The 134,730-nt window shown below is 52.2% G+C and overlaps 36 protein-coding genes across 36 annotated transcripts in view; 16 read left to right on the top strand and 20 right to left on the bottom strand.

Moving 5' to 3' along the window:
- The window catches only part of UCRPA7_8386 (putative inner membrane protein yieg protein), a gene marked incomplete at both ends in the record, with an annotated part of 2,284 nt that extends 1,814 nt beyond the window's left edge, over window positions 1-470 (bottom strand). The window contains 3 exons of the mRNA XM_007920900.1: window positions 1-102; window positions 158-247; window positions 357-470. The exon at window positions 1-102 is cut by the window's left edge and continues 4 nt beyond it. Coding sequence (XP_007919091.1) covers window positions 1-102; window positions 158-247; window positions 357-470 — 306 coding nt within the window. The remainder of the gene's footprint in view (window positions 103-157; window positions 248-356) is intronic.
- Window positions 471-7,178: 6,708 nt separating this feature from the next.
- UCRPA7_8385 (hypothetical protein) lies at window positions 7,179-7,646 on the top strand (the record flags this gene model as incomplete). Its single annotated transcript, XM_007920899.1, has 1 exon — window positions 7,179-7,646. The coding sequence occupies one exon, from the start codon at window positions 7,179-7,181 to the stop codon at window positions 7,644-7,646; it is 468 nt and encodes a 155-aa protein (XP_007919090.1).
- Window positions 7,647-15,823: 8,177 nt separating this feature from the next.
- UCRPA7_8384 (putative g-protein coupled receptor protein) lies at window positions 15,824-17,308 on the top strand (the record flags this gene model as incomplete). The annotated part of the gene is made up of 3 exons (XM_007920898.1): window positions 15,824-16,086; window positions 16,138-16,323; window positions 16,459-17,308. 3 exons carry the CDS (start codon window positions 15,824-15,826, stop codon window positions 17,306-17,308), a joined length of 1,299 nt encoding a protein of 432 aa, XP_007919089.1.
- An 11,686-nt stretch (window positions 17,309-28,994) lies between these two features.
- On the bottom strand, window positions 28,995-31,436 carry UCRPA7_8383 (putative tgf beta receptor associated protein; the record flags this gene model as incomplete). Its single annotated transcript, XM_007920897.1, has 1 exon — window positions 28,995-31,436. The coding sequence occupies one exon, from the start codon at window positions 31,434-31,436 to the stop codon at window positions 28,995-28,997; it is 2,442 nt and encodes an 813-aa protein (XP_007919088.1).
- A 1,774-nt stretch (window positions 31,437-33,210) lies between these two features.
- On the top strand, window positions 33,211-35,570 carry UCRPA7_8382 (putative golgi membrane protein; the record flags this gene model as incomplete). The annotated part of the gene is made up of 4 exons (XM_007920896.1): window positions 33,211-33,331; window positions 33,396-33,544; window positions 33,630-34,804; window positions 34,871-35,570. 4 exons carry the CDS (start codon window positions 33,211-33,213, stop codon window positions 35,568-35,570), a joined length of 2,145 nt encoding a protein of 714 aa, XP_007919087.1.
- Window positions 35,571-38,777: 3,207 nt separating this feature from the next.
- On the top strand, window positions 38,778-39,708 carry UCRPA7_8381 (putative malate dehydrogenase protein; the record flags this gene model as incomplete). Its single annotated transcript, XM_007920895.1, has 3 exons — window positions 38,778-38,991; window positions 39,053-39,614; window positions 39,678-39,708. 3 exons carry the CDS (start codon window positions 38,778-38,780, stop codon window positions 39,706-39,708), a joined length of 807 nt encoding a protein of 268 aa, XP_007919086.1.
- A 7,130-nt stretch (window positions 39,709-46,838) lies between these two features.
- On the bottom strand, window positions 46,839-50,001 carry UCRPA7_8380 (putative ap-1 complex subunit gamma-1 protein; the record flags this gene model as incomplete). Its single annotated transcript, XM_007920894.1, has 7 exons — window positions 46,839-46,924; window positions 46,985-46,994; window positions 47,284-47,304; window positions 47,366-49,472; window positions 49,531-49,719; window positions 49,784-49,907; window positions 49,992-50,001. 7 exons carry the CDS (start codon window positions 49,999-50,001, stop codon window positions 46,839-46,841), a joined length of 2,547 nt encoding a protein of 848 aa, XP_007919085.1.
- Window positions 50,002-50,572: 571 nt separating this feature from the next.
- Window positions 50,573-52,516, bottom strand: UCRPA7_8379 (putative class i alpha-mannosidase protein; the record flags this gene model as incomplete). The annotated part of the gene is made up of 3 exons (XM_007920893.1): window positions 50,573-51,425; window positions 51,483-51,749; window positions 51,810-52,516. The coding sequence occupies 3 exons, from the start codon at window positions 52,514-52,516 to the stop codon at window positions 50,573-50,575; spliced, it is 1,827 nt and encodes a 608-aa protein (XP_007919084.1).
- Window positions 52,517-54,374: 1,858 nt separating this feature from the next.
- On the bottom strand, window positions 54,375-55,344 carry UCRPA7_8378 (putative calmodulin protein; the record flags this gene model as incomplete). The annotated part of the gene is made up of 7 exons (XM_007920892.1): window positions 54,375-54,409; window positions 54,462-54,603; window positions 54,668-54,738; window positions 54,799-54,924; window positions 55,056-55,119; window positions 55,169-55,225; window positions 55,342-55,344. The coding sequence occupies 7 exons, from the start codon at window positions 55,342-55,344 to the stop codon at window positions 54,375-54,377; spliced, it is 498 nt and encodes a 165-aa protein (XP_007919083.1).
- A 1,419-nt stretch (window positions 55,345-56,763) lies between these two features.
- Window positions 56,764-57,966, top strand: UCRPA7_8377 (putative snare domain-containing protein; the record flags this gene model as incomplete). Its single annotated transcript, XM_007920891.1, has 1 exon — window positions 56,764-57,966. The coding sequence occupies one exon, from the start codon at window positions 56,764-56,766 to the stop codon at window positions 57,964-57,966; it is 1,203 nt and encodes a 400-aa protein (XP_007919082.1).
- Window positions 57,967-58,181: 215 nt separating this feature from the next.
- UCRPA7_8376 (putative pentatricopeptide repeat domain-containing protein) lies at window positions 58,182-59,675 on the bottom strand (the record flags this gene model as incomplete). Its single annotated transcript, XM_007920890.1, has 1 exon — window positions 58,182-59,675. The coding sequence occupies one exon, from the start codon at window positions 59,673-59,675 to the stop codon at window positions 58,182-58,184; it is 1,494 nt and encodes a 497-aa protein (XP_007919081.1).
- Window positions 59,676-61,889: 2,214 nt separating this feature from the next.
- UCRPA7_8375 (putative clathrin light chain protein) lies at window positions 61,890-62,728 on the bottom strand (the record flags this gene model as incomplete). The annotated part of the gene is made up of 3 exons (XM_007920889.1): window positions 61,890-62,342; window positions 62,420-62,622; window positions 62,686-62,728. The coding sequence occupies 3 exons, from the start codon at window positions 62,726-62,728 to the stop codon at window positions 61,890-61,892; spliced, it is 699 nt and encodes a 232-aa protein (XP_007919080.1).
- A 1,071-nt stretch (window positions 62,729-63,799) lies between these two features.
- UCRPA7_8374 (putative duf618 domain-containing protein) lies at window positions 63,800-64,906 on the top strand (the record flags this gene model as incomplete). The annotated part of the gene is made up of 1 exon (XM_007920888.1): window positions 63,800-64,906. One exon carries the CDS (start codon window positions 63,800-63,802, stop codon window positions 64,904-64,906), a length of 1,107 nt encoding a protein of 368 aa, XP_007919079.1.
- Window positions 64,907-65,780: 874 nt separating this feature from the next.
- On the bottom strand, window positions 65,781-66,358 carry UCRPA7_8373 (putative microsomal glutathione s-transferase protein; the record flags this gene model as incomplete). Its single annotated transcript, XM_007920887.1, has 2 exons — window positions 65,781-65,865; window positions 65,940-66,358. 2 exons carry the CDS (start codon window positions 66,356-66,358, stop codon window positions 65,781-65,783), a joined length of 504 nt encoding a protein of 167 aa, XP_007919078.1.
- Window positions 66,359-67,161: 803 nt separating this feature from the next.
- UCRPA7_8372 (putative dna polymerase beta protein) lies at window positions 67,162-69,025 on the bottom strand (the record flags this gene model as incomplete). The annotated part of the gene is made up of 2 exons (XM_007920886.1): window positions 67,162-68,111; window positions 68,167-69,025. 2 exons carry the CDS (start codon window positions 69,023-69,025, stop codon window positions 67,162-67,164), a joined length of 1,809 nt encoding a protein of 602 aa, XP_007919077.1.
- Window positions 69,026-70,043: 1,018 nt separating this feature from the next.
- Window positions 70,044-71,462, top strand: UCRPA7_8371 (putative transcription initiation factor iie subunit alpha protein; the record flags this gene model as incomplete). Its single annotated transcript, XM_007920885.1, has 3 exons — window positions 70,044-70,138; window positions 70,194-70,289; window positions 70,358-71,462. The coding sequence occupies 3 exons, from the start codon at window positions 70,044-70,046 to the stop codon at window positions 71,460-71,462; spliced, it is 1,296 nt and encodes a 431-aa protein (XP_007919076.1).
- A 669-nt stretch (window positions 71,463-72,131) lies between these two features.
- Window positions 72,132-73,211, top strand: UCRPA7_8370 (putative abhydrolase domain-containing protein; the record flags this gene model as incomplete). The annotated part of the gene is made up of 7 exons (XM_007920884.1): window positions 72,132-72,148; window positions 72,217-72,228; window positions 72,286-72,313; window positions 72,387-72,511; window positions 72,568-72,763; window positions 72,818-73,121; window positions 73,180-73,211. The coding sequence occupies 7 exons, from the start codon at window positions 72,132-72,134 to the stop codon at window positions 73,209-73,211; spliced, it is 714 nt and encodes a 237-aa protein (XP_007919075.1).
- A 1,817-nt stretch (window positions 73,212-75,028) lies between these two features.
- On the bottom strand, window positions 75,029-76,094 carry UCRPA7_8369 (putative 40s ribosomal protein s3ae protein; the record flags this gene model as incomplete). Its single annotated transcript, XM_007920883.1, has 5 exons — window positions 75,029-75,172; window positions 75,236-75,737; window positions 75,805-75,830; window positions 75,892-75,976; window positions 76,081-76,094. 5 exons carry the CDS (start codon window positions 76,092-76,094, stop codon window positions 75,029-75,031), a joined length of 771 nt encoding a protein of 256 aa, XP_007919074.1.
- A 3,592-nt stretch (window positions 76,095-79,686) lies between these two features.
- On the bottom strand, window positions 79,687-81,820 carry UCRPA7_8368 (putative gtp cyclohydrolase ii protein; the record flags this gene model as incomplete). The annotated part of the gene is made up of 10 exons (XM_007920882.1): window positions 79,687-79,760; window positions 79,825-79,910; window positions 79,974-80,003; window positions 80,064-80,206; window positions 80,360-80,515; window positions 80,573-80,655; window positions 80,706-80,748; window positions 80,804-80,859; window positions 80,912-80,951; window positions 80,999-81,820. The coding sequence occupies 10 exons, from the start codon at window positions 81,818-81,820 to the stop codon at window positions 79,687-79,689; spliced, it is 1,533 nt and encodes a 510-aa protein (XP_007919073.1).
- A 1,191-nt stretch (window positions 81,821-83,011) lies between these two features.
- On the top strand, window positions 83,012-83,573 carry UCRPA7_8367 (hypothetical protein; the record flags this gene model as incomplete). The annotated part of the gene is made up of 2 exons (XM_007920881.1): window positions 83,012-83,081; window positions 83,314-83,573. 2 exons carry the CDS (start codon window positions 83,012-83,014, stop codon window positions 83,571-83,573), a joined length of 330 nt encoding a protein of 109 aa, XP_007919072.1.
- Window positions 83,574-83,739: 166 nt separating this feature from the next.
- On the bottom strand, window positions 83,740-84,704 carry UCRPA7_8366 (putative uracil phosphoribosyltransferase protein; the record flags this gene model as incomplete). Its single annotated transcript, XM_007920880.1, has 4 exons — window positions 83,740-83,791; window positions 83,850-84,021; window positions 84,086-84,480; window positions 84,532-84,704. The coding sequence occupies 4 exons, from the start codon at window positions 84,702-84,704 to the stop codon at window positions 83,740-83,742; spliced, it is 792 nt and encodes a 263-aa protein (XP_007919071.1).
- A 3,303-nt stretch (window positions 84,705-88,007) lies between these two features.
- Window positions 88,008-88,488, top strand: UCRPA7_8365 (putative rheb small monomeric gtpase protein; the record flags this gene model as incomplete). Its single annotated transcript, XM_007920879.1, has 2 exons — window positions 88,008-88,169; window positions 88,222-88,488. 2 exons carry the CDS (start codon window positions 88,008-88,010, stop codon window positions 88,486-88,488), a joined length of 429 nt encoding a protein of 142 aa, XP_007919070.1.
- Window positions 88,489-90,231: 1,743 nt separating this feature from the next.
- UCRPA7_8364 (putative rheb small monomeric gtpase protein) lies at window positions 90,232-91,462 on the top strand (the record flags this gene model as incomplete). Its single annotated transcript, XM_007920878.1, has 4 exons — window positions 90,232-90,266; window positions 90,794-90,884; window positions 90,946-91,158; window positions 91,223-91,462. The coding sequence occupies 4 exons, from the start codon at window positions 90,232-90,234 to the stop codon at window positions 91,460-91,462; spliced, it is 579 nt and encodes a 192-aa protein (XP_007919069.1).
- Window positions 91,463-92,728: 1,266 nt separating this feature from the next.
- On the top strand, window positions 92,729-94,442 carry UCRPA7_8363 (putative peptidase family c78 protein; the record flags this gene model as incomplete). Its single annotated transcript, XM_007920877.1, has 7 exons — window positions 92,729-92,806; window positions 92,915-93,358; window positions 93,415-93,465; window positions 93,639-93,663; window positions 93,717-93,928; window positions 93,996-94,027; window positions 94,082-94,442. The coding sequence occupies 7 exons, from the start codon at window positions 92,729-92,731 to the stop codon at window positions 94,440-94,442; spliced, it is 1,203 nt and encodes a 400-aa protein (XP_007919068.1).
- A 217-nt stretch (window positions 94,443-94,659) lies between these two features.
- UCRPA7_8362 (putative inosine triphosphate pyrophosphatase protein) lies at window positions 94,660-95,573 on the bottom strand (the record flags this gene model as incomplete). Its single annotated transcript, XM_007920876.1, has 6 exons — window positions 94,660-94,759; window positions 94,818-94,851; window positions 94,910-94,946; window positions 95,014-95,158; window positions 95,248-95,321; window positions 95,382-95,573. 6 exons carry the CDS (start codon window positions 95,571-95,573, stop codon window positions 94,660-94,662), a joined length of 582 nt encoding a protein of 193 aa, XP_007919067.1.
- Window positions 95,574-95,936: 363 nt separating this feature from the next.
- On the bottom strand, window positions 95,937-96,734 carry UCRPA7_8361 (putative pos9-activating factor fap7 protein; the record flags this gene model as incomplete). The annotated part of the gene is made up of 3 exons (XM_007920875.1): window positions 95,937-96,135; window positions 96,314-96,459; window positions 96,549-96,734. 3 exons carry the CDS (start codon window positions 96,732-96,734, stop codon window positions 95,937-95,939), a joined length of 531 nt encoding a protein of 176 aa, XP_007919066.1.
- A 1,052-nt stretch (window positions 96,735-97,786) lies between these two features.
- UCRPA7_8360 (putative myosin myo2 protein) lies at window positions 97,787-102,879 on the bottom strand (the record flags this gene model as incomplete). The annotated part of the gene is made up of 7 exons (XM_007920874.1): window positions 97,787-97,944; window positions 97,997-98,211; window positions 98,269-98,342; window positions 98,400-102,243; window positions 102,297-102,486; window positions 102,547-102,679; window positions 102,745-102,879. 7 exons carry the CDS (start codon window positions 102,877-102,879, stop codon window positions 97,787-97,789), a joined length of 4,749 nt encoding a protein of 1,582 aa, XP_007919065.1.
- Window positions 102,880-105,249: 2,370 nt separating this feature from the next.
- UCRPA7_8359 (putative d-3-phosphoglycerate dehydrogenase protein) lies at window positions 105,250-106,846 on the bottom strand (the record flags this gene model as incomplete). The annotated part of the gene is made up of 3 exons (XM_007920873.1): window positions 105,250-105,572; window positions 105,627-106,414; window positions 106,539-106,846. 3 exons carry the CDS (start codon window positions 106,844-106,846, stop codon window positions 105,250-105,252), a joined length of 1,419 nt encoding a protein of 472 aa, XP_007919064.1.
- Window positions 106,847-107,972: 1,126 nt separating this feature from the next.
- On the bottom strand, window positions 107,973-109,463 carry UCRPA7_8358 (putative nucleosome assembly protein; the record flags this gene model as incomplete). The annotated part of the gene is made up of 5 exons (XM_007920872.1): window positions 107,973-108,023; window positions 108,076-108,398; window positions 108,447-109,169; window positions 109,252-109,331; window positions 109,417-109,463. 5 exons carry the CDS (start codon window positions 109,461-109,463, stop codon window positions 107,973-107,975), a joined length of 1,224 nt encoding a protein of 407 aa, XP_007919063.1.
- Window positions 109,464-111,938: 2,475 nt separating this feature from the next.
- Window positions 111,939-117,693, top strand: UCRPA7_8357 (putative p-type atpase protein; the record flags this gene model as incomplete). Its single annotated transcript, XM_007920871.1, has 9 exons — window positions 111,939-115,040; window positions 115,091-115,136; window positions 115,187-115,337; window positions 115,389-115,537; window positions 115,589-115,792; window positions 116,465-116,837; window positions 116,889-117,093; window positions 117,148-117,402; window positions 117,499-117,693. The coding sequence occupies 9 exons, from the start codon at window positions 111,939-111,941 to the stop codon at window positions 117,691-117,693; spliced, it is 4,680 nt and encodes a 1,559-aa protein (XP_007919062.1).
- A 1,010-nt stretch (window positions 117,694-118,703) lies between these two features.
- UCRPA7_8356 (putative cmgc cdk protein kinase protein) lies at window positions 118,704-119,565 on the top strand (the record flags this gene model as incomplete). Its single annotated transcript, XM_007920870.1, has 3 exons — window positions 118,704-118,934; window positions 119,005-119,107; window positions 119,165-119,565. The coding sequence occupies 3 exons, from the start codon at window positions 118,704-118,706 to the stop codon at window positions 119,563-119,565; spliced, it is 735 nt and encodes a 244-aa protein (XP_007919061.1).
- A 1,354-nt stretch (window positions 119,566-120,919) lies between these two features.
- UCRPA7_8355 (hypothetical protein) lies at window positions 120,920-121,556 on the bottom strand (the record flags this gene model as incomplete). The annotated part of the gene is made up of 3 exons (XM_007920869.1): window positions 120,920-121,204; window positions 121,256-121,270; window positions 121,326-121,556. The coding sequence occupies 3 exons, from the start codon at window positions 121,554-121,556 to the stop codon at window positions 120,920-120,922; spliced, it is 531 nt and encodes a 176-aa protein (XP_007919060.1).
- Window positions 121,557-122,513: 957 nt separating this feature from the next.
- Window positions 122,514-123,880, top strand: UCRPA7_8354 (putative carbohydrate-binding module family 48 protein; the record flags this gene model as incomplete). The annotated part of the gene is made up of 3 exons (XM_007920868.1): window positions 122,514-123,154; window positions 123,216-123,786; window positions 123,842-123,880. 3 exons carry the CDS (start codon window positions 122,514-122,516, stop codon window positions 123,878-123,880), a joined length of 1,251 nt encoding a protein of 416 aa, XP_007919059.1.
- A 244-nt stretch (window positions 123,881-124,124) lies between these two features.
- UCRPA7_8353 (putative glycoprotein endopeptidase kae-1 protein) lies at window positions 124,125-125,198 on the bottom strand (the record flags this gene model as incomplete). Its single annotated transcript, XM_007920867.1, has 1 exon — window positions 124,125-125,198. The coding sequence occupies one exon, from the start codon at window positions 125,196-125,198 to the stop codon at window positions 124,125-124,127; it is 1,074 nt and encodes a 357-aa protein (XP_007919058.1).
- Window positions 125,199-127,051: 1,853 nt separating this feature from the next.
- Window positions 127,052-128,315, bottom strand: UCRPA7_8352 (hypothetical protein; the record flags this gene model as incomplete). The annotated part of the gene is made up of 3 exons (XM_007920866.1): window positions 127,052-127,059; window positions 127,107-128,058; window positions 128,169-128,315. 3 exons carry the CDS (start codon window positions 128,313-128,315, stop codon window positions 127,052-127,054), a joined length of 1,107 nt encoding a protein of 368 aa, XP_007919057.1.
- Window positions 128,316-129,346: 1,031 nt separating this feature from the next.
- On the top strand, window positions 129,347-130,178 carry UCRPA7_8351 (putative calcineurin subunit b protein; the record flags this gene model as incomplete). The annotated part of the gene is made up of 4 exons (XM_007920865.1): window positions 129,347-129,427; window positions 129,505-129,578; window positions 129,664-129,976; window positions 130,152-130,178. 4 exons carry the CDS (start codon window positions 129,347-129,349, stop codon window positions 130,176-130,178), a joined length of 495 nt encoding a protein of 164 aa, XP_007919056.1.
- Window positions 130,179-134,730: the final 4,552 nt, after the last annotated feature.

The raw sequence follows: 134,730 nt of genomic DNA, 5'->3' as shown, positions 1-134,730 counted from the left end.
TTGGCACTTCAAGAACTCGGCTTCGTTGGAGCACTGAGGTTCCGCGCTCAGATTAAGGTCCTTGCATTCGCAAGTGCCACCACTATCAGCCAGGATGGTAGCCTGTGACATTTTAGCAAAGATATCTGGATATCTAGTACACATGCGGCTGACTTACATTGACTGCGACGATATATGCCATCGTAGCAAAAGTCGTCAAACCTGCGCGGATCTCAGTGGAGAAGTTGGCATCCTCGATCTGCTTCGGCTATACGTCGCATGTGATGTTAGCGATCAACGTCGTGAGCTAGACCGATGACCCTTTTGAGGGGAGGGGGAGCTGTCATCTAAGAGGGGGGAGTAAATGGACAACATACGTGACCAGATCCGTTCAGCCGGAAAACTCGACCAAAGGTAGAGCTGTTGATTCTGTCGTCGATGGATCTGATGCCATCCATGAGACGATCCATTGGCTTGTTGAGGAAGCCCATCTTGCTTTGACGATATTGTTAGTTGCTGGGCTGGGCAAGATTGTGGGATTGGAAAGGTCGTGGAGGTGAAGGTGAATCAGGGAATGACGACAGAAAAAAAGGTAGGGTGGGAAGGTGAGCAAGAGAAGAAAGGCGTGATAGATAAGTTAGAGAGTCCACAACAGCAAGCGATGGCTTCAGACTGTTGTTATCTAGGAGAAAGTGACGCAGAGGTGCGTGTGTTGCTAGGGGAAGGTGGGAGAAGAAGAAAGGAAGAAATGGTATGGGGAAAGAACGAAAGTGTGGATGTGTAGCGTAGCCGTTGGATCAGTAAGAACGGCAGGAGGTGGGTAGTACCTTGCTCATGTGGCCAGCTGCTTGATGCAAGCTGCAATGTCAGGTACCAGGTGTGCTGCTGTGAGCCAAGCTGTGAGAGTAAAGAGCAGCAGGTGACAGAAGATCTCCAGATCAGCCAAGCAGGATGATATGTCGAAAGTGATTATTGGACGTAAGAAGCCTGATGTTGGCCCGGGTCCTTTGCAAGTTGCTTGCTTGCCTAATTGGATCTACTTTGTGTTGACAAAGAACCCTTGGGTCAACAAGAGGAAAATGCTAAGTGAACCAAATGTGAGATAAGAAAGAACGAATGGTCCTCCCCAATCTGCTTGGTTCAAAGTGTGTTGATTGTCAGTTGGGGTCCGGAAACAAATCTCTGATTCCTGACTTTGTGGCAAGTTGATTCTCCTCTCTATTTGAGATGACTGGGGAAAGGACCAAGGCACGGAACCTTGTGAGAGATGACGGGAGCTTAGACACCTTTAGGTTTATATGACATGGGTGAAGCTGGTTAGTTGAATGAATCAGACACAATTCCATATGCAGGGGAACAAGGTGGTTGAAGCACAGATGGAAGCTGGAGATGGGGCAAATTGCCTTGCATAATGTGAAGGCAGTCTTCGGTGTTGGCGGGTTGGGCCACACGCTGCAACTCCGACACAAAATCACATATACACAGATATCCTGTATGATGCACAGCAACTGCCAGGTACGTTTGATGAAATTTTCTCTCTGCATTAGCATGGTCCTCGATCCGAAGGTTTGGATCAACCCGTGTCGAGACCAGCCCCTCTCAATCTAGATGTGGGTGGAAAACGCCCTCGGTCCAAGCCGAGAATTGCTTCTTCCTACACACCGACCTCTGTGTGGTTCGAACTAGCTTCCGCTCTCCTGCCTATGTGCAGTAATGATACGCATAAAAAAGCAATAGGCCTTGTGTGCCAATCATCATAACGTTGTCGAGTAATGAACTTGAGAACGGTGACCCTGCTCTGGGTTAAACAAATCAGTCAATCTGGCAGTAATCTTTGGATGGCGATACCACCAGCAGGACTTTAGATTGGGTCAGCGGCACCGTCAGCCTCTACCAACCGCAACCTTCATTCGGCATTGTCATCGTGACACACCCAATCGATATGTTCACAGGGTAGTGACACCACCTATGCTCAATAGGCATTCTGTGACATTATTCTATTTATGTACCTAATATCACTGGTCAGGTAATAAGAAGTCGCCGGCTGCACTACGTTGAATCTCTACACGCCCTCTCACGACGTCCGAGTTCGCGTTGCGCGGAGCGACGATCCTGCCCCTTTCGCTCCCCTTTATTCTGTCGCGATACCAAACTTCGACTGTTCAACGGTGTGCATTACTTTATTATGCGATTGCCCTTCTATGTTTACGAACCCCCTAACAGCATTCATAAGCGAGACAGATGTCACTAATTAGGAGTTGGACCTATAAGGCCGCCGGCTGGATGCAGGACGCGCATCACTTTTCTCACAAAAATCATAATCGGGAGGAAATAGTTGCCGGTGTGTCCTGGGTCTCTCAACATCGCTTTTTGCATTTCACGTATCGAAATTGTCCATGCATCAATTCCTAGACTAAGTCTGTGAGATCTATGACAGAGGACCTGCGGAGAGTATATTCGGCGGAGGTATGAGACAATTGGTGACAGGTCGTACTGTCTGATTCGGTCGTTTTTGAGACATTCAAGGTTTGCACCAGACTAACAACACTGCACGCGTTTCGTAGAGACAACCAACTCTTCAGATACCCGAAATTAGACCTTCAAGGGGCTCAATCCACGAGATAGCATACCGTTCGGTCTCATGGTATCTCGTGTGATAATTCAAAAGAGCTATTTCCCGCAGTGGAGGGTGCTATGTGATGTGAGTTAGGCTCGTCGCGGGGGTGCTAATGTTTCATGCGCCATCCACGCAGAGGAGGTTTCTCCGCGCAGGGCAGATCATTGCCGCGTGGAAGGAAAGCAATGTTTCAAAGCACTGGAACATTCAAACGCTTCCATGTACTTTTCACAGTAACAGCGAAGACGACAGAGAACTTCCCTGGGCTGCCTTATTTTGATGATTCGATTCGAGACGCCGTCCTTATCATAGTGGGAACTCATCACGTTCGTACGCCCGTAAAATGAGGTCTTCTCGGGCTTGCTTGGGTAGCAGGTGTCAATCCAACCCCCGCTCGATGACCTGAATTGGTGGAAGATCGGAACCAGGATACCTCGCCCTCCTGTCCAATAGCATCGAGGCGGCTGTCCTATTCCAGCCGCTCGAGACACTAAAAGGCGTAAAGCTAGACCGCGTATGGGCTAGATTGGACCTTAGTATGAACGCCCCGGATCCGCACCTGTAGCGGCGACCCTCAAACTAACATTAGCTGAGCTTTGCTTTTCAGGTCGGAGCTGCAGGGAAATGTGAATTCTGACCTCATGTCTTGCTGTGTTCTGAGAAGTTCTGGCCGCCAGCCTCTTGCGCCTCTTTCCCACGGTCGCGCACTCCCCCGAGCGTTGAATTGGGATTCGATATCTAGGCAGGGAATTCTGAAGTTGGCCGACTTCCGTGACGCACTAGCCTTACTCCTTGCTCATGGTCCGGTCCAATAAACACTCCGTCGGATGTATGATGTTGCTGGTAAAGTAATGTATTCGAGGCTTATAGTACCATTTCCCATGAGCAAAGACAACAGATTTCGCCAATGGATTTACCTATCCCTTGGTAGTAAGACTTGCGCTCCTCGTGTCCTTTGCTGGAGTGTTATCCGGTCCCCTGGTAGGAGCCACGGTTAGGAGGCGGGCTGCAGCTGAGGTTGGTCCAATGCGTGAAGCAAACAATTGCATTTGCCAAGGCTGGTCCCTGACTCGAGGACCCTTTTGTTCATTTCAGCCACTCTCCCACGAGCTGCATCGGGACGAGCTGTTCTGTGTTTGTTTTGCAAGACCGCTTGGATAGGATCAAGGCCCAAGGCCCCAGACGGGACGACCAGACACCACATGGCACCTCGATAGCGGCATGCAATCGTTCGATGTCTGGCAGGAAAAGACTAATTGCCATGTGCTGCTAGTCAGAGCACGGCACGAGCACCTTGTTGAGGCTGGGTTAGCAGCGTGCTAGCATCAATCTCCGACGCCCAATTGCCGGGTTTGGGATGGAATGGCTGGCTCTCCTGCTGCATATGCAAGGCGAAACAACACGGGGCTTCCGGCGTATCTAGAGAAAAGCAAAGACCGTGCATGGCTTATCACCGCCAGACACGGGGATTATCATTGCGTAGTCCAGATCTCACGGCACTGCATCTGACAGATTCTCCGTGCCCGCCAGGGGAGAGAGCCAGACAGATCCTGCGTAGTTCTTCTGTTGTGACACTGAAAAGACTGACCCTGCCCATCAGGTCGTTCCCGTACAACCTGACCCAGAAAGATGAGCCTTCGGCCGTGATGGCACGGACCCAATGTCTATAGCAGTCGTACCTTCCCTCCCAGGCTGCCGATACATCCACATATCGTTTCTCGTCAACCTCCAGCTTTTCTGATAGCTCTACCTAGGTAACCCGCCTACATGGAGGCCTAGCAACATAACGGTAAGTGGAGGGCATAACATGTCTGACTTCATTCATCTATCACAAATCAGAATTGCTGAAAAAGTTGCCTTACACATAGAATGGATGACAGCCAACGGTGACTTGAGGAATTCCGATGCTTGGACGTTGCAGCTGGATCAGATGAATGACGACAGCTAGCGTCCACCAGTGTTGTTCTGTTTGAGGGATCAGTCAACACTCGCCCCAGTTCCCTGGAAGCGAAGATCCGAGTACATACCTACATACCCACCTACCTCCTTCCATCCTATCGACCTCCCTACAAGATCTCGACCTCCACAGTGGCGTGTAATGCTTTACTTTGCATCGCGTCCCATCTTCCCATCTACTTACCTCCCATACATGCCCTCGCTACCTTTGAGGAGCGCACCTTCACGACTTACTTGGAAGTGACGTCGTTTCCCAAACCCAGAAGGAACCCGCGCGCGCACACTCTCACCCAATTTATTTCTTTTCAGCTACCGGATTTGCCAAACCACACCAAACCTGTCCGGCTTCATCTTTCTCAGCTAGCCCTCATTCTTCTTGGACGTCCTCACCCTGATTGAACATCGCAGCCAGGCAAACCTCACTGCAGATGTGCTTTATTCTAAGACAAGAGGCGCAGCTCTGAATTGATTTCACCTACATTGTCAAAGCTCACATTGCGTATCTATCGACGAAAACATCTTCCTCGCCCCCATCTTTCTACCCTCACGCACACACCTCCAACCACCCCACTGATCTCATCTTCTAAGCACTCTTCGAATATTTGCACGTCATTTTTGGAGAAAGCCAATTTGTGATCTCCTCTGGCAGGAGCGACCACAGCAAAGGTCTCGGCCCAGATCACATTGTCTCGTGTTTTCAATACCGCCTCATATCCTTCCTGTCGCGGTGGCGTGCAGTGGCGTGCAGTGTTCCTGATCACTTCCCCACTGCAATCACTATTGGCAACTTGAAGCTTGGACTACCATTGAGGTCACACAAGTCAACTTGATCCTCTTTATGCCTCTAAGCAAGGTCTCAAGGATTATTGTCTAATTCCTTTTATCTTGCTCAACATACCTTGAAAGGCATCCTCTGGATGTATACATCATCAACATTGCACTGTCATCAAGGTCATTCCTCAAGACGAATTGCAAATAAATCTAGAGGACTAAGTCACGATGTTTGATGTCATCTGGACGGACCACAATCGCGAGAATGTCGGCCAGCGAAGAGCTCGCAAGGGTATTGAGAAGGAGAAAGCTGAGAAGAAGAAGCGGGATGATGAACGCTCTCAGAGCGGGCGGACATCTGTCTCGACACGTAGTTCAGCATCTTCAGCAGACAAAGCATTTGGCATCTTTGGCGGCAAAGGCTCTAAGAAGAGCTTAACACCATCTACTGCTACAAAGCTGAGCCAGCTTCGCACTCCGAGTGTAGAGACACAGACGAGGAAGAACTCCCTCCGGACAACCCAGCCATCATCCACCACCCACAGCAGCAGACTTGCTCCAGTACAACCCACAGAAGGAAATTACGCTCCAGAACGTGTTGTTGAGTCGGGTGGCACCTCTCCAGCTGACCGGTCTTCGAGAGGTGCGTATTCTCACATGCCCATGCCTTCTTTTCTGTACATCTCACTCATCTCTAGGCTTCATAGATTCTATCTTCTCCAAATGGACTGACCGTTCCGGCGGCACAATCGGCTCTCCCTCCGTTTCCGGCGCCTCCTTTGCAGACTCAGGTTACGGTAAATCTTACCTCCAGGATCTAGGAGGAGGCTCCTACGTCACGAAAATTACCGAGTACACGTACGAAAAGCAAACATCCAAGACTAATGCGAATCACTTTTTGTCGGGCATCACGATAACCGCGGACCCTAACCACGAACTGCCTGTGACACCGATCCTCCAAAGATCTCAGTCAGTATCACTGCCATTTCATTTTGCCCATATGCCCTACTAACTACGGTCCTTAGATCACCACCTCTCACACCTCAGCTCGACAGGTCTGCTCCCCCAGTATCTCCCGGAGGCAAAGTTGACCCTTCCACACTTCCATCTCCAAAAGGTCGCGCTGAGAGAGCCGTCATGCCTCTGCCGCCTCTACCGCCGTGGGTGTCGAAGTTCGCTCGGACGCAAAGAAGGCCAGACCAATGGAAGGCACCGGAAGCCTGGGAAACCTACACTGCAGGTGCTTCGGACTCATCGACTTCGACCATCGGGGAGGAAAATGTGATGATGATACCAAATGAGAATGATGAGGAAAACGCCATGGCGCTAGACCTGACAACGATGCAGCGCGAGATTAAGAAAATGGCCACTGCATCTCCCGCCATCATTTACCTCCGTCTCACGGAGACCGGTAGCAACATTCACGATCCGGAAATGCTCGAGGAAATGGCGAGGGAGAAGCAGCGATGGATGCTTGCAGCTATTCACCAATTGGATGTGATTACCCCTGACGACGAAGCGAAGGCCATCTTAGCAAGGAGGATTCAGCCCACGGTGACCAAAGTATTGGCCCTCTTCGAGACTCAAGGTCAGCGGCTGCCCCTTGTTCTATCTACATACTTTCATACTGACCGTGTGTGATTCAGCAACTGCCTCGTATCTAGCGTCACTCCGGAACTATGCGCCAGTATATCATCTCTCGCCTGAGCCTCTGTCGCATACGATCTATCCTAACGTACATCCAATGCTCTTTCCCACCGTGTCTCCATCCGCCCTGTCAGTCGCGCCTCAAAGCTTTGCGGAAGTTTACAGTCTGTCACTACCTTCTCTGGTTGCGTCGTCCGATATCCCACATATGCTCCGAGCCATTCATCGCTGCCTGGCTCCAGGAGGATCATTGCGTCTCATACTCATCAACCCAGCCCCTGAGGTCAACACGCTTGGTCCCAGGCTGCGCACGTGGCTCGAGAAGCATCTGCTTCTGAACCTGGAGCTAAAATTCCGCTGCATGAATCCAACCAAACTCTTTCCCAACTGGTTGGAGGAAACTCATCTTCGTGCCGAGGGTAGCACCATTGTCAGGCCCAAGTTCCATGCGATCGCTGGTGACCTTCCGAAGGTGGAGGATCTAGAGACACATTTCGACATTACACCTAGACTCTATAGCCAAGTCGGCAGAATGCTGTGGAAGGAGGTCTGGGGTCGTCATGTCGCTACCGACAACTGGTGGTGGGAAGACAAATCCATTGTGCAGGAGTGCAAGGAGCTCGGCACATTCTGGCAGTACCATCTAATTACTGCTGTGCGACAGGAATCTGAGTGATTAACCAGTTGATCACCAGTTCACCGAACATACAAGCACACGTTCTACATCACGACAAGTACTCTGCCAGGATCGGTTTTCTCGTCGACACTATCAGAATCGATTTTCTAAGACTCACAGCAGACTACAGCCTTCTATCTCCGCGATTTGTCACGAACTGCGGAATCTTTCCATTCAACAACCCTGCGTACATTGAATAATAGGGGCTTTAAAAAGCCTCTTTCCACCAATCTGGGGCGTTAAGGTCTTTCATGTTATAATACCCTCCATCGCAGCTGATATCTCTTTCCCTGACCTTGGCTGGGATTCTTGCTACCAGATTGCTGCTTGTTTCGAAGTTTGTACAGATATTCAGGGCTTTGCTGAAGGATTGGGAATTGCGTTAGCTTCTCCGGATTGTCACAATAGAGGAGCAAGGAGACGACGGCGATCGCGAAAGTTCGCAGACAACGATGACAGGCGTGATGCAAACTCGACTTGCTCGATCTTTTGAGGGAGTTGGATCAGGGGCGCAGGTTATGAAGTGACGTGATGAGATGGCCACCGGATCTTCTATGAAGTTCATAGCCTTTTCCGTCCTTCTCTTTCTGTGATAGTACTTTGTAGATAAAGGTCGATATCCGCAATTCAAAAGCAGATAGCTTAACTTCCTTGGCGCAACTTATGACAGTGACAGTTTGTGATTGAACAGCATTGGACCTTTAGCAACAGCAAGCCTGGGTCTGCATCCTTACTGTAAGCACCTTGCACGTTGCCTCAGACGACAACGTCAGGAGCATAATTCTCGACGTGAAAGGGCGAGCATTTCAAGCCTATGTACAGTGTGATCCGTCGTCTTACGAGCAAACTCGCTATAACTGCGTTATCTATTTTCAGAATGCAAAGTTTCCCTGTTTCCCTTTGATTGATCGTTCACGCTAGAGAGCATTGTTGTTTCCCGTTTTCTAGGAATCTCTTCCCCCAAACCAGGAATATGAAGTCGACTCCCATGGGGCGAAACAATGCTACGCGTACGGCGAGACCACCTGCCTACCTAGTCAGCACGTGAGTGAGCCCATGGGTCACCGAATGCTTTATGCAAGGAGATTTCCTCGGCGAGATAGGCGGGAGGCAGGGAAGGTTGAACCGTCAGCCCAGTCCAGCGAGCAGTTTCTGGCGGGCGTTCCTGTCGTGTCTGGCGCTCTCTGGCCGATCTACCCACCCCTGCGAGCGCTGACGCGCTGGTGGCGTTCTTGTTCACTCAATCATATCTGACACATGGGACGGTCAACGATGCTCATCCTTCGAGCAGGCACAGCGAACGAAGCGCGCTGATCTCCAAGAGGCCCGTGAGTCTTATGGCCATGGTGGTGGCGTCTAGAGGAAAGTTGATGGCGTCGCGATTTGCCTTATCGTCGACTTCTCTGTGTAGTCAGGGCACGAGGCTGACAGGGACCGTAAGAGGCAGCTCGAGAGACGTCAGGAGGAGGCGTTCACGATCAGACACCACAGAGGCGATACGCTGTCTTGTCTCATGCAGATTGGAGCTTGGTCTCGGCGCAGACAGACCAGCCGTCGTCTCAGCAGTGTCTTCTCATTCATCGCCGGCTCTGGTACCTGCTTCCTTGACAGGACGGCAGCTCGCCCGCTACGGTAGGTAGGTGCATCTACACCTCGTGATAGCAGCGGTGAGGGGAACGGGGTCTGGGCTCATGCGCCACTGAGGTGAGGCATGTAGAAGCAAGCTCCGGGCTGCACTTTCATGCGCTTTGACGTTTGATGCTAGCGAGACGACAAGCCCGATAGTTGCCTCTCGACGACAATCGCCGCGCCTCTTGGCCTAGTCTCTTCGACAATGCCCTCTCTTGTTGGCCTCCTGACTTAGGTCAAGCTGTCAAGCGAAGCGAGGGGTCGCCAAAGCCTCTTGGCCCTGGACGGCGCAAGCTGTGCCCCAACTTGGCAGCCACCAGCAGCTGGCTGACCGGGCTCGTGAAGCCAGGTCCAGACGGCACGTAGCGAGGTTTCTCTTCAGCCTCCCAGATATTGTAGGGTTGCAGAGACGAAAGTACACCAAGCGAACCCTGGGCGGGGAAAAGTTCGTGTCGTCCCTCTCCAGGTTCGTCCCTCCCAAAAACCCAGCGGTCTGTGCGCCCATATCGTTCGCCCAGAACTCTCGCGATCGTCAAGGAGAGACAGCCTCGGGGAAGCTTGATGGTGTGACTGGGGACTCTTGGTATGCAGGCCAAGTTGGCCGCCCATTCGATAGCTGGGTATAAGTGAATTCGAGTCAATGCTCAAACCAGCCTTGAGCAACGGAATGTGGGTTTTCCAATCCCAGTTGCTGACCTCCCTCCATTTCACAAGTGAGATGATCCTGACCAGATTTCAGTCACGATGACATTGCACAGTGTTCAAGTTGATATCGACATCACCGGTAGGAACTATAACGTTATCTGCTATCAACGGCTGGCTTTGGCAACAATTCAATATTTGACAGCCCGGGCCAGCCCGCGAACCGCCTCCACAGATGAATCAAACACTAAACTGACTATTGACTTTCGGCCTTTCTCCAGCGCGTCACCGCGAATGAACGGCCATCTCCAAGCCAAGCAGGCAGTAATTACGCCGGACGATCTTGTCCAAGTCGATGGGACCGTCAACGATTGAGCATCTACTATGCACTACAGTGCACTATTAGGTAAATCGGGGCATTCCCACACACACAATCTTGGTGATCCAGGAACAGGGTCGCACAGTTCTGCAACAGCAAAGCTCGGTACCATCGACGGTCGAGCCCCTACTCGAGTCCTCTGTAGCCACTTACTCCAAGCCGTCCAATACCGACGACGCGCCGCCCTCGAGAATCCCGGGGTTGGGCCTGTTGGTGGTGCCCGACCACGGCCGCGGATGCAGCGGAAATGCAGCGACACCACACCTCTCTGCACAAAGAGCCTCAGCGGTCACACCTGCCGGCGGCGTTCCTGGTGGTCTTCTCCTCCGGGCCGCTCAGGGGTTCGCAGCACGGAAGCGGAAGTTGATCTTCATGGCGGTGGGGTTTGCTCTCATATCTTTCACGGTCATCATCGACAGTTACCCCTGGCCTGGCCTGGCCTGGCCTGGCAGCCTGGCTGTCTCCATCTTGGAGTCGGGCCCCCCTCGAGTCCTGCAGCGGTAGTTCGCGATGCTTGCCTTGCCGAGCATGCTTATTTCACCAAAGAAGCTTTTTGATGATTGTCAATTTCAGTTGGCGATCCCCGGGGCCAGGTGCCGTATTTTGACGAGATCGCGCCGATTTGCAAGACGCGGTCGGCGATCCAAGCCAAATTGTATACGGTACTGTACACTCTTTGATATTTGGTGAGATCCATAAGAGGACTGTTATCGACAAGTGAGCATCAGGGGTAAAGCCACTCCCTCACGAACCCAAACTAACAGAATTAGCGTACCAAAGAAAGGTGCCATGGGATTTTCATAAAATCTTTGTTATGATAAGAGCTAAGACAGGTCAAAGTCGCATGGTCAACTCTCATCAGCGAAGACCACCTTTCAACTGCGTCACTGAGGGGCAATCGCCAAACATAGGATGCGCTCCTTCAGAGGCTTGCCTGTTTCAGCAACCACAATAGCCGCAACAGTCCAGCCACTCTAGCCAACGTCGAGGTCGAGACTGGGTAGCAGAAGGTGTGGCATATTAAAAAACTGTATCTGCACTGTCTGGATTCTTGTGTCCAGGCGGCACGGCGAGGTGCGTCTCCTGTGATGGGAAGCCGCATCCGCTGCAGATGCCGACCCCGTCACGGCTCGTTTGTCCTGCGGGCGCATGACCGATAGATACATTGTGCAGATGCCCTGTGCGAGTGCGTGCGCGCTCAGCCTGGCCGGTACCGTTTGCGGTAGGTCACTCCAAGTGAGCTCCCGTCTTGGATATACTCGCTGCCGTGTCTGTCCCAATCCGTTTGTACAGTATGAGGAGTGTCACTTTATTTCCATCCCGGTCTCCTTCAGACTGCCATTGACATACGGGCTCTTGGCATTTAGGGTAGGAAATTTGGCACGGAGACTTCCTCGATGGCATCTGACTCTCCGGTGCTTGGCGATGATGATATCTTACCAGGGCCATGTGAGCTCGTTGAGCTTTGATACTCCAAATCGACGGGGCATCAGGAAGATCCAGTCATCCTGTACGTACTCAAGCACGTACGTAGTAGAGCTTTGCCGCAAGAAGATGGAGGTCGACCCTAAAGCCTTGAAACATGATCTCGACCTGCACCCCTGCGTCTTGTGAAGAACGGGCGAGTTCAATGAAAATTGGCGGCCCGCACAGACACGCACCAGACACTTCAGATACTCTTTTCCCTAAAAGAGGTTGTGAGATGACGACCAATGAGAAAAAAAATGCTCGCAGCTCTTTCTCCAACAATGGAGGTAACTTTGCAGTGGTCAGGGCAGCAGGACCGGGGCCCTTGAAACCTGGGAAACTCGGTGTCAGGGTTACTTCGGGTACGGCTCCAAGCTGGACGTGGCAGACTGGAAACCGGGGATGGAAAGGGGGACCCTTGAGTAGCCAGTTTCTCTGCAGACCGCCGCTCTGCGCAATTGGCATGAGCATTTTTGGCTCGGAATTTACTATCGTATTGCGCCTTTAAATTGCTTCTAATGGTGGCGTCTGGGGAACGACTGGGGGCATGGGAGTTCAAGCTCCTCGCTTCAGCATTCAGATGGGGAACACAGGGCCTGAAACGAGTTGCCAAGAAACACTCTAGCAGATGCGAACTAAAAAATCAAGTTGCAGAGGACTGACTGGGCTGGGCTGGCTGGCTGGCTAGTAAGGATATCCTTTCAACTCATGACCATGCGCACGGTTAGCAGACGACGGTTCCTGCCTGCCTTCTCATGATGCTAAATCTACACTACAGCACGAGATCTTGGAGGCGTCGGATGTGTTCAGGGTTGCTCTAGTGCTCGAGAGGCACAGCATTGGAGTTGCGCCCTGCACGCCCGTCCCCCATGCCCGTCCCCAAACATGGCGCTCCCCCTCCTTATCAGTGACTTGCAGCGTATCAACAGCCCATGCTGTACTGTATGAACAGATGGTCGATTCCCTCAGCCTGATCGCCGCTCGCTAACCAGGACTCTGCGGAAGAGGATCAAGCAGTTGAAACAAGCTTGGCAAACATGACCACCAAAGATAGAACCGGATATCAAGAAGACTGTTCAGTACCGTATTACAGACGTTCCACTTGGCGGCACAGGCATAGGGCTTCCAAGGAGGATTATGCCACGCATCGTGCGATTCGGGAATGTGGGAGGAAAGCAGAAGAGATCCCCAGATATGCGTCATGGCCCATGGTTCACCGTGAGAATCGCCGCGGTTCATCCGTCCATCCATCCAGGCAATGGAGGGGAGAGAGTAAGCGGCTGGTTTCGCGGTGGCGTAACAAATGGCACTGTTCAACCCTGCTCGTGCTGTCTTGTCGTGCAGGATCGCATCTGGGCAATTGACCGCAGGGCGAATGACGATGCCTTCGACAAGCCACCATTCTGCGAAACGACCGGAGGAGACTTCCTCACCGGATATCCAATTCCCTCTGCTTGCTTCCTCGCCCGGCCGTCCGTGTCTTGTCTGCAATGTGTGTCACGCGTAAGAAGCCAAGATGGTCCAAGACTTTTGGCACGTCGCATTGTTCGTCAATAGTCGATTTTCCTGATCAAAGAGGGGCCATCTGGACGGCCAGCCGTCCCGACAACGAGCGGCGCCGCTTGTTCTTGTTGGTAGTCCCAACCCTTGGCGCGGGGAATCCTAGGCTAGAGGCTAGATTGAAGGTCTTGGAGGCCGTTCCGGGATGATAGGCGTTGGTGATGGAGACCGGGTGCTCCTGCGCTGCTGCACTTGGTGTCCCGCATTGCCTGAGCGCAAAGAGGGCCAAGAGCGCATCTCGTCTTTGACAATGCGCACCCGAGTGCAGCATCTCGAGCAAGACAATGCACGGCAAGCACCGTACCAAATACTCCCGCATTGTTCACGTATTGTAGATGCAGGGAAAGTGAAAGGGCTCATCAAGATCCGTTTGGAGAATAGATGGTGTAAGACTGTTACGGGGCAGTCGTGTCCACATCCCAGCGCTGTCAGCAACTGGAAATGAGAAAATGCCCATTCTATACGTGCTTATTGGCCGGATCCCAGCGCATTAAGACCCCAATTTCTTCAAACGGTTCAGTGATGTCAACAGCTTCCGTTTGCAGAGACGACCTTCTCTAAGAGTGCCAATTCCTCGTGTTTTGGGTAGGCAACGGCGCAGGAAAACGCTCAAATACAATTTCGCAGCTGCGGCTACCCTGCGCTGACTGAAATGGGCATATCTCGGCATCGACTTCACCTGCTACAGAGAGGGCAATGACAGTGCGATCACCAAAGAATCCCCGGCGGCGTGCAGGCTAAGGTATTATCCTATCATCCCTGGAGATGGGCAGAATCCCCCGTCTCAAAGAGAGAGGCGTCCAAGGGGTCATGGCGATATGTCGCCACCTTTCACATCTTCCATGCCGGCGACATCAAGCATCAAGGGTCTTGTCAGCGTCTGATGGTGTTGCGCTCTCTCTCCGAGTCTGAGCAGCAGGCAGTCTATTCCCGCCTATCTAAAGCGCCGCTGGAGGTCGGGAAAGTGTCTCAGTGTCTCAACGTCAGCGGGCCTACTGCAGGATTTCCGTTTCTCTGCCTCACATGGCAGGACAAGGGTTTCATGTCTCTCCTTACTCAGGCCTGTCCGGCTAGCCAAGGGTGCGCACATGAGGATGCATGGGCAGTGCAGGGGAGGGGGACAGCGGCCCAATGGTCCCCCTTGCTCAACCCAAGCCGCCAAGTAGCGATACATCAGCCACCGCATCTCGAGGGCTCCCCAGGTTCAACCATCCCCGCGCCAAGCTGGCTTGCTCGGACATGTACTCCACGACCCCGGCTCTTGTGCCAGAGACAAGCCGTCATCATCATCTTCAACGGACTGGGGCCCCCTTGCCCGCCCACACGCTGTCCCATGTGTCTCCCTCGAGGATACTGGCGCTGATGTTGTGTGCTCTTTTCTGGGGGCAGCAGACACAGAGAGCAGGCAGTACCGCGGTACTCAGTACTCCAGTACAATACACTACACCATCGTCTTGATTTGCCTGTTGTCATGGAATCTGTGGATGGACCACCAGCACAGCCAATCCGGGCCCAAAGGCCCCAAGACCCCAAGACCCTAAGGGCCTTCTCCCACAGCGAGAAATGGCCCTCCTCGTCCTCCTTCTATAGCCAGGCCACGGCCGTCGAGTCTCTCACTCAGACCCTGCTTTGCATTTTGCCGTCTGATGGCATTTTGCGCTTCAACTCTTCTCTTGCGCACAGCTCCCGTCTGCCTCTCTCCTTGCTCTTATCCAAAACCCCTAGCTCATACCCGGCCGCCCACCATGGTCGACATGCCTCTGGGCTAGGAAACAAGTGTACCTGAAGCATCCAACCGTGGGGTCGTGTCGCTGCAGCGCATCCCGGTCTGGGAGCTGCATGGTTGTTGCTCGTCTTTCGCCATTCATCTGTCCGCTGCTCGGCGTGGACTGAACCCTTCAACGAACAGACGCCTTCCTCGACAAGGTGAATGCTGAACACTGTGGGTGCTGCTTCTGGCCTTGCATGCTCGAGCGTTTCTGCACACACCCACTTGTGATGTGATGCCAGCCGAGTAAGTACTTGAGGGATCCTTGTCCTCCACCCTGACCATTGACCTTCCTGCGGTGCCTGGTCCACAACGTGGATTTTGTTGCGATCAGCACAGCTAAAGTCTGACAGCTCAGACTCCTCGGCCCTACCCACACTGTGCTCGGCAGTCGTCCTCTGGCCCTCTGAATTGCGCTGATCTTCGCTACCAAACCTCCTTGATACCTTTCTGCTCTACAACCCTTTTCTACAAATACACCTCGAGTTCCCACATCCCCACCGTGATACCGGCTCCACGCTGCTCTTCGATGAGACGCATAGAGCACGAGAACTGCCGGTCCTAGCCAGTTCGCTCTCGACGGTTCACCTGTTGAGGACATGACCGACTTGTCTTCCTGATTTCTCAGTCTCTCAAAGACCTTTGCAGCACTTTGCTTCGTTAGGAGTCTCAATATATTGAATACTCTCGCCGTCTTACCGTATTATATCCCACCAGAGATTCATATACAAGATGCACGCCTCAGATATCACCCCGAACCAGCTCGATGGCTTCAGCATCATCGAGCGGGTCTGCTCCGTATTCTCGCTACTCGGCTGCATCTTCATCATTGCGACCTTCTGTCTCTCCAAGTCGTTCCACAAGCCCATCAACCGACTGGTGTTCTATGCGTCGTTCGGTAACATGATGACCAATGTGGCAACCCTTATGGCCAGGACATATATCGGTGACACCAATTCTGCAGGTTGTCAATTCCAAGCTTTTCTCATCCAGATGTAAGTCTGCTCACCGAGGAGCCTAGTATAGTGATCTAACACCAACCCTAGGTTCATGCCTGCTGATGCGTTCTGGACGCTGGCAATGGCTATCAATGTCTACCTAACCTTCTATTACAAGTTTGACGGCGAGAAGCTCCGAAAGATGGAGATTCCGTACCTTCTTGGTTGCTACGGTGTTCCATTCATCGTTGCTCTAGTGTACATTTTTGTGAAGTCTCCCGAAAGGGGACGTATGTACGGTAACGCAACTTTGTGGTGTTGGGTTAGCAGTGGTTGGGATATCTGGCGAATTGCTACCTTCTATGGCCCCGTCTGGTAGGCAGACATACCCTTTCCACCATCCGCGGAGCTCTTAGCTAACTTGCACAGGGTGGTTATTCTCGTCACGTTCTTTATCTACATCCGCGCAGGACGTGAAATCTACTTGAAGCACAAGCAATTGCGAAAGTTCGGTGCCAGCAGCAGCTTCCACGATCCAGAGCCATTGCCTCCCATGGACGATCCCTTCAACGCCAGCAAGACGACAGAAGTCTCCGTTACGTCAGAAGTTGTCACCTCGCAAGGCATTGATCTGGCTCCTCTCGGTCGACGAGGTTCAGATGCTGCGCCGAGAGCCCCTAATCCAGCATACTCGGTAACCATCTCATCAGACCGACGGCCAACCAATAACCGAGAGTCATATGGAGATGTCGTCCTCCCTATCCAAAGCAATGTGACCATTGCGCAATCAGCATCCGCTCCTCGTACCCAGACCTCAAATCCAATCCGCAAGAGAGCAGCTTACGAAGCGAACAATGCCGCATGGTCCTATACCAAGTGCGCCATCTTGTTCTTCACTGCCCTACTAGTCACTTGGATTCCATCCAGTGCTAACCGTGTCTACTCCGTGGTCCACGTCAACCAAGTCAGCGTCCCGCTGGAATACATGAGCGCCTTCGTCTTGCCCCTACAGGGATTCTGGAACGCAATTATCTACATCATGACATCTTGGAAGGCATGCAAGATGCTTGTTGACGACATCAAGCACGCACGTCGACCGAACGTCCAGGAGATTGTCGGATACCGCCCCAACGACGGATTCAATGTGATGAACTCGCCTCGCAACAACAGGAGCGACAAGACCTACGAGAGCGAGAGCATGACGGAACTCGCCATCGAGGAGAGCAGCAGGCCCGCGTCTCACGAACAAAACGGCGCCAGCAACAAGGCCCGCCAGTGAGCTGTGCAATATCCCTTTACTGCACCTGGACAAAAATGTTACGATATATTTAATTGGTTCTTCTATTGCTGCGACGACTACGCGGACTCTATCGACTTGCTAGCTGGCGTGAGGTGGCCACTCGGAAATGGGTGGGTGGGATAACCGGCGTTGTACACTTGAAGAAGACAGACGTGGGCGACCGTCTTCTCGAACCTCAGTTGTATATACCCCTTTCGTTTGTTTTCTTGGTTCCTTGGCAAAACTGGCCAGCGGATGATATTTTTAAGGGGGACTGCCAAAAAGGGGGCTCCGCGAACACAATTGAACTTCAGCGACACTTGGAATATGTACAATACACCAGGTCTGTTATTTACCTTGGATGGAGGGTCAATCGACGACAATGTCGAGAACGGGGGGCGACCTGCCCACAGTCAGGCTATGTACAAGAGTTACTCTATAGCGTGCAGCGTATTACAACGTTTGCCAACTCTCAACCAAGAAGAAGATGACTTTATTTGCCAGTCGCCAGAGTGTGTGTTTACAAACAATACTTGAGGCATGCCATTCGCCTTCTTGCCTGGGAATCATACAGTGTGTGCCACATAGTCGGTGTCACGGTGTTGGCATCTGGCAGAAAAGTTGACAACACCCAAGATTGCATTACTATCTATCGTTCGGGTGCGCGCGGCATATTGTTCGTCCCATGTTACTACTAACAACTTTGCCAACACGAGATCTCCAGATCCGACGCAATCCTCCAGCCGTCGCGCGCGTTTGAGACAGCCGCGGCGTTTTTTGTTGCTTTCTTTTTATCTCTTGACACCGGCAGCGCGACGATCTTTTTTTGGCCCGCAGGATCTGGCATTTTTCCTTCTACCGTCATCACAGGCAAGATGGGAAGGAGAATTATGGGGGAGACGGACGCGCTGCGACGCAAGGCATCAACACAGACGCTGCATTCTGTAAGGTACCGCGCTGCTCTTCCTCTGCGCTGGAATCGTGTTTACCCGGGTGAGGGGGCCAGCGAGCGAGCATTCGTCGCCCCCTTTCTGCCGTCCGCTCTGCCGTTGGCTCTCGTACGTGGTGACCAAGTGGCCCCTCTGACATACATGCATACATACATACATGCGCTCTGCCGTCTCTCGTCTATGTAGGTACGTGACGGTCGGATATTACGTGCCCACCCTCCCGCTGTCGTCTTCCCGCCCGCCCCAAGGTGGAGGGAAAGACAAGGAAGGCCCTCGCTCGGTGCTGTTGGCGGGCCGGACGGGAGTGTGGGCAGCTGGAGACGGCTCGACTTCGGCACACCGGCTGTTTGGCGGATCTTGTCTTGTCTCGTCTCGTCTTGACTTGCCTTGACCTGCCTTGACCTGGCACGCATCACGAGGCAGCGGACTTACCGCGGCGGATAGCATCTTCTGATGCGAGCCGAACGAAGAATCGAAGCACCACCGAAACATCTACACAAGGTTCGGCGTCCTCAGAGGGTGTTTCAACTTAGACTGTCGGCCTATTTATTAAACAATTCTACGAGCCGGCTCGATCGTAGCATGACCAGCGAATCAGCGCCATTGCCTGCAGGAGGCTCAATGAGAAGGTCTGGCCACTGTTCAAATCTCTTATCTGTGGACGTTATTACAGAAGCTGCACTGAAACGCTGAAAAGCAACTCTAGAAGGGCGCAAGTAAGTAGGGAAGCGCGAGATAGCGCCCAATAAATGCAGCCCCTATTACATGGCATTTACCAAAAGTCTGGTAAATGAAACGATATTGCGGGGGTACTATTCTCAGGGCCTAGAAGGTAGCACTCTTGGCAGGCTGTGTCAAAAGCAATATGAGCAGGCTGACCAGATTGACGAGGCATTTGCTTGGTATCCAATATGTCGGACATTACGTACTGCAAAGCATAGCCTTTTCTTCTCGATCTGTCGGTCAGAGCTACTCAACTGAACGAGGGCTTTGTTAATGATCAGTCATTGCAGTGTGCCTCTTAATCACGGTCCTGCGCCGCCGGCAGGTCACCAAAACCGGCCATGAGCCCGATTGACTTCGCAAGCAACATGATGACGCAACTGGGATGCGGTAGGCTTCAAAGTCCAAGGTCACTGGTCTCTCCTTGACTCATCTAGAACACTGTATATACCCGAGTCTCTCCTTGTCCTGGCCCGTCGCGGAACTGCCAGGTTCATCGATATGCCAGAATCATAGACCGACCTTGACCGTCTCGGCGTAGCTGCCTATTTCATCTTCTTGCTCCTTTGCCCCTGCATCCAAGAGGCCTCAAGTGAAGTTCTGCTGTTAGCAATTGAACGACTCCATTGGTGTTTTGAGGGGTGACATCGTTTCGTCCTCCCCCAGCTAGTCTCTCTCCACTTACTCCACCACAAATCCCCCTCTCCACACGAAACACAAGAAGACCAAGAGATCTGGACGTCGAAAGGGGAAAGGCCTCACGGCATAGCAAACCGACAATCCAGCGGCCATTCCTGAAGAGGCGTGTGCACTCAGGTCTCGGTGTACCACTAGACATTGTGCTGGCATCGAGGAATTGGGAAAGGCAAAAAGGCTACAGAGAGAGGCTGGACCGACACAACAGCAACTGACTTAGAGTCGGACGAATGTCCAATTCTCCAATTGATGAAGGTGGTACCCCTATTCCGTCAACTTGTGCAGGTCTTCCCATTGGTGCACGCAACAACTCAACACGGCAGAGCGGTCGTCCAGATAGGCAACTTTTCATTTACCGTTAATATATCCATCGCCCATCTTACCGCCTTAGCGGTTCAGATAATCTGCTACGGTTCCCGGGTTGCAACACTGCTATTATGAGCGCGGTTCTCTCCCGATTGACAGCAGCCTGGAAAGTCGCATTGTCCTTGATGCACTGGCCGAACCACCCAGGGCTATTCTCTGGTTTGCATCCCAGGAATCGCCAAGGTCACGAGGCCCAGCAGAATAAGATATGCGTGAGCGCGACACTGCGGTTACATCGCTGCGTACTTCTGGCTGTCAATCTGCTTGGCTCGATGCGCTCTGGGCGTTTCAGGGCTTGATCGTGATAGAGGAGAACTCCATGCTCATAGCACCCGCAAGCCAGGACGACAGAACCTGCACGATGTGCGCACACCGAGCTCAATGTTCTGGCTTTGTGGTGTGGTAGACAAGTCTGTTACCGGGGCCAAGGGCATGCCGCTTCGTCGCCTCTACTCTCCCGTGCCGTTTTCGCATTTACAAAGTCCGGTACGGTAGCATTGTGCCTGCCTGTCTGTGCTGCCCGGGTCTACTGTGATGCTGACCGCAGAAGGCAGCCCGAACAGGGCTGTGATGGACGCGCGCGCAGACTTCAATTGCGTAACGTTCCAAGCTTTGCCACCTTCTCCCTTTGCGAAATGTGACAAGTGATCGTCTGCATGACGAAAAGGATGCTCGAGCTGGCTATCGATAAGCACCAACGACCCTCAGCGGTATCGTTAGGGGGCTAAAGTCTCTTCTGGACCAGGTGGGTTGTGATGTCAGAAAGCAAATTGGTCAATTTGGACCCTCGCACACAGGGCTGCCAATTCGTATTTGCATGAGGGTTTCCAAAACGAGTTGTATCTTTCGAAAGACTCGTTAGGCTACTCACTTTGCCTCTTCTGACTTTTCCGTTTAAACGTTGGGAAAGTTTAGTCAGGGTTGTAGCGCAATCTTCCAACCTGGACGCCGATTGCTATGCGCTTACAATTGCACAGGTAGATCTCGCTGCTGTTTGTCCCGATCCAATGCTGATCGCCTAGGAGTTGGCGCAGGGTTTGAAAGACTATCTGTGCCTTATATCCGTCCGATTACCGACACGACACATGCTGGGCTACAGTGCAACGGGAAACCACTGTGGTATACGGGTGTATGTCTTTGAATGATGATGCTCAGGGGAACATGTCCAGCTTACCGACGCAAAGACTCTTGAGCACAAATTTAGGTATTGCCAAGCCCGTTGAAGGTAAGACACATCGGCAGCGGGCCGTACCACACTCTTCTCTACGTCCGCCGGCGTCCGGCTTTGGTGCGGCGGTTGGGCTGGATAGAAGCGGGCCTGGGCCCTCCCTGTTCCTGGAACTGTGGGTCCCCGAATGCGATACGTAAGATCGGGCATGTCTTGTTCTGCAGGTACTGGTGACTTCCAGAGCTCAGGCGTCCTTGAAAGGGGCAGGTCTTGTTGAAGATCATCGACATACAACACCTGCGACCCGATAACGCATGCCGCTCTGTGAAGAAAGTTTCTTCATGCGATATGCAGCGGGGCGGAGCGGGCCCCCGTCCCACCACCATGCTACTTACACGATTCCTTCTATAATGACGGCGTATTCGCTGAAAAGGGGTGCGGAAGCAGGCAGGCGTCGACTGTCGCCACCGCTCCGAAGAAACGCATTATTCGTTAGGCGTGAGGTGCAGGATGTTTCACGCCCAGATCGACAAACGTCTTTGATAGGGAGGATGGAGAAGGCTTTCTCCTATTCCAGTCGGTTCTCCAACCCGGCATCGGCATCGTGCTTACGGGGCACCTGTACGCAGTAGGCTTGATCTGTTTGCTTGCGCAGGCTCTCTGTCAAGTACTTTCTTTTACATTTACTCGATTTATTATAGTATTGACCACCGAAGATACCTGACTTGCCAAAGCACAGGGAGTTGATCGCCATCTCTTAGTAAAGCAATGTTGACCCTGCCTATCCCCATAAAGTCACTACCCAGCTCGGCGGAATCAATATGTGATCGGCATCATTTCACGAGAGCCGCACCACGATTGAATTTCCAATTTTCAATAGTCCAAGGCGAACTATGGATCATAACGTTTGAAATAAGCTCGCTCACCTACCACGAAAAAGAGGGTGTCCAGCCCCCTGGTACTGTACCTGAACGGGGATCATTGATGGGAACTCTTTGAGGTAATATTGCGACCGCCCTGTCTATATGTAAATCTTCACTAAATGGCCTGTAGAGTGATACAGTGTACGACCACTGTGCTAACATGCAACCCTGAAGACAGCTAGTCAGGGGGAACAACTGGGAGGCTCCGAGAATGCAGAAAACACTCGAGAGGTGTTAATCAAGTCAAGCTAGCCTTTGGCTCGATGACGATAAACATATGTTGAGTCGTGACCTGAATATACCTACGCGTATATGACGCAGTAGTCGAGTGCTGAACTTATTTGCTAATGAATGTCAACAAGAATTCACCGAGGAGCCGCCAGTACAGAGCATACGTGCCATTTTCTTTTTCTCTACTTTTTCATTGCAAACGTACGGCGTATGATAATGCTCGACCATGCCTCCTGCCAAAACATGAACGGCACTTCAGAGATCAGATCAAGGACGAATTCCGAGAACACAACTGCCTGAGACTGCCCATTGAGTATTAAGTTTTACTATGCATGCTACTATTGCTGTCTGGAGATCTATGGCTTTGAAAACATCAAATTAGATTAATGGCTCATAGATTACACCGCTTAGGCTGTAAGCAATTCATTGATAACTACTCTAAATCTCTAGAAGAGAAAGAGGATCGCCCCCGGAGGTTGTCAAATTGAGTTAAATATTGCAATCCCTCACTCTACAGGACTTGAAAATATCGACAAGTGCACAAACCAGGTCTTTGGTCCTCTCCTTGTTGTAAGTAGAATGTCCACTTCGCCTTTACCACACTTCTGCCGCGCTCTTATCTTATCTCCGCGATGACACGGTGAATCCGATAAACGTGGCATTGCAGGCTGTTGACTCTTGTCCCGACTTGAAAATTTCAGATCAGTGTAGAGAGTTGTGTTGATAGTGGTTGGCATTGGTTGCATGGTGATCCCAAATCCCTGGAGGTTCCTATCTGCAAACAAGAAATGGCTGGTGGCGGACGACCCTCGCCAACTCTGACTGAACAAAAGTCTGTTAGAGGAACGATCACAAATGCTGAGGTCGCCTCTATCAGAATGAAATAGTTCGAAAATTGAAGATTCCTGGGATGGGAATGTGAATATGACACGCTCCGCTCCTGCATCATACTTTTCGGGTACCCAGGAAGACTGAAGTCTGATTTGCCGATGCTTGAGAGTGATTGTCTTAACTTTCGTCTTGCGTATGAAGTCCCGATTGACCAATGTATAAGGTCCATCATATCTGCGGCCATCCTCGAGATGAATGGCAACGGCCTTACCATCGGCTCTAGTTCCACATTGCAACACGCCTAGTTGACCGCTGAGATCAACCCACTTGCTACCAACCCAATTTGCAAGTCTTGGTACATCTAAAATCCTCAAGGTGATCTGAATGCCTGAACTAGTGATGGACATGCCACGATCGTCCAAGTCTAGTAACACGTCAAAGTCATCCTCGCGATGTTCAATATTTCCAGACGCCTTGAATGCTTCAGGGCTAGCTGCTAAGCACTGGCCGGCATCAAGTGAGGCAGTTGACAATTCACATGCGAAAATCGAATCATCGCCTGATCGCGTTATGATTTCGTCCTGCAATCGTCTGAAAGCCGCCTCGCCTTCGCCGTATAGAAGTGGCATGTTGATGCCAAATATCCCCAGTAAGCAATACGCTGTGTCTTCTATGCGGGTGGTCTGCCGTCGAGACGCCCACGACATCTTCTGTGCCACATTGTATTTTGAAAGATTACATAATGTAAAATATAGCTCATCAATGTTGGTAATTTGAGAGATAGTGTGGCTTAAGAAGTTTCGCGCACCAATCTCCTGCCAGTCAAAGCCATAGAAATAAAGGACTCTTGAGGCTAGAAGCTCTTGCAATGTCCAGCCCCGTGTAAACCAGACTGATCCTCTAAAGGTGCTGTTCGGCCCGTTGGGGTCTTCTTGGGCATTGACATCTGAAAGGTAGGCATAGCAGACCTCTGCTTTTTGATACCAACGGAACATCGAGTTTATAGCCTCCGAAAGCTCTGCCGTACTCGATTTGTCAATGCAGCATGTGTCAATCCACTAAACAGAGAGTCAGTCGTGAGCTCAATCTTGGAATAAAGTATGGTTTGACATACACAATACGTGAAACCATCAGCGAGTGCTTGGGCACAGAAGTTTAACACTTTTTGGTATCCAAGAGTCATTTCCCTACGCCCAGCCACCATATCTGAAAACCCAATTTCCTCTTCTTCCCATCTATGAGATAGGATGGCATATGAAGGCAAGTTCCTATCATTGAATTCGTGGAGCGTGATTGAAGTCGTGTTGAGAAGCCTCATAATGCCGGGAGCCTCGTCCGTCAGAGCCTCACGGGAGGCATCCAGCGAGAGGAGGTATGCAACAATAGCGGTCTTGTACGGAACCGCTCAAGGACCCTTCTCTCCCTCAAATGATAGATTTAGATACTTCTTGACTAAAGGTGTGGGTGACTACTGTCGATACAGGGGAGAATTTAGTTGTTCACAAAATTGCTCATCGAAGGCATGTAGATGGTGCAGGTCTCGGCTACAGAGGGGTGGCTTGGACGCCACTTAACCAGGGTGCCTAATCACATCACGTGGATATACCTGAGTGTGCCTCGTTGCTTAGATCTGTCCTAGATTGGTTGAGTTGTTTAAAGGGCATCTTCCATCTCTTCGGCCTGTTTTCCAAACAGACTATACGATGAGCTCCACGTAAAGTCATTCTGACCACCGAGCCAGGTTTTGTATTACCTAAGTCATTTGAATAGGAAAGTTGAGGCAAGACTATAAACGGGGTTATAGGCTCAGTCTCCGGACCTAAGGTCTCATTAACGGCCCTTGCAAATATGCAAATATGCTTGATACTGGATTTGGGCGAAACTGCGTAGTTCAGCTCAGCTCAGAACTGCAAAATTTCTCTGGAAACGGAGGTAAAATTTGACAAGCCTCACCAGTTGAGAAGGCTGCACGCCTCTGTTAGTTCCCCTCATAAATAAAAGACATCACTCATAGCGCCTAGCGTTCCGAGTTTTGGCTCATTGCTCTTTTTCACGAATATTCTCACTATTGCCCTCATGTTTCTTTAATCATGGTTGAAGAGATTGCTATCATAAGAGGATCCCTAGTCTAGCGCTGTGCCGCATCGCGTGCCTAACTTCGATTCGTATAAATCAAATGCTGATTGGTCGAAATCATCTTTGGGGAGCGTTTCATGCGACTAGCTGAATTACACATTCCCAGTCTTCTAATTGTTGATCTTGATGAATCTAGTCGTCATTGAAATGGTACGAGAGAAAGAATACCCTAGAAGGTAGTTATGAAATCTATGGAATCCTTACAAAGCCTGAAAGTATATTAATCTGGATCTTTTCTGTGTTCTGAGAACACTTGTGATCTTCATGCAATGCATGCCTGCAACTTTTTGCGCAGCTATATGTTGAGACAAGGTTTCTGATAGCCATCCAATACTTTTTGTTCTAGTACCAAATAAGCATACAATAAGAATTCTCATCATGGTTTTACTTTCCGAAGTCGAAGCATCGAACGAGAGCGTCGCCAAAACACTTCCTGCAGGACTCGTAGGAGTATTTGCAGGAGCGACAGCAGGTATAGGGGAAACAGCCCTGAAGGAGTTCGCTCGTATCACCACGCAGCCACGTATCTACTTCATCGGACGATCACAGGAGGCTGGGGATCGCTTAATCACCGAGCTTGGCAAACTGAATCCGGATGGGTACTTTGTTTTTGTCAAGGCAGATACAAGTCTACTTAAAAATGTGGATAAGGTCTGTAAAGACATCCAAAGTAAAGATGCTCTTTCTAAGTCAAGGAACACTTAAGTTTGGTGGTAAGTCATGACTATTGATCCTATAGTCTCTGTAAATGTTTGACATCGTAATTTCTGATCTCATCCTGTATAGACACAACTGAAGGACTACCTATTATTCTGAGTGTGATGTTCTATTCACGTATGCGTTTCATTGTCAACCTGCTTCCTCTCATTCAGAAAGCCACCTCACTTCGGCGAATTGTTACCGTTCAGTCCGCAGGCTTTGAAGGAAAGTTATTCGACGATGATTACTTATGCCGAAAGGCTCCCATAAGCAAAGCACGTGGTCATTCGAGCTCGGTGATGACCCTAGCTATTGAGGCGTTGGCAAAAAGAGCACCAAACGTATCCTTCATCCACAACTACCCCGGCGCAATCAACACCAATCTCATCAGAGGAGATGAGGGTTTTGTACTACAACTGGTTAAATACTATTTTAAGGTGAGGTTTGCTTTCAAGTTCATGCCGTTCAAAGAATGCGGCGAGCGACACGCCTTTTTATCTACCAGTTCGAAGTATCCACCATTAGAGGATGCCGCAACTGGTTCTGGGGTGCCACTTAGCGCCTCAGTCGTTATTGCTAGAGGAGTTGACGGGAAAGTCGGGACTGGGGCTTATGCTGTCAGCCACGAGGGCGAAAGTGTTAATGAAGCAATCGAAAAGCTCTTGGCACAGTACAGGCAGGAAGGACAGGTCGACAAGCTATGGAAACATGTCGAAGCTGAGTTTTTAAGAATCACTGGATCAATAGCATCCCAATAGAGGTTGAAAGAAGGAGAGTTTGGTGAAGAATAGTTTGGTAGGGAATCTATCCAATCTGTAAGGGACATTGCGGAATTCCGACTTTAACTGTGCTTAAGCGGGTTTCGGGTTCGAGGTTATTTTGGTCATTAATGCAGCTGTGTCAAGAAATAAGCCTCAGGCGCATATAGCTCAAAAAATCGTGTTCCGTGTCAAGAGAAGGTAGTGATATCCAGTCTTAGCTTTACGTCAAATTCCTTGTGGCTCGCTCCATGATCTCCATAATGGATACCAATACACGCGTCTTCAAGATTCGGGAAATTCGAGGAATAGTTTCTATAGTTCTATATAGTTGTCACAATTCTTGTCAGGTTTATTTGTTTAGAGACTTTACAACTATCAGAAGGATAACGTATATTAACAACGTTAAAGTGTGACTACTGGTTGAAGTGAGAAGAGATAATGATATTAAGTCTAATGTGAAGGCTATTGTGTTAGGTTGAAGAAATCGGAACCACTCATCATCAAATAAATGCACTTCCTCACTCTTTCCATCCTTTGGCAGCACCTTTCGGGATGCTCACTCATTTCTTCTCACCTAGAACTGCAAAACCTATCTCAGAGGAAAGCAAGGGCTAGAGCTGTGTCCATGTGTATACCATGCTTTGGCTCGAAACGTTAGGTTGGACTGACTATATGTATGACAATACGCTATCCTCTTTATCTCCTTAAACTTTCTCTGATGTATTATAATAACAATTGAGTGGTATGTGCCTTGTCGTGTGCCTTCGGATTTGGACTTTGGTGCTTTGAGGTTCCTTGGTGCCTTTGATGAGACAGATGCCGAGGAAAGCGGAGAGCATTCTCGAAAATGAGCCATTGATCCCCGAGTGTTTCAGAAAGCTATAATAGTTGCATATTCCTAAGCTCAAGGCTTCCAAGACTGTTTCAACTTTATTTTGCTTGTTGTGTCTTTGTTCACGGCCAATGTCTTGCACCACCTGAAGCGCCAGGCTCCGAACTCCTTGACTCACATCCATCCTCAATGAGCCCGGGGTCGTCTATCGATGGATTTCTCTGGAGTCATGCAAGCCGTCCTGGGCGGGCGAGCTCCATCATCAGGCTATACCAACGCTATCTCCCCTTGACCACACCTCTGGTACATCTTGCGGACCTCAACTCTCAATCTCGTCATGTTAAGCGGCCAAACGTGCCCATAACATCCAGGAAGCGACTCGAGCGAGACAGCCAGCCTTCATCGATGGCTAGACGGGGACGCAACCGGCAGCGAGGCCGGGGTGCTCGTGGCGGCCGTGCTACCGAGTTGACTTCATCATCACCCGAAGACTCATCCGATTCCGAGCCTCCTATCCCCAGTCGCAGGGGACGGTCACAGCGTGGCGCAACAAATGCCTCTACCCGAGGAAGAGGCGACCAGACTCGCCGAGGGGGTAGGCAGCGCTCTTCCCAGAACCGACAAAGCCCTGCCGCCAGTACCCAAGTGACACCAGCTCGGATCACCCCCAGCATGATGAACTACATGCAGCGTCAGAACACCCAGTTCCGGAAGAAGCTCTGGGAGGTCTGGGGTATCTGGGCGCGACAAGTCGGCTTGAGCACTGACGAGGACAACATGGACTGGCAGCCGGAGGCAGAGAGAGTCATTCTCATGGAGTTCCGGCGCGAGAGCGAAATGCGCCGGATCGCGGCGGAGGCGTGGTACTTGGGCTTTCAGGAAGGTATGAGGGCGGGGAGACTACAGACGCCAGCGGTCGTTCAAGCAAGGCTCTTCCCGCAAAGCGACCCCTACAGTCACAACCGGCGCGGTGCTGTAGCTTACGAACAGCTGCCGGACAACGAGAGCGGACCTACGCCGGGAGAAATCCATTCATCAACAGCGACTAGCACCCCTCATGCCGAAACTCAAGACCCTGTGTGAAACGCTGCGCAATTGCAGCTTCGTTCAGTTCGATGCCCTTCGATCATAGCAATGTAAGCTATACGTGCGTCGGGTCCACTCAATCAGGTAAGGCAACCATTGGTGAGTTGCCAAGGGCCAAATCGATGAATTCCGGTGACGGAGTGGTTGATTCAGAGCATCAGGGGTCCATGATACCACGTTTGTTATGTATCTAACACATAGAATCATTTCGCATTTGATTTTGATGTCGCCTACAAGTGCTCCAGATGTTCTGCCTCTATGCTGAATTATTGACAAGTAGTTTTTTAATTCTGAGCCTCAACCGTAGGACCCTTCTCATCTATCTTCTTCAGAAGATCATAGTTGACCCTCAAATTCTCCGCTGAGCTTAGCGCCCTTGCAACAGCAGCCTCGTTCTTCTCCCTGACGAGTCTCCTTAAAGCGCTCACTAAGAATGCGGCTGTCACATCGACCGACCAACTGTCAGGGATGAGCTCGAGCACCTCAAGGACATCAAACCAGCCCCCGAAGCGCTCTAATAGTGTCCCTGTCTGCTCTACGCGATCATTGACGTCTTCGAGCTTTAAGAACTCACGTAGTAACGCACGGAACAGCCCCGCTTGGGTGTCCTCTGTTGGCATGCTCTCCCGTCGGCCTGGCGTTGGAGTGTAGATGCTTGCGCCGCCTCGGAGGCAGTACGATACTGCAGTATCGTAATCACCTAACCGATGAACAAGGAGACGAAGAGCATCCTCGTGCCGTCGTTCACGGCCGTCCAGTATGATAGCTTCAGGCACGAGCAGTTGCTTGTCTGTGGTACCCCCGGCATCGTCCGGAAAGGCTGTAGTGATTCGCTGTCGAATCGCCTTAGCATCATACTCATGGGCTTCACCAAGAAGCTGTAGAAGCCGTAGACGACTATGCCAGACTTCATTCTCTGGTGGGGCGTTATCTGTGAGGAACTGCCGGTATGTGGGCTTTGGTGGCCGCAGTGCTCGGTATGCTTCGTACGAAGCAGACACTGTCTCGCGAGCCTCAGCAGATGACTGGAGATCATTGATTACGATGTCAAGATAGTAGCTAATAAGCTCGTTGACATATGATGTGTTCCCCTTGCCGAAGACAAGGTATTCTAGGTAGTATTTCACCGCCTCAGGGGCATCCTCCCGGAGAAGCGCAACAACCTGAGTCGGTTCAAACTTGGCCGCTTTCCCCTTGTCATCTGCGAAAACCTGGACGCCAAGCTTCGGGTTTCGGTTGGCGAGCCATAGACCATACTCCTGGACAAGAGCCTGATTGCTTATGACTTTGAGATATTCGCGGACTCGCAGCTCGCCATCTTTAAACTCGCCGCCGTCATCTGGCTCGCCTTCGACAATGCGCTTCCAAGTGGCGAGCACATCAGATGCCATCTTTCGGCTCTGGTACAAACGGCTCAAGACAAACAAACGATGATGGGACTCGAGGAGATCGATTGCACGATCAAAGCAGTCCACACCACGATCAACAAGATCGTAGAGCTCAGCGCGGACGGTATTGCTTTTCGCCAGTCCCTTCGGCGAGTCCTTGTCTAGTTCTAGCAAGACAGCAAGCAAGGATGCATCAACGGTCCGGAAGACTTCATGCTCATCCGCGATGCTGCCAAATCCCTTCTTTCGCCTCCATGCCGTAAGGAATCGACGAAGAAATTGTAGTATTTTAGGATCCAAGGCATGGGCCGTTTGACCTATCTCGCCAAATTTGTCTGACGCAATGTACCTCTCGACAGTTCCTTTCACACCTCCAAAGATCCAAGTACCTTTTCGCGTTTCGATTATTTCATTTCGTAGACCGGGTATCAGCGCAAGAATGACTCTGGGATCCAGTCCACCGTCGACGAGGACCTCTTCCATCGCCTTCAGCTCTGGATCCGCGAACGAATCTTGAGAGGAGTGTAAGAAGCTCGCGAAGAGAAGAACACTAGCTCTTTGCCGTATGTAGCTAAAGGTCATGAATTCTAATTCCGTCTTCGCATCGCGTCCTCGAATGGAGTTGAGTATGGAGAACAGCTGACGACGTTCCTCGGTAGTATGAGATGCGCCAAGGTCCTCCAATGCGGTCGACTGCAGACTCGCTTCAAGCTGTAATAACAGAGGGTTTCTCACAGCCCACCAGATATGGTTGCCGGACCAAATGGCAAGCCTAGAGGTAGTCTTGGCCAACCTTCTCGCGAAATCTTCTTCTTCCGAGTTTCTAGTGACCTCCCAGCCCTCTGGCAACGGATCTTCCTCTTGAGAATCAACGTCTCGGTCGAATAGTTCTTTCTCCTTAGCCAGTCTATCCATGGTCATGGCGGTCCGGGAGTCTACACTCCTCAAAGACATGGTTGATGCCTCGAGTGTGCCAGGAGTGAAGAGCGACACCTTCTTCTGGGAAATGCGATCCACCACTTCATGGAATATTGAATCCTCAGACCCTATGAGGGAACGAATGCCCAAGGAAGCAGAGCTTTTCGGAGTTTCCAGCCAGTACTTCACTGCCTCGTCTTCTCCAATATTGATATCCCATCGCTGGATCTCCAGCCCAGTATGTATGCCATCTTCAAACTCCTTGGTCATGGACGCGAGCACATATCCATCCTCTCCTTCTACGAGAGCAGGAGTTGAAGATGAAAGATCAGCCGAGCCCCCATCAACAACTAGATCCTTAGGATATTTGTCGAATTCAAGGGTCGGCCTTGTTGGATCTCCGTCGAGATTCACGAACATCCCAATCCCCGGATCAAGCGGTCCCGTGCCTGTCACGAGGAGGAATTCTTCTGCCGTTGGGGAGACAATATGAGGTTTTAGGAATACTGGGCCAGGCTTTGCTGCCAATGTCGTCTGCTCGCCCGCTGCAGCACCTGGAGGCGCCGGCAAAGGCTTATCCGCTGTGCTCGCATCATGACTAGCACCTCCATGATCAGGAGGTCGCGGGCTTGTTGAGCGGGGCCTCCCCTCTCCGTCTGGCGCATCTGAATCGTCTCCGTCTGTGGCCTTCCTGTCCTGCCTCCGCATACCACCAGCAATGAGACCTCCCAGACTGGTGCTCCGGCTGTGCGTTTGTGCCTCATGCAACGCCAGTGTTGAGGGCCGCGTCTGCGCAGATGAAGTGCTCCTTAACAGGCCTACATCGGAGCTGCCGGCAATGTTCTGCGCCTGTCCCAATGTGCCGCCCGGCTGCGAGTCGTCCAAGGACGAAATAGTCATGAGAGGGATCTTGAGCTGGCGATCCACATCCAAGAGGGCATAGCTCCGCGAGTCTGCGACACACGCAATTGAGTCTCGCCGAACAGAGATCGTACTCCCCGAGAAGTCGATCTGCTTTACGACCCGAGCTTCCTCGCCCACACGCACAACCTGTATCTTTCTATTGAGGGATAACAAGATAGTCACGCCGGGACTGCGGTGGTGCTCCAGCTCAGCACCTGTGTCGTTCAGATCCAAGCCACCGATCCAATTGCAATTCTTTACCCGCACATTGCCAAACACGGGACTCAACTCTGGGAGGGAGTAGAAGGTGACGGTCCAGTTGCACAGCACACATGCCTTTCCTACCCTGGGCAACAGCAATATCTGCTGGACACCGGGTCGTGGGTTCCCACCACCCGCGCCTTCTGCATATGTCGGGTTTGATCTGGACGCGAGGATGAAAGCCGGACGGCTGTTTCTATCGGAGGGGTCGGGCGGGATCTGGACGAAGTGAAGCAATTCGGATGCCGATGTTCCAATGTAGAGGTTGCTATCTGTAATGCAGCATGTTAGTCTCTAGCTCCTGCGATCCCGTGGCCATGCACAACACACCAAGGTAGTCAACACAGTTAATCTTGATGTCGTCGTGTGGTCCCTCGGGCGACAATGGCACTTCATCTAAAAGAGTGCGCAAGACGAATGGGCCGGCTTCCAGAGGCTGGTGCGCCGGGGCATTTGATGCGCCTCCTGCGCCGGTCGTAGTGGAAGCCATGTCTTCGTCTCTCACGTCATCGGAGTTCCTTAATAAGAAGCTTGCACATCGTGAGGTTGAATGTAGCAATCAAAAGGCGAACTGGGAGCTTGAAAGCTTGAGCTCTGGATATCCGATATCTCGACCTCTGAGATGCTTGGTGATAGTCCTGCAGCCTGGACCCCCCATACGTAACCACGCAATTGGGCGAGGCTGACCTGGTAGCTCGCCCCGGCCGACCTGGTGGAATCGCGCAGCGAACCAGGAACAGCTAACAGGCCCCCAGCGGACAGGACCCCTGCAGCTGCTCGGTTCTAGCGGCAATTGGGGTGGGAAGCTTGCACAGGCCACCTACGCAGTAGCCTGCTGCTGCGCAAAGGGAACACGTCTGACCTTCTCATTCGCGCTAGACCAAGCAAAACAGCCTTTCCGGAAACCCCCTTCCAGCCGCGTGCTGCATCATCGTCATTCTGCTTTCCCCAGGTCAGCCATGAGCTCCTCCAGGCTCGTTGCATGAAGAGAATATTTGCACTTTAGCTTGTGAACGAACCACACGACGCCATGGCCGATACCACAGCGAGCCAGGCTCCTGCCTCCCCGGGTCCGGCTGGAGCTGAGACCGAGGGCAGCGGAGCTCCTGACACTGCCAACAAGTTCCAAAATGCCATCTCAGCTTGGAGGAGTACGTTCAGAAACGAATTCATATGGAGTAGATAAAGCCTACGGGTGCTAACACTTTCATATAGACATTGACATGACCACATTGGTCTCGAACCTTGACACGACTGCATCTGAAATCGTTGCTTACCAACGGGACTCAACGGTCCAGAGGAAGGACCTGGCACAGAAGACAAAAGACTTCAGGAAACTCGACGATGCCAGCAAGCTTGTCGAGGTCAAGGGGCTACTGAAAGGCATGCTACATCTGACCCCATTGCACAAAGCATACTGAAGACTAACACTGCTATGCAGCATACCAGAATTTCATCGATCTCCTGACCAACCACTCCAAGTCCATCAACTCGGCCTTCCTGCAGACCTACACTTCTCTCTCCGACGCGCCAGACCCGTATCCCCTCCTCGAAGCATCCGTCGACTCCATGCTCGTCTCTGAAGACACCCTGCCAAAGCTCACTGAGGAAAACCAGCACTTGCAGAGCACCGTCACCAAGCTCACCACGCAGCTCGAGGAGGCAGAGTCCAGGCTGGAGACGGAGAGAGCCGCCAGGAAGCAGATCGAAGACAATCTGGAGACGAAGGTGAAAGAGGTTGAGTCATCGTGGGTCGCCGTCCTGGACGAAAAGAAGGACAACTGGGAGGCCAAGGAGAAGGCGCTCGAAGACAAGGTCGAGAACCAGGACCGGCTACTGAACGAGATCAAGGCCAGCTACGAGGTCAACCAGCGGCTGGGGCGCTCAGAGGGCGCGGACGAGAGCTCGCAAGGCCATGTGACCAGCGCCGAGCTGGAGATGGTCAACTCGGACCTGGAACGGACGAGTGCCAGGCTGGCGGAGGTGGAGGCTCGCAACGAGCAGCTCCGCCTCGAGCTCGCGCAGTCAAAGTCGCAGGTGCCTACGCAACAAGCAGCTTCGTTGGAGGACGACCCCGGCTACATGCGCATGAGGTCTGAGAACTCTTCACTCATCCGCAAACTTGACGCATCGCGAGTGGAGAAGGAAGGTCTGAAGCGCGAGCTGGACACCAAGCTACGAAGCCTCGAGCGTGAGGTTGGCTTACTCAAGGAAGAGAGGGATTCGATGAAAGCAAAGATTCAGAAATGGAGCGACTACGATGACGTTAAGCAGGAGCTTGAGGTCCTGAAGAGCATTGAATTCTCCACGGGCGACGATGATGAGACCCATGACATTCCGGATGAGCAGAACGGAGCGGCAAAGGGCAAGGGAGACACCCTGGAGCAGCTTCTCCTGGCACGGAACAAGAAGCTTAGTGAAGAGCTCACCATTCTACGAGTGTCACACCAAGACCTCCAAAATAGACTACAGAATCTGCAGGAGGAACTCTCCCGGACGAATGCCGATCTCGAGAGGTCGCAGAACCTGAATGAGAAGCTGGAGAACGATCTTGCCAACCTGCAATCCGAGCATACAAACGCCTTTCCGTCGGGAGCGTCAGTGGCCGGGACATACGTGAGCCGGTATGCACCGTCAGTGGCACCGGGACGCAAAGGCGGAAGGACGTCACCCACATCTTCTATAATAAGCGGCTTCAACCCCCGCGACTCCCCAGGCGAGCCAATGGGAGGTGGCTCGGGCATATTGCCCATGATCACGGCCCAGCGAGACAGGTTTAAGAAAAGAAATGCGGAGCTCGAGAAGGAGGTCTCAGAGAGCCATCGCACCGTGTCCCAGCTGCGGCAGGAGATTGCCGCGCTGCAGAAGGACAACCTGAACCTCTACGAGAAGACGCGCTACGTGTCCTCGTACAACAGGGCAGGACCGACATCAGCAGCGACGGCGGCCACGTCTTCGTCGTCCGCGTCCGCCTACTCGTCGAACCCCAACCCCTCGACCGTGTCGATAGGCGGGACTGGCAACCCGGGCATCGCGCTGGACCGCTACAGGAAGGCGTACGAGTCCAACATCTCGCCCTTTGCGGCGTTCCGGGGCAGAGAGTCGGCACGGGCATACAAGCGCATGAGCTTCCCCGAGCGGGTGGTCTACTCGGTGACGAGGATGGTGCTGGCCTCGCGGACGAGCAGGAATCTATTTGCGGCGTACTGCGTCGCGCTGCACGTCCTGGTCTTCTTCTCCCTCTACTGGCTCGGCACCTCGGATGCCGAGCAGCACGCTACCAACTTTGGCTCGAGCGTTGCTGCTGCCGCCGCTGGAGCCGCCGCGGCGGGGGCGGCTGGAGGGGACGATCACGGAGATTGGAAAGCAGAGAACTTTAATGGCAACTGAGAGATCCATGGATGACCAAGGCGTCTATCGGTCTTGGGAAGGGCTGGAAAGCGCTTCCTACCTATATTGCCAGGCATACAAGCGACGGCTACGGTGGCTCGGCGCATCCATAAAAGTGTATAAGTAGATATGGGATAAGGTGGGCGAGAGGGTGAAAGAGTCCAGTGTACGCTTAGCAAGGCTGGGCAGGCGGCTGGCACTGCGCTCTCGGGGCATGTGTCATCTGGGTGGGAGTGCTTTCTAATGGGAGATATTAGTTACCATCAAATGTCGATATATTGAAAGCAAGCAACCATATTCTCGATATTCCCTCGAGCCCTTGGTATGGCGGTAAAATCGTACGATGCTGGCGTCACGGTGTATACAGGCAGATGGCCTCCCGCGCGTAGAAAACCTGGATAAGAGAAGATTAAGACACCCAAAGATCGAGGCTCGAGGGCGGAGACAGATCCGGTATGGAGCCAAGTCATTGCTAGTGCAGCTTGGCCCGCGCGGGCGAGAGGGCATCGATTGGATGTGTAGCCATGTCCGTCTTCGTAGGCCGGGCGGCTCTTCCTTCACCACCTGAAGCGTGGTATTCCTTGTCGTTTCTGTACAGCAGTGTACGGGTATTATTAGCAGCCGTTGCCATTGTCGCCGGCGGGAAAGCGAGGGGCCGTAGACCAAAGAGGTGGGTAGTCTGGAGCAGGGAGTAGACCGAAGAGAGACGCCTTTGCCGGGAGCCGTCCGGTGTGGCTGAAGCCATTCGCTGAGAGCGACGCAGAGCTCATCGAGGGGCGTGGCGACAGTGGGAGAGTGTCGGTGTATGGCAATACAATACAAGACGATACAGACAGAGTTGACGCTGGCCAGCCGAGGCGGCCCAGACTAAATTGGCTGGCAGAAGGTCGAATGGTCGTGGCTCAACGGCCGTCGCCCGCCAGATTGCGTCTCGGAAGGGCCAAGGCCAATCAGGTCTTCAAGAGGCCCTGTGAGATCGCGGCAAAGATCTGTAGTGGGACTCTTCGCGCTGCCATTTGCCTGGTCTTCCGCGATGTCTGGGAGGTTGGGGCAGAGAGGAGGAGAGCAGAGGTACAAGCAGTAGCCAGCCAGCCGTCCGCAAACGTTGTGGTACTGTGGCATCCAACCTCAAGCCATCCATGGACCATGCTGTGTTGTGAGTGGCTGCTCTGGAGAGCATTCAATTTATTTTTGACCATACACGCGATCAATGGCGCTTCTATTCCTGGCCTTTAACCGCCAGAGCTAAGAACGGCCCCGCGCCTTCCCATATTAGGTGCCACACCAAAGCTGCATAGTAGCTAAGCTAACTAACGTACCTTCCATAGAAAGCTTCCACGCAACGCTACGCTATCCCCATGCCGGCCTAGACAGACAGAGGCAGGCAGGTAAATGGTTATTGCTTGTATTGCTTGCTTGTATTGACGATTATTGACAGACTCAATGTCGCATTCGATCCCGCCGGAAGCATTCTATTTTCTGCCCTCTCATTAGCTGTTAACGCTTGATGACAGAGATTCAGAATGATGTACTCTATCTGGATCTGGGATGCACCACCCAATCTAATGCAGATCTCTAAACGCACTCCCCGCCGGACGAACCTATACTTCAACTGACTGCTCTTAATCGATGGTGGTGGTATTAGGCAGACTGCTACGATATGAGGTTGAAGATCTGAAGAGATCGTCCGGTACACTGCGATTTGTGCATATGTATGAGACCGTGCTCAAAAGCTGCAAGATCGCATTTGGTGCCCATTGAGCAATGAAGAGTTACCAATTGCAAGGCAACTGACCCGTGTGGGAGTTGCAAGTGCATATGCCTGGATATCGGCTACGAACGTCTGTCTGCTTATGGCGCTTTACAACTTACACCACCTCCAGCCGGCGCCTGTTTCCGTCCTTCTACAACTCGCCGCTGATTCACTACCGAACTGGCGTCGAGTCAATGCTTTTGTTCTAGGTCTCACGGCTCTGCAGGAGATTTGTTTTTCTGTATCAAAGCGAGCGTGGTCGAGATCCTTCAACTGTTTGCCGAACCCCCCTACTTCACATGCGTTTTGGAGTCTGACTGTTGGGTTGCGCATGCAAGCTCCTGTCAGCAGCAGCAGCCCCATTCAAAACGGCGCATGTTTGCAAGCCGATCGCTAGAGCTAGTTAGACAGATAGCAGATGACCTCTATCTAAGCTTATCATTTCTGCTTCTGCCACGCTGCGCAGGGTGCTCTCTCTGGGGGGGTTTTTCCAGATTCTGAGACTCTTTGTGTTTTGTCGCTGCACGCCCCCCTCGTGCCCTGGCGGGGTGGGTGTTGAAATAAACACAGACAATAATTAGGTGACAAGAGGGGAAGACTCAGCGTAGCGTAGCAAGCGTAGGTACCTAGGTAGGGTAGCGACCGGCCTCCGGGCGGCCCAGGCGCTTGCAGACGGGGCCAGACGGCTCAACGACAGGGTTACAGGGCATTTCCCCTCCCCTGGCGGAGATCGCTTGGCTCCTCCACTCGGACCCTGGCATTCCAAATTTGACTCGACCAGAGCAAATCGAGCCATGTACGCCATGTACCCTCCCGGCCACTCGCTTTGTACCTCGGCGGCTACAGCCCTCCCGCCAAACTCGCCCTCGCGCCCTCAATATCGCCCTCTCCCAAAATACATCCACATGCTGCTCGAGGGTACATACATACATAGACTTCAGTCTAGTCTATTTGGATGGGATCCCTGCAGGGTGTGGGACAGGCGTTCGTCCCTGTCGTCGTCCCGGATCCATTCGCTCGGCCGGCCCAGCGTCGTGCGTGCCGCCGGCCAACAAGTGGCCCAGCCAGCCATCTATTCATGGATATGGACTTACATGGCTGACTTAGACAGACGAGGTAGGTCAGGTAGGTCAGGTAGGCCAGGCCTGTATATAGAGATGGCTACTCCCCGTCCATGACGATCATGTCCAAAAGCCACCACTTCCCTTGAGTTCAGTTCAGTTTTGGTAATCTCTCCTTGTCGTTCCTTATTTCGAGTTTTCGTACATCGTGCTCTGTCTGGGTCATTGTTGGGTTTCCTTTTCCTCCCTACCAACCTATTCCCACACGACGTTTACTATATCTCGGGACGAGACAACCAAGAGAAGGATCATAAATCACGAGTCGAGAGTTACGAGTCTGGAATTCAGTGACGAGAAGGATCGAATATCAAATATCAACAGTCAGAAGACAAGATGCGGACCTCAACCTTCCTGCTCGCGGCCATGGGTGCCATCAACTCCGCCCTGGCCGCTCCTACATATCCTACCTTCAACGTCAACGCCGCCATGCCCGGCGATTTGAAGCAGATGACCGCCTACTTCAACATGCTCGCAACAAAGGTGCAAGAGGGCCGGTCCATGTCGTATGCTCCGGTGTGCGACCTGTCCAAGGCGAAGCAGCCAACCGGTAAGTTATTGAGGAGAAACACTTCACATTCTGATATCACAAGACTAACAACTCCCTCCAGCTCCAACCAGCCTGCCTCCACCCACCGCAGGCCTCGCCCTCAAGCACGTCGCCATCGGCCGCGGCACGCAGAACTACACCTGCGACCTGACCAACGCGACCGCCGTGCCCGTGGCCGTCGGCGCCGTCGCCACCCTCTTCAACGCCAGCTGCGTCGCCGCCACCTACCCGGACGTGCTCAACATGCTGCCGCGCGTGTCGCTCAGCTTCAACCTGACCAGCGACGAGCAGCTGCCCCTGACCGCGCAGCGCCTCGCGCCCTCCAACCTCATCGTCAGCGGCAAGCACTTCTTCACCACCACCACCACCCCCTTCTTCAACCTCGACACCACCTCCATGAAGCTGGGCGAGGCCCCCTGCGCAAAGAACGCCAGCGTCCCCGCCCCCGCCGACGCGCAGGTCGGCCAGCTCGGCGAGCCGGCCGTCGCCTGGCTCAAGCTGCTCACCAAGGACGGCGCCACCGGCAACCTGCAGGAGGTGTACCGGCTGAACACCGCCGGCGGCAGCCCGCCGGCGTCGTGCAAGGGCATGCCCGCTACATTCGAGAGGCAATATGCCGCAGAGTAAGTCCACCATCCCAAGCATCATCATGTCAAAGGCAACAGTTGCTAACGACGCTATTATAGATACTGGTTCTACCAGGGCAAGTCATCATGATCTTGCGATCCAGACCAGAACTGTACCATATAGCCACGACTCTTTTTCCATTTACATACGATACCATTCAGGGCGTTACACGGCGTTGGATTTCCCCTTGGCTCTTCTTCTACTAGTACTACAAAGACAGACTTTTGTATCACCAAAACATCATGTTCTGCCCTCTCTGTCAGGCACCGCTCCTACTTCTTCCTCCACCACCAACCTCCTCCAGCTGAAAGCCGGGGCTGATATTTGCCGGGGGCAAGTTCTACACCCTGCGGACCAAAAAAGCGGGAGATGGAGGTTCCTCTCTACGATTAGATAGTCCGCCCAGCTTGACAGAACACACACATAAAAAATTCAATACTAATGCTTAAAACCCCCTCAACTTGATATCTCCATCTTGACATGTCGTGTCTTGTCTTGTCTTGTCTTGTGTGCTGCTGTTGGTTATGCTTCCCTGCAGAAACCAAGTGGCAGCGGTGTTTTATGCACGAGGACGAGGGGGGTGCATGCACTTCGGCTGGATGAACTCGCCTCTTTGCTTGATCCCGCACCACACCACCCTCTTCTCCTTCTTTGCGAAGATCCAGAAGCAGAATGCGATGCACAATGATTCGTGGGGGCGTGGTACCCAGCGTACAGGCCCTGCAGATCCAGGAGGGAAGTGCGTCGTTCCGGTTCGTTGGTCCGAGGATTTGAGATCGGCGCACACACACCAGGGGAGGCCAGGGGGGTGCTGTAATGGGAGGTGGGTGTTTGAGAAAAAGGCCCCTGTGCCGCTCTCATGTTGGGGGCCGGGCGCTGGGGAAATGGCTGGCGGAGAGCAGCTGAGAGGAGGCATTGTACCACCGCAGCACAGGAAGCCAGTGAAGAACATCCATTGGAAATGTTATAGTTGCACTGGGCATGCTGCAGGTACGCAGGCCAGACCCAGCGAAGGGCAGAGTCTCAGGATCTGCGGTGTTGCGTCTCAGCCTGATTTGATGGCAACGCTGTCCCGTGCTTTTATTTGAGTTGGTATGATGGTGGCGATCTGCCGTGGATAGAGATGCAGTGTAGATTGGTAATTGTGGGACAACTTAGGCTCTATGTTCACTCATCTCACGAAGCCCTCTTCAGAGTAACACAGTCACAAAATGTTCAATCCCTCGTATGTTTCGTGAATAACCACGTTTCCTACCCCCGTAAACTAGTCTATGCTTCTGTGCATTTGCCGTCCTTCTAGCCTCGTGGAAGATGGTCTACACAGTCTACTCCGACTCTAAATTTTCGAAGTATTGCAGTGAGTTCAGCTACCCTGGCTTAACTTAACAAGGCTGAAACAGCAGGGGCACGGGACTTCTGTAACTAGGAGGATTTAACGAAAGCTTCGTGAACCTCGACTGCAAAGCCAGTGTTGGTCGTAGTCAGTTTCAGGAACCGGAGCATCGGAACATAGTGGCTGCAGGTGGGAAGGATCTCGATAGCGTGCAACAAATCTCCTTGGCCCTCTTGAGCCTCAACAAGAACAAGGGGCAGTCGGTGCTGACCTAGACCCGGGTGGCTTGGCCGAGGGAGGCAACCCTCACAGAGTTCGGATGAAGCTGCGCACTTTGTGTGTTGTCGTCAATGCTTCGCAAGGCCCAGACGTCTCTACCACAAAGACTAATAAGAATGCTGGAAGGCGATCGAGAGTCTGAAACGGCGATGATGAGATGAAGGTGGCACGGGGAACTCTAACCTGGCGCATTCGCGACAGACTCACATACGGACAGCCTTGTATGCACGATGATTTTCTGGTAGATCTCTTCAGAGCGTGGTTCTACGATGAAAAGAGTTCGATGGGGTGTGAGGATAACATTCTTGCTTAGCCGTCTCGAGTTGTCATGGGTTTGGCTCCCACGTGTTGCAGACTGCCCCGTGCAGAATTACAGAAGTACTGCTCGGCTCGTCGTCGAAGATCTTAGGATGGGTCAGCGCTCTTCAGTTTGTGTTCCATCAGTTCTGACCATGTCAATTAGGAAAATCTGCTGAGCCCCCGGACTGCTCGAGTTCCGGATAAAGGTAAGACTGAAGAGTTCTGAAACAGCGAAACATTCAACCAATGCAGTGTGACCTGTTTGAGATACTGTAAGGGGACTGAAGTGGCCAGTGCGCACGAACTTCCCACCTCGCAAGATTGCATCTCTGTTTTCCAGCTTGTTTCAAAACCACCACTCGACAGAGTCGGAAATACAAGAGAAAATAGAATAACCAAGTTTCTTTAAACCCACGCCTCTGAACTAACAAACCTACTATGACCTAGCGAGCCTTCAAACAACCCCGATAATTGACACATCGTGCTATCTTTTGTTTCCTGTATGAGTTTCTCATAGCTCTAGCTTTTCTCCCCAAATCTCATATCTTAGATTTCGCTTTCTGAAGATGAGTCCACAATACATCCCTGACTTTAGCCAGTGCTTCAAAAAGGTGACAGAAAGTAACCATCGTATTCGTTCTCATTAGAATTCGATTTCGCTAGGAACCAGAAGAAGAGCTGAACCTCGTTCTTTTCTTAATTGGCTCAGTAGCTTGCCTGCAGCGTCTCTTCAAAGATCTCAGTGAAGAGCCCGCCGGGCCAGCGATTTCCTTGCCCTTTGTCTGCATGGTGCCAAGGCCCAAGGACTCTGGGTCTTCCTCTTCAAGTACGCTGGAGGGAGGTGTATCGTTTGTCGGGCTGTTAGAGCTATCTGCTCTCGGACTGACCTCGCTGCTTGAGGTTTCAGTGCTGGAAGATTGGCTCGCAAGCTGTGATAGTTCCCGATCCTCTGGTGGAGGATCGCCCTTAACTGGGTCTCCATGATCTCTCCAGTCCCAGTGAAGATTTTCATTGCGGCCAAATATGACAGCGCCGTTACTTGGGAGGCCAACTTGAGGGCATTTCCGGAATCTTGACATAAAATTGGAAGGGAACAAGCTCTGAACCGGATCGCAATGCTTCATTATCGCTCCTTGTGTGCAAGGACATAAAGAAAACGAGGAGCTCTTCATATACCATAGGATCTTGTCGCATAACGTCCTTGGATTTGTTGAAGAATTACCTTTTGCTTTCATGATGGCCTCCAACTCTGACACACAGACTGCAAGATAACACTGCTTCGTAGGGACTTTAGACCATCGACATTCTGGATACGCCGGTTGCTTAGGGCGGATCAGATTGCCAAATCCCTTCCCGAACAGTGCCACCGTGTGAATGGCCCGGGTGAAGTCCACCCAGACTTTACCTGAGGTTGTGATCGAAGTAACGAGCGGTACAATGGGGCCCTCATCTGCAGCTAAGGCTTTGAAGTCCCAACCTTCGAGTTGTCCTCTTGATCGACGACGTAGGTGAATTCCGTCTTGTTGTCCAACGTGCTCTTCATGTTCAAATAGCTTCTCCATGACATTGAATAAATGTTCTATTCGATCTTGCAGTACCTTATATCGTCTGCGCCGCATTGTGACTATAGATCCCTTGGAGACCCCGTCCTGGATTTCCTCACTGGTAATTTCACTTGATTCCCAGTATAGCTGAAGCTCACGGTATTCTTCATTGAGCAGAATATTTTTAGCGGCATTTGCGTTAGATGAGTCAGAAATATCACGTAAGTCGTCTGGATCAAGTTCAAAGAGTGATCCAAATTGGGCCTTGCTGTGATGGAATGACGCCCGAAGTAGATGAAGCAACGCAGTAGCTCCATTCACAAGCCAGCCCGTCTTGTCGTCTTCATCCCAGATATTTACGTACTGTGAGGACAGCCACTGGATTTTGCTCAAATAGTCTCCTCGGGAAATCGCTATTGATTTTGCCTTAGTGCTCAGGGTTATGCCAGCAGTCGCGCTGATATATTGGCCTGCTGTGATCTCTACTTTATTCATTGTGTGGTGAGGAGGCACACCTGGCAACCTCGAGTTCTTAATGTTGTAAGTAGCTGCTAATGAGCCTGCGGCACGTAGCAACAATTTAGTGTGCGTGTAAGAATGGATTGGGAAGGCAACATACCAACTTCGCAAACAGCCGCTGAGCACCATCCCACAACGTGACGCATTCGTTCTAACTCTGATATTGTGACATCGACATGTGTTGCTCGACAGTCTAGATAAGAGATGCGTTGTTCTGGCTGGGTGTTATATATGAAATGCCAATTTAAGACATCCTCACATCTATGAGTTGGCACCAACATGGCTGAAAATCCTTTGATGAATATCTTCGAGTAAAAAACATCGACCTGACGTGAGTTCACGAGTTCTGCCATTAGATTCAACGGCATCTCTAAGCCAGTATCTTCTTCCATTCGGGCTGGTATTGGAAATCCGTGAGCAACAACCGCGCTGCTGAACATGCCATACCAGCATTGCCCATTGATATTCAATGCATTCTCCTCAGGACTTTCAAATTTGAATTTGATTTCAATGCTGATGTCCCGAAGAGGGCCATGGAGTATGCTGGAAATTCTTGGCGGGATATCGCTCAGGAACGGAGTACAGAATAGTATGCAGGCTGACGAGGATGCTGTACGTAATGCTGTGCCGAGCCATGCTAACTGTTCTCCTATTTCGGCGACAAATTGAGCAACACCTGATACCTTTACAACAATACCTGATTTGGAGGATGAAGCTGAGACCATTATATTATTTGGATATTGTCCTTCGCATGAATTAGCTTCTTTGGCCTATAGCTGGTCGGGTAGAACGTACTCACGAGATTTAGCAAGGTTGCCATTCGTGTCTCTGAGCAGGTCCTGAATAAGCCTCTCCGTGTGAGGTCCCGTCATTGGCCATGTCTGAGCTAGATACTCTCGACAGCTGAGAGCTTGTGCCTGCCTAGAACAACCTGTCAAAGTCATGGCTTTGGCGAAGATCTCAGCTCCTTGATTTCCATATTCTTGCTCGAGGAAGAACCGAGGATCCCAATCTACTCGATAAATGACCGTACAACTATGTAGTGCATTATTCTTGCTGAAGTGTTTTACTCTTGGGATGCGATCCAAGATTTTGTCCCTTAACTCACCGATGACGTCCTTTCCTGGCGTTGAGAACATGAATTCGTTCTTCAAGCGATATAATAGCCAGGAGTAACCGGGATCATCAAAAATGAGCTTTCGATACTCTGCCATTGCAGGAATGATCACTTCATCATTCGGATCGATATTTTCGTCCTGAGATTCATCATCAACCGCCTTATCTAGGACTTGTTCATATTCGCGCTCCACCTCGGACGCAAGGAAACGATCCATAATTTCTGTACTGATTGCTTCCGCTTCCGCTCCCGCCTCTGTCTCCGGGATCAAGTTAGCCGCTTGAAAGAGAGCATTTCGAAAGGATGTCGTGATCTCTCTAACATGAATAAGTACGGCCTATCTTTGATTGAAAATGTTATAGGAAATCCGAGTTCGATCTCTTACCTTCGGTATCTGTGGAGGAAAACCATAATATTTCGATGTGGCTGAGATGATGCTTCGTAGCCGAACTTGAGAGCTAAAGACTCAAGAAGACCAGGCAAAGCCTCGCACATCTTGTCAATTTGTACATAGTTTATTGTCTTGGAATTGAATCTCTCAATTATATCGTCCGTTAAGACAGAAATGTAACTTTCAAGCCTTGGGTCTGACAGGCTCATTGTATCCGAGTACGTTGTTGAAGCGTTCTCGATATCCGCGTTGAGGTCAACAGACGCATCTCGTAGCCATTCATCAATTCTATCCGTCCATTTCTTAATACGGTAGCGAGAATAGAAACCTCTCCTAGAGGGGCCGGAGTAGGCTTGATCCACCTCGACGTTGTCCTAGGTAGGTATCAACTTTTTCCTTTCCAAGATCGCTTTTGGTCTCAAAGTCTTTGGAACCTACAGAACTTTCAAACATAGAGCCCATTTCACAGATAGTACTCTCATCCGCATCACCTTGTTCATGCAAGCTGTCAGGAGGATTGTAGAAAAAGGGTAGACTGGGAAACTCCCCATCCTGGCAGAAAAAGCTGTCCAAAGACCTGTTCTGGTTCTCGTCGGGGCCTCTTGAGATGTACGGAGAACTTGGATGTGAGCGATTAGGGAAAATAATGTCCCAAATCCGTCGCAGTTGTGATTTTGCTGTAGCCTGTTTGTTTGTTTCCTCCATGGTGGGTTATTGAGCTGTGGGAGATGGAAGACTGTAGGTGTGCAACGGAGAGCCTTCCGGATTCTCCTTCAGGCAGTGAGGTTTCGTGTCTAGTGAAAATCACTTCGCTGACCGATGATTTCCACTTGCCAAACCTTTCGGGGAAATCTCTACTTGAGCGTTATGTTATGAAACGCACGGATAGTATCAGGATGTCTCGATGATATTGATGAGGACGCTGGCTGTCCGTGAAATGTGATCAGCCTTGTGCTCGTTAGTCGTAGGATTTGACAAGTACTAATGAAAGTGATATTTCCCCCATGAACAAAGCAGGACTTGATATATACAGATGACAAGAAAGTCTCCGTTTGCAGCGAGTGAGAGAAGAAGCCATGCTGCCGCACGGGTCTGGCGCTGCGTTGACCATGTCCAACTGGGCAGCAATCAATTTTCGACTGGTCAAATTCAGCTCTGCTGCCTTGTGCCGTTTCAACTTCAACTTAGGCTTGTTAGAGAGAGACCAAGGGAAATGCAACGCAGTTCTATTGGGCCTCTCAGCTACATTCTGTATGCCGTGCAACCCTTGGGTTGGTGGCGCCTGCGGTCTGCCTACCTCAAAGCCTCGCCAGAAGATGCACAAACCAGCGAGGATAAATGCAGAGTGAGTGCTGTAGAGACCTCCTAACGATATAGGCAGTCCATGTCTGCCTTACTGGGCGCAGAAGGCCATTAGCCGAGAGCAAAAACATTAAACCCATCTGTCGTATGGGCTGCCCAATCTTAAAGAGAACTACCTTAGGGCTGAAAATGATTAGTCTTCATTGAGCCTCGCAAGCACAATATGGATAATGTCTTGGGTAGCAGGTGCTCCCTATTCTTGCCTATACTCAAGTTGAGTTCTTCCTGGTCGCATCACCAGTGTATCAAGTATCGGATTAAGGCTTATATGTTCCAGCTGTTTTCGACGTATTCATGTTGTTGACGATCCATATTGAGTCATCTTGACCATGCTAGTCAGATTGGCAGTCTCTAACATGATAATAAACGTTGACTTCATTGGAAATGCTTGTTGACAAGAACTTCAATACTTATTGAGGCGTTGAGGTTTCTGTTTGTTAACATCGACTCAGCGAACCGAGCTGAGCATTAATAGCAAGTCGATTTTTGAGACGAGGTAATGCCATCCTGGGCTAACTTACGCTCATTATTCTTATGGGAGAGTAGTCAGCTTTTATCGTGAGTGGGGGTATAATGAGGGGGCTAATGTTTTCTTCAGGTCGGATCCTCGCTGAGCCTCAGAATATTATTTGTCGGCTTAAGAATCATTCATTCACATTGATCTGATGCTCATGCCAACCGTCTACTCTTATAGAACATTTTCTTTTGACCACGCCGCCAATTAAGTCCGCTCATACCATCTATACTCCTCCTCTCAAGACGGCTCCGTCCAATTCACCTGATCCGTAACCTGCCCAGCCGACGGATGGGCATAGCTCACCCTCAACCGCAGACGCAAAGGCTGAATCGAAACTGTTAGCAAGAGATTCATCCCAGCTAGAAAGGGATAATTCAAGACTTACTCCTTTAGCACCCTGAACCCTCATCACCTGCGTCGCCTCCGTCCCCGGCGCCAGCTCCGTGTTCGAGATGCTCATGAGCTGCAGCTTCTGCGTCTTCGGCACGGCGGCCTGGACACCGACAGCGGAGAGCGGGCCGCCCGAGGCGTTGCGGAACCGAGCAGTCGCCTGGACAATGCCTTCTGCGTTCCTCTGTGTTTGGATCGTGATGTTCAGGCCGTTGTTATTGTAGCATGGGTGGCCGGCAGGTGCTGCGGCTGCAGCCTGTGCCTGCGGTGGAGGAGATGATACGGGTGATAGGAGGTCGAGGCCGGAGGATGGGGGTGCGGCTGCGGCCATGCCTCCTGGGGGAGGCGTGGACTGTGCCGGCCCTGAGGAGAATAAGTCCATGATGGAAGCGACGTTCGATGACGGGGGAGGAGAAGCGGCGGAACTTGGTGGTGGTGAAGTGGTGCCGCCTAGAATATCTGCAAGTAGATCGGCATTGTTCGGCGCACCATTTGTCGGGGGCGGTGCCGGTGCACTATCGCCCATGAGATCCATGAGTAGGTCTTGCTCCGAGGGCTTGACGACCTTTGACTTCCGGTTGGTAGCCTTCTTGGTTGTCTTGGCAGCCTCTCCCAAGACTCTCGACGACTCCTTAATTTGCGGCGGTGGCATCTTCTCCAACACGCCCTTTCGAATCTGGTCGTACGCAAAGAGGTTACCGTACTCAACCGCGCGCTGCTGGACTTCGACATCGAGACTGGTCTGATGTGTTTGAAGAAGTCTCCTGATCCTCTCTATCTGTGCAGGGTCCGTAAATCTTGTGGTGAGCTTGATCAATGCTGTGACTATATATTCGGTGGCCACCTGGGTAGCATAGTTGCTGTTCAAAATGGTGGAAAACAAGTCAACGACCTCGCTCTCCTTCACCTCCTTGACTAGCTCTTCCTCCTCGTATTGTCCACCTCTGAGCAAGGCGTCACCGTACTCACCAATACACCAGGAACCCGCTTGAGTGAGACTCTCTTGCGTGATGTCCTTCTTCAGGTTGGTATAGAGCTTCTGAACTGCATATGTTTGTAGTTCCGGTGTCGTGGCAATAAGTCGAATGACAGATGACATGATGGGCTCCTTGACGTAGTTTCCAGCCAATGTCAAGACTCTCAACATAGTATCAACATGCCATCTCTTGTTAGGGGCGTATCTGTCGGCCGCAAGACCGATCTGGGTCGTCATGGTAGGCTTAAACTCGTTGTCTGCAACCTCCAAGAAAGCCAGCAGCTCTCTGATAAGAACTCGCACGTTGCTCTCGTTTATCAGTGTGAAGCTCAAATCCAAAGCCCGTCTCCTGATGCTGATATCTGGGTCTCTGAGACACTCTAAGATCGTGTTCCTGTGCCTTTGAACCGCATTCGGCTCAAGAGCGACCACCTTAATCAGAGTGTTTAGGGCAACATAACGGATGTTGTTATCCCTGTTCGTGAGGAACTTTCCGAGAATGTTCACACCCAGCACTCTCAGACCCGAGTCGGCTTCGATGTCTAGGATGGTTCGCACAGCCTCGTACAGGATGGAGTTACCAACATTCTTGGACGAGTCCGTGTTCGTGGCAACCTGTGCTAGAATGTCGTTGATCTGCTCACTGATCTGTGCATCTCCACGAGCAAGTACTCGAAGGAGATGTAGGATCTTCACTTGTACGAAGGGGTCGGTGATGCCGGTGACATCATGCTCAGGGGCATAGCCAGACGATGCCAAGCCCTTCAGGGTCCGGACGAGGCCTGGCACAAAGTGTCGGAACTTCTCCACTATGCCTTCCTCTCCGCCTTCCTCCTCATCTGCCTCGCACAGACTGGTAACTAGCGTCAAGCCACAGAGCAGCACACCGTGGTTCCTGTCTGATAGAAGAGCAGTAGCTTTCTCAACAAAGTGCTCTTGCAGATCCGGGACCTTTCGACATATCCGCATTGCGCAGAGGGCAGCTTTTCTTCGGATGTAGGGGTTTGCCGTGGACACTAGTTGTTCGATTTCGGGGAACAGATCCCTAGACATCTCCACCGAAGCGATGTTGCCCAGCGTGCAGAGGGCCAGACCAACGACATACTGATTCGAGTGGCCGAGATCACTAGAGAGCTATTGTCAGCGTGCTGCTGGATCTAAAGAGCCATGGGATTTTGCCGTACTTCTTCAACGAGTTTGTAACTAGAGTCAGCACCTCTTGATTCTCATCGAGCAGCAAGCTCGTAGCCAGGTGGCCGAGCCGCTTGTCAGCGAACCGGGGCGACGCGAGGAGCTTGAGACATTCGATCTGGCCGAAATGTGTTCGTTCGCCTAGGGTGAAGAGGTAGAGGAGCTTTGCGACATTGTTCCGCCTATTCGTAGAAATCGTGTCAGCCATGCTGCCCTGCAACGTTCAGGGATGTCTTCCCAACACACCTGACGCCGTGGTCTGCGCTCTCCTCCCTGAAGCTTGCTCGGATAGACGCACTCTCCTTCTGGATCACGGCGCGCTCGTCGGCGATGGTCTTTGCGGCGCGGACGTTGCGGATGAACTGCTTGACTGCGGGGCCAATTCGTGTCAACTACGGGGGATGCATGCTAAATAGTAAGGTGGGAGGGCGGTCCTAGGGGCCAAAAAACTCACGAGAACTCATGACGACGACGGGTGTTGGGGCCCGCGGAGGGGCCAGCTAGGGAGATCTGACCAGATTGGTGTCGGATGAGGGTTTGCAGCAGGGCCGGGGCGGATGTGGGAAGCTGCAACGTTGTGTAGAGGAGAGGCCGACTTTTCGAGATGCGCTGTCGATGTTCAAGACAAGCGGCGGCGGCGATCCTCAGCGGTGGGACATAGCTGTTCATTAATGCCTGGAATCTAAGGCACTTACTTTGGACCACAGTCTCCTTACCCCTGAACCACTCTCTCTCAAGGCAGCAATTATAGACCTTCAGAAGCCACAAATGCATTCAATTCCTATACTGGCACGGGCAATCATATGTTCATTATGAGGCCAATAGAAAAATACGTAGTGCGCAAGCCTCTTCTGTTAAGAGATACTAATGAATAATACAAGCTTTTTTGAATCTTGAAAAGCCCAATAACTCACAGGTGTCGGAAGCACCGTTCCAAGGGTATACCTAATCAACCATGCTTTGTATCCCATCTAATGCTTATTTCCTCTTGTCATCTCAAATCTCATGTCCTCACTCCTTCCAATCAAGCAGACTTCAAGCGTCCGGTCGTCTTAGAGGATGAGCCTCCGTATTAAGCACCCACTTATCAAGGTCCACCACATCCCACTCCGAGAACATCAGATAGAAATACTTGAGCGTCTCAGCCAGCCAGAAGCTCTCCATGCTATCCACCTGCGTCGGGTCCGCCCTCGTCACATCATCCAGGCTCGCCGCGGCAATCTCACCCCGCGTGTGCATCTCAATGTGCCGGAACATGTCCCACGCCTTGTCCATCCACGCCGGGTCGCCCGTGATGCGCCACATGATGAAGACCGACTCAATCGCCTCGGGCCGCAGGATGTACTTCTTATCGCCCACGTCCAGGAACCCGGGCGGCAGCCGCCGGCCGTGGATGATGTTGCTGATCTGCGGGTCTGATGGCGCCATGTCACTGCTCGGCCGCCAGAAGTCGCGGATCGCCGTGCGCCACTTCTCTTCGCTGTACGCGCAGCCTGGACCTGTCTGCTCCTCCTCGATCTTGCCGCAGGCCACAAAGCTGAAGATCTCGGGACCGATGCCCGATGCTGTTACGTTGTATGTCCAGACACAGGCATCTGTGAGCTGAATGGCAACGTCCATGTCGTCTGGACGGTTGAATATTCGGCTGGCAATGCCTACCATGCCTCCAGTGAAGCAGGTTAGATGCTGACCCCTGGGAGTCATGATGACTTTCGGATCGCCATCTCTAGTGGTGATGCGGGCGTCACCGGGGATTATGATTCGTAAATTGTGTTCGTTCATGGCTCGGCGGAAGAGATGCTTCTTCGCTACGTCAATGAAGCCCTCATACAGCTTCCGGGGCTGCTCAAGAATTCCACCCAGGATGAGGTATTGCTTGGGGAAATATCTGGGAACAGTGTTAGCGGCTGCTCAACCCCATACAAGGGGCGTGATTGATACGTACTCGTAAAGAGAGTCAGACATTCCGCCAAGTGTGAAAGAATTATCTGAATTAAAGAATGGCCCGAGCCCATCCACCACGATGGGCCACATCCCGGGTAGCTTTGTCGTATCTTGCCCCTTTTCGAATTCATCAGAGACACGTTGTACAGCATCATAATACTTCGGCTCTCCAGTCAACTGAGACAGCTTTGTGAACTCCAAAGACAATGATCCCAATTCAGACACAAGCATCGTCCGAGAAGCCCACTGGTCATTGCCAGCTGTGTAGCTATTTCACTCAAGTTAGCACGCCACGCCTATCGACCTGTAATGCGGTCTCGCAACTTACCTCCGCCAATCCCACCGGCTGATCGGCATGCGATTCGGAGTATCAAACGCACACATGAGCAGCTCCGCCACCTCGACCGCCTTCCTCAGCAGGCTCGGGAACTGCTTATCGCTCAGCTCGTACGCGGCCAGGAACCCGCCCAGGTAGCGGATGGTGGTCTCAAAGACGTTGACGGACGCCGTCTGCGTCGTGGCAAAGTCAATGTCGTCCACGGCCTTGACGGCGGCCTCGAACTCGTCCTTCAGCCCCATGATCCACAGCGCGTCCAGCGCGTCCACCAGCGTCGCCGCCCACCCCCCGAACGGGTTCTTCGGGTGCCCCGTCAGCGGCGCCACCTCGTCGTGCAGCCACGCGTGCGTCTTGTACCCCTCCCAGCTGTGGCGGAAGCTCTCCTGCACGGCGGCCAGGCGGGCCAGGCGCACGCGCCGCGCCTCGACGTCCTCCGCGGGCGCGGGCGTCTTCTGGATCGCGGGGATGGACACGGGGGCCCCCGTGGGCAGCGGCCGGTACGAGGTCACCGGGTATCGGTCGGGGTGCTTCTTCCAGCGGGTGATCTGGCTCAGGGCGCCGATCTTGGCGTCATTGGCGGGTGGTCGGGGGGAGGAGACGCCCTGACGGAGGTCGTCGCCGAAGAGATACCATACGAAGAGCAGCCAGACCGCTACGACGATGATGAGAGGTCGCAGCCTGCGTAGAGTTCGCGCCATTGTGTGGGGAGAGAAGTCGACGGTCGACGAGACGTCGTTCGTCTGGAGGGTACAGTGTTGTCGTTAGAGATGGTCGGATCTCTCACATTTCCACCATGAAGAACGCCTCTAGCAAGGTTCACGGCGAGGGAGGAAGGAGCATCCGTCGGACAGCAGCCAAAGCCACCAGAAAAGACAAGTTTCAAGGAGAGGATAGAGCCGAAGGAGGGGCCTGGTGCAATTACACAGGCGTCTGAATTACAATTCAACCAAGATGTGATACAGAGGATTGTGCAACAAAATAGTCCCTTCTCTGGGTCTTTGAGTCTTCCACGAGCTACCAGAGCTTTCAAGTGGTGATGAGGAACGATGCTGCAAGGCTACTGAAGTGACGATCCAAATTGAGGTAAGGTCTGACCCCCGAAGCCTGTCAAATATAACGATAGGCGCAAGCGAGGGAGCGATAAACGGAGAGTTTACAGGGGTTAGCTTCCCACAAGGACTCCAGCAAGCCAGGGGCAGGAGGGGGTCTTGGCGGAATTTGCGGGGTGAAGTAGCAGCAAGTGAAGAGTGTGGAAGACAAACATAAGGAAATCCGTATCACCAGCGAGATTCGCTGGAGCTTCCAAATGCAAAGAGACGGTCTCCAGACTATTATAAGATTCTGTCGATTTGAAAAGAATAGTAATTTGTGAGTGAATTATACGGGCATTAATTATTCCTATAAGTTGGCAGTGCGATAGCAAGAGCTGCAGACAGCACACTCCAAAACTGCCTCCCTCTAACCCAAGATTTGGTGATGGGGCCTCCCCGCCCGGTACGGGCCCCAAACGGGCGGGAGGCACGGGAAGGTGAGGGAGCCAAGGCGAGCGAAGAACCCTACCAACGGGAGCGGACCAGATCCCTGGGTTTGGTAACAAGCAAGAGTCAGATCAGATCTGCCTTTCCAAGAGAGAAATAAAGCAGAAAGGCCCGTCTCATAAGGCTGATAGCTTGCATGAGGAGTAATTGAGTCCCGTCGTTATATGGCCGGAAAGAGGCACGCTAGAGAGCACTGCCACAGTCTGGCTGCATCGTACCTCGCTGTCGGGACATGTCTTGCATACCGATATGACGTCGCGCGAGAGGATCCCGGGGTATTTAGAAGGCGTCTCGTGAGAATTTGACTTTGCTCTTAGATGGTTGGTCAGGTTGTGGGCTCGGCTAATTTGTCCTTCGAGCTCGTGGTTGTGTTGAAGACTCAGTATCATCATCGAGCGTCCATAGAAAGGTTATCATGACTTGTGCGGTCTGTGTTTTCTTACACGGGCGGCCAATGCGACACACGGTATCACTCAAACGTTCCTCAGAGACTCATAATCACATGCTACGACGCCCTTGCGGCGCAATCACCAATAGGCACGACATCATCCGCAGAGAAACACATCAGCGGCGATATCAGCGATGAGAGAAAAAAACGGTGAGCTTTTGCATCCATGGCCTGAGAGGGTCATCCTATCTAGGTAGAACTCCTATTCTCGGGCCCCTACGCTACAGACATCTCCGCAGAGGCGGCAGACAAAGACCAAGGAGCAACAACAGGCTGTAGTTGGACAGGCAAAAGCGCAAACCACCACATCCATCCATTCCGTTCAGTCGTGGGGGTGTGCATCCAACCGTGCCATCATCATTGGATATCCGTGTAAAGCAGCCTCAGAAAGGGAAGAGCGCATGGGAAACAACCGAGACGTACAGTCCCATGCCGAGGCCATGCTGCCAATTCAATCCGGAGACAAGGGAGAGAGAGAAATACGAAAAGTAGGTAGGGTTCATTTTGCTTTAGGTTACGAGGCGGTGAGATAGGCTAGTTGACAAGAGAGCATACTGCAGACATGCCACTTTATTTCTGCATCATGAGTTGGACGAACTCGTTGTCTGGGAGCCTTGTTAGCCACAGGCGACTTGTTGGAAGCTTGGTGTAACGTACAGTCAATGCGGCCATCACCGTCCTGGTCAGCCTCGCGGATCATCTCGTCAACCTCATCATCGGTAAGCTTCTCGCCAATAGAAGTCATGACGTGGCGCAGCTCAGCCGCCGAGATGAAACCGTTGTTATCACGATCGAAAACCTGGAAGTAGACGTTAGAGGCATGATTGCAGGTGGTAACAGATTGCGCAAGCGTGAGGCCGTACCTTGAAAGCCTCGCGAATCTCCTCCTCAGAGTCGGTGTCCTTCATCTTTCGTGCCATCATGGTCAAGAACTCTGCCGCAGGTCAGCCTTGAAACGAAGCACAAGCAGGTACATCGGGTCTTCGTATCGTACCGGGGAAGTCAATCGTGCCGTTGTTGTCGGCGTCAACCTCGTTGATCATATCCTGGAGCTCAGACTCGGAGGGGTTCTGGCCGAGTGATCGCATGACGGTGCCTAGCTCTTTGGTGGTGATTTGACCTGGATCGTTCTCAGCACATGGTTCGTATTACCTGCAGCCTCAAGCTAGATGGAAGCTTCCGAAAGATGAGGCCGGCATATCCAGACAGGCTGGTTGGACCGAGGCGGAGGGTGGGGGACGTAGTACTAACCATCGCCGTCTTTGTCCTGCATCGCAAGAGGGCACGTTAGCTCTCGAAACACCTGTCTGCGCTCCTGTCGGACAGAGATCCGAAGGGCTGGAGGTTGCGGGGGAGCGACTTACGAAGAGGGAGAAGGCCTCCTTGAACTCGGAAACCTGTTCCTCAGTGAGAGAATCGGCCTGCAGTGGTGATGATCGAGGTCAGCTTCAGTGTTCAGTTTCGTAGGTATGCATATGTGCCCCTCTCAGCCGCGGGGTCCTGCAACACAGAGCAACGGGAGAAGGACTAAACGGACCATGTTGAGAGATGTTTTGGGGGCAAGTTGACCGGTCGAGAGAAAATGCGAAGAGTTGTCGAGTTGAGATTTCTAGGCGTCTTGATCGTGGAAAAGAGGGCTGGATGCCTTGCGGTCGTCGAGTCGAGGAGCGGAGGAGATAAGAAGGAGGAAGAGGAAGGAAGAAAAAGCAGCGTTGTTGTGTTGCTGAGGTACCTACGCACCTGAGGTAGACGAGGTAGGGAGCCCCTGTGATGTGGAACGCCTTAGGTACTTCAGTTGGGTTAGGGATACGGTAAGTACCTAGGTAGGCACGTATGTGGCCTGGACTGGACTCGAAGCTTGCTTGGAAGCAGACATTTTGGGGCGGGCAGGACACTACGTTGCGGGTACAAGGACCTAACTAAGGTAGGACTCCAACGCGGTACATTGGGCGGTAAGCATGGGGGGATGGGGGGTTGGATGGGGTCCGAAACAGAGAGCCTGGGCAGGCACACCAGCTGAAGATCCCACACACATGCAATACAGTACAGTACATACAAAACGATACACGTATGTCGTACTGACGTGCTCAGCCGGAAAAGAAGGCAAGGCACTGTACAGTGCCCAATTGATTCCTTGATGTCTACCTTATCTAATTGTACCTTGGTGGGCGAGTCTCTACATGTCCTATCGTGGGAGGACTTGGGCACATTGCCGTCCCCTACTGACCAGTGACCACGCGAAGGCAAGGCTGTCGTGGTACATATTGACTGTGACTTATTTCCCTAACTCAGTCAAGTTGCCGTCGTAAGGGACCAGACAACAACACAATTTTAGAAAGAGACCAAATGCCTAAGTGGAGACCAAAGCTGGGTATACCTACCGGTACCTACCTAGCGGGTTGGATTCTCAATTGCGCAGGACTGACGACACTCAAGAAGTGACCAGTGTACGTAGTGTCCGATCGGTTGCCTCATAGCTGCCTCCTTTTTCTTGTTGAGCAGCCCTACAGTTTGCTAGCACGTGACACGGGACATTGGTAGTGCATACCTAGGTAGGTAGTTACGGACTTGTTACTGTAGGCTCCCTAGCTAACCAAAGGGTGACGCAGCCAGCAACGGAGAGCCCGGTTCAGGGAGTCTCGTCTCTGGATGCGACCCGCCAGCCCGCTCGCCCAGCTCCAATCAAGCTGCGCCAGGCTGACCTCAATTGAACAGCTACCCTGTCCACTTGCGCTACAGGCACAGCACAGCAGCATATCCAATCCAATCCACCAAGAACCATTTCTATGCCATGTGATTCTTCACACTGACCGCCCTTGAAGAATAACGACAACTACAACTACAACAGCCCGCCCCGTTGGGAGCAAAGAAGCACAACTCTGGCCACGGCGAAGAGGGCGGTCTCTTTCCCAGGCGGCCGCCATGTGGCGAGACCGAACAAACCTGTACGTCCTTCCTGATGTTCCCACCCGCAGACAGTATCCTGCCGTATCCTGCCTGCACTGACCAAGCAGCAAACCGACATGCTGACCTGCTGCGCAGTTACATCTCATACCGGCAGTCCTACGCGCACCATCCCACCCACCGGAGCCGCTATGGAGGCGGAGCGGGAGGTAGCAGCGGCCTCGCGGCGGCCGGGCCCACCGGCACCAGCAGCGGCGTGCTGTTCTCGGCCGACGAGACGTCCGACTCGCGCGGCCTGCTGTCGGCGGGCGCGTACGACCAGGACGACGGCGACGCCGTGATCGAGATGGACCTGCTGCCCCCGCGCTGGGCCGACATCACCGACGAGGTCACCGACCTGCTCGCCGACGTCGCCCGCAAGAGCCAGCAGCTCGAGCGCCTGCACCAGAAGCACGTCCTGCCGGGCTTCGACGACGAGGACGCCAAGCGCGCAGAGGAGCGCGACATTGAGCGCCTAACCCAGGACATCACCCGCGCCTTCCACGAGTGCCACCGCTGCATCCAGCGCGTCGAGGAGATGGTCCGCGAGTCCAAGCAGCAGGGCACCATGACTAATGCGGAGGAGACGATGGCAAAGAATATACAGATATCGCTCGCCACGAGAGTGCAGGAGGCTAGCGCCGGCTTCAGAAAGAAGCAGAGCGCATATCTGAAGAGTAAGCTGCCTTTCCTGTCCTGGCATAGACATATTGGCTCACAAGTGTTCGCAGAATTGAGGGGACTGGGCGGGCCAGGAGCATTGAGTCCAGCAGGAGACCGAGCATCTACACCTCTGCCGAGCTCGGGATATACAGATCCATCACTTCTCGAATCTGATGCCGATCGGTCCTTCTCACAATCAACGCTCCAAGCAACGTCGAAACAGAAGCAGCTGCACTCCAATGATGCAGCAATTATGCAGAGAGAACGCGAGATCGAAGACATTGCACAGGGCATCATCGACCTGTCCGATCTCTTCAGAGACTTGCAGACCATGGTCATCGACCAGGGGACAATGCTCGACCGGATCGACTACAACGTGGAGCGGATGGCTACAGACGTCAAGGAGGCAGACAAGGAGCTCAAGGTCGCATCTGGATACCAGAGGAGGACGACAAAGCGGAAGATTATCCTTCTGCTCATATTGATAATTGCTGGGCTATTCATCTTACTCCTCATCAAGCCAAAGAAGCGAGGCGGGGAGGAGGCGCAGCTGTGAACCCAATTTTGGATGGAGAGCATTGTGGCTTCCTGCTGCGAAGATCGCAGACCTAGAGACTAGTTCGGGATGATAGCCTCAAGCAGAGATCATGTAACACTATGCTTTTATTCAGATACCAACGAAGCCAATTATCATTGTACACCAACTAGTGTTATCATCTTTATAAATATATTTGGGGGTATCATAGTTTGCTAAGTTTACAAGGGAGAAGCCTAGCGAGAGCGTGATCTTGTCGCATTGTATTTGCGCTCGGCTTCAAAACGGCGATTGCCTTCTTGAACGAGAAAGTGCTCGATCTCGCCAAGAGAGCCTAGAAAGTCTTCGCCCCATGCATCATCGAAGAGTTGTTTTACTTCTGGCATCGTCATCCTGTTGGCGTACTTGCTATGCTCCAGAGACCGAGTGGATCCGGTTGTCGGGCCATACAGGTCTGTGAGTCGTAAGAGTACGGCTTTCTTGATTGCTTTAGGATCGACTCTCACGCCTTGATCTCTCAGGAGACGCAGGAGACGGACACCGCGCGCAATGTAGAAGTCGGATAGACGACTTAGCTTCCCCTTAATTCGGGCGTTGGCGGCACCGTGCCGGAGCTCGTAGTTGAAGGCTAATCGGACTATCGACTTTTGCATCATAGAATGAAAGACCGCCTGAAGCGGATGTGCCTCGTGCCTTATATGAAGTTCTCGGGGTACCGGCTTGAAATACTCGTATGGCGACCCGTCCTTCATGGCCTCAGGCACATCGTATACAGGAAGATTCATGGTAGGGCTGGGAGAGCTCTGCCAGCTTGTATACAGCTGTGTAACCTCCAGGGCCAGATATTCGAGCTCATCGATTTTATCATTTCTCCCGAGATGCCACAGAAGTCTCTCCCATACTCGAGCAGGGGGAGGGAATGGTGTACGTGCAAGCTGACGACTAAGCGCTATCAGGTAATCAACATCAGTGTCGCGGTGTCCCTTGTGTAGGCCGATTCTCTGTCCTATACGCATACTGAGCTTATGACTTGTTGAAGGGAAAATGTCGATGTTTCTGGACCTCATGTCGTTCAGAATCTGCAAGGTCATCTGCTTGTTACCGTCAACAATGGAAGCCAGTAGCAGCTCATTGGAAAACAGAAACGCAGAATCGACTGAGGCTGCTAGATTGACAATGCCAATCAGGTGGTATTTCTTCCAGTCTCCACTGAGCATACATGACTGGAAGATGGTCGCCTGCATCTCCTTACTCTCAAAGACATCTGGGTGGAAATCCGATTGTAGAAGATCTCGAAGCGTCTCGTAGTCGCCATTACGAGCAAGGTAGCGAATGGCTTTGGAGTAATTCGACGTCCCAATGCCGATTTTGAAACTTTGCAGTTGAGTAATGCGACTTAGTATACCAGCGGCTGATTCTTCTCGTAGCGCAATTGACTGCAGCGAAAGTGGACCAATGCTAGAGATACCAAGCGCATGAACAGCCGTGATGGCTAAGTCCAGGGATATCCAGGAACTCGCAAACCACCTGGCTCCAACAACATCGTTCAAGGTCTTCTCCTGGACTCCGAATGTTTCTCCATGAATACGATTCATTAGATAACTTAATGGGTATCTCGCATCCATGCCGGAACCCGGCTGCTCTTCCATATCGTCTAGGTGTTCTGCAATGTCGAGGGTTGGCTTGCTTTCGGTACTCAATCCGGCGATTGATATTTCGCTTTCTTTCATCGGATTGTCGGGATAGGAGTGGTATGCAGCAAGATATCTCAAAAATTCTCTTGACGCCATCGTCACCGGGACATCATTGAACAGCACGCAAAAACCTCGCCAGTTCCGGGCGAGGGCGGCTTTGCCCAAATTGTATAGATAGGGCACTAATTCGTCGTACAAATCGCGGTGTGACCCAGCAAGGTACAGATGCTTTAACGTATCCCGGATTTCGTCATCCGGATCAGTGATAAATGCTCTGATCAACCTCACAAATGCAGCTCGCCCTGGATCAAACGTGGGACTCAACCGGAAATGCCATAGAAGAGCATCACGGCCCCTTTGCTGCCTGAGGAAGAAAGCAATGACCGTTGTATAAAGTTTGGGAATTTTTACCCCATGAGTCTCGTCAAGCCACAAGGCATATAGCCATACGCTTTCCAAAAAGTCGTTGTCTTGAAGGGCATTGTTCAGAGTGGTTTGCCAAAATGCGTCGGCTATAATGCCATGCACTTCGTGTAGTGTCCGTCTCTTATTCACACCCTCCCAGATCATTGATGCACCTTCTAAGCCCATCCGCTGGCACCGAAAACGAAGCAGGATGGTCCACAGAACGATATCATTCTCGTTTCCCGGTTGATCAACAAGCAGCCGACGGTCTGCCTGCGGAGCATTAACTTCTGACTCGGTACGTAGGAGGTCGTTGTTGAGCGACAAGAAGCGCCATTTGCCGTAGAAATCGGGCGGAATAATAGGAGAGGCCTTTTCAGGTGGACTGAGGTTGACTCGGTCTGCCACCCTGAGGTGCTCCAGGTCTCCCGGGCTCATCGGATGTTTGAAATAGGGGCCCTTTGATTTCCTACCAAAGACAGCTGGTGGTAGCTCTGATGCAATGGCAATCGTAGAGCCATATCGCCGATGTGAGCGATTTCGGCCCTCTGAGGCGTGGACATTAAATATGAAATCATGTCGTAGCCAAGACGGAAGCACACTGGGCCACCCGACTAGATGATATACAGCTTCATTAGTCTGTCGTGTGCCCAAAAGAGCCCGTCGCATTACTGAAGATAAGATACTATCAGCTAGGACTCATCTCTCGGTCATCGTGACATCTCATCGGCCGCGATGGTGTTTGCTAGTGCAGTAAATGCCTGGATGTCGGTTGAGTGTAGCTGCTGTCTCGGCGCGCGTTGCTGTTAGTAGGAGCTCTCCCAAAGGTCAAAAAATTACAACCCACTTCGGCTTAGTCATACCGACCAATCAAAGGCCTCATTTCTCTGCGTAGTCACACCAAGGTCTTTGCCGAACCAGACGACGTTCACTTCCGAAGCTCCATTTACGCATCGTATCATTCTCGACGACAGCAAAATCTCTCCTCAACCGTCACCACATCTCCTCACAATGGCGTACGTTCAATTGACGATCCCCTCACTTCCTTCAACAATTTCTACCGACCCGATTGCCCGCCTCATTGACGGTCAATTGCGCCTGCCGAGCCTCGTATGATCATGCAATTGACGAGCTCGTTACTGACATCCTCTCGCGCAGTTTCGTCAACGCCCCCAACAAGGTCCCCGAGCACCAGCGTGTCTACCAGGCCGCTTACAAGGCACACACCCGCATCTGGAGAATCGTAAGCACGACCTTGACAGGTTAGAGATGTTGGCCAGAGAGCTCACGGATCATGCACAGGCCCCTCGAAGCACCGCCATGTATACTCCCTTCACCATCGTCATGTGGGGAACCTGCGGAGGTTTGTCTGTCACCTATGCTGGCGTGGTCTATTGCTAATTGGTTTATACAGCCTGCCTGTACGGCATGGGACGCAAGGTCCTCGGCTACAACAGCTTCTTCGGCAAGGACTAAATCGAGGACTGAGAGGGTGGATGGGGATGGGTTTTGAGACGATCACTAGAGATGTGGATGTATGTCTATAGCAGTGAATCTTAGAGAGAATAGGGAACGCTTTCCTGCTCGTCAAGCATTACTTGTCCATGGTTATGGATTATCAACTGCCACTGCGATTGTGCAAATCATTTCTGAAGAAAACGTCCGATCATGATTTACGCCTTATTCATCAAATGCCCATTATCCGCCTTGCCGGCATTTTAGTTCTAAAGTACAGTCAACCCCCGTGCTCATGCGGGAGACGACGCAATACGTCGGGCTCCTTTGTCAAGCGAGGAATCTAGCTCATTTGCCAACACCTAAAGAAGCCGCCGGAGTTGTCTTCATCTAGTAGCCCTCCGCACCGGGAGCTTTCTCATCCTTTCGCAGGCTCGTCAGTAGCTCACGGAATCTCTCCTTGCCGGATCCAGCGGCGCCACCCTTGGCACCCTTGCCGCTGACATCGACGATCTTGGAAATGCGCTCCCAGCTGGTGCCGCCGGAGGTGGTGTCCTCTCGGCTAGCAAGAAACTGCTCGGCCTCCTTGCGGGTCTGGTTGATCATCTTCTCCTTTTTGTTGTTGTAGTTGTCGTAGAAGTCGTCGATGTTCTGCTGTGCTTCCTTGACTGTCTCCTCGCGCTGCTGGGCGAACTGCTCCGCTCGCTTGGCGTTTCCGGCGTCCCGCTTCTCGCGCCACTCCTTGATGACCTCGGGCTCATCCTCCTCTTCGGTGTAGGCGGCAGCGTAGCCGGAGTTGTAGCTTACGGATGGGCCGGTGATGGTACCTGATCCAGCGAGGCCCTGGAGAAACAGATGGTGGTTAGTTGAGGGCAAGCAAGGCCAAAAGTCGCGTGCGGATCAAAGATAAACTTCCTTACCTCGTTGGGACTTGTGATATCGGGGAATTGGCTCTGGAACTGTGCATCATCGCCTCCTCCTAGCAAGTCGTCACCTCCTGACAAGGCAGCCGCATCCTGGTTTGTCGCGAACTGGTCTGCATCATCACCGAGAATGGCCTTTTCCCTGGCAAGGAAGTCGTCTGCTGAAGGCTCGGCTGAGGGGTCCTTAATATCTGTCTGGGCTGCAGCTGGGTGTTAGTGAAGCTGAGAGGAGATGAGCAAGGGAAAAGTTGGCTTGATCTGACCTCCCGAATCAAAGTCCTCCAAGGAAGGGAATCTATCCGCCATCTTCAACAAGGTAGCACACTATGTGTGGAGAATCGTGAGCTCCGTGGCAGCAAGGGATGATAGAGTTGGATATGTAGGCTGGCAAGCTCCAGTAAATGGGCCTGTCGTTTTCGTCGTTGAGATGAAGATGGAGGATCGCTCTACGGGTTTGCGCTGCACCAGGTCTTGGAGACGGTGTCGACAGCTGGAGATGGCCCTACTACGGCGGCGCATGGACCCCTGTCACTGATTCATGTAATGAATATGTTGCACCAAAGCGAGTGCAGAAAAGTGGATCTAGCTGTTTCGGGCTAGCGCCTGGCTGGTGTCGCAAGCTCAGAATAAAAGTAGGTAGCTTGCAGCTCACCCGGAAACGAATAGCTTCCCCCAGTCTTCCTCACCTTTTCATTCATCGTCGTAACACAAATTGGAGCTCTCTCCATCATCATCATAGGAGCAGAAGTCTCGTCTGACACGTGGATGACATTGCTGAGGCTGTCAAGGCTGGATATACGGGCTCTGTAGACACCTGATTTTCGACGCTCGTGAACGGGCAGCTACTATCAAAGCGCGACTGTTGTCCCCTGTAGATGAGCTTAAAATCCCACCTTAAAGATCCAAAACAACAACAAACAACCGTCTGAGTTCTGAGCGTTCAGACCGCAAGGCATACGGCAGGCTTCATATCAGCGACTCACAGTATCACTATAAATGCATAGCATCCTTTAGCGACGGATCAGCAAAATGGCTTACACGGACGATGCGGTTCTAGCGAAGCTATCCGCCCTCAATGAAAGTCACGAGAGCATCGCCTCTGCAGCCCAATGGATCATGTTTCATAGGTACGCAATCGCACTGTTCAACGAGAACAGTTCTCTGTTTGATGCTTCTGTGTACTCATTCATTATTCCAGGCGCCATGCAGATCGGACGGTGGCACTATGGCATTCAAGGCTCAAGGACTCACCCAGCCCTAAGCGTCTGAATCTCATCTATCTTGCCAATGGTGAGTAACTCCCGTCCGGAGCCATATGGCTCCGGATCGCATTTAAATTCAATTCCCTGGCGAGTTGTCCTGCTAACCTGTCTTGGGATGACAGAGGTCGCTCAGCAATCAAAAGCTCGTCGTAAGGAGGACTTCGTCGATGCATTCGCTCCTGTCATTGCCGAGGCCGTTGCAAGTGCATATAAGGGAGCCACTTCAGACGTTCAGAACAAGCTCCGGAGGGTCATCGACGTCTGGAAAGATAGATCAATCTTTGCTGCCCCTATCCAGGAGGCAATTGAAGCTCGAATCTTAGGTGAGCCTTACCGCACAATCCTGCACCAGACTTTCGTTGCTAACATGCTCTCAACAGAACTTGACAAGGCCCGCGGTGCTCCCAAGACGAGCTTCGGCGGCTCGATTTTCAGTTCTTCCAGCAGCATTCCTTCTGAGCTTACGGGCTTGGTAGCGCCACAGCAAAATGTGACCAAGTTGATCTTGTCCACCAAGGCTGCTGTGAACTCAGCAGACCAGGAGTACAACAAGAACACCGATCCCCAGCAGCAAATCCCATCAGCGCCGGTTTACGCGGCCCGCCTCAATGGACTTCTCAAGACTCTGGCCAATGCAGAGGGTGCAGTTGCTCAATGCGTCAAAGCCCGCAAGGAGCTCATTGGAGCCCTCGAGAAGCTTCTCGGGGAGAACAAGACTGCTCTAGCAACCGAGGAGGAGCAGCTCAGCACACTGGTGACGCGCAAATCTACCATTGAACAAAAGAAGCAGGATGTCGAGTTCGCCATTATGCGCGGGCTGTCCGACAGTGATCAGTCACCTCATGAAGGAGGAGCGTCTGCGAGTCCTCCGCCAGAACCAGACCGGCCAGAGGTTGAAGCTTTGACTCCACCGTCAGCTCTGGATGAGCCAGACTTCTATGGCAACTCTCCGATTGCGCCCCAGGCCGAGCCATTGTCTCCCATTGTGCGCCCATCGCAGTCTCCTGTCGTGGACCAACAAGCCACATTCCAGAGCTCAGCTCCCGGCATCGAGATTCTCTCCAATTTGGCATCTCAGTACCAGTCTGTTCCGGTATCGTTGAATGGGTCGAATAAGAGACGCAGGGTGGATTCCGCAGAGGAGTTTCCGGACCTCGGGAATGACGACGGGATAGACGCTGATGTTGCAGAGATGCTGAAGAAAGAGAGCTCGGCAGCGTAATGAGCCTCGATTAGGCGGCCAGCCTTGCGTATAAGCACCAAAAGTTATGGTTGTTACGGTGCGCTGAGCGCATTGATCACATAGTTTCTCGTGGAAAATAGCTTCCTAGCAGACGAGTTTGGACTCTGCTTCGTTCAAGTGTACTTTAATTTGAGCAGTAATCACAGAGAATTCTCTTAGTAGACCTAGTATGATGAATCACAGAAATGTGTACCTTGAGAATGGGGCCAAGCCTGAGATACGGAAGGCTCAATTCCGGCAGGTAGACATCAACTGCCTCCCTAACCCTTCCTAGTAAACTAGAACGTCGTTCTCGTTACGTACCAAAACAACTGAAGCGCTTCCCACTCTTCAATTCTCTCAATTGAGTGTTTTTCCATCGATGATATCTTACACGCGTGGCGGGCTTCCAACCCTGCCCCTTTCCCAAGCAATAACCTTGGGTTCTAACTATCATTCATAGTTCTACACCATCTCCGTCCTCGATATATAGACCTCCGTTATACACTACAGTACAACTCTTCAGTCCTTGAATTCGTTTGAAAACCCTCCAGGTCAGATATCCCATACCGTTGCCTATTTAAATTCAAGTTGGAGCATTGAAAAGGATACCACACAGATGATCACTGATTTTGAGCCAGCATGTTAAAGTTTAGTCCAGTACAACAACTATGATGGTTCATTGACCTAATGAGGAATGTAAGGCGGTATGTGAAATCAACGAAGTCTAAGCTTTCAGGGATGATCACTCATTTGCGATAACTCAACGACTCCATCTAATTTTGATGATTTGGGTACTGTATATCTTCCTGCACTCATCGCGCCGTCTTCTCTACATAGTCCCGCTTCTGGCAAGTTACGTCATGTAGAGTATTTACTCGCCCATGACAAACATAACCGAAGTATACAAAGCCAGGAACTTCAATGTAGTGTCAATCAAGAAATGTCCAGCGGAGCCCCTGCAGGTCACAGATCAATACTGAATTCCACTCCAGCGACGCAATCAAGGGTTGACAACGAGAGCTCTACTTACACTGTCCGACCCTTCGGTCCAGAGCTACTGGTATACCCTGCAGCATAAACGATTCGGGAGAGCGTCCACCCTCCGCCCAGACACGCGGCCAGGATGGGATAACGCAGCCCGGTGACGAGAAGCGCCCCGAGGAACGGCGTCAGGTTCTCGGTGAAGTTGGCGTGTGCTCGTTGGGCTGCATTCGATGAGTTAGAACCAACACGACACAATTCGCACTCCATGAAGTGATGCTCACCGCAGTTGAACATGTAAGCATTGGGATCTTTGTCTGCCAACTCCTTGCTTGCGTACGCAACAGGATACTTGAGCCCACTCTTCTTGCGCGCCTTGGTGGTCAGGGACACGTGGTACGTATTCACGAAGAAGGTGGTCGTCGCTGCGAGCAGGACATAGCTTGAAGTAGTCGTCAGTAGTTGCATTGGTAGTGAGTTCGATGGCTCAATTCTCACCCATAATCGCTAGGGAGAGTGATAGGCATTTTGACGACTACTACAGAGAGGCCAGGTATAAGATGTTGAAGTAGGACACGAAATTTGGCCTCAAGACAGAGAGAGTGACCTGGAAAAGAGAGAAACTGAGAAGACTTCTTGACACAGTTTTTTCTACACGATTTCTAGGAAGTAGATCACCGAATAGAATCGAAACGAAGCCCGTCACGGCAATTCACGCCGAGAACCATAGCCTACCTAGCAATACGCCCAGGTCTAGGCTTGCCGTGGGACCAACCTGCCCAATCGGCTACTTCGACGGAGCTTGCAAAGCCCCGTGGCCGACGGACTTAGCAGAGTTTCATCTTAACAGTGCTCTGCGGGGTTGCATTACCCCGTTGGAGACCACTCGGCCTCCTGGAATTGAAGAAGCAAAGTATAGGACTGCAAGAATGGAAGAGACCGTGTAGAATATCAAAAGGGGGTGCGAAACCTTATATAGATTGTATTTGAGGCTCTGAAGGATGGCCACTAATCATTTGCATGGAAAGCTCGTCAGCACCCCATATTGCGTGCTTGTAGGGCTTGATGACTCGAATCCTTCGCTGCTCCAGCGCTATCCAATCACTAATCATTCAGCCTTGCTCATACCCAACCTTAGGAACGAAGGTGTGCCACAATCAACCACAAGTAAATCGCCTCAGGGTATACCTCCAAAGTTCCGAGTCGTTAGAGTCATGATAAAGTGCAACAACGCAATCAAACGCTGGATAAATACTTCAAGGTTGATCCTGTTACTCCGTGCACCTCTCTTCTGGCGGTCGCCATTCAAGCTCCAGCCCAGCAAACACTCGGCGCTCAGCTGTGAGCATGTCTGGCGCTTTCCCCAGTCCACCGTCCTCAAAGTCCACCCAGGCACCATCTACCCGGCTGCGAATTCCGCTGCTGTCGAACTTGAGCCCACGTTCCCGCTTGCAGTATCGACGAAGATCTCGCTGGAACGTGGTGCCGCTACTCCAGCCCAGCACCGCACAGCCCGTAGTCTTCCAGGGGCTGATGATGATATCCACTCGACGATGAATGTTCGTATTCTTCGTCTCGCCTGGCTGCGGCGACCATTTCGGATCTTGCCAAACCACCAGCGCTTTGTCCAGAGTATCGAAGCCAGCCCCAGCTTTCTTGTCGTTACCTTTCCAGCTGACAGGGTCCTGGCCTCGTTCTGAGTTCTTCGTACTCAAGCTAAGAGTATGAGTAATGAAACTGCCCTTCTCTAGGCCCAGAACAATATCTTCAATCACCCCCTCCGTAGCTGCCTCGTCAGGATGGCTCAGCACAACGTCCACGTCTCCACTCAGCTCCTTGCCGCGTCGATATCCGCCAACGATGACCATCTGAAATCCTTTGCGGACCTTGTTCGCCTGCTCCAAGACAACATTTGCGATGGATTCGACCTCATGCCGAGGTATCTTGATTTGAAACTCATCATAGTATTTGACTCCGATCTGTTGCACACGGCTCAGACTGCTCCAACCGTATTCAACGATGTCGTCAAGATCTCTCCAGCCCTTGTTGTAGAATTCCCATGCAGTTGCATCTGCAACGCCCCATATCTCATAAAATAGCTTCAACACGGATATTTTGGGGTCAGAGTCCGCATTCTGCGCCTCTTGTAGAAAGCCAGTTTGTTTGAACTCTTGATAGAGCTCGGCAATTTTAATGCCACAGCCTGGTAGCCTCGCAACCTCTGCATACTTGTCAGTAGTCTGTCATTGAACATACCCAAATTACTCGATAATTACCTTGAGCACTTCGCAAAGTATAGGGGTATGCAGCAAGCGTAGCAATAGAGCTTGAGTAGGCTCGGACGCCAATCTTATCTCCCGTCAGAGTCCTGGTTGTGCGAATCCTCTTCAGTTCCTCGATAAAATCCTTGTTTGGCGGGTTCACATGAGTTGGGCGTTGGCATGAATATGTCGTGTGAAGGAAACTGGGAATAGGTGGCAAATACTCGTCAATATCATGCTCCGAAGTCGTCTGCTTGAGAAGCGGTGGCGGTTTGACATGGGCCATCTTATACCCATCTCGATCTCGATCCTTCCTAAAAGGACCGTGGCGGAGATAGTTGTCCATCTGGGTGCCGCCAGCATCGGCTTTCGCCCTAGACAGGATGTCTGCTGGTCGTGGTGGTGGCTTCATAGAAGTCGCGGCATCTGACTTGATCTTTCGGCCCTGGTAGATAAGGTAATCCGTCATGGGCAACACCACATCTTTGGACAGCGATTCCGTGAACCAAGCAAGCTTAACCACCTTGATCAAATCATCAGCACTTGCCGTGGTGGAAAGCTGAGTGGACGACTGCGTGTCGATATCGGACATGGTGTCCGAGTCCGTATCAATAGCCACATCTCCAAACGATGATATTTTTCTTCGCTTGACTCTCGGTGAAACAGAGAGCCTATCCAGGAACACTTCCTCGGTCACCAGCTTTCGCTTTCGAAGCTCAAATAAGGCGCGGTTCTTCTCTGAGATCTTGCCAATCACGACACTGGCCTCATTGATGTCGTAAGTCAAGCTCGGAATTTGGCTTTCCAACTCATGCAACTCATCGGGACTTAGATGAGTGGGAAGCAAGTAAATAACGGGGAAATCAGGCGCCATCGTTGGTGGTTAAAGATGTGGCTTGCTACCTTAATGGTGCTTTCTGAATAACCAAGATGGCGACGGAATTTACTCCAAAAAGCTGCTTCATGGCGGTATTTTGACTCCAGTCTCATTAGCAAAAAGAAAAAGGCAACAGCACCGCAGCCTTTGTGACGAGTGAGACATTAGTCTTGTAGTTGGTGGTGTCGGTTGCCACTGCAGGGTATATGACGAACGTCACGATTGGCGTGTTGGGAAAGGCGCGGGAGAATCAGACTAAGAGCGCCAGTAAGACGGAAAGACTTTAGGTGAATCATGAGGCAGGCGGCACCTTCTAAGTGGAAATGCCTGCCTGCCTCCAAAGGAAACCATACATTTCATGATATAGAAATACCTAGGTAGACTGAAAAGGTTCAGATACATATGTGTGCCTGATAAGACGCATTCCACACTGGCTTTATCACTTCAGATTTACCATCTTCATCTTATATATTCAGAGAGGGCAAGACAAAGTAACCCCGGTTTCGTCACACTTCGAAACAAGTGCCCAGTCCTCGCTCGGTAGGGTGGGGACTGCTAGGGCGTGTGCTTAACATCGGGGGTGGGGATAAAGCTGCAGCCTTATTCAACCTTTTCACGCGGCGTCGAAAGGCACCAGCCAGCATCGACAGCAAAGAAGGACGGCCGCCCCTCCCCATCTCTCGGCCTATTGTCTGCACCCTCTCCTCATCTGAATAATTATTCTGCCTTGTGGTCCTAGATGGTTCAATGGCAGCTCCGCTCTATTCTTAACACTCGTTGACAATTTCATCGGATCCGCTTGGCGCCCTCGACGCGACAGTGGGAAAGCGAATCATGACATGTCTGTCAGCTCTTTCTAGGTAGCAAGCAAAGCTGCTGCTTCTTCTTCTTTCACCCTTCAAATCCATTTTCGCCGCCTCTTTATCCTCCCGGACTTTTGTCTTGATACCGCCTCCTCGCCGACGGTTTTCTCGCCCTCGCCGTTACAGGCAGCCTCGAGCACACGACCGTAATCATGGATCTGGCGCAGACGCTTGTGCGCTCCGTAGTGCGCGCATTCTTCGACACTCGATCTATCCTCATTATCGACGCCCTGATCATACATTCGGCGTAAGCTCCAGGCGCCTTTGAATAGATGGGAGCTGGTTGCTAACTAGCATATCAGCTTGCGCGATGACGACATGGCCTATCTGATGTCGATGAACACCAAAGATCTCCACAAGCTCTGCGCGCGGCTGAGAGATGACCGGTTCTTGGCAGTGTATGTTCAACATACAAAGTCGGGTGTTTTTGTCTAATAGTGATGGCTGACACTACTTTGACACGAAGGCATACCAGGTCGGAGTTGCGAGAGGGCCAGCAGCGTCCAATCAATCGAACGTACTACTACATCGATTATCGCCAGACCATCGATGCCATCAAATGGAGGGTTTACAAGCTGGACAAGGATATGCAGGGTACCAAGGTTCCGGCTAGTGAACGGAAGGAGTATTTCTGCTCTAGGTGTAAGGCCGAATGGACACAGATGGAAGTCCTGGACAGCGTTGGTCCTGCGGGCTTCCTCTGTCACCGTTGTGGCTCTGTTCTCACCCATGATGTCGAGCGTCATTCCGCCGGTCACGAAAAATCTACGAGGCTGAATAATCAGTTTAAATTCATCACCGACCTATTGCCCAAGATCGATAGCGTCGTTATACCCGACAACACCTTCGACGTCGCCTTTGCGAACGCTCGCGCAGTTGAGAGAGATGCTCAGCATCAAATCGCAAGGAGTGTGGCGGTGGACATGGGTCTTAATCGGCCCACTGCCGTCAAGGGTCTTGCGAATACAGGCCCGAAGACAATCGAGGTCAGCATATCCACATCAGAAGGCCCGACCGAGGAGGAGAAAGAAGCAGAGCGTCTCCGAAAGGAGAAGATTGCCAAACAAAACCAGCTGCCCTCCTGGATGTCGAACAGTACTATTACAGGGGAGTCCTTTTCTGCCACCCCAAATACGGGTTCGGCTTTACCTGCGAGCGAGGCCGACAGCAAAGATGCTACCGGGAAGGAGTCTATTGACGCGAAGCAGCACCAAGAGATTGATGACTATTTCGCACGTCTCAAGGCGGAGCAGGCAGCCTTGGCGGCTAAGAAGGAAGAGGACGAGGAGTCCGGATCCGAGGAGGATGAAGACGACTTTGAAGACGTCGTTGCCGGTGGAAATAATGCCGGGATAACTCCTGCCAGTACAGCGCCAACTGCCAATCTCCCAGCAGTGCCCTCACCACTTCGACAGACTAGTGTGCCTATCAAGAGAGAGATTTCGGTGGAATCGCCCTCCAAGCGTGGTAGTCCCGGCTCTGACGATAGACCAGCCAAGAAAGTCAAGTTGGAGGAGCCCGCGGCTGACGACGGTGAGAGCGAGGATGACATGGAATTTGAGGACGTGTAAAATATGGAAGGTTCGGCTTGCATCATGCCCGGCAGAGGGAGGCTGTCTGGGGCTGGCGTTCAGGTCTCTGCCCAAAAAAGCGTTATGAGGGGCCCATAGATGGCACTGTTTAATAGACTTGATTATGAAATTGGCCATGATTTTGCTATCCGCACAATTACGTCTCGTATGAATCTACGGCGGTTTTATTGCAGAACGATATGAAGTTGTCTCTTAGGAATAGTGAACCAATATTTTGAATAGACTGGGTATGAGCCCTTGTACACATCTTCTCACGATACCGAATCCTAGGATAACTCCAAGTCTATAGGAGTAAGATGATATCAAGAGCTAAGTAAATTATAAAGCTTCATGCGTTGGAAAGACCAGTCCCTAGGATCAGGGGTGAGTGAGCTGTAGGGTGGGCCGTGTGGCCCAATCAAATCGCGACGTCATACCGTTCAAAGAATTCTAGACTTGACCCGCAGCTCATAACTCGCACATGAGAAGTGCAAGAAGCTGGATCATGGATATATACAGGTGACCATTCTGCACATAGATCCCGTGAGAGAGAGAGGATGATATTAGGAGTACCACGAGTTGCTAGGCGCACTTGCGCCGGGCGTGCATGGATTCTCGCGACTCGTCACTATTCAACCCCGGCGACGGTTCCTCTAGTCTACGACCTCCATGAGCCGGCCAAGCCCGTCAGCGACAGCAAGACAAATCCCATCATCTTTCTTCATGGGCTATTTGGCTCTAAGAAAAATAATAGGAGCATAAGCAGGTATGAAGCCATGAGCAATTGGAAAATGCAAAGCCTCGGGTGACTAACTTTGCTCAGGGCGATTGCTCGTGACCTTGGACGGTCTGTATGGGCGCTTGTAAGGGACTATTGCTCTGGAAGACGCCTTCGATCAGATTTCTAACATAGGTCTCATATAGGACCTGCGGAACCATGGAGAGTCGCCTCATGTGCCTCGCCACGACTACACGTCGATGGCCGATGATGTCGCTGCCTTCATCGAGGAGCACAAGCTCAAAGAGCCCACGCTTATCGGTCATTCGATGTTAGTTCCGTTTCTGAGACTAGGCAATACGAGCAAGCATTTCTGATTCATCTCAGGGGAGCAAAGACAGCGATGACGCTAGCACTTCGGTCACCAGAACTTGTGCACGACCTAGTGTCCGTAGACAATGCACCGGTGGATGCTGCGCTCGTAAGTGACTTTGCTAAGTATATACGAGGCATGAAGCAGATCGAAGAGGCTGGCGTGACAGGCCAGAAGGAGGCAGACAAGATTCTCTCGGACTACGAGGAGGTAGGAATATCCGTAATTACTATAACTATGTAAGTCGAACTAATAGCATCACAGTCATTGCCGATTCGGCAGTTCTTGCTAGGAAATTTGTATCAGCCTGATGGGGAGAAGACACGCAAGTTCCGGGTCCCGCTGAACATCATTGCTAAAGCCCTCGACCACTTGGGAGACTTCCCTTACAAGGATCCAGGCGAGGTTCGCTTCGAGAAGCCTGCGCTCTTCGTCAGGGGCATCCACAGCAAATATGTCCCCGACGAGGTTCTGCCTGTTGTTGGGCAGTTTTTCCCGCTGTTTGAGCTCGCGGATATTGAAGCCGGACACTGGGTCATCTCGGAGAACCCGGAGGCTTTTAGGCAAGGTACGTCCACATGAGCTGGGTCTCTGCTCTGAATACAGTCCTCTAACACGGGTATTAGCTGTCATACGGTTTCTCAGCCCGAAAGACTGAAGAGAAGTATTCTACAGCGTGTGATAGAGCTCCCCTCACAGGGATGCATGTACATTGAATAGACTGTAAAGACTATGCTAGGGGAATCTGTAATGCTATCTGGTGTATGTCATAGAGTCAAGTCATTAATAACGCCGTTGATATGAAAATCAGCATGAGCAGCCTGGTAGATAGCGGGAGTAGCCTGATTCTGAGCCCAACGCAACTGTCCCTGGACTGCGGCCCGAGTTTGCTGTGGAGATTAGCTCGGGATTCCCAACGATCGTGTCGACTATCTCGATGAACGGCTTCCTGATATTCTCGCGGCTTTTGGAGCTAACCTCACAGAAGCGAGCTCCATGGGCTTCCGCCAGAGTCCTCCCTTCCAGTTCAGATACTGCTCGATTTGTCTCGGCTTTGTCGAGTTTAGATCCGACCTTTATTTGGGTCAATAAGGTGTACGAGTCTATATGCAGGCATCCTTGGTAGTGTGCTTACAAGGTACATAGCCACACCAGGCACCGTGTTCATCTCTACCTCATCAAACCATCGTTCCATCGAGCTGAAACTTGTCCGACTCGAGATGTCGTATACTAGGACGACTCCATGAGCGCCTCGGTAGTAGCTAGTTGATAATGTGCGAAACCGCTCTTGCCCGGCCTTTCAGCATAGTCAGAAACACTCCAGAGTTGCTCACAAATCGAGATAATTAGACTCACGGTGTCAAAGAGAGTTAATCGATATGGCTTCCCTCTTACTAAGAGCTTCTTAATCTAGAGCGCGAAGAGTCGAATGTTAGTATCATATTTGAAAAGCCCCAAATCTAAGCATGTGAAAGTCGCCGGCAATTAAGCTAGAGCTGCATCTGTCGGCATGGTCATAACCAACCTTAAAGTCTATCCCTATCGTAGCTGTTGCCAGCTCGGGTTCAAATGCATCGTCGCAATATCTCGTCAATACTGTTTATCATCTGAGCAGCTTGCTTGCTTGGAGGCTGAGGCTGTGGACTTACACGCCGATTTGCCTACGCCCGACGGTCCGATCAACAGGATCTTTAGGGTGGGCAGCGAATCGTCAGAAGACATCTTATCACTCTTGAGGGGATAACAGATTAAAAGACAAATGGTGAATGCAAGCTATAACAAGAAACAAGTCTAAAGGGTATCATAGGAATTTCGTCAGCGGTGAGGTAGGTATATGTTTGGATGAGCTCCGAACAGACCGTTGGCGACCGCGGCTCTAGGCTAGTCATTTGATACTGGGAGTTCACCAGCCAAACTTTGCCCCTCCAAAACGACCCGGCCAGGCAGCTCATGACCACCCCAACGATTTAATGACGTTATACCACGACAAAGCCAGGATTCGAGGACGGATCCAACCACTTGGGACCTTAGTCAATCCATCCCTAAGGCTTTGCACATGATAGACAGGGCTTTTTGGATAAGAAATCCCATCCAAAGAATATCTTACTAAGGCTTCTCCTGATTGCTTGCATAATCTACAGGGTTTCTTCAGTGAATCTAGTTGTCAAGACATTTCGAGGACATGGACATGACGAACTGAGCTTGCATCGGAATATTCAGACGATTGTCACAATGCGGATACTTGCGCATGCTCAGTCGGAGAGCACAGGAGACACCAGAACATGATGCCAATATAGCCGTGGACCAAACTTTTTGTAATTCTTTTATTTCATGCCCGCCTTCTCGGGAAGGCGCACGTATCAACCATGATTCACCATGTTTGCCACGCCAAATGCAGGAGAAAGCAAGACCCTATGCCCTAGAGAGGTATTGCTCAAAGAAACCATGCCCGTGCCGTTTCCTGTCAACAACCCTTTACACCTCCTCCAAGACACGCTCCTTGAACTCGCGCTCCACCTTCTGGCCCTGCTCATCCGTGGACGACTCGCCGTGGAGGGCGAGCAGAGTACCGAGCTCGAACTTGGGCTGCTTCAGCAGCTTAACCTTGCGGATGTGGACCTAAAAAAATTCAGTCAGCATCCTGAGTATTGGTAAATCATTGATATTAGGGGGGCCGCATACGTTCTGTAGGGGGTAGATGCCCTGGGTGGCCTTCTCGATCTCACGGCCAATGACCTCAGGGATGAGCTTGCTGGTGAGCTGCTGGAGGGTGCCGCTGGCAGCCTCACGCTGGATGATCTCGGTCATCTTCCTTCGGATGGCACGGATCTGGGAAGAGGCGGCGTAGGTGGTCTTCTTGATCTGGTTGGGTCGTCGCTTGGTGAAGGCGATGGCAAAGAGGCGGAGGAGGTAGTCGTCGGTGGTCTTGACGGTGACATTCGCCTCAATGAGGGTCTGCCACTTGCGGACAAGGGATCGCAGCTTGTCGGATGTGAAGTCGAGGCCGTGGAAGTTGGTCAGGCAGTTCTTGCCCTGAACCTCGTCGACTCTGAGCTTGACCTTGCGGAAAGCATGGTCCTCATCCTTCTGGAGATCGGCTAGGGAAACCTCGAAGATTCTGCCCTTCAGCGCATCGTTGGCGTTCTTCAGACCGGTGGTACGGTTGACAAGAGTCTTGCCGACACTGCGAGATAAACGTTAGAAACCGTTCCGCTACCCTCGATCCTCCTTCCGTCAAATTGAATGCTTACTCTCGAATGTTAAACGGAGCCGGGGCCTGTGGGAGGCAAAGTTAGAATTGTCTCTCGCTCATTACCACGACGCGTCAAATTTCTCACCTTGATGCCGTACCAGTCCTTGCGGGAGAAGGGATCGACGGTCTTCTTCTTGAGGCCCTTCTTGCCCTTGGACAATCTCTTGTTCCTACAGCGAGAACCTCCGTCAGCATTTGATATATTCCGGGCGCGTCTTCGTTGCGAAATGCTCGCAGATAATCGAATCGAATCCAATGGGGATGATGCACTCACTTGCCAACAGCCATCTTTGTGAGGACCTGTCTCAAAGATGGAGGATTGTGTGTGGTTGGTGATGGGGTGTCAAGAGTGCACTCCTCGGCGGGGAGAATTTTTGGTGTGGTGCCAAAAACCCTAGCAGTCAGGACCCGTAGCGGCGTCTACATAATCCGCTACCGAAAATAAAAATTCTGCTCATGTGGCAGATCATGTGACTTAAAGATGGGTGCCAGGATTACATAAGGCTTCCAACGACTCCCGAGACCCAACCATTGGAATTCTCGAATCCCTTAGCTTCTCGACTCTACCTTAGTCACCCAAGGGCGACAATAAGTTGACTTTCTTGCTGAAAGTGGTCCATCGCAATTAAGAATACGCTGCTAATAGAACATTCTAATGATGCAGAGACGCTCGTGGTCTTTAGATATGGGATTCTTTAGCAAATCAGAAGTCTTTTGACAAAGCTCCCGACCTTTATTTTGTTCGAATACAAATTTTGAGCCTTTGACAACAAATTGCATATGGCAATAGCGTTTTCTGGCAACAAGGTCTCTCTGATCGATCGCTGTAAGTCTTTTGCTTACACCGGCGTCCAAGATGATCGTCGCCTAGAATGCATGGGTACTGCGCACATATTTGATAGCACCGTCACCGTGTCCGAGAACCTTGCATCTTCGGTGAGCACCCTCTCACATTGGCGAATCACTTTTTCCCCTATCTTCATCCAAATTTGTCTCGTGAGCCTTCATGAGCTGCGCGTTTACATCAGTCATGCAGTGCCAACGCTGCTTCTCCTTCCAGACTAGTTTGCAGCGTGGTCGTCCAGGGATGTCCTCACCGCCTCGACCAGTGTCCACTCTTTATTTCGACCTCATCTCGATTACGGCAACGTGTCATAGGCTTTGAGCTTGCGTCTGGGCGCTGTCCGTAGTTGGACTGGTCCCAGGAACCGGCGGGAAGCACAACCATCCTGACCCTGGAACAACGCCATGCGATGCAAGTGCAGACGACCAGCCAGTCGGGTGCTTGAATATTCAATGTGGTAGTGGGTATTATTCAGTTGTGTCTCCGCAACCTGTTTTCTGGGCGGAGCGCTGTTCTGCACTGTCCTGTCTGTATTACACGTCTTTGTTTCTTTGTGCGTTGTTCCTCCCCGACGAAAAAAGGCGGACATTAAAAAATATACAGGAATTATGTACCGGTATCAACGCCAAATGTATAGCCCTGTTCATCCCATGCAATGCCTCCCTGCCTGTGTCCTGTCCAGGTGGTCATGACTTCATGTCTCATCTCTCCTTGGCTCGTCACTGTGGGGATCATCCTGTTGAGGATCACCCGAATGCTCCCATAGGGGCTTATCCTGGTGCCTCGCTCGAGGCCCGGATAGAAACAGCATCTGAGTTACGTTTTGTTGTATGGTGTGGTGTGTTGTGGACCGCTCGGTCGTAGAGGAGCTTGCTTACTCCTCGCCCGTCTAGGTGGAGATAGCTCGGGCTCACTCATCACGGAGACTTCATCTCGCCTTCCTTCTCCTCGTCCTGCTGGTCCCCCTCCCAGGTGTCAAAGCTGGGGAAGCTGAAGTAGCGTCCGGAGTCTGCAATCCTCGTCAGTCGACGGCTTCTGGAGTTGATAGGTTGATTAGACGTACGGAGATGTGGACGGAAACCGTCAAGGTCGACAGTGTGGTGTGTAACATTAGACACCAGCTGCTCTGTCCTGCTTGGCGGACCCAATACTGGGCTCCGTGGAGAGAGTGGTGATGATGGGTGATAGACCGAGTCTGGCGGCGAACCAGAGACAAACGCCACCCGGTTGAGAAGATCTGTTGCCCGTCGGCTTGACTGAGAGTTGGCCAAGGAGTCTCTGCTCGCATTGGAGGTGGTGATGGAAGGCTCAGTAGCACTGGCGCGCAGCAACCTTGGCCGTCTGTTGCTGGTTGATCTCGAAGAGTCCCTCCTCTGCATTCCGCGGCGGGAGTCGGGCGACAATGACGCCATGTCTGTTTCTTGTCTCCTAATGGCTCAGCTTGTTGCTTGCGATAAGGTATCACCAGAGACTGCGAACCGTTCGCGAGATGAACGAGTGTTGAACGCAGATGGCAAAGTCATGGACTATGGTGACACAACGATGGATGGGCAAGTATCAGAGTTCAAGGTTGCCTAGTCAGTGACGATGGTCATATATGACCGTTCCGCCCTGCTGGCCGCCAACTCGGGCTGAAATGGTCGCGCACCCATAACGCCCCTGCAAGCCTTGCATCCAAACCCGGCACTTTCGGCCTGGTTGCCACTTGTCAGTCGATGGTTTGGGTGCAACCACACTAGCCCTGGCCTGTAGTAGGCAATTACGAGATATGCACGAGCTGTTGTGTGGTAGAAGGTAGAAATGGGGCAAGGTGGGTGACTCCTGATCTTGGGCACACACACGGCAGGCATGCATAAGTCTAGGTCCAGGTCCAGTCCTCGGGACCCAGTCCCAACCTATGGCTACATGCAATCAGCGTGAGCGACTGCGTGCTGGCGGGTGGGTTGGCGGGTTGAGAGACTGGCCGCCCCCAGGGGGAGTTGGCTGGGTGGGGAAAAGATATAGGCCCCGTCTAGACTAGGAATCTTCCCGCAGCCAAAGAGACAACGACACTTCAAATTTCCTGCATGGCAATTCTGCAACTTGCGCCCCCTACCTACCGACAGCCAAAAGCGCTGGACGTACCGCTTGCGCCAGTGCAGTGCATTGGCAGGCAGGTAGTGGTCTTTTCCGAAGTCAACCGACTTTTCCTGACTGGAAATGCTGTTGTGCCATTCCCCCGGTCTTTGGGTTGTCGAATGAGTTTCGGCTGTCAGCAACAACCCGCAGGCGGAAACCAACTGGTTGGCTTGCAAGATGCTATCCGGACACGGCGTTGCCTGTTGAACACATGATATTTCAACCCACGAGCCTGCGCGAATTTTCACAACCTGGGGTAATGGGAAGCCCTCTTCTCTGTTTCTAGACACTCATCCGGTACTATGAGCCCGGTGAAACTTTTGAGAGGTAGGTTGGCGCGCTAATCGGACGTCATCGGACGTTGAGTTGTGCGCTATGTTTAGGCGGGTGTGCTGTTCCGACTTACACACCGTCAAAGGCGGAGAAGGAATTTATTCCTTTTCACCCAGCTTGGGTAGATCTACACTGGACACGAGTGCGTTTGTCGCATCGAGCGATGAACGCACGACTTTGCAAAACTCTGCAGAGCTGACAACGTGACATGACGATGCCACGGACCGCCACGCAAAAAAGAATTATCTTACTAGCCGCGTGACTTGCGGCTGAGTTGACGGCTTTTTCACTCATTCTGTGGGGGCGTGGGAGCTTTGCGGGAGAGCTTTACAACATCTAGCCAAACACTTTGGATTTAGAGAGACTATCTTCTAACGGTAAACCTACCCTCCAGATAACAATGCGCGCTGCCGCAGAGATTGGTTGAGATCTCCAGGGGGCAGCTACATGGCCGATCGCCAGAGCAACATACTGGGAAGGGGAAAGCTCCGGGTGCCCTGGCTGGCTCGGAACGGGCCTTAATGGTCGACACTATATTTACGTCAGCGGTGAACTTCGCTATTCGTTGGTTGATAGAGGCAGAGCTTACTCCTCCCACACTCTTCCCTGGACAGCTTGCAGCTCTTCAGCAGTCATGCGGTGTCCGGTTGTAAAGTAACCTGTGAGAAGACAGCTGTCAGCGATGCACCAAAGGAGAGGCTTTCCGACAGTGACTCGTCCTACCGGCAGTGATCTTCGCATCAATTTCAACTCGTGAGTCTGCGGGGATCCAAGATTCGGGCAACTCCACGCGCTCGTGGATGGGGATACTGTAAGCAAGTTAGCTCCTCTCTTGCAACCTCTCATTACTGCCAAGCGGCGTGTCCCCTTACCCTTGGCCGACAATCGCATCGTGTTTCATGCTGTAGAACGTTTGGTCAGCCCGGATAAGCGGATCGAAGGTCCTATCTTGTGAAACTCACTTGCTCATGCTCAACATCCTGTCAATCTTGGTGATGCCGAGCCAATGCAAGATATCCGGCATGAGAGCCTGGAAGCGCATGTCCTTGACACCGGCAATGTTCTCGGTCCGCTTGAAGTAGTCGGAGGCCCGGTCTTCCCCGCGCTTTCGGGCATTATAGACGACTGCACACCTCTGTTAGTGCCGGTGGACGGCTGCTGATTGGTCATGTTTAAGGGGGAGCATTTATTGCACATACGATACTGTCCGATTGTTAGTCACACTCATCTAGGATTTTGTATGGGTTGAAAGACTTACCTTTGTGACCTCGCCGAGAGCTCTGCCTTCCTTTCTAAAGTAGATGACAACTCCGCTGCCGCCATTCTGAGCTTCCTTGACGGCCTCCTCGATTCCAAAGATCAGGTAGGGCCTGCAAGTGCAGATGTCGGACCCGAAAACGTCGCTGCCGTTGCACTAAGTTGCTGTTAGACTCCGTCTTGAATACTGCGGGGATGTCCCACGCTGTCTTACCTCGTCGTGTATGCGCAACGCAAGCCGCTTACTCGGGTCAGACATCTTTGCCGGATCTCCAAAACAGTACACAGTGAGTCCGCCTAGGAAAGTTAGAAGCTCAACTTCGTCAAACTCTCGGTGAGTCACATACCAATTGGCGGCAAGAACGTCTTGATATCACCTCGTGTGATCAACTGTGCCCATATCAGTGAACTGCCGTGAGCTATGACGATAGGATCGGCCACGAACCTCCGGATAACTTCCTCCAGTGTGTTCAAAAAGAGACCGTCGCAGAGTGCCTTCATCTGTAACGGTATGTTAGCGAGCGGAAGAAAGACTAGACTGTTGATAACTGACCAATTCCGAATCGTTCGGCGACACCAGGCAGATACCAGACCTATATCCAATCAGCGAGATTCAGCACCCTACATTAACCTATCTTACCGGCTCGACCGCGAACTTCGTGACAGCCAGTTCTCCGGAATCATTCAAGCAAATCTTGCCGTCTGGAACAAGCCTTCCACTCCGAACACTGTCCTCAAGTTCAGGCAGCTTCATATGTGCTCTGGTAATAGCGATTGTGGGTCGAATGTCTACATTCTCCTTTTCTATGATATCCTTGAATAACCAAGGGGCCAAATGACCCCACGGATCCATGGCAACGATCTTCTTCTTGTCTCCCCACTGGGGGAAGGGCCCAATGTTAGCAGCAGGCTCCGTATTCGTGAAATCCGGCCTGTGGTCGGACTTCAGCTCTTTGCTGGCCAGGGCCAGAGCGTAGTAGATCGAGTAGGAGCCGCCGTGGGCGCCAATGGCATTGCGTCGGCGGATCGTTGCCGCGTTCCTAGACACCACGACCGGACCTCTCTCCTGGGGGTCTGCCGCACCCCAGTTCAGCGGGATCGCCTTGATGCCAATCTGTTTGGGGTACGTAGTAAGGATGATGCGAGAAGTGAATCCAGACTTCAGGCCTGGTGACCCCGAGCCACCCGACGTCTCAGGGGCCACATCTCCTGGTACGGGCGGGGGTGTAGCAGTTGCCTTGGACTCTAGAGCGTACGCGGACGAAGCTGCTGTGGCGTTCTCGGACTCTTCAGAGCGAGTGATGGGCCCAGGCGAACGAAGCCCCTGCGGTGGACTGGCCTGGGAGGACATGGACTCCACGATGGACGCAAGATCATGTTGGCTTTGTTGGATGACTTTCAGAGCGGCCATCACATCCTCGAGAGTGGGCTGTTGCCCGACTTGTGTGCCAACGGTAGCCATGATGGGAGAGATCTTGGATGTTGATATTCTCAAGAGCTATGGCAATATTTTATTCAGATGCAGATGTATCCAAGATGAGTTATATCTTAGAATTGACGATAGACTTGCTGTTACTCGTCAATACCGTATCGAAGACAAGGAGCCCCGCAGGTGAAGGGACATTAACTTACACGTTGAATACAAACCAAGGTAGGGATCTAGCGTTTTGATGGGAAACAAACAACCTCTATTTAGAACGGAATAGAACAAACGGAGCTCTCAGGTGATGAATTTACTGAAGAACAACAAATCAGGAGTGGGAGTTGGCAGCAAGCTCCAACAAACAGGTCACGGGGAACGTTATCGGTGAACCGGGCACGGCCGGACAGTGCTATCAGGGAGGTAAGTGGAGGCTGCGGTAATCGATGCGGGGCTTCCGCTTGGCTGGAAAGCCCCTGTAGCCCGCTAAAGTGGCCGATGGGTCCGGTGGCTAAGCGCTAACAGCACCTGAAAGCTACACGTGTTGGACTCATACCACTTTCGATGGCGGCGTTACTACCTGTGGTCGGTGCTTGCTTAACACTCTTAGGGCATGAAACAAGGTAAAAGATAGATCTTGTTTTGAGGAGGATGTTGACATTGAGCAAGATGACGACTGGTTGAGAATACCCCATATGAGTTGCAGATGAGTTGCAATAAGGTTGCTTTTGAAAAGTTAATGATGAACAAAGGTTGAGCATAGATATGTCCTAGGTCTCAAAAGTTGACATTTCCAAGCCATTGGTTTTCTCCTTAAGTACTATACACAATTCAGATGTTCTTCATCTTGATCTGAAGTAATCAAAGTTGAGTTGTAACAGTTCGGATGGGCACTTCAGCTATCGTCTGGCGGTTTAGGTACCTATAGCACGGTACGGTGTGAGGCGGGGCACACCTTTCGGTGCACGGACCACCTGCAGCAGCCTGGTCACAACCCTGAAGCCCGCCAACTACAACACTTTCGCGGGGCGACGTTGGAAGCTTCATTCCTCCCACGAGCCTCAACGCTTCCGAGGTCCCATCACAACAGCCACAGCCGCATCTTAATAGAGCGCTCGGCTGTCTCCCCCTTCTCCAATAGAAGCGATCGCGTACTCACGCTGCTTCTCTGACGATTGCGCCTGGCTGCTGCACATCTCTCATTCCTGCCCGTCGCATCGCATCGCCATCACCATGGGAAAGCGCAAGAAGAGCTCCCGCAAGCCCATGGGCCCAAAGAAGGCACGAATCAATCCGCTGCAATGTTTTGGGCCTCATGTCTGACCATATATGCTCTAGGTCGATCCCCTCCCGAGAACCTTCACCTGCCTGTTCTGTAACCACGAGAGTTCCGTAACCGTCAAGCTGGACAAGAAAGCCGGCATCGGGTCGCTCGAGTGCAAAGTCTGCGGGCAGAGGTTTCAATGCGGCATAAACTGTACGGAGCATTCATGTATTAGTACAGATCTCACGAGCATGCGCTGACGGGCTGATAGATCTCTCCGCTGCTGTTGATGTGTATGGCGAATGGGTCGATGCTGCTGGTAAGCTAGCTACTGCCATCGCGATGCGGCACGCATTTTCTGACTTTGTGTTCCCTCTAGATGCCGTCGCACAGGAAGAAGGCTCCGCCAGCAGGCCAATCTACGACGGCCCAAGCCGTGTTGGTGCCCGCAAACATGTCGACGAGGAAGACGAGGGCAATGACTACGAGGGCGAGGGGATTGTGGCGGATGATGTGATTGACGACGACTAGAGGTTGAGGTCTACCACCACGGCACGTCATCTATTCTAGCGAGTCGGGAGGCTACGAATTCCTTGTCTGCACGTTCCATTCGTATGAGGAAAAAAATGGGGTTGGAATGATTACTTCGGCGGTGTTTCTGGCGGTGTTCTTTCTTTGGTATGGGTTTTCTACCTAACTACATAGTGTAATACCTGTCGCCAAAATCGCCGAGGCCGGGAATGATATAGCTAGGAAGGGGCTGTCAGCGAGGGGGTCCCGTGTAAGATAAGAGAGACGGTTACGAACTTCTTTTCATCGAGTCCCTCATCAACGAAGGCTGTGACGACCCGTAGCTTGGGGAACTTGGTCGCAAATCTCTTGATGCCCTCTGGGCTCGCGATGAGGTTGAGAAACAGTATCCTTTCCTCAGGGACGCCCTTTGATTTGAGTACATCAACAGCCATGATGGCCGATCCACCTTTAGGAGACATGATATTAGCCATTGGGGCAAGGCACACGCAAACTTAGTTACTGCAGCTCACCAGTTGCAAACATAGGGTCTAGCAGAAGCACCCATCTGCTAGCAATGTCCTCGGGCAGCTTGTCATAAAACAGCTTGGGCTGTGCGGTCTCCTCGTCTCTCTGGATGAGGATCTTGCCAATCCTGACCGAGCGGCAGCAGTCCCGCAGACCCTGTTCCATGGACTCTCCAGCCCTCATGATGGATACGCCGCAGATCTTGCCCTGGAACATGAGGCCATCATAGGCCCGGCCTACGGGGGTCGTGACGGTGTGCTCGACGGTAGGCAGGTGGTTCAAGCCCTCCTCAACCAGGAGACGAATAATCCGGTTAGAGTAGAAGATGAAGTCTCCCCGTTCCGTGTTCTTGTCACGGATGATGCTGCAGCACGGTGTAAGCATGAGTTCCTCTCCTGTTCTGACATCAAGTAGAGTTCAAGCCCCATCTCTAGCTCGAGGAGGAACTCACGTGAGCAGCGCGATAAGCTGTGGCGTCTGAGGCAGGACGGTGACATTGTCGAATTTGACCTTGCTGGACACTGTAGCCGTTGGCTTTTGGGTCTCTGATCGGTATTCAGGGCCAACACTCTTGGTCGGTGCAATTGACGGGGAAGCAGTGGCCCCCTGGGTTCTGGACGACATGGCGGGGGCGGGCGTGATGTCAGAAGCCTCAAGTATTGGAAGGGGAGGGCTGTGGCCAATGAGGTGACGGACGGACGGACGCCCGTGAACAGTCTACAGCCGGCCGACCGTTTGAATAGTTGAGATATCCCCAAGGAGCTGGATCCGTTCACCTGCAATTTCTTTGTCGTGCTTCAGCGAGGTTAGGGTGCGTTAAGTAATAAGGTAAGGTAAGTATGCTGCTTTGGCGGAGCTGTCCGATACGACGATGGGGTTAGTGTAGGTCTCGGCGGTCCCCTGGACGCTAGCAAGATCTCTAGATGGAAACCCCCACTCAGAGGGGCAGCTTGGTCCAGCATTGTTCTTTATTAGCCACCATGACCAGAGCCTCTCTGTTCGAGACTACCTTTACTCTAGATATCTAGGCGAGGAATTGTGAGACTTACAACGCTACCATGCCGCAGCTGGCTAGACAATAGAGATTCATGTCAAATAGATCTGACGGGTCTTGACGTGCTCACATATATGTTCTAGAACGTAACATATGGGTACCGAGATACGTCTGAACTGGTCTGCATCAGCCTACAAGCCGTAATGGCTCCTGGATGACCGATTCGAAATGAGTTTTCCTTAGCCTATCATAGTACCCAGCCGTGTGACCCTAGGAAGCATTGTACTTGCAAGTTTCAAGAGAAGCACCGCTCCTTTCAAAGGTGTTTTGGGACGATTGACTCTTGAAAGAGCAGCGTTTACCAACTATTAAGCAGGGTCTCACAACGACGGCAGGCGGCAGCACTAACGACACCCCGCCCCCCAGCGCAGCCCAACCAATCCGGCGAGTCAGGACGAATGACGTTGGCCGAAAACGTAGAAGCACCCCCCGGCGCTGTCTCCTCCAAACAAAACAAATATATCCCAAGAGCGACTTACTTCACAGCCCTCACCCTCGGGGGCCACGCAACTTCTCCAACGACACTCTCGCTGAGATAGCAACTGCGACCCTGCATCTCGCCCTCCACAACTTGACTCTACTTACCCTCCGGTCAAATAAAACTAGGACGTCTTTCCGAATATTTCCTAAATCCGTCCGTCGCGTGGGGTTCAACTCGCGATCTGCTACGAATGTCGACAGCCGCTTTCGCATGAAGACCAGAGATTCGAGCTGATCTTCCGCCTCAAAGTCAACTATCCCATGTCGCCGGCTGAATTCGCTTGACTCCACCCTTTACCCTAACGGTCTCGCAACAACATCGTACTTGCGCAACGGTTGAAATGATGGCGGCGCGGAGCGACTCGAGCCTGCCGCCGCCCAAGAGGAAATTGGCCACATATGGGAAGGGCGCCAGGAAACAGGCTCCGTCAGGGTCAATATTCTCACTGGATAAAGAGCCCCTGATTATGCCGCCTGCTGCACCGCGACCTGTTGCGAAATCCTCAGGAGTCCCCGACGACAAGCCTACGCGCCCGGTAACCAAGACTGAGAACAAGCCGAAGCAGTACGGTCGCAAAGACTTAGTCCGGCCGCAGCAACCGAAGCCTACCATATCTAGTAATCAGGTGTCTCGAACAGTCAGCTTTGAGGAAAATGGACGAGCTAAAAAGGCGAAGCTCTCGACATCAGACTCTACTGCCTCCGACAATATATGGGATCCTCCGGCCGGATCTTCGCCTTCTCCCCCACGAGCACATTCGACCAAACCCATAGCAGGACCTTCTAGGGTAGTGCGCCCACAACCAACTCCTTCTGCTGCGCAGATTCCGAAGGTCGAAGACACGGTCATGAACGATATATATGACCCTATGCCTTTTTCCCCTGCAACAGTCAAGACACTGAACACACTGAGCGTCAACAAGCGCAAGGAAGAGCCTGTCCGGCGGCAAATTCCATTTCGACCCACCCGTGACGAGCGGGCTGAACCAAGACCTATCTCTCTCAAGGATCGTGCGGGCATCATCAAGAGAGAACCTGAAAGGAAGGCCTCGCCAAGACAACGGCGTCGTCTAATTGATGCTCTCGCAGCACAAGCGGAAGATGAGTCGGAACCAGACGAACCATCTCAAGCCACACAGTCGACTCCTGAACCTTCATTCCCGGGACTCGGAGAAAGCTCAAGCCCGGCCTCGACTTTACCTGATCAGCCGCGTGCAAGGGTGCTTATGCGCCAGGAATCGGCCGTCAAGAAGAAAGCTGGCCCAAAGTTCACCTATGGCAGTCAGCAAAGGACCATGCTTCTGGACACGTCAGGCGACCCCGGAGCCGATGACTTACTGCTTAATGAACCACTCATACCCACTGCAACCATTACGCCGCTTGTTCCTATGGACGAAGATGATGAGCCATCTTCTACCAGCGCCATGAGAAGCATCCATGAGCTCAGACAAGCTGGTGCAAATAACCGCTTTGCAGATGAGATGGACGATGTACTTGACAGGGTTGGCAAGCCTACTGCGAAGCCAACATCAAGCCGTAGGAACGCTCTCTTTGAGCTTGCACAGAAGCTTCAGGACAAGAATTTTCAGCGGCAGTTCCGGAATCATGGCGGCGATGACACTCTACTTGATGGTGTCAGGAAGGAGAATGACATTGTAGCAGGATATGCACTGGCTTCTATAGTGGCTACGCTTCTATCTGCCTCCAGCTCCTCGCATCTCCTCAAATTACTGGAAACTTCAGGCTTTCTTGTCGCTTTGGGGAATCTCCTTCCCGTGTCCCTAGATATCAGCATGATTGCTAGGGATAGAAAGAGCAATCTCTCGAGAAATGGGCAGCAATCACTATTGAGCATCAAGGCGGCAGTAGTCTCGCTACCGATCTGGGAGCCATACTCTCCATCTACTCTATCGCCTCGAACTCTAGCGATGAAGTCCCTGCATTTAATTCTGCAGCAATCGGGCGGCGCGACAGTGGACAGTGGCTTGTATTCTGCTGAATTGACTGAGCAGTTGTTTTCCGTTCTCTCGGCGGCATCAAACCCAGAAGGGTGGGATCCTGAACAACCACAGTCCACTCTGGACCTCTTCCTTGCACTCTCCATACTAGAGGTCTACTCGGTCGATGCCATGCAGACAGCTGTCGGGGCAGAATGGACCGATAGATATCTACCCATCGTCTGCGACGTGCTTGACGCATGTCTCCGGCATGAGGCTAAGCATGCAGCCGAGATTGATGTCCTTGCCTTGAAAATGGCGCTAAACATCGCGAACAATAATCCTGATGCACCTCCTTTCTTTGTCCAAAAAGGGATACTTGGTCACTTAGCGCAGCGAGTCTTTGCAACATTCAAAGGAGCTATGGAGGCCGTCTCTGAGCCAGAAAAATTCTCAATGATCTACCAGTCGCTCGTTCTTATACTAGGCGTCATGATCAATGTATTTGAACACGATCCTACTGCTGGTAACATCCTTCAGGTATCCCTGGATAGCGGTGATAGTCCACTTGACAAGCTGATCAAGCTGTTTTTGGACCACCGCGATGCTACGGCCGAGGTATGCCACACCCATCCTTGAATACGCTATGACAAGCTAACTTTTGAAAAAGGCCGATTCGGAAGAGAAAGGAGCCCTAAACGTTGCGTTTGGTTACCTCTCGCTGCTGCTGGGCTACCTCACGCTGTTCGAGCCAATCCGAGATCGATTTGGCTCAATGCACCGCGGGCGAAACATCGAGCCTCTGCTCAGCTCGATCAAGGAGTTCATCTCGTACCACAAAAAGGTCGCAGAAGGGCTTGCTGCGCAGGGAGGAGGAGATGGCGGCTTCACGGAGAAGTTGCAAGGTCTGGTAGACCGCCTGGAGAGAGGCTTTTAATTTACCATAGACGCACGAACCGCGTCCGAAAGGAGACTATGAACGTGATATGCATGTCGGAACACAGCATTTTGTGACAAGGTATTTCTGAACAAGTCAATCGGTGGGTGGCTCGAGATCCGATCCATCTCGACTCCCAAGGAATGAGCGGAGTTTGGCTTTTGGCAATACCACAAGCGATGGAAATAGACTTAGGGGGGAAAGGACGAGCATATCTGCAGCCTCTGGCGTATGGCATGCCCTGTGGGCATGGTTGCTATGTATTTGATATTTATCAAGAGCCTCAGAATACTACACACAGCAAGGGCAATGGGTTTTATTTTCATCAAGGATGATATGATCTGGGCTAGCTAAAGTGCTGTTTCAGGGGGTCCCAACAGGGCGTACTGAGATGAGTTCGTATCGCTGTGAAGTGTTGTGATAGATTAACCCTCAGTTGCCAGTAGTGGCAGAAGTCTGAGTGGTACTACGGTTTATTGGGCAACCAAGGCTCAAGGCTGAACCATGAACATGCAACTCACTGTCTCACTGTCTGAGCCAATGAAATTGGAAAAACTTATCATAAGCTGAACAATTGAAGATTTTCGCTCACAAAGTTATGAGGTCTCTTCACTGAAATATCCTATATCCTTTCGCTTCTCAAAAAGACGGGCATAATAACTATGACAAATTTGGAAGATACAACGCCGCACTCCTGTTCTCATTGTCACAAGTTGCTCACCTTAGACTTTAGTCGCGATGCTACGGGCCGTGAAGGATGTCCCAGCCCTGAGCGCCTGAGGCTTGCTGAGAGGGTATTCAAGATAATGCCTATGTCTCCAGGGGCATGGCGACATCAGCTCGGCCACCCAAAAGACCGCAAGAAAGAAACTAGCTCAAATGTTTGCTAAAGTAGAGCGTTTCATCTGCTTGTTCGATCTTACGGCGAATGAACTCCTGGCCGGAGTCTATGAAGGGTGCGAGCTTCTGCGAATGATATACATGAATTCCCACGGCAATCTTCCAGACGCAGCACGTCTTACATGTGGTGCCAAAATACTTGAAAGGAACAAATCCCCAAACACTGGTTCTTACATAACAGCTATGATTGGAAGGCTTGCAGTTCAGCGAGTCCCGGTTCCCCCGGTTGTCAGTGTCTTTGGAGAGCTAACCTTTGATCTCAAACTCAAGCGGCACTATTGAAGGGTGGCTCTTTCCCAAGACGTAAACGATTAAGCTCGAATTGAGAATTAATGACTTGTCTTTGCAACTTACTTTCAATCCGTGCACTTTAAAGGAACTGCATGGGAAGTGCGAAACAATGCTAAAGTCAGCAAACTACTCAAAGTATATGGTATGGTATGGTAGAGAGGGTCAAGGAGCGCTGTGATAGGTTACATGCACTTGGCCGGTTCCGGCAATAACGCACTTACTAGAATCTACATGTACAAGCCTGACTGCCACAAGCTGAGATCGCTTGAGCCGCAAGAAGTGCGGGACAGGCATTCCCAAGCTACGTAGGGAACCTTGGGGTTCTGGGCCGGACTAGGCCATCCCATTCACTGCCCATGCACCCTTTGGCTTAGTCAAGTTGCGCGGTAGGTGTTGTGAGTAGGTACAGTAAGTCTCATGAAACAGAGTAATCTATAGTGAGGAAACCAAACTTAGCTAATCTGAGGTAAGTTAGCAGCCCCCCCCCCCCCCCCCCCCATCTAGACTAACACTGACGGACTGGCTGCCCCACCACGCCGTCACCACCAAAAGATGGGCGGGGCGGGGGGAAGGAATGAACTGAATCTGTCAGTCTTCCCATCCGTTTCGGTCGAGTCCACCTCCAATACGCAAGCTTCCTCTGCGGCTTCTCTCAATTCACATTACGACAACCTGCCGATCTCCGATCTCGATCTCCTTTCCATACTCTTAATACTGTTGAGATATTCTCAACCCCTCCAAACCCAAACCCACATCCTCCAAACTCGAGATCTCTCTACTGATTTGCTTGGTTTCTGCCTATCTGCCAGCATCTCGCTCGCTACAAGTTCGCCGCCCTCTTGATACAAATACCAACAATAACCTCAATCTTTAATATATCCCGTCTATTCTTTACGGCCGGGACCCGCCACAATTAAATGCCATCACCGTCGAAGCAAAGAAAAATCGCCATTGTTGGCAGTCGTTCAGTCGGTAAGTCGACGTGAAAGCGTGGCCCAGCTTGCGATATCACGGATCTTCCATGCTCGGTAGACTAACACAATGTGCGTGTGCGCACTTCTCCAGGCAAATCCTCCCTCGCGGTCCAATTCGTCGACGGGCACTTTGTCGAGAGCTACTATCCCACCATCGAGAACACCTTCTCCAAGATCATCAAGTTTAAGAACCAGGAATTTTCTACCGAGATCGTCGATACCGCTGGACAGGTGCGTTTGTTTGCCTACCCTGGCGTTGCATGGAAGTAGTTTGCTGTCGTTCTTCTCCAAGCGGGAGAACCAGTGGGGTACCAGGGAACAGCAGCAGAACGATGAAAAAGAGAAAGTTGAGCTGACAGTACAATACCCAACACAGGATGAGTACAGCATCTTGAACTCGAAGCACTTCATCGGCATCCATGGCTACATGCTGGTGTACTCCGTCTCCTCCCTACCGTCCTTCGAGATGGTGCAGGTCATCCGAGAGAAGATCCTAAATCACCTGGTTAGTTGAACCCTTTGCCCTTGACAAATCACCAAGGCGCTGACCGATCTTGTTCGTTGTGTAGGGAGTCGAGTGGGTACCCATCATCATAGTCGGCAACAAAAGTGACCTGCGCCCCGAGCAGCGCCAGGTCACGGCAGAGGACGGCAAGAAGCTGGCCGAGAAGTACCAGTGCGCGTGGACCGAGGCCAGCGCGCGGTACAATGAGAACGTTTCTAAGGCATTCGAACTCCTCATCGGCCAGATCGAGAAGCAGCAGAACCCTAACGAGGCCCCGGCCGGCGGCAAGTGCTCTGTGATGTGAAGTGCCGAGAGTTGAGTGCTCGGACAGCATCAATACGTTTTGTAGAAGGGCCCACTGCTGTAAATCCGGGATGGGCGTCTTTTGCTCTTTTCTAGATGCTTTTGGCTGAAGAGAGCCGCTGTCTGGCGGATTGGCGTACACACGATCCCGAAGTGACAGGTCTCTTGCAATCTTACCATGTTATATGGGGCGGGTTACGTTGCGTGGGTGGTACGCCTTGCTGCGTGGAGCCGAACGTCTATAATTCTCGGCTCAACTATACGTTTTACCTCATGACAGGACAAGGGGTTGGGGGTGGTCGGATGGGAACGTAAGGATTTTGGCTGGCTTGCAATACGGGTACCGGTGTCAGTTACTGAAATGTTTGTTGCAATTCTTCAACCTGTCTTAACTAATAATACCATGAACTATTTCAAATGACGCCTCGCCGAAGAACCATCCTTGAGACTTGTGTTTTTTTGGCGTTTTTTCTTTTCAATTGAAAAATAATTAAAAAAATTCCCTTGCAGCAAGAGATAGAACAATCCCTTCGTGGAAGGTTCGCAGAATATTGAGCACCTTGAAATGCTTAAATTGCTTCGAATGAGCACATGGGGTTTGTGAGAGCGGCATTGACACAACCTAAGCCAGATACAGCTTCTGATAGATATCGAAGACTTGTGTTATTTCATAATTATTAAACAGTGATTTCACAATTGTTCGAGCATTCTGTAAATCAGTCATGCATTACAAATGACTTCGACACAACTGTCGCCGGTAAGTCTGTTATTGTTTAGACTAGTTGCTAGCAAGTCCATCATAAATTCATCATCTCAACAGCCCACTACATACCAACTAAGTCACTGGCGCAGCCTCGCTCACGCACGTTTTCGGCTATCGTTGGCGGTGCGCGCAGTGCCACGCGCCATTCTCCTTACACACAATCAGCATTTCCTTTGTTCATTTACCTCAATCTATCTGGACCGCTCAGCCTGAAAGCCTATGAAGAACTTGGCTTCATAAGACATTCGAGCTTCTCGCCGTACCATTGTGGCATTTGCTGGTCAAACGGTCACACGTTCACTTCTTCATCCTCTGATTCGACCGAACCCCCGAATTGCGCCTGCCTGCCTGCCTGCCTCCCAACCTGCCGAGAGTCTCTCTCAGCCGACAGCTGGCGGCTCTCGCTCACGATTACCCCTTCTTACTCACATAGATCTCAAGACACTCGGCCGCTGTGCCTGGCCTTTTGAGATAGCGAGCGGGTAGCCCGCACCAGGCTAACAAATGGCCACGGACGGCGAGGTCATGACCTGTCCGTTCTGCGGCTTCCGCTCCGTCGCTGGCGAGTATGAGATGTTGCTGGTAGGTATTGACTGTCCCACGCACGCACGCACGCACGCACGCACGCGCGGCCCGCACCGCATCCGTACCACACATATTCACGGACCTTAATACTGACCCTGCATATAGCACATGGAGACCCTGCACGCGGAAGGCAAGTCGCCTTTCATTGCGGACAGCGGGCCGCAGCAGGAGCTGCTACCGGACCAGGACCAGGACCAGGATCAGGACGGCGAGGACCAGTACGCAGAGTGTCCCGTTGAGGGCTGCGGCGAGGTCCTGCTTGTCGACGAGCTCGACTACCATCTTGAGCTGCACGACGAGGAGTCGGATGCCGGCGCCGCGGCCGAGGCGAGCGAGCAGCCGGTGCCGCCGCCCAGAGACGAGCACCCCCGGGCATCGCGGAGGGCGGCGGAGCGAGAGCGGCAGCACGGCCGGACCTCGGTGACGAAGCGGAATGAGGGCGCCATCCAAACATGGAAGAAGCTGTTTGGCGTGCCGGCCACCAAGGCGCGGTCCGAGACTACGACTGAGGGCGCTGGTAGTAAGGAGGGACCGCGGAAACGACTTGGAGTGAGCTTCTGATTCATATTTTCGAGACGAGGCCGTTGTTCTAATTGGAACTATAGAAAGCCGAGCTCGGCAAATATGCACATGAGCAGCGTATGCCGGAATGGCTGGTAACGCTCCTACAGACACGGGGCCAGGTGGTCGGAAAGGGTGGGAGCAATATATGTTGGCCTAAATCTTCTCGTTGCTAACGAACACTTTAGGTGTGATACCGGTGCTCGAGCAGCTCTTACACCAAAGCTCGTCAACGAGATATGCTTATCTATGTCATTCCTCGACCCAGCATGTATCCAAGCTACGACGTGAAGGTGAGCGATCCGCATCGTCTACCATACTAGGCCGGCAAATTGACAGATTTTAGGCGGCTTCTGTGGATATCGAAACATCCAGATGCTGTCCTCATTTATTGTCGGCACCAATTTTGAAGGCGCTGACCACTTCAATGGCAATTTGCCTTCGATATTCGACATACAAGACTTCATTGAGGAGGCTTGGGATCGCGGCATCAACTCTCAGGGTCGAGTAGAGACGGGTGGGGTTAAGGGCACACGGAAGTACATCGGTACTCCAGAAGTAAGTTTTGACTTTCTTTACCATGTAACCTCCAAAAGGAGTCAAGACTTACCCTTCTTCATCACAGGCACAAGCGATGCTCATCAGTCTACAAGTACCGTAAGCTTCCCCTTTACTCAACTCAAATCACATAGGACTTACAAGAAACGGCAGATGCGACGCTCAGGGGTTCAAGAACAAGGAGCCCGGAAGGTCAGAAGAGCTCCTCCTGCAAGAAGTCGAGCGCTATTTCCAGTCCTCCATATTCGACCCCGAGAAGAAGGTGCGGTGCACCAGCATGCCCCCTATCTACTTCCAGCACGCCGGCCACTCGATGACCATTATTGGGTTTGAGAGGTTGCAGAACGGCCAGGCGAACCTACTTGTTTTCGACCCCATGTTTCGCGATAACAGCGCAATCACGAGGCTAGTAGGAAAGAAGTTTGAGTCCAGAGCCCCCGACATTCTCTTGAAGCCTTACAGGAGAGGGAGCAAGTATCTTGGCAAATATCGTGAGTTCGAGCTCTTGAGGTAAGAAGTTTCCATCTCTCATCTTTGAGGACGCACCACACTAAAATCATGTCATGATGTAGATTACGGCCACCACAGGAAGCATTTATACCGAACTGACAAGCCACGAAGTGAGGCATCTTTGAATGAATTTGCGCGCAGTCTATTCTATACCACCAAAAAGGAACATCCTCGAGAACGAGGGTGATGCAAGGAGTCATTTCAGGTACAATACCCCAAGTCTAGGCGGACACCTGGTCTGCGAACCATGCTTGTAGTTTTTCCAGCGCTCGGAAACGATGGGAGATCTTGTTCTTTTCTGCCTTCTCCATCTCGGCGTAGCTAGCAGGCGAATGATTAGCGATGTATGAGAAATGAAGACTGTATGACTATGACCTACGTCTTGCCGTCATATTCAAACACCGGGTCCCAACCTGAATCATGATCAGTATCTTTGTGAAGTGTGTAAAAAAGCAAGTCTTTTCAACGTACCGAAATTTGTCGGCCCTCTTGCAGGCACAATCCTGCCCTATGCGATCATTGGGATTAGTCTTATGACGTTTTTCTCACAGAACGCACAAAGTCCAAGGACTCACATCTGTCCTGCCTTGGAAGAGGATTGGCTCATGACCCGGTCCTTGAGAGAATCCGAAAGTGCAGACTGCTTGCGCAGACTTGTCTTCGTATGCAGCCAGGAGGTTGTTCAAACCTTCATGACCTATACTCTCCATGAACCATTTGCTGAGGGCACAACGTCAGAAGAAGAATTCTCTCAACTCAATAAAGTGAGACACTCGTGAGTCTCGGATCAGAAAGGGTGAGGGGCATACATATACGGCCCAGGCAGCCCCTTCAGTGCATTGAAGCACAAGCAGGTGTCCTCGACCAGTACAGGGCCTTTGACCTAGACCTCAATGTCAGCTCGGATGTCCTCAAGGAATGATAGCAATGGAAGCCAGCCCACAAGTTCTGCTGCCCTCCTGCACTTGTCTATTGTAACCTCCTCGACGGTGCCCTGGACCTCGATCAGGTCGAGCGCCTGGCTCCGCACCTCGATCGCCGGCTCGAGGATCGCCTTGACCTCGCTCAGCTTGTTCTTGTTGCCGGTGATGAAGTTGACCACTTGCGTGGCGGACGTGGGAGCTTCTGAGGGCATTTTTGGAGATATTGGAAGAAGAGAGGGCGTTATTCACAACCACAAACAGCTCACACAGATATTTTACACATTTGTCAAGAAAGTTACAGGTGGAGCGCATTCATATAATGCAGTATCAAACTCGGCGTCCGCCGTACTGCTGCTGCTAAGAGCCCGCTAGGTGGCGGCGCTACCCCGCCGATTTGCTGCACCGTCCCACCGTTGCCTTTCGGTGCCGAGGGTGCCTAGACGGACGGACTGGCCTTCAGGGGTATCAAGACAATCTTCCTCCATACGATTCCCCTGTGTAGCCTTTTGACATGTCTTACTGCTCGTCTGTCTTTTGATTCAAATCAAAAACTGCTGTCATCTGAGAGCCTCACATCAAGTCTCGGGCTTGTTGTCCTCCTTCCACTGTCTTAGCCACTGCTCGATGCGCTCGACGTTGGCCTCCATCTCCTCGCTCGTGTTGCTGCTCAGCTCCACGACTATCTCCTCGTCGTACGAGTCCCGCGCCTCCTGCAGCAGCACCTCCATGATCTCAGAGTCCAGGTTCTCCTGCAGCTTGACCTCGGGGTATTTCCTAGCAGAAAGTCAGCTCTCATGCTCCTGTGTTGTGTCGGTTGCCTTGTGAACCTCATGCTCTCTTTAAGTTGCACGCCGCCCAAAGATTGAGTCTTTCGGCGACAAGCAACTAGAGAATTTCACCCAAAAGCACACTACCCTTATTCTAAAACAGGAACATGAAAGGGAACACAAACCTCTCCGTAAGCCGATCAAACAGCGTCGTCGAGTCCACCCTCAGCACAACAACCAGATCAATCCAGCTCTTGGGAAACAGGTCGCACGCATGCCAGTCAATGATGCACCCGCCGGCCTTGACCTCGTCCTCTATCGCATCCAGCAGCTACACCACCATGTAAGCAAAGGAGTCCTCGCACACAGCAGCTCCACGCCCAGACACCAGAGGGGGAGGGGGAGGGGGGGGGGGCGCACCTTGTCCTCGTCGACGATCCAGCTCTGGTACTCGTCGTCCCAGCCCTCGTGGCACTCGCGCTCCTTGACCACCTGGTTGACCGACAGGTGCCGCAGCCCCGTCTTCCCCGCCAGCACCTCGCAGTGCGTCGTCTTGCCCACGCCCGGCGTCCCCGTGATGATGATGTTGGGCGACGTCCTTGCCATTGCTTTCTCGCTTGCTCCCTCCCTTACTTTCTGTCCTGACTTCCTTCCTTCCTTCCCTCGACCCTCGAGACTCGAGACTCGAGAAATTCGTATCTCTTATCTAGCCGTTTGGCAGAGTTGCAACTCGGCAGTCCGTCTCTCTTGGGAAAGTTTGAAGATTCACTTGAGCCTCAACTTTCTGTTTGGTGAGGGGAAAACGGGGGAAAAAAAACAAAAAGAATCGTCCTGAAAACAATTTGATATCCAGGGGCGAGTGCCCAGCCTTACTGCTCGCTCGCGCCGGGCAGAAAATCTTTTTTTCCATGCGCTGAAGGATCACGTGCAGTGCGCTGAAGCGGTCCCCCATTCCACTGGACCGCAGCCCGCCACAGCGGCACGGCGTACGGTACCACCAGCGCAGACGGGCGTTATCGTCACAGAGCGCAGCACAAAACGAGGACATCTCAGACGATGATTAGACATATGATATAGACCTAAGGTAGTGAAATAATGTTTATAGGTAAACAGGTAGGTATGTAGGTATTGACTTTGACAATTGGTACAGCTAAATGCTACACTGGGAGTTTATCTAATCTCTCGTACATCCAGCTCTCACCTTCGAACAGCATTTATTCATATCGTGAACATTCGGGGGTAATAAACGTCCCATCCTATGACCGATCGATCAATCGATCAATCGATCAATCAACTCCTTCCATTCGTCCGCTCTCGAATGTCCGGTTTGGGTGGGGGGTGAGTTTTTGTTTTGTATCTCTAATATCAACCAATTGTCTCTCTCCATATAAAAAGCCTCCTTTAATAACCAGGAAGGATACGACACACATGGTCCCCCAATCAATCAATCAATCAGCCAATCGTTCCGTTGTTATACTTGCTTTGATGTGTTTCTCCGCGTCCTAATTACTTTCACTTCTGATATGTCGATAACGATAACCGCTGTTGTCCTGCTCTGTTTGATCACCGGATGTGACTTCATTACTACCGAATGCAGAGAGGAGAACCGCAGTGGGAGATGTTTTCGGCATCGATGATCTCAGCCCAGGCTGCGCCCACTAGGCACTGGCCTCAATAGGTTCTGGCGCCTCGTCGACTTCCGCTAGGTCGCCATTCTCAAAGCCACCTTGAGAGCCATACTCGAACTTCTCCTGCTGGGCGATGGCCTGTGCTGACACAATCTCGGCGAGCCGCTTAAGTCTCGGAGTTTGTAGCCCTGGTAAATAGGTCAGCATGAGCCTTTCAATCGGCAAAAGGAGTAAACTTACAAGACGGTGTATAAGTCTCTAGAGCAGTGATGACTCTTGGCTCCGCAATCTCGTACGGACCGCTGTCGTCCATGTCAACGGCCTGGAGGAGCAAGACATCGCTCTTCTCGGTCACTCTTGATGCAACAGCCTTCATGATCTCGCCATTGATAGGCTGCTCATAATCAGCGACGAGGTACTGGTTCAACAGCTTCTGAATTTGATTGGGAGAAAGCCTTCGAATAGTCAGCAACACATAACACGAACTGCGGTAACACTTGGGGTGATCTTACATCCAGCAGATGTCTTGGATGATCTCGATATCATTCAGAGTTGCCTTCTTAAGCTGTAACAGCTTCGTCGCTTGCTGTATAGATTGTTAGCATGAAAGTCTCTATCAGTGAATGAGGTAGTGGTGACTGACCATCAGATGCTCGAGCTGAAGAGTGCCTTCAGGCATATCATGGCTCTTGCACCACTCCTCAATTCGGGTAATGTTGTAGTTGATCTGCAGGCCTCGCTTCCAGGAGAGGAAGTTCCGGCGCATCAACAGATCGTTGAAAGCGGTAACGCCCACAAGTCGGAGGAGCTCGGTGACCGTTTGGGTAATGATCGAGTCCTCGAGATAATACGCCTTCATGGCGCGGAAGACGTTGTTCAGCAGGCTGAGCAGGTTGTCCATGCTGTAGGCGGGGGCAGAGTTCGACTGCAGAAGCTTGCCCAGGAATCTGTTATTCTCATTTGTGACGAAGCCCGGCAGTGACTGCGACTCAATGATGGCGGGGATAATCATCTTTTGCAGCTTCTTCTTTAGGACCTTCATCCACGTATGATAAATGTTGAACTCCAAACTCTCTAGATCATGTTTTACAATTTCCAACAGTCGATCGTACTCATAATTATCGGTCTTCTGGGCCTCGTACCAGTCCTCAGCAAGGAATACGAAGGAAAGCATCTCATGGACGTTAGAGAGCCAGAATGCACCGGGGTTGATAGCCTCGTCGCCGTCGTGCTGCATGACTTCTTGCTGGATGGACTGCATGACGTTTGCAAGGAACCGCTCCGACTCCTTGACGAAGCCGTTGTTCCACATCTCGGATGTGACGAGGTTGATAAGGTAGGAGGGGAAGAGGACCTCCTTGTCTGAAGGCGGGGGGTTGGTGTTGGGGGAGGGGATCTTCAGGTTTCGGATGAGACCCATAGTAACCTCCTCATTGAGGCCATCCTCGTCGGCGAGGAGTGTTTCGAGCTCCATCTCGATATTGTCGACGCCAGGAATGAAAGTGGCGCCAGACAAGGTCTGCTGGCGGCCGGTGATAGCCATCGAAACCGGTCGAGGGTTGTACGCAGCGCTAAAGCGGTCAACTTGAGAGGGCTCGGCGCCGGCACTTCGTCGCTTAGGCTTCTTGGAAGAGACAAGGTTGATAAGACCATTGGCCACAGCTGGGGCGACACCAGCTCCGTTCGTGAGTTCTCCATTGACGGGCACCTGTCTTCTGGCCAGTTCCAAAGCGTCCTGGAGCTCGAGAAGCTGTTGCCGCAAAGAGTTCTTCTCGGTTTCGTGACGTGAAGCTTCCTGTCGGGCAACCTCCAACTCCGTGCTGGTAGCTCGGAGGGAGTCTTTCAGCGCTCTCTCCTCGTCTTGCATCCTCTTGACGTTGGAGGCAGACTCGTCGAATCTTGCCTGAAGCGTCTTCATCTCGTCTTCCATGGCCTGGAGGCGAGCTGCGGCAATACCTGCTTGGTTTGCCTCGGCTTGGAGATCCTTGGTCCTGACCTCGAGGGCATTGTGCCTTGTTTGCCAGGACTTGATCTGGCCCTGGTAGTTCTCGACTTGCGTCTTGAGCTCCTTGTTCTGAGCCTTCATGGTGCCCAGAGACTGGGTCAATTCTACAACCTTGTTTTCCAGCTTGTATGAGATCTGCTTGAGATCACGAGCCTCCTCGCGGACCTTCTTGTAACCACGACGAGCCATCTTACCACGCCACAAGCTCTGGATAAGAGTGACCTTCTTGCGGTATTGTCTCCAAGAACGAAGAGCCCTCCTCGAGCGCCATGTCCTTTGAATAAGCAGAGCAGCATTTCCAACACGAGTCTCCATAATTTCCTTCCTGCGCAGGTAGCCCTTGATAGCTGCCTGGGCAAGCACGAGGTCGGCCCTGATCCGCAAGAATTGCTTCCTCTCTTTCTGGCCACGCCAGACACGCTGGATGGTGGTCGCTGCCTTGATTGTCCGCAGCTCCTGAGCTTGTTTCCTAGCCACATAAGCCCTGGAAGCGGCCTGGAAGGAGATGATCGACTCGCGTGCGAGAAGATACCTGCGGCGATAGAACTTGGCCCTGAGGTTCTTCTGGATCATGATGGCGCACGCATTCAACCTGTTCGTTCTCAAATTCTCCAAGAACGCGAGCATACCGGCGCGGAAGAAGATCTTGGTTAGACCAAGCTGGTACTTATCTAAGCCCTTGCCAGTGCTGGTGCCCAGGGCCTTCGTCAGGATGGCATTGGCCATTTGTCGGATCTCCGCTGTCCACTCAGTTGATGGCACAAGCATATAATATCGAAGAGCAAATTCCTCATACGTCCATCTCGTGGGATAACCGGCGCAGCTGATTCGCACGGTCTCAAGAACACCACAAGCTCGAAGCTGACTCAATACCATCGGGCCCTCAAATTTCCACGCCTCCTTACCCTCATTGGGCTTGATGCAACGAATGTAATGAACATCCGTGTTGTTGATGGTATTCATCAGTTCGATCAGCGAAGAGCGGAAGATACCGCCCAGCGTAGGTTTACGGTTGACAGCAACGCCGATCTTCCTTCCGCCCGCTGGCTTCACAGCATTCGAAGAGGCAGATGCAAGATCCTTCTCCCGTACCTGTGTTGCAGCAATCAGCACCGAGCTGAGGAATTTGTTGCTCGTCGCCCGAAGCACGGCCATATGCTCATCGGGTACAGTGTCGCGGTTCTTCTCTATGAAACCTTCCGACTCGTACGTGACATCAATGGCATAATGGCACACGGTGAATGCCGACTTCCCAAAGCGAGGCTTCTTGTAGAATTGGTGCTTGTCAGAAGCATAGTTGTGGTGCAGCTTGGTTACGAACTGCTCATCTGAGCCCATTGGTAACCTGGATTCTTCGTCGAGCAGTGACAGAATACCCAGCTTGCCCTCGATGAGGTCAATGCAGGGTTGGTTATCGGAGAAATCAATGAAGGTCCAATCGATCTGCTCCTTGAGATACTCCTCCTGCTCAAGCTTGAAGACATGCTGGTTGAACTCCTGCTGCAACTTCTCATTGGCGTAGTTGATGCAAAATTGTTCAAATGAGTTCTTGGCGAAGTGCTCGAAACCGTAAATATCGAGAACACCAATGAAGGAGCTGACTCGGCTCAAGATCTCATCAGTAGCCAAACTGCGGTTGATAATCTCAACCAGCCAGTCGAACAAGCTTGAGTAGATATACTTAGCAACGGAGTCTCGGACGACGATGGCTTGCGCTTGCGTCAAGTTGGACGTGATCTTCTCTCCTCGGGTAATCAACTGCTTCTTCACGATCCACTTGGCAAATTCGGTCGCGTTAATACCCAGGATTGCGCAAGCTTTTTCGAGAGAGGGCTCTGTGGGTGCGAGCACGCTGTCTGTGCGCGAGGCTCCGATCTTAACGTTGCCGAGATGCAGCAGACCAGCGAGCAGTTTGAAGATCTCGGTCTGAGAAGTCTCGTCTACACCGACTGTTTTCAAGGACGCCCTTGTAGCATTGAACTCGGCCTTGTCATCTACACCGTCGATCACGGGGGTGTTTCCTTGGTTGAGATATTCAAACTGTTCAACGGGCAAAAGACCAAGCTCCTGACGTTGCTGTTCGGAGATACCAGCAATGAGCTGGTAGAAGATGTGATAGTTTCGCTCCTTTAGCGGTTGGAAAACCAGCCTTGATCGCTCGAGCAGATAGGTTCTGATCTTGGCACCAATGATGTTTGTGCCCTTGTCGAACATGATCTCGATGTACTTTCCGAATCGTGACGAGTTATCGTTTCGAGTCGTCTTCGCGTTACCGAAAGCTTCCATTATGGGATTCGTTGCCAGAATCTGCTCCTCCGTCTCACTCATAGCCTCTGCGCCCTTCTTGGACTTTGCACCAGGTTTGTCGGGTGATTCTCTTGTCGCGAAATACCGCATGATGTACTTAGCGCTCACCGTCTTTCCGGCGCCAGACTCTCCCGATACGACGATGGTTTGGTTCTTGTTGTCTCGCAGCATGTCCCTAGAAATCGATCAGCTTATGCGTAGTCAGCTTTGAGTGCGCCAAGCCCGTACATGAAAGCCTCCTCGGCAATAGCGAACAGATGTGGTGCTTGTGTCGCCCTTTGCTTCCCGGCGTATACTTGTACCATGCCGGGCACGTAGAGGGAGTCTACGCGAGCAAAGGGATTTGTAGCTATTAGCACGATACCAGAGTATGTGTAGATCTCTTTCTGGGCGTATCGGAGTCGGATAGCTTGGAGGACTGTGGTCAAGCAAGTGTCAGCTCAGGGAATATGTTGATTTGTATTGAATGTGATCCTACCAGCTGGTTCGTTGAGATGTGAGAGGTTGGTCAGGTCATCGCTGGCTTCGAGCATGGTCGGGTTCATCAACGGAGGTAATGACGGATCGTTTCCGCTCTGTAGGGCCTCCGCAGAGATCTTGATCTCTTTCTCCTGAGGTGGTGGTCAGGAAACTGCGCGTGGGAGTAGGTGCAGCTCTCGGCACAGTGGTGACTTACCTCGCCATTATCAAGCTTGAACACGAGGGTCACCTTGGAGCCATCGACGGATTTCTTGATGACCTCTGAGGCAACCCAGCCCTCTGTGGCATCGGGCTGCCATGCTCTGGTGCCGATGTCATAATTTGAGGACATTCTACACGGTTATGTAACGGCGTCCCGGGCAGTGGGGGTGAAGGGAGTGCTGATGGCAGTCGATGGGACAGACGCTGGAAAGGGAGGATGCGTCGACCTTGTCAGTCAGTCGTCGTCGATGGGGCAGTCGTCGTCGGCGATGGATTTTAGGGATGTCGGGAAGGGAGGCGGAAGGAAGGACCAGACACTACCGGCAGCAAGATCGGCTTGGGGTACGTGGAGAAGACATTCATGAAATAAATTAAAAACAAGAGTATGTGAAGAAGAGAAGACGTAAGTAAGGATTGTCAGCCAAAAATCAGAGTCGTCGTTGATGGCCTGCTGTGTGTGACTGCTGAAAGTCAACAAGGAGCCAGAGTGTTGGTTGGTTGGTTTTGTGAGGTTAATGTTAGTTAATGGGATGGATGGACGAGAGCGAGAGACGACGCGAATCCCAAGCAGCAGGCGCAGCGTGCTTTCCTTCACAGGCCAAAAAAAAAAAGTAGCGGTCTTTCTGCTAGTAATGCTGCTGCTTACCTGCCAGTGCAGCACCCAGATTTTTGTTGGCTGCTAATAATGCCTGCTGTCAGGGGCCAGAGTCCCACTAGCAAATGGGAAAGGGGTCTGGGGGCTGGGGTCGATTGATTGACCTTGATGCGAGGTCGTCGGGTGCCGTTCACTACACTACACGGTAGGTGACAGGAGGTACATGTCTCAGTCTACAGACCACACACAGTCCGCACCTAATGTACGACGACGACAAAGTACACCACCTGGTACGTATGTGTGTATATGCGGGATGTATCAGCAGCGGCCGATGGGAGCTGCAGGACACCACAGACCTAAAGGGGATCAAGAACAGGAACAAGTACAAGAACAAGTTCAAGTCAAGGCGAAGCACTGATCCCTCCATCCAGCCATCCAGCCAGCCAGCAAATCCACGCAATCCTCTTCAAGCAGGCGGCCAGTGCATCTGAGTCTCACTTGGTGACATGACAGAGCAAGTGCCTTGCCTCTACTCAGCTTAACTTGACGACTCGACTCATCAATAAGCCTCTTTCTTATATTGTTGATGCAGCCATTACTTTGTACATGTACGCGTTTCTTTGTCCTGACCTACTCTGCCAGCTTGACTGCTCCGAATAAACGTAGCTACTTGACCTTATGCAAGCTGCTGCACTTTACTGTAAGTGGAGCCCGCTTCTTGGAAACTTCCACTTTCTGCAGGGGCAGCCAACTCGCGTGGGCCTAGCGCTGGTGCCCGCCGCGCCCCCTACTCTAAAACAGGACCGGGGGAGATCCCAACCGCCTGGGAGAACCGCATCTTGCAGCTCTATCGTCGTTGCGGCTTTTTATAATGCACACATCTTAAGCTCTTAACGCATGCGACCTAAGCTTTCGAGCAGAGGATATTGCTCTGTTCCTGCGCAACTATGCGATTTACATGTACATACGTATCTATCTCTATCTGCCGTCCTGGATGTTTCTTCTGCCATGAGTGAAGTCGCAGATGACTTGGTTTTGAATAGCCATGACCAAGGGGGGGCAGACGCATCCTGAAGAGCCAGCGCCACAATGTTTCTTCTCACTCTTCACTCCCCCAACCCGGTTCGACGATAATCTCCGTGAATCATCTGATACCGGTACTGGCAGGCTGGCTGCTGTCCGTTTCCATTCCGAGGCGGGCGGCTCATCTTCCTGCAACCCCTGAAACGATCTGCCGGGGATTTACCAAGGCTTGCAACGCTGAGGACCACCAGAACGAGAGAAAATGGTACAGTACACCCAAAAAAGTTTGACTGCATCGCGGCAACGCGTCACACAAAATTCAAGCACGCGTTTGGTTACCCGTCGCTCACCATGACCGTATGGTTGGGCGGACGGCCCGGAGAGCATACCGGCTCGTTCGTCCATTCGACATGGCACCGGGGTTGGAGCACGTGAAGCAAGGGTATGCGCAGATTGCGATGTTCGCGCTAGAAGTTTCCAATTGTCTGCCCCCGTTCGTCCCCCCCTTCTCTTCTTGTGTAATCACCGTTGTATAATAACGTGTCTGTATAATGTTTTCGATTTCCCCACCCGCTGTTGACATGATACGGCTGCATAAGAAATGAGTTTTTCCTCAATCTCCGTCCTCCTTTCTCTCTCTCTCTCTCTCTCTCAATGATATTAGCTCGGGTCTTTGTTGAACCTCCTTGCCAAACAATGTGCCATTTTGATACTGAAATGCTCCACCACCGCCCTGTTGTATCTAGTGTAAAGCTGCTGGCCGTCCCTTGTTGAAAATTTTCACTACCTGATTACTCCTTGTATGCAAAATCACTCCACACCAGTCATTGTCTGTCCTATTCAATCGGCCTCCAGCTCTCCCACTCGAACAGCTTATCAGGCCTAGAAGAGGATGCGCGTCAAGATCTTGGAGCTCAGGCCGTCCAGGCTGCCCGCAATGTCGTTGATGTCCGACTCCTTGACGTCGCTGACGTCGGCCATCAGATACGCAATGTCGCCCTTGCTGTCGCTGATCTGCTTGTCGACGTTGTGGTTGCCCAGGATCTCATTGACCTTGCGCAGCACGCCCGGCACGTTCTGATGGATGTAGATGACGCGCGCGTGGTTGGGCTCGTCCAGCGTCAGTGAGCGCAGGTTGACCTCGGGCAGGTTCACGCTGCCGAGGGTGAGGCCCTGGTTGATGTAGCGGACGAGAGCCTCGCCGACTAAAGGAGAAGAGTCAGCTATTTCGTCTTGAACCTAGGTTTCGAGTAACTTACCCTCCACACCAATGGCTCGCTGGGCCTCCTCTGTGCTGCCTCCGATGTGAGGAGTGAGAATGATGTTCTTCAGCTGGCGGAGATCATCGCCCCACTGGTTGAGCTCGCTGGTGAAGTAGTCGCCGTTGGCAGCCGGCTCGTTAGGGTAGACATCAAGCGCAGCGCCGGCAATCTTACCATTTCTCATGGCGTTGATGAGGGCCGGAATGTCAACCACGGTGCCACGGCTGGCGTTAAGCAGGTAGGAGCCGTCCTTCATCAGCTCCAGCTGACGAGCTGAGATCATGTTCTTGGTCTCGGGCGTCTCGGGAACGTGCAGAGTGACAAAGTCTGCCTCTTCCAGGAGAGCATCCAGAGTGGGCACCTGTCTTGCCGTGCCCAGGCCCATGAGAGTTACCACATCATAGTAGATGACGTTCATGCCCATCGCCTCCGCAAGGACGGACAATTGAGAGCCGATGTGGCCATAACCGACAATACCAAGCGTCTTGCCTCTGATCTCCCAGCACTTGGAACTCACCTTGTTCCAGGTGCCACGATGCATCTCCAGGGAGCGATCTCCCATCTGGCGCGCGAGCGTGATGATCCAGGCGATGATCAGCTCAGCAACGCTGCGAGAGTTGGCAAAGGGTGAGTTGAAAACGGCGATGCCATGCTTGGCAGCATAATCCAGGTCCACCTGGTTGGTGCCAATGCAGAAGCATCCGATGACCAGCAGGTTCTTGGCCTCACGCAGGACCTCCTCCGTCAGCTTTGTCTTGGAACGAATGCCAATGACGTGCACATCGCTGATTTTTGGCGTCAGCAAGTCTGAATCAGTGCGCTGCATTCGGCGCGGAGGAGGGGCATGATGGTAAGGCTGATGATGTGCTTGCTGCGTGGGGCCGAGCAACAGAAAATTATAAGACTCACCGGATCTTCTCGATGAGCTGGTCCTTTGGCAGAGAGGTCTTGAGTGCCTCAACCTGGTAGCCCTGGCCCGTGAGAATGTCGCGGCCGCTCTGATTGACGTTCTCTAGAAGGAGAATCTTGATGTTCTGAGTGTCAAAGGGCTTGAGCTCCTTCCTCGGAGCTGTTGTTCTCCGTACAATTCCTCCACTGAAGCTCTGGGTGAAGCTGGACGGCGGGGAGTGAAAAGTTGCAGTGGGGGAGATGCTGAGGCTGTGAGACACGGTCCTCTGCTGGCGAGGGATAGCAATATCCTGTGCTTTGGAAGCCATCTTCGAATGATATCTTCTGAAATGTTATCTGCAGCCTTTTGTCTTCTCACTGACTCACAGAGGGCAGTCGTTATTGTATGAAGTTCAAAGTTGAAGAATTCGGGGTCTTAGTGGGGTTAAAGACATGCGTTGGATGAGCATGGCATGTCGAAGGCGGCGTGGTGGGGTTGACTCACAAAGGTCCTCCCTCCGTAGCCTCCGTTTCCAGGGAGCTAACAGCGAAAAAATCTTCCCCGAGTCAGTACATCAAATCCCGGAATATAACGTAAGTATTAGACTACGGTACGAAAGGTAGATTGACGCGTCTATTTCGGCTATACTATCAAATAAATCGCCTCCCAAGTTCTCTTCATCCTCTGCTGCAGGGCGTTGTTCTTGATGTTAGATGGTTTCTTGCGTGTGGCTGATACCAAATATGTCGTCATCTGTTAATTTTCACCACGAGGTAGCCACCCAATCTTGAAACCAGATTCAACAAAATGACATGAGTAGGTAAGCAACACGTATTGGTCTGCACATCTCACTCATCTTCCGACAGCAACTTAAGCAGTCGCCACGAGGAGCGGGAAATAGTTTATACGTGATGCATGGCAAAGGAAGCCGTTAGTGGTTGTAGATCAGGGGAGGAATCATTGCAAGGCTTCACCGTCACGTCACAAGTGTGCTCAGAATGTCTGTAAGAAAAGTTGCATATGCAGAGAGTAGGTAATTGACAGCAGAACACTCAGCCTTTCTGTCTGCTGTATCTCCGGCAACCTTCCATCATGCAGGGGGCACTTGCCCACCTCGACTCGGCAGGCTCTCGAAGAGGAATAACCAGTCAATGGCACCAATCCGAGGAGGCCACCAGAGTCCTCGCCAGAACGTACATGTCTGTCCATCGAGTCTTCCAAGTGCAAAAACCACGCGCATTGAAAAGCAGTGTGACTCCTAGGCGCGACCCTCGACCCCTTTTTGCGAATTATGGTCTATAGGCAAATCCATGCTAGCCATGGCCCCGCAAACCGAACACTGCAAACGAAGCAGCAATTTATTACCATGAGATGTGTCCATGTAGAGAACAGAGGGGAATGATTCGAATCCCTGGCCAGAGAATGTCTCAGAAGGGACTGTGCGAGCGCGTAATCTAGCTCTGCTTGCACTCGGCAGCCTCCTGTTTCGGCTTGGAGGCATCGTCCTGATACATATTAGTAAAAAAAGCCAGTAGATGTTTGACAGACAAAACTTACATCATCCTCCTCAGACTCCTCGTCATCGTCCCGGTCCTCGCTGAGGTCATCATCCTCGTCGTCATCCTCGTCGAAGTCCTCCTCCAGATCATCCTCGTCTATCTCCTCAAAGGCCAGAGCCTCACCGGTGAACCAATCGATCGCACGGGGAATGAGCTTCTCCTTGATGTCCTCGCCGAGCTGGTAGTCTAGCTCGAGACGCTCCTCAATGTCAGAGGCGGCATCATCCTCGTCGTCCTCAGTCGGGGCGGTGGGGGGAGAGAAGAAGTTGAAGAATGACTCGGTCGGGACCGTCTTCTTGACGATACGCGTCTGCTTAGTGTCTAGTGTTGTTAGTGGCAAGTTTGACCGAGAGGCAGGCACCGGCTTACTCTTGTTGCGCTGCTTCTTCTGCTCAATTCGGACAGTCAGATCGTGACCGGACTTCCAGTCGATCTTGTCGCCCTCAGCGTGGTCGTAGATGAAGTCGCCACCGTAGCCGCTCTCATTCTGATAGAAGTAAGTCTTGGTGATGGTCTTGTTGGTGAAGAACTCGTTCTCAGAGAACTCGAAGATCAATCGGAAACCAGGCTTGTCAAGGTACTCCATGCGAATGTCGGTGAGGTGCTTCAAGGCACCCTCATCACGGTCGGTGATCATCTCAGCGAGGGAGATCTGGTTCTTCATCGCGGAGAGCCAGAACTCGGGGATACCAGAGACGGGCTCGGTGGACTCGGCAGGCTTCTCCTCCTTCGTGGCGGCAGCCTCCTCAGCCTCCTCGTCCTCCTCATCATCCTCCTCGCCGGCCTGGATCTCGGCCTCGGATGGCTCGGTCGCGCCGTTCACAATCTCCTTGCGCTTCTCATACAGAGGCGTGAACTTGGCGAAGTACTTCTTCTCGAGCTGGAGGACCTCCTCCTGGAACTCGGCCTCGAGCTTGGAGTGCTCCTTCTGGATGCCCTTCAGGCCAGAGACACGCTTCTTGACTTGGGTGGGAAGAGACTCGATGTAGCCGGATGAGCGGCCGACCAGGGTGCCAAGTCGGCCCTGGATCATCTGGACGAGCTTGGGGTTCTGGGCGAAGATGGATGCGGCGGCGGCACGGTCCAGGTCCTCTGTGGCAAGGATTGCAGGTCAGCGATTCTGAAGGCATACTGAGCCGAAAGAAAGCGGGGGAATCAACGCAAACACACGAACCTTCCTTGATGCTAGCAACGCCGGGCTGCTGGGCGTGCGACGAGATGGGAGCATTGGAGGCAGGAGTGTTCTGAGGGGTGCTGTTGGGTGAGGATCAGAGGTCAGTACAGCACGCGGCATGGCTTATCAAATGGCGTTGAGGAAACGGTGAGAGTGGGCACTCACGGAGCGGTGGGGAGGTCTGCCCGCTTGTTTCTGATGGGTTCGGCCATGGCGATGGTGATGCGATCTGCGATCTCTCTCTCGCAGGGGACTTGTGGGAAAACGAAGAAGTGTTCACGGAAAGAGTTTTGGGGGAGACGAAGTCGGTGAGAGGAAGAAAGGGAGGCGGTCGAAGGGAAGGGAAGGGAAGATCGGGAAGGCGAAGATTGGGAAGAAGCTTGTGGGAGGCGGAGAAGAATGGTTGGTTCCCTAAGTATTTCCCTGGAAACAGCGATGCAAATTTTGGAGAAAAAGACGTGTGAGAAAGTGGGGTGTGTCAGTGGTTGAGAGGCAAATGGGTTTTTTTGGCGGGCACGCACGCACGCACGCACGCGCTGGCGGCGCTTTTGCTGGGTTTTGTTGGTGAGCTGGCTGGCCGGCCGCTGAGAGACAGTCACTCACTCACTCACTCACTCACTCACTCGAACGCACCCTCGGCCACTATGACAGGGGGGATAACAGTCCTCTAACGTTACCAGATACCTACCTACCTACCTATATCTCGTGGTGGTCAGCCCGCGGGGGGATTCAGTGCCCAAAGATTTTTCTTATTGGCTTGGCCCGTGTCTAGCCTTCCCAAAGCACACCTGGACACCGCCCACAGGGGTGACTCCGGGCTCCTTATGGGCCAATATTGAACGTTAAGCTCTGCACTCTGCACCTATCTGGACACCCTAAGGGAGCCTAAAGGAACCATTTAAATCACTACACGATCCCTCCCCCCACCTACACCTGGCCGGCAGTCTCCCTCACAACCGTGGACAGCAACATTCAACATTCACTCCATCTCATCCAGCTATTCAGGAATGCATCATTTCCCATACAGTTCTGATATTTGTATATTCACCGTCCATGATACACTACTGCCTGGCTTTCCTCAACTCTGCAACTCACCTACCTCCCTTGCCTATGGTCTTGAGGAATCTGCTGGGTCTGCCCCGCATTCTGAATCTAGATCGCCGCCCTACGCTCGCTCCCTGATAAGATAGATACCGTCCCTACTGTACATGTACCTGGCTAGCACTACCTTAGAACTCTCAAACCCTTAGATCCAATAGAAGGGGGTGGTGGCCTTGCATCCACTCAGGACTGCCACGACTCAAGACTGGCCCAGATGCCTGAGCTGTCCAGGTATTTACCAAGATATAAGTGCCATGCTTCTTTTGGTTTAACTGTGTGAGCCTAAACAAGCTGCGTGAAGCATTGCCGTTGTTTTAAACCCGGGCAGTGCTCACTCTACTCCTCTGCCAGGGTAATCAATGTTAGTTCGCCAAGGGTTATTACCACCTCCTCAACAAGGCATAATTACCTTTGTAGAAGGTAATAGACCCATAGTAATAAATAGAATATTCGAGAGTTTGATGAATATTATGACTTTGACTCTCAGCATCGAGTCTCTTCACCTTTCAAGAATTAACGTTTATTACCCTGGCGGAGGAGGAGTTTGATACAATGGCGATGGAGGTAAGCCAAGCAGTATCATGGCAGAGACAAGGACGACCCTCAACTGTGGCAACTGATCTGATTAGCAATAAATTTCCTTCGGCTCCAGCAAGTTATGATAAGAATATAGCATTGGCCTATCTATACACTATTCTCCTCTTTCGTCACAATAAGGAATTCCACCGTATGTGCGACTCATTGAAAGTGAGAGGCAAATGACAAACAAGGATAACAGCCTGCCTACTAGCAAAAGTACATCAACGCTGACAAGTTTTCCTTGTCTATTACCAGCGTATTCTACCACTGACTACAATGATCGATTACTAGATTCACAAGTATCAATATGTTCCAGTTAGAAGCTGGGACTATTTTGCTGTCCAGCACCTCAAGAGGTTGAAGAATCGTCGTGTTGCTATATGAGCACCGCAATTGGTAGACCCCCCTCTTGGCAAAGCTTGTCCTTCCGCCACAGAACGCGTTCAAGCCACAGGCGGCGGTGCAGCACAAACCGCCAATGACGTCGCATTTTGATAGCTTCCACACGGTACGTACCTAGGTAGATCTTCACGAGAACCCATGGATAATGTTCCTGCGCAATAATTGCAAAGACGACGCATTTGCTGAGCCGCAAGACCCCTTTTTCTCCCACTCTACAACTTGAGCGGCCGAAAATGTATCATTCGCTACAGTAGGAGGGAATATTCACCATTGCCTCCCCGCGATCCAGCTGTCGCAGCCATGGCGCACAACATGGACGAGGTGGACGAAGGAGGGTCTCGCCCGCCTGGAGGGTTGTACCGTCTCGACTCCAACCAGAGCAGTACAAGTATCTTTGAGGATGTCGAGATGGCCCATGACGAGGTATGCATCCCCTACCGTAGACATTATTCCGGGCATGTTTCTGAATTGTTACAAAGCTATATTCTGGCCCAATGGCCGAAAGTCTCCCCACCAGTATATCCGCCTTCAACCATCGTCGAATGCGATCCGACTCGACTGCGAGCTTTGCCTATTATCCAGATGAGCCGGATCAGTCGCCATTCATGGAAGATGAGCGGGGGGACGACGATGACCTAGACAATATCCCATTTGGGGAGGACGTGGAAGATGAGGAAGACTCTACGGACCTGGAGCGAGGAGCGCCAGATAACGACTATGTTCTTCACCGCAGGGCCTCGACGCAGTCCCGTGGTTCCGTTCATTCAAGGCTTCTACGCCGAGACAGCACTATGACGGAGGGCAGCGCATACGGTGCCGGCCGGTTCAGTCAGAAGATTCATATGGTCAATGAAGACCTCACAATTGTAATTGCCGGCTTTCGTACCAGCGCAGCCGGTTTCGCTGCCTACTTGTTTATCTGCGTTGCTACATTTGGTCTCGGATGGCTGCTATTTCGGTGGCTGCCCCGTTGGCAGGTTAGATTATGCGGCAAACCGAGCACGCTCCAGAAATGTCAGTGGGTTGTTATCGAGAACCAGTGGAACGAAATGGCGATCCTCGATGTGGACAGCAAGCCATACGGGAGACCAATCTCGACGGTTTTTGGAGCTTCTGGCAAGATGTCGAGATACATTCTCGAGGACGACGATCCGCTTATAAACGATCTTCGCACACTTAACTACCGTTATGTCCGCTTCTACTTCCACCCTCTGAAGGACAAATTCCAGCTCTGCAATGGATGGAAAGATCCGCTGTGGACAGACGTGCGATCCATCAGGGAGGGCATCGATAGTGAAGAAAAGAGCCACCGAGATCTTGTGTTTGGGTCCAACCTTATCGACATTGAGCAAAAATCCGTGTTCCGCCTCCTGGTAGACGAAGTCTTCCACCCATTCTATGTGTTCCAGATTGCAAGTTTGGTGCTATGGTCGATGGATGAATACTATTACTATGCTATTGCCATCTTCCTGATGTCTTTTGGCAGTATCACTACTACCTTGATCGAAACGCGAGCAACCATGAAGCGACTTCGGGAGATATCGCGGTTCGAGTGCGATGTCCGTGTCCTTCGTAATGGTTTCTGGCGCTACATCGCATCGGGAGACCTAGTCCCCGGAGATGTCTATGAGGTCAGCGATCCGGGCCTCACACAATTCCCAAGTGATAGTTTACTACTCGGCGGAGATTGTATCGTCAACGAGAGTATGCTTACGGGCGAATCTGTTCCCGTGTCAAAGACACCTGCCACGGACGAGTCATTAAGAACCATGGACTTGTCCGCATCAAACGTCCTTCCGGAGGTGGCTCGCCATTTTCTATTCTGTGGCACCAAAATCATTCGTGCCCGTCGACCACAAGATGATAGGGATGATGAGGCTGTTGCCCTTGCCATGGTTGTGAGAACAGGCTTCAATACTACGAAAGGCGCTCTTGTCAGGTCCATGCTCTTTCCAAAACCTTCCGGCTTCAAATTCTATCGAGACTCCTTCAGATACATCTCTGTCATGGCCTGCATTGCTCTGCTTGGCTTTACAGCATCTTTTATCAATTTCATTCGTCTAGGCCTTGAATGGCACCTGATCGTCATTCGAGCTCTTGATCTTATAACCATTGTCGTCCCCCCTGCTCTGCCGGCAACGCTCACAATTGGCACCAACTTTGCCCTAAGTCGGCTTAAGACTAAACAGATCTTCTGCATCAGCCCGCAGAGAGTCAACGTTGGTGGCAAGCTAGATATCATGTGTTTCGACAAGACCGGGACTTTAACCGAGGATGGGCTTGACATCCTTGGAGTCAGAGTTGTCGATAGGGTGGCAAATAGGTTCGGTGATATACTCACAGACCCGACGTCCATGGTTCGCCGACAAGCGGAGACAGCTAACGGTCATGCCGGGTTTGATACTCAAAGAGCGGCACTTTGTACTATGGCTACGTGTCACTCGTTACGCTCTGTTGATGGAGAGCTGGTGGGCGACCCACTTGATCTGAAGATGTTCGAGTTTACGGAATGGTCTTTCGAGGAGGGGAAACAAGGCAACGCGGAACACGACGATGAGGACCAAGGGAGCTTGTCCCCGTCTATTGCGAGACCATCATCCACGATGAAGGATCTGCTCGAGACCGACACGAATGGAACTCAAATCATCCCATTCGAACTCGGTATTTTGAAATCCTTCGAATTCGTATCCCAGCTTCGCAGGGCTAGTGTTATTGTAAGAACATTTGGCCAGCAGAGCGGAGATATCTATGTGAAAGGGGCGCCGGAAGTCATGCGTGAGATTTGCCGACCTGAGAGTTTCCCGCCGGACTACGATGAACTTCTCTCGCATTACACACACAAGGGTTACAGAGTGATTGGATGTGCTGCTAGGCACATCAAGAAGCTCAGCTGGGTAAAGGCTCAGAAGATGAAGCGTCCTGATGTCGAATCTGACCTCGACTTCGTCGGATTCATTATCTTCGAGAACAAGCTGAAGCCAAGCACAGCCGGCGTCCTAGACGAATTACTGCAATCCAATATCGGTGCTGTCATGGTGACTGGAGACAACATTTTGACAGCTATCAGTGTTGCTCGAGAATGCAACTTGATCAACAAGACGGCGCACTGTTTCGTCCCGCGTTTTGTCGAAGGGAACCTCAGAGATCCCGAGGCTAAGCTTCAGTGGGAGAGTATCGACAATAACATATATCATCTCGATGAACAAACTCTCTTGCCACTTGCTCCGCCAGCTGAAGGCGATGCTTCGCTTCCCTTCGACATCGCAAACTTGCGGAACTACTCAATTGCCGTCAGCGGCGAGGTATTCCGTTGGGTGGTTGATTTTGCTCCGCCAGAGCTTCTGCGTAGGATGCTCGTCACTGGCAAGATCTACGCCCGCATGTCTCCAGATGAAAAGCATGAGCTTGTTGAGAAATTGCAGAGCATCGACTATTGCTGTGGCTTCTGCGGCGATGGAGCTAATGACTGCGGTGCGCTCAAGGCAGCTGATGTTGGCATCTCCCTGTCGGAGGCAGAAGCTTCTGTCGCAGCACCTTTTACATCTCGGGTGTTTGATATTACTTGCGTTCCTGAAGTCATCAGGGAGGGCCGGGCTGCTCTCGTTACTAGCTTTAGTTGCTTCAAGTATATGAGTCTATACTCAGCTATCCAGTTCACCTCGGTCACTTTTCTCTACGCATCGGCCTCGAATCTTGGAGACTTCCAGGTAAGTTTTGGTCAAATACTTGGGGGCTGCAGTAGCTAACTTGATATAAGTTTCTGTTTATTGATCTGGCTCTGATTTTGCCTATTGCTATATTCAGTAAGTTTCCCAAGATTCTTGTCTCATGACAATTCTAATCATCTTTGCAGTGAGTTGGGCAGGACCGTTCCCTGAGTTAAGTCGCAAGAGACCCACTGCAGATCTCGTTTCTCGCAAGGTCTTGACACCTCTCCTCGGTCAGATATGCATTTGCATAATTGTCCAAACTGCGGCTTTCCTTGTTGTGAGGGAGCAGCCTTGGTAAGCAATTTGATACAGGTCATTACAATATGATAATTAATGGATATCCAGGTTTATTCCCCCACACGTCGATCCAGAGAAGTCAAACGTTGAGAACTCGGAGAACACGGCACTCTTCTTGACATCTTGCTTTGAGTATATCCTTGCAGGTGTCGTCCTCAATGCTGGACCGCCATTCCGACAAGGAGTCTGGCAGAATTGTAGGTTTACCCACAGCACACGGTCCTTGCATCCCGCTAACATGGACATAGGGCCATTCGTCTCTACGATTGCAGTTACGCTACTAATTACAATATATATGGTCCTCGGACCAGCGCATTGGCTCAAGAAGCTCATGCAGCTGACGAATATCAGCAGGCACTTCAGTCTCTACGTCCTCGTGCTCGGAGTTGTTTATATTATCCTCGCCTGGGCGGGCGAACACATCGTCTTCCAGAGAGTAGCCAGATTTATCGGTCATACTAAGCAAAAGCTCAATAGAGGATCTAAGAAACGGAAAGAATACAAAGTGATACAGGAAGGGATGCGCTTATAGAAAACGAGGGAGGGGACAGTTGAATAGTCGGCTGTGTTGTTATATTTTGAGAGCGACAATTGGTCGTTTGTATACAACATCAAGGACTAAATGCACAAATTCTACATATGAAGTCTAAACTACGCAGAAATACCTGCTTCAATGACTCCCGCACAGCATCCTAAGTGAAAGATCTAGCTGATACGAGTGCTCGATGTTTGCACTTGTGCCTCGATCTCCACTGAGACTTTCACACCGCAAAATCGGCGGTACATGCGGTAGCTGCAAGTCGAGGGTGTCATAGATTGTACCCCACGCGCTTAGACTCCGGCGTCCGCTTTGAAACAGTGCCGGCATGATGCACGCATCAGTGCAATGGAGACTGGAGACATGCCTTTCGCTGTGTCAGTTAGTTAAAGTTGCCAATTGATCTCTTGAGTGGTTTCAATTGACACTTGAGTAGCTTTCTGTGAATTGAAAGTGTCCTGTACTTGACTCATAGTAATAAGGTTTAACTCCTCACTTACACGCCGCGATGAATTACGGTAATTACATATTGATACTTACACACACGTGGCCATGAAAGAAATGAAATGCTAAACCCTACTCACAGACTCGCTGCTGGACTCAATCCTCGACGGGGGCTATCTGCCCCATGCCGTGATCCGGATAGGCATCCGCCGGCAGCTGAGGGAGCGCATCGAGGAGATCAAGAGTGTCTCTCTGGCGGCGGCGTACGAGCGCAAGATGGCGTTCATCGAGAAGTTGCGCACCCGGCCCATTGCCGTTGAGACCGCCGCCGCCAACTCGCAGCACTACGAGGTCGGCACCGGCGTGCTGCAGGCGATGCTGGGCCCGCGGATGAAGTACTCGTCGTGCCTGTACCCCAAGGGTGGCGAGACGCTGGCCCAGGCGGAGGTTGCCATGCTGCAGACGTACATTGAGAAGGCGGAGCTGAAGGATGGGATGAGTATCCTCGACCTTGGGTGAGTCTGAATGGATATGCTGTCTGAGATGTCTCTAACATTATGGTCCAGTTGTGGCTGGGGTTCTGGTGGTCTGTACTTTGCAGAGATGCTGCCCAATTCGAGAGTTGTTGCATTCTCGAACTCAAAGACTCAAAAGGAGTACATTGATTCGAAAGCAAAGGAGAAAGGGTTGTCCAATTTGACTGTAATTACGGGTAATGTGGCTGACTATGAGTTTGAGCCTGAGAGCTTTGACAGAGCTGTCTCTATCGAGGTAGGCTTGGCTGGCATTGAAACAGCGCTTTTGTCAATTACTGACTTGATATAGATGTTTGAGCACATGAAGAATTATGAGCTTCTCATGGCGAAGGTCTCACGAGCCCTGAAGCCGGGCGGCAAGCTGTTCGTCCACATCTTCACACACAAGACCACTCCGTACGACTATGAGGAGGGTTGGATGACAACACACTTCTTCACCGGCGGGACAATGAACTCGGCGGATCTGCTGCTCTACTTCCAGCGAGACCTGAAGCTCCAGAGACAGTGGTGGGTATCGGGAACTCACTACTCCAAGACATGTGAGGTAAGTGCAGCCACTCTCCTATCCCTATTGAGCCTTCTGTATCCGCGTATACCTGCTCTCATGTATGGCATTTCTCTTGCTGACATCTTCTGGTAGCACTGGTTGGTGAACATGTCCAAGAACAAGAAGCAGATTTGGCCACATCTGGAGACAACCTATGGCACGGAAAATGCATCAATGTGGTTCAATCGTTGGGAGATCTTCTATATGGCGTGCTCTGAATTGTTCGCCTATGAAGGTGGTGATACATGGGGCGTTGCCCACTATCTCTTCGAGAAGCCTGGCGCATGAGTGAATAATCACTGCCTCCAAAATATCTCGTCTTTCATATCCTTTATGTTCCCTTGATCAATCGTGTCGGGATCCCGGCAATCATAGATAGCCCTTCCACGTAAATAACTCGCAATGCATTGGAGCCAACTCCCGTATCATATGTACAATCCGTTATTTTCCCAACAGACGGTTGGTCTAGTGATCCCAGGGGTGCTTCAAGCCGAACAGTACCGGTCCTGTAGCGTCAATTAGTATCATCCGGGAGATGAGGCGTTGCCGTCGAGGTTAATTACCGTCTTTCTTCGCGCGGTACATCAACTGTCGAATGGGTTAACTACAGTCCATACATGCAGCGAAGACCAATGATGAACTTACGAAGAACCACATGCTTGCTCCCAGTGCGGTAGCAGCGAACCGGTAGGGAAGAGGGACATGAGGCCTGTAGTTGGCCGGGAAGCCCTTCGGGGGTTGCGGGGCCATTGTAGGTGTATTCGTGCGCGAGGCGGAAAGGATGGTCGCGATTGTTGTAGGCAGAGGCGCTGAAATAGACTCCAAGCAGAGTCTGCCGAACAATTGACTGTCGCAACGGTTGAGAGCACAGCTTCTGTTCGAGTGTAGTGAGCCGTTGAAGCGAGTGGGAATAAACCAAAGCTCGGATCAGGAGATGCCTCAATTGTAAGGAACAAACGTGCGGGCCCACTTAGAAAGAGTGCCGAATAGGCCCGTGCACGGCACGTCCGATCGCCAAAAGAACAATGATATCCTGCAGCCGCGATTGTTAGGGGTCTTTATTGGTGACGATCTCGAAATTCCACCAACAGAGCAACCTCCCTCTCTCCTTCGCATCGACTTCATACCGACCCCTTACCCATCCCCTTCGACTGCATCTGGAGACAACTTATGCCCAGGAATGACGTGGTTGCTCCTTGAGCGAGCTATTTACCGATCTGGATGATTGCCTCTCTGCTTCCTTGCGCTCGATCTCGTCGCAACCAGCCGCACAGTCGACGACGACTGCCTGAGCCAAGATGAGCGCCACCTCGACGAGAGAGGCTGGTGCTGCCTCCTCACCTCGCACCTTCGCAGCCCAACACCAGCGCCCTAGGAATAGCTATGTGGGCTGCTCCAGGATTAGCGACTATGAGCTCATGGGCAAGCTGGGCGAGGGTACCTTTGGCGAGGTGCACCGGGCACAGTCAAAGAAGACAGGTGCCATGGTGGCCTTGAAGAAGATTATCATGCATAATGAAAAGGACGGGGTAGGTACAGCCAGGGCAACGGAGCCGACTCATCATGGTGGCCCTCATTTATGACTGACGCATCCTGTAGTTTCCCATCACGGCCCTCCGAGAAATCAAGCTTCTCAAACTACTATCGCACCCGAATGTCTTGCGACTGGAGGACATGGCAGTAGAACATCCCCCCAGAAGCAGTGGGTTCAAGTTTTATCCCCGCCGTCAAGGTGGTTCACTGACGCCGCATGTGTTAGCCGACAAGCGCAAACGACCCATCATGTACATGGCCACACCGTACATGGACCATGATCTTTCCGGCCTGCTTGACAATCCTAGCGTCAAGTTCACTATACCACAGATAAAGTGCTACATGTTGCAACTCCTCGAGGGCCTCAGATACCTACATGAGAACCACATCCTCCACCGAGATATGAAGGCTGCGAACTTGCTCATCAGCAACAAAGGTATTCTCCAGATTGCCGACTTCGGTCTCGCGAGACATTACGAAGGACCGACCCCCAAGTCAGGCTTCGGAGGTGGAGAGGGCCGTCGAGATTACACAAGCTTAGTCGTTACAAGATGGTACCGGCCGCCTGAGCTCCTGATGCACCTGAAGAAATATACAACTGCAATCGATCTATGGGGCGTTGGGTAGGACATCGCTCATACTTCTTTTCAGAGTTTCAACCGTGGCTAACACATATTAGATGTGTTTTTGGAGAGATGCTCGTTGGCAAACCCATCTTGTCAGGCGAGAGTGACGCGCACCAGTTGGACATCATCTTTGACCTAGTTGGTACACCTACAGAGGAGACCATGCCGGGCTGGAAGTCACTTCCAGGTGCAGAGGCTCTAAATCCGCGGCCCAGGCCAGGGAGTCTCTCCAATAGGTTTAGAGAGTAGGGAAACCAAACACTAAGTCACTTGAAGGCATACTAATTTGGCGGAAATAGGTTTGGACCTGGTGCAATTTCGTTGCTGAAAGAGCTTCTAAAGCTCGACTGGAGAACAAGGATCAATGCAATCGACGCGTTGCAACATCCGTACTTCAAGACCCCGCCACTGGCTGCCCAGCCAGGTGACATACCTACCTTTGAAGAGAGTCATGAGTATGACAGACGGAAGTTCCATGATCGGAAAGCAGCACTACCACCGGCACCTAAAGGCGGCACGGTTGGACGAGGACCTTTGGATGGTGCTGGAGGTCCAAACTCTGGCTTCAACACCGGCGACGGCTTTGGAGGACGGAATGGCGTCAATGGCCGCTATCATCCTCCTGCCCATCATGGACCCCCTCCGCATCGAAATGGTCCGCCTGGTGGGGAGGATCGGAGACAGCCGGCATGGCATCGAGAGCGTGGCCTCCCACCACGACCGCCTCCCCCAGCAGATAACTACAACATCAACGGCTGGGATGGCGGGAATGACACGCACGACCGGTACCGTGACCGCGACCGTGCTCCGCGGAGCAGACCGCCACCGGCTGTTGGGCCGAATCGAGCGGACATACTTGACACATATATTCCGGCCTACGAGAGAGATCGTCCGCCGCGCGACGACCGTCGGCGACACGAGGACTGGGACGAGAGGTGGCATGATCGAGATCGCGGCGGTGCTCGCATGGACTACGACGGCCGCGGCCGTTCTAGCAGAACGCGGAGTCGGAGCCGGTCGCCCATGCGCGATAGGGATCATCACAGAGACAGAGATCGAGACATGTACAGGAGATGAAACTGCATGGAAGAATGTGCGCACAGCTGAAAATTGGTCACCGATACCCCCTGAGTGAGATTTTCGGAACAGGGTAGCGGCGTTCAGAGACTTTTGTAAGGACGGTAAATGAAACATAGGAGGCGCTGGGGGCCAGATCTGCCCCAGGGTCGGACAGGCGTCAATAGGCAGGCTTTGCTTTGAGGAGTCTGGAATATCATCATCATCATAAAGCCGAGGAGAACTCGGTGCCTTCTTGTATGTAATTGTTCGTGGGGTGTGAGAATCATCAAGCAGTATTACTCTGAGTCATCGTCCTCCTCCAATATCGTCTGTGCCGTCAATCCCGGGGCTCTTCTCTTGCGCTTCATATTTGGGTGCGCAGCCTTGTCCAGCCACTGCCAGTCCGAGTCCTGTGAGCTTGCGTCGTCCAGGAGCTTCATGCTCAGCCGTGCTTCAAGCCTCCTGGGGTACCTCATGCTCTCATCCTGTCCCTGGTCCATGCTGAACAGTGATACAAACGTGGTCGATGTGAGCTGGAGCATGAGCCCGGCCACGATGCCCACGAAGGCGGCGCTTCCAAACTGGGGACGTGTTAGTTCTCACAAGACCCTATGATGCCTTGCTTGACTTACGTATATATACAGAGGCTTTGATGAGAGTTAGCAGCTTGATCCCAAGCTCTTGATGCATGAGACTACTCACCTTAAGATTCGGTACAAGAGACATGAAGTAGAAGACCGGGGCAAAGAGAAACTGCAGGGTATATATGACGGGCGCAAAGACGACCAGGAACGCTCCATAGAGGATGGAGATGGGCCATATGACGATACGGAGCGCATAGATTGTGATGGTCGAGAGAACTGCAAATGTCGTGGTAAAAGTGGTGGCGATTGCTGAAGAGACGGGATATACCCAGGACAAGTCCATGTCCATGTTGTGAGACCCGCTTGTGCTGTCACCAGCCAAGCTGTGATGAGGTTCTATGTAACTCTTTAGGGGGTTCACATAGCTCGAACCTATTGTTGAAGGTCGCAAATGATCGACCAAATTCTATTCTAGATCTTGCAACCTGTTTCCGGCTTGGTGGTTAGGCGGTGTCGCGTTGTGATGCTAGTGGGCAGACAAGGAGGCGCCCGTCGTTCTCTTGTTGACGTCGTCCGACGGGTGCTATACCTAAGGTAAGTATACTGCATGACTACCGGGCCAAGCAATTAAACGGGGGCGTCCAGTTAGGCAGCTCCGATAGGTAGATATGTAATAATCCGGGGAGTGGGGCGGATCCTTATCGAGCAGTCGAGACTGGACCGACTGGGATACGAGCAGCGAACCTGGAAGCCCCATAACGATAGCGGGACCTCAGTTCATCCACCGTCTGTGCTGCTGCCAGTTGCATCTGAACTCTCTCCCGCCCCTCCTCTCCACCTCCATCCAACGTCGTCGTCGTCGTCTCTCACGCTCTCATTCTCGCTCGTTTTCCTCACCGCGCTCGCCTTTCCACCTACCTTACGAGTGGCTGTTCCGGGGGTGTGTGAGTGAGTGCCACATAGCATACCTACCCAGCATAGCGTCACCCTCTATGCAATGCCAGGTGGCTCTCCCTGCAACCTGACTCTCCACCGGTAGCTTTGTGCGTCCTCTAGTCCAGTTGACGCCCGAAATGCACTAGATTCCGTCCCAACAGCGGCTCTCCTCTCCCCTTTGCCCGGCTCAACCCACCGACACAAGCGCCCCTTGACCCCCCTACCTATCTCTACACCTCACCACTACCTCTACCCCTACCCACGACGCACAATGGGGAACAACCCCTCCACTCCCAAGTCCGGGAGTGCCACTCCCTCCAGCGCCCATGACTCTCCACGACAGCATCAGAAGAGGGACACGAGACACCCGATGCCCGTCCAGAACCACAGGGTCGCTGCGCCCCCCGAGCCCTCACTGGCCCAGGCACAGGGCTCGACCGTCATCAACCGCTCCAAGGGCTCCCAGTCTCGCCCCGTCTCCGCCTTCAATGCCTCCTCTCCCTCCTCCAGCTCCACCAACTCGGCCCTTCCCTCCAGGCCCGCCGACACCTCCAAGAAGAACGACCCGAACCCGGAGCCCAGCAAGCCGGTCGCCGTCCCGAAAGCACAACCGGCCCCGGAGCCGTCATCGCCGTCGTCACCCTTCAGCGACCCCAACGACCCCATCGCCATGCCGCTGGGTAGCGTTCAAGACATGTCGTACCTCACGCGACCCCCAAGGTTGCCGCTGCCGATCGAGGAGGAGGAGCATACTCCAGGTTCCCCCATCATTGCTCCCGCGGACATTGGGGAGCCGGTGGACTCGGTCGACAATCTAGATGCGGAGGGTCTGCCTCGACGGTCATCTGCTCTTAGCACCACGACGGTGGACGAAGAAGACGCCGAGGAGCTACGTGTAGATAAGACAAGGCCAACCGTGCCGACTCGCCTAGAGTGGCTACGCGGCGGCGAGAAAGTCTATGTCACCGGTACTATATTCCAATGGAACCGCAAGCAGAGGCTTCACCCAGTGTATGGACACGACTCCCTCCATTATACTTCAAGATAAATTTTCTGACATTTGTTTCTACAGTGAGGGGCGTCCCGGCGTCTTCGCCACGACGATCAACATTCTTCCGGGAACTCATCACATCAGGTTCCTCGTGGACAACAATATGCAAACATCACCAGATCTTCCCACAACTGTAGATTTCGGCAACAATCTCGTCAATTATATTGAAGTCAGTCCTGACGATGTACCGCCCGTGCCAGCGGAGGCGTCCGCGGCAGCATCTGCACAGGATGAAAAGGCTCTAGCTGAGCGATCTGCCTCTCAAGCGAGCTCCAGCTCGAAACCGCCCAGGGAGCGGCCGGTGGTGCCCGCAGAGCGCTACAGCTATGACATTCCCAGGTATCTGGTCGACTTTGATCAGCCAGAGGACACGCCCCTCTATCAGTCTGCGGTCGCGGCCATCGAGAAGCTGCCAACTCCCCCCAGCCTGCCTGGATTCCTCGGAAAGCCCATCCTGAACGCTGCGGTCCTCATCAAGGACGACAACAGCGTCCTCAACATGCCAAACCACACTGTCTTGAACCATTTAGCGACGAGTAGCATAAAGAACAATGTCCTCGCGGTCTCAGCAACAACGAGATATAAGAGCAAGGTATGATGCCCTCAACCCTTCTTTTAGCTGCTTTTGATTTCTAACTCCCTTCCAGTATGTCACAACAATCATATACAAGCCCACAGATGGGTAATCATGGGATCCAAATCCCCAACCCTCATTGAAGGTAGATAGGTCTGTATGGAGTTCCTGGACACGGGATTGAGCAAGGCTGCACAAAGCCTGGAGACGGACGATCTGGTATGGAGGCACAGACCGAGGGTGGTCTATAAAAATCGGCGGCGGATTTTGTCCTTTGAAACTATAATGTCGGTTTAGGTGTTCGTACGGTCCCGTAAGTAGGCAGGATTCGGTTAGATTGACGGGAGAGTTCAATTTTAATCCCTCCACGCAACGTACACGTCGTCCGTCCTGAACCGCTGCGTGCACGTGCTGTCCTCCAGCGGAGTCTGGAAGCCCGTCTCGTACGCCAGCAGCCCCGCGTGCGCGATCATGATGCCATTGTCGATGCAAAAGCGCTCGTCGGTCGCGTAGACGCTGCCGCCCCTCTCACGGGCCATCTCGCCCATCATGAACTGCAGGCGCTCGTTGCTGCCGACGCCGCCGACGATGAGCACCTGCGTGGCGCCGACGTGCGCCATGGCGCGCTCCGTGATCTCGACCAGCATCGCGTACACCGTCTCCTGCAGGCTGTAGCACAGGTCCTCGGGCGTGATGGGCTCGCCCTCGGGCGTGGTGCCGCCCGCGCGCATCACCGCCGCGAGGTCGTCCGCGCGCGCCAGGATGCCGCTGAACGAGCAGTCCATGCCCTTGACGGCGTACGGCAGGTCGAGCAGGACGCCGCGGGCCGCGGTGGGCGCGCGCTTGGCCAGCTGCTCGATGTTGTAGCCGGGCGCCGGGTCGTTGCTGATGGCCAGGGTGCGCGCGAAGCGGTCGAGGCAGTTGCCGACGGCGATGTCGAGCGTCTCGCCGAAGATGCGGTAGCGCTTCTCCGCGTACGCAATCACCTGCGTGTTGCCGCCGCTGACGTACAGCACGACGGGGTTGTCGGCGCCGGTGATGGTCCGCCCCATCTCGATGTGGCCCACGCAGTGGTTGACGCCCACGAGCGGCTTGCCCCAGAGCAGCGACAGCGTGCGCGCCGCGATGGCGACGGCCGTCAGCGGCGCCCCCATCCCGGGCCCCTTGGTGTAGCAGATGCAGTCGATCTCGCCGACGGCCACGCCTGCTTCTGTCAGTGCCCGCTTGGCTACCCGCACGAAGAAGCTCCGGTGGTGGTGTGCTGTGTCCTTGGGCAGAAAGCCGGTGCCCGGTGGTGAGTTGAACGTATCTCGGATATTGGAGAGAACGACCGCCTCGCCCCCCTCAACGGGGTGCTCTATCACGCCTATACCAAGCTTGTTCGCTGAGCCCTCGAGTCCGAGGGCGATACGCCGCCTCCTCTTCTCCATGTTGGGCTGTAGAGACGAATATGTATCTCAGGGAAAGGAGGATAATATATGTAGGTAAGATATGAGCTGAAACAACTTCCTCTTCACACCTGGTGGTTGACGATACTGTCCAAGCGTTTATAGAAGTCCTGGCCTCTCAGCAAGTGTGATCTTCGTAAAAGCAAGCGCAAAGATTTGTCGTGCTTGAGCAGCGTAAAAATGCCTGGTCCCAGAGTCACATCTCGATGGTGGGGTGAAGTGCCTGAAATGGAGGGGTAAAAAGGCGATAAAATGTAGTTAGCGAGGCAGCAATTCGGTCAATGACACGGCATGGATCTTTGCTGAGCACCCACCAGGCCCCCCATAGTCGCAAGTGCAGCGGACAACGGGGCAGCTAAAGTTAAGCGACAAGGAACCATGGACACACTCCAGGGCAATCCGCCCCACAACACCGATCCGTCACCTTTCCTGCGACTAATACTCTGCCGCCCTCACCTATTTTCTTTCTTGCCTGGACTCACAACCCGTCAACTCCCTATTCTCAAGCCCCAAGAAGTTGTCCTGGAGGCTTCCTACCTGGCATACGACTCTATACTCTTTCCTTCGCAAGGTACATCACATTGTCACTTCTTGCTCTGAGCTGCGATAGCTCCGCATGACCCGAGTCCGGAGCTCTGCTGAAGTGGCTGGGCTCAGACGACAATACACACCGCAGAATATCCTCTCGGCACTACACAGGCACGAGTCGTGTGCTTTTCCTGGTGGTCGAATTTATTTCAAAATGCCTCTTGTCAGGCCGTTCTGGCTTTACCCCATTTTCTTTCCTATGCTAGCAGCATGTCTGACTAGAGGGAGGTCGAGGTGGTAAGATCCCGAGATGACGTTTCGGGCGCTGGCTGAAGCATTTCTCACAATGCCACAGAATGTTTCATACCTCATCGGGCGATCACCTAAGACAAGCTTTCGAAAATCACAATCTGGGCTTCTCAAGTACACCGAGCGCTTGCGCGCCCTTCCGTCGATTTCTTTGTGTTATTTGAATTCATTTAACTCGATGTCTGCCTATCTTATAGAGTGGCCAGCCTCAGACACAAAGACTGCCACCAATGCCGCCTCTATATACACACGATGCTCGGGCAATTATACTACACACAGCCAACCGAGCTCTAACGCCTACCGGGCCCCGAAACCTTTTACTGGGCCAACGCCAATGCTTGCTCATCGAGGGGATTTGGTTATACAAAACTGAGAATCTTTCCCAGAGGGTGTTCAATACGGGAGGAGAGAAGCTGACCTGCACTCAGGACGCAGCTTGAGGTTGGGGTTGTGTTTGAGGTTGAGGTGCCGGAGTTGGAGTCGCTTGCGCCTGTGCTGGACGTGTCGGAGGCAGAGCAGGTCTCCCAGGATGACCGGCACCATTAATTTGCGACCCACTACCGTTCGCCATCGCCGCCTCCAGCGTTGCTCTACGACGCCGCTCTTCATACTGCGACAACGGTATTGTGGCACGGAACTTGAGCGCTCGAGTATCGAAGGGGTCGACTTCATACACCGGCTGGTCGTCATCGCTATCATCCTGGTCGTACTTCCACCGGTCGGAATACTCCCCATCAGCTTCCCTCGGCGGGCTTGCCAGGCCACGTCTATCAATCCACAACCGATTCAGACGCCCTATCCGACGACGGAACGCGGGCGGGTTTGCCGAAGATACCTCATCCTGTGGCACACCCCTGAATTGGAAGATGGGGGCAGCTGCCGGTTGATCAAGGTCCATCGGAGTGGGCTCCTCCATCGACTCTCCCGATGCGCTAGCCGGTGGAGTCATAAGGTACTGAGTCTTAGCGGGACGGAAGCTTGACTCTATACTTTGACCCTTAACCGGCTGCAGGGGATCTCGAGTGAGATCCACATGGTTCTTATTCCAATTACGATGATTCTGGATCTTCATCTCGATGTCATTACGAAGCTCGTTCTCCTTTTCTGCAAGCTTGTCTGCAAGCAAGGTGAGGTCTGCCTCCACAGGGCGCCCAGTGGGGCCCACAGGGAGACGAAGTTGTGTGCTTGGTGGTCGCTGGGCTGACGGATGCTCGGGAGGAGGCTTCCTCTTTTGTGCCTTCTGGTTGACAAGGTCCTCGTCGTGTTCCTTGATGCCCAGCCGAACCTTGACCTCCTTTAACTTGGCTCGCTGCTCGAAGATCATGCGATCCGCAGTCAACAAGTCTCGTTTCAGAAGCTCTCGCTCATGAGAGAAGATAATGAGCTGCCGACCGTCTTCAAGCTCGCGACGCAACCGCTTGAGCTTGTCGGCACTCTGCACGTCTCTTTGCCTTGTCTTGCGAGTCTGGCGGACTTCACGACGTCTGAAGCAAACATAGGGGTCCATGTCATCAGTCTCCTGATGAGTCTCAAACTTGAGCATAGGATGCAGAGAGCCGCCAGTCTCTTGTCTCCTGGACTTCCAGTACTCATAGATTTCCTTGGCATGAGGCATGACCTTGGCTGTGTCGAGTTGATTCAGACCCGGCACCATCATGTCATAGGGAACTACAGTCTTGTCTACCGAAGCATAGGGGGCTTGGACAGACGCAGTGTCCTCGAAGACATCCATGATCTTCTCGAAATCATCTTCGGAGAGCTGGGATGCTGCTGGCTTCTTTGCGTTATATGACTTTAAGAAGACATCATCCTCTTCTGTCATATCATATGGACATCCTATACACTCCTCCACAGTCTGGGAGGAGCGGATATAGGTGGCAGGTTTGGAGAGTTTGATGGGATAGAGCTCATCGTAATTCAACTCGCTCTCCTGGGGAGGCGGGACGGGAATCTCCTTGTCCGTGCTGGCCCCAGGGCCCTGCAAAACGGCCTGCAAATGGTATTCCTGGACGGTGAAGGTCAGTATTATGGGTTTGAAGAGACTTTTGCAAGGTCACGTGCACGTGCACGTGCCAGGTCCCGTAGGTGGTCGGGGAAACAGGTGAATCTACTCACATTTTCCTCAGCTTGCTCAACTCCTGTCGCGATTTGAGACTCGTTTTGGAGACTCTCGTACTCGCTGGGATCGATCTGATCCTCTCGGAGCACTGAGAGCGCTGTTTTTGGGCTGAGTTTCTTGTACCGCACCTTCCGAGTCGCCATGGCTGCAGGGAGGGGGGGGTGAAAATGGCCAAAAGCCGGCGGAAAAACCGCTGAAAAAACCTTATGTCATCAAAGGGCCCATGCGAAAACGGAAAATGATGTTTTTTCGATGCAAAACCGCCCTCGTTGTCGATATTTTGATGCTCGAATGCTGGCTGCTGGATGAGGTGACGTTGTTTTGATGGGCGCAAATTTTGCGGGATGCGGGCGAAGTGGCTCGCTGTTTGGTGGCTATTGGCTGTAGAGAGCCCAACACTGGAGGGGGGGTGCAAGTGGCCAGACTTTGTCCCTGCCTTACCTGACAAAAGCGTCATAAAATTACACTTTTGGCCTCTAGCTGCAAACAAATAGGGGAAGCAGCACCCAGTAAAACCACCTGCAAATGCACCACAATAAATGATTTCTGTCGGATCATACACTTCTCGGCGTCATAGTAGTTATCTACGCGAGATGCACCTATTGTTATTGGCATCTCTTCAATTCCTATGGTATGAAGGCATGCCAACCAGATGTTTTAGGATAGGTATGTTTGGCTAGATGTATACAGTACTTTAAAGAAGGGCAATGGCCACCGCAAAGCTGGCGTACCTGTACATCCCACGTGATGCACTCTCCCCAATTGGTCAGATGAGGCTGGGCACTATCTGGCTGTCCCCACTTTCTCTCACCGCAGCTGGGCCCAAACCCAAGGCAATACGGTCGGTCCAACTGAATGAAGCATACGCTCAGCCTTACCTACTTACCCCCATATCAACCAGACCCTCCAACTCCCCTCCCCATTGACAGACCGTCTGCAACACAGCCACATAACAATTATCCTTCCTCGGCCCGCCGTCGCAACAACATCGAGGGCCCGCCCGCAGTAGCAGCAGTAGCAGCAGCAGCAGCAGCAATGGGCAACACCACCAGCGCGGTGCTGGACAATATCGTCCAGGGGTCGAACTGCAAGTTGCCCCTCCACAACCCTACCTACCCCGCGAGGCTTTGGCACATCCGTCGAGCAAGCAAGCCTGGGCCGAAATAAAGAGACCATGAAGGCTAATATCTTGGGGGGAATAGTTGACCGGGATGAAGTCGATCGTCTGCGGAAGAGGTTCATGAAGCTCGACAAGGTACCTCCTGCTGCTGCCTGGATATCAGCGAGAGAAAGGGGGGCTACAGAACAGCGGGCTGACTGAAGCTTCCGTAGGATAACTCGGGCACCATCGAACGGGAAGAGTTCCTCAGTCTACCGCAGATCTCATCAAATCCGCTAGCAACAAGGTATGAGCATTCGAGCTCTGGTGGGAAGATGTGGCCAAGAGAATAACCAAGCTGACACTGTCTCTTTTTTTCCCCCGCAAAACAGAATGATAGCCATCTTCGACGAGGACGGCGGCGGCGACGTCGACTTCCAGGAGTTTGTGTCCGGGCTGAGCGCCTTCTCGAGCAAGGGCAACAAGGAGCAGAAGCTGCGGTTCGCGTTCAAGGTGTACGACATTGACCGGGACGGCTACATCAGCAACGGCGAGCTGTTCATCGTGCTCAAGATGATGGTGGGCAGCAACCTCAAGGACCAGCAGCTGCAGCAGATTGTCGACAAGACCATCATGGAGGCGGACCTGGACAAGGACGGCAAGATCAGCTTTGAGGAGTTCACCAAGATGGTCGAGAACACGGACGTGAGCATGAGTATGACCTTGGGTGAGTTTGCTCTGCTTCCCCTCCCCCCCTCCCTCTCTTCCTTCTCCTTTTGCGTCTGCACTTTAGGTAGACCAGCGGCCTCCCTTGGCATGGCGTCTACTGGACACATGATTACTGCTCTGTGAGAGTTTGTATGACTGATTGTGATTACAGATCAATTCTGAGAACGTTACACATTAGATACCACGATACATGTATGAAAGGTTATGAAAAAGGAATTATTATGACTACGTCAAAATGGAACACAGATACCACATCTACAAAATTGTCCGTCGTCAGCGAGTGACCACGCCCCGTCGACAAGGCAGCCAGTGCACACCGAGATACAGGCAGCAGGCGAGGGCAAACGTGCAGCGGAGAAGAAGACATCCGTTGGGCGCACGCCACACGACGTTGCAAAGAAACAGCCCAGGGTCCGCCGATCTCCCTGATCTTGCAGGACCGATCTGTCTCTTGAGATCGAGCGAGACAGACGGCGTGATGTCCCACCGCTATTACCTTGCCAGCAGGTGCACGCAGATGAAGCTCGCCGCCATGCATGTAGATCACTGCTAAAGATGGGGCGGCCCGAGGTCTGGGCGACAGCAGCAAGTGGCATGCGTCCAGCCCATGCATCTCCAGGTGACACCGCCGCAAATGAGGCTCTAGACTAGTTCGTATACCTCGCGATCCACCGTGTCACGGCGCACGAGCGGATACTGTCTTGGGCCTCTGTCAAGGTGAGAGCATGCATGCACGTATGTATGTATGGTAGCAGTAATCTCCCCGGGCGGGATAGAACTTCACCTTGGGGTGACGCACGCCCGAGACGTGTTGCGGGCCCCACGTACTGCCATTGTCCGTTGTAGGGCCCTCCCACGTAGCAGGGCTCTCCGTGTCCTCAGGGGGCCCAGACATGTCCGGACAATCTGCGTATGCAAAAGTCCGTAGACTTTCGGCCCAGCCACCACTCGGCTACACTATTGAATCCGCGCTTTTTGCTGTCCCAAAAAGAAGAACTTGCAGGGTAAGAATTGCCTTACATACCTACCTACCTACCTTAGTGCAGCGAGGCCGCCATAGTAGGCTTGCCTGTTCCGTGCCGGGAGCTGCTCCGCGGGAGGGGCGGCTGCAAGTCGCAGTGCTTCTTTCCTTTTTTTTTTTTTTTTCTCTTTCGCCTCCTGGGATTATCTCCCGTGTCAGCCGTGTCTGGACATTTGCGGGTGTTTCTCTTCATCTGTACTATACTGTGCGTTAGTGTGTTGTCAGTGGGCTTGTGGCGTGTAAGTCATGGGATGGGGTCGCGGGTAGCTGCATATTGAGGCGTTCCAGCCGCAACAGACCAGAGACCAACGACCCGGGTACCTTAACCAAAAGCGGGAAGTGCATATCCCGTCCAGGTTTCGACGGCACGCGTTGTTGGCAGGTCGAGGGGGGGCGAAAAGAGAGAAAGAGATACGAGGAAAGCTGCATTTTGCGCGCGTGGGGGAAGGGATGGAAGAGGGTGTGTGGTCTGCGCGTGTGCCTATGTGTGTGGTGGGAGGAGGAGGAGGATAGAGGACGTGAGGTTCGCCTCTCGCCGCCTTGCGGCTCAGCGAGTGAGGCTGTCAGATTGCCGCGAGCGCGCTCGTACACGGGAATCGAGATCCAGAAGAGCTGCAAGATCCGATCCCCCGACTAGTCGTCAGTCCCTCATTGGCCCTGTCACGGAGCCTTGGGCAAATGGAAAGGCTGGTGGTATTGTATGAATCTGTCGACGTGCATATCCGCGAGAGGCTCATTCGTCTCCGCCTCTGTGGGTGTGCTTGTGACGACTCCTTGCATCAGAGGACGTTGACTTGTCCGTCTGCCCATCTTGTGTAACTGAGGCGTGCTGTGCGCTCTGCCAATGCTAGGCGAGGCGTTTGTTGTTGCGTTGGATGGATGTGGCTGCAGCCCGTCTGAGGTCTCAGATTAGCCCGCCCGGAGGTGACAGCCACATCTGTCTTTCGCAGTAACCAAGGTGAGTAAGGTGAGGTTGCGCAGAGATCGACCAAATTTGGAGACGCGTTCTTCTTGGCTGGGGTGTGGTAGGTCGTCGTGGTCGAATATGACATGTCACAAACATGACTGAGATATGTGTGACTGGGATCATAGCTCTTGTCACGATGGAGCCCTGCCGACTACTGCGTAACCAGAGCCAGGGAGCCAGGGGCGGTGGGGTAGCTCGGTGGGTAGAGCAAGGTTTACTATCCAAATGGCCTGCCGCTTGGACAAGGCCCCAATTCTGCGTCAACCACGGCCTCGGGAAATGACTGAGATCATCCCTCGGGGATTTGTACGATTGGGATTGTGATCAGTCAAAAAAAAATCAAATCCTACCTGGGGTGGGGGACTAGGGTTCGGTTTCGCCCAGGGCGTTTACCCCCGAGATTTGGACTAACCGGCCCAAGAGCTTGCCGTCACCAAGGGCCCCATTTGCTATTTGGGATTTCAATCATCAAACAATGTCTCCCAGCCCGAGATCCCCGGCCGCAAGACACCTAGGGGTAATGAGACATTGCCGTTAGTCGCTACCGCAGTGTCATTGCTTCCTGTATCTGTCCCCAAATTGGGTTGTTTTTCGTTAGTTTCCCATGTGTGGTTTGTTGATTTGTTTAACCCTATCACGATCCATGGATTGATATGAGAACGAGAAACAGGTATTTTAGCCTGGGAATAATTACCTAGTCCCAAGCATGAGGTCAGTCCTGTATGCCCAGCCAGACAGACAGGCAATAATAATAGCCTTTCGCACCATCGATCCCAGCAGGTCGGGTAATGCTCCGAGATCGACGACGGCTCCAGCGCCAACCGCCCGCAGGTCTCGCCTTGGGTCGGTCAGCCCCAGCTAAAGCAGAGTCGAGGTAGGCACATACAGTCTGCACTTACCTAGGTATGCAGCCGCCCGCTATGGGCCACTGACTACTGGCCTTGGGCTACCTAAGGCAAGTGTGAGCAGCCTGAAGTCGGCCGAAAGGTTACTTGCTAGCGTCTATGGCGGCTCTTTGTCGTCGTCAGGAATCTAGACCAGTCGATTGGAGGTCACTAAGGATGGTTGGGTTCCAATGTCTGTCTCTCATATCCTATTCTTTCGTCGTATCTGCTTGTTAGTCAGTCATGTGCCCATCAATTGGCGAGGCGCTTCTCTCTGGCGTGTTGTACCGCGCCTCGGGAGATGGGCAAGAGAGGGGCCCTCATGGCTACGCACGTTGGGCTGGGGAGGGAAAAAGCCACCCTCCCAACAATCGGGCCTTCCGCCAGCATCACGCGATGCTGCTTGGGTGTGTCAACCGGTGGTGATTTTGGGAAAGGCTTGCGAGCCTCAATCTGCAGCAGCATCCGACAGGTGTCGCCCTCCCTGTGTGCGTTTGCCGCGCGGCATGCATGTTGAGGTCTCCCTCCGAACCGAGATAGCTATCTCCTGTGGTAGGTATCAGACAAACGAACCGTCAATTAGTCAATCAATCAATCAGTCAATCAGCAAGCTGCTGATGATGCCTTACCTCATAAGGCATGCCGTAGCTTTCCTGTGAACTTCCCCCATTCGACTTCTGCAGCGCTATTTGGCAATATGTCTCAGACAAGCGGTTTCGCTCTCGGACGGCTACTTTGTAGGTACACCTACAACCCATGTCAGGTTCTCTCAAAGTTCAAGGTACATTGGCGGGACCTCAATAATTATGAGCAAAAAGAAAAAGCAATTCAATGGCGGGAAAAAGCACACATATTTGCGCCTGTCTTTTCGCAGCAGCTGTGGCTTGTTGCCGACCACAATCTGAGCATCATTGGCTCGACTGTTTCTTTTCTTTTTGGACGACCCAGCAGAATGGGACACCGGAACCCTGCCCGCGCCAAAAATGGTAGGTGCAAGGTCCTCTGATTTGATGCTCGCCCCCTCCACCCTCACGCCCAGTCATTGCGCAGTGGTCCCTGCAGCCGCCCCAGAATGTCTCATTGTAAGGTCGAGAGGCAGCTCTCGCGAATCTGAGCTGCATGCGGTGCTACGCCGTCGTGTGATTCATTCCTGGCGATCATCGTCATAGCTCCCATCAGCCACTTGGCTAGTCTGGGTGCTTCATTGCTTGGTTTTGTCTGTCTCAACCTCCAATTGCTCGTGCCTGATTGTCGTCTACTATGCAGCCCTGGGCTATCGTGCTGTTTCGGAGCCTGTCACCACTCCAGAAGTGACAGAGAAAAGGATGGTGGGCTGGCAAAGCTGAGTTCCTTCTTCTTACGTACAAGAATAGCATCCGTATCAAATGTAAGGGTGACGTAGGCAAGCATGTGATTGTGATCAGTCAAACCTTACAGACTAGGTCCATTCATCGTTTCCAATGGGAAGTAAAGCCGGACAGCAGTGTTTTTGTTTTGTTTTGTACCGATACAGGTCCCCATTTGGCGGAGGCCTAGTAACCTCGCTCATCTATCGTATGTCTATGTGCGCAAATACAGCTGGGGATTTTTGTGTTCAAACGCCAAGTCATCCCCGTCCAATCGTTTCTGTGGTCGCCAGGATCAACAACATATGTACCAATTATTCGTACAACAAGAAAAACTCCCGTGAGGGATAACTCGTCACTCTAAGCGTTGTATTGCCGGCCCTCCCCCCATTTTTGTGTGTGTGCCAGCATCTTTCGCACCCTTAACCTGCCGTACCAATTCCGTCTCGCCAAAAGAAGATACCGATGACGCCCCTTCAGAGTTGTCTCCAGAACCGTGTTCAACCATTTGC

Source organism: Phaeoacremonium minimum (genome assembly GCF_000392275.1).
Source record: "Phaeoacremonium minimum UCRPA7 unplaced genomic scaffold PA7_03_scaffold_592, whole genome shotgun sequence".
NCBI lineage: Eukaryota > Fungi > Ascomycota > Sordariomycetes > Togniniales > Togniniaceae > Phaeoacremonium > Phaeoacremonium minimum.
This window is presented reverse-complemented; position numbering and strand designations above follow the sequence as displayed.